Raw genomic sequence first — 144179 nt, 5'->3', positions numbered from 1 at the left:
GTATTCAGAAATCAGTGGCATTTTTATATATGAAAAATAAACTGTCAGAAATAGAAATTAAGGAAACAATCCCTTTCTCTGTTGCATAAAAAAAAGAAAGTACCTAAGAATAAATTTAACCAAGGAGGTAAAAGATGTGTACTCAAAAAAATTTAAGACATTGAAAAAATAAATAAAAAAAGATACAAACAAGTGGAAGCATATACTGTATTCATGAATAGGAAGAATAAACATCATTAAAATGTCTATATTACCCAAAGCAATCTATAGATCCAATGCAATTTCTATTAAAATACCAATGATATACTTCACAGATTTAGAACAAATATTCTAAATATTTATATGGAACCAAAATTGAACCTGAAATTCCTCAGCGATCTTGAAAATGAGAGTAAAGTGGGAGGTATCACACTCTCTGATATCAAGGGCATTGTAATTAAAACAGCCTGGTACTGGCATAAGAACAGACATACAGATCGATAGAACAGAACCAGCCTTTATGGTCAATTGATATTTGACAAAGCAAGCAAGAGTAAACAATAAAGAGAGTCTCTTTAATAAATGGCGTTTGTAAAATAGGACCAGTACATGCAGTAAAATAAAACTAGATCACCAGCACAAAAATAAACTCAAAATGATTAAAAGACTAAAATGTAAGTCATAAAACCATAAAAATCTTGGAAGAAAACATAGGCAGTATACTCTCTGCAATACCTCATAGCAATATTTTTGCTAATATATCTCCACAGGCAAGTGAAATAAAGAAAAAAATAAATGGGAATATATTAAACTAAAAAGTTTTTTCACAGCAAAAGACACCATTAACAAAATAAAAAGATAACCCACACAATGGGAGAACATATTTACTGATATATCTGATAAGGAGTTAACAACCAAAATTTGCAAAGAACTTCTAAAATTGAACACCAGGAAGGTAAACAATCCAATTAAAAAATGTGGAAAGGAACTTAATAGACAGTTCTCCAAAGAGGCCAAGACATATGAAAAGTGTTCAATGTCACCAATCATCAGAGAAATGCCAATTAAAACCACAATGAGATACCACCTCACCCCTGTCAGAATGGCGCACATTAACAAAACAACGTACAACAAGCGCTGATGAAGGTGTGGAGAAAAGGGAACCCTCCTGCACTGCTGGTGGGAATGCAGACTTGTGCAGCCACTGTGGAAATTAGTATGGAGTTTCTTAAAAAAATTAAAAATGGAACTGCCCTTTGACCCAGCTATTCTACTTTTAGGAATATATCCTAAGAATTCCAAAACACTGATTTAAAAGAAAATACACACCTTCATGTTTATTGCAGCATCTTTTTTGCAATAGCCAAGATCTGGAAACAGCCCGTGTCTGTCAGTGGATGAGTGGATAATAAAGCAGTGGTACACATACACAATGGAATACTATGCAGCAGTGAAAAAGAAGGAAATCTTACTTTTTGTGATGGCATGGAAGGACCTGGAGATTATTATGCTAAGTAAATAAGCCAGTCAGAGAAAGAAAAAAATTATAAATCTCACTTAAATGTGGAATCTAATGAACAAGGTGAACTGATGGAATGGAATAGAGACAGAGGCAGGATCACAGGGAGCAGAGAGACAGCTGTCAGAGGGAAGGGGAAAAAGGGAACAAGATCAGAGAAGGTGAAAGGATTAGTGAAATTATATATACATAACACATAGATGCAGATAACGGCAGCAAGTCTCAGAGGGAAGAGGAGGAGGAATGCAGTGGGGCAAAGGGGGTACAATGGGGGCATCTTTGGGGGCTGAGTGTGTTATATTGAGTGGGACACTTAAATTCATGTTAACACAATAAGTTAAAAATATAATTAAAAAATTTTTAAATGCCTTCGTTGTGCTTTTATGTAGCTATTTCCCATATTTAGTAATGTGTTGTTTAAATGAGCATATATTAAAATAAAGTTACTGGCCAATGTGAATTATAAATAAACTTCACAGACCAAATACTGCTGGTATCCGATGTGCACTGCTACAAACAGCTGGCAAGTACTACTTTGCATTGGACATGCTATTATTTATAGCTCATATTGTTGGCATAGGCATGAATGCAGGAGATATCAATGCATAACACCAATGAGCATTTCCTGAACAGTAGGTGTCACTCTTCCTCTTGAATCTGGACACTATTTGCTTTGGAAGATCTAAGGAGTTTAGTTTTATCATTCAGTGTTTGTAGATATTGTCTTCATAAGTCAAAACTTTTATTAGCATGGATAGAAAATAGTGTCTCCCTTGTCTACTACAGACAATAATCTCTCACTTTACAAATTGCTCATTGAAAAGATCATGATCATTAACATTTGTTGAGCAGCCCCTGGGTACAATGGGCTATAACAGGAAAAAAGAGAAAGGAGAAATGAGTGAGAAAGTGAAGGGCAGGTTAAACAGAAAGTTTTAAAGCTGCCTATAAGACCCTTAGACATACTATGTGTACTAGAGAAGTAAATTAAGTAAATTTTATTTAGTATTAATTGAAGCACTGAGATTGTTTTAAAAGTTGATTTAAATAGACCCAGATTAGTGTGCTCCCTCAAAGAATCAATGGTCTAGCTCTATAGACAGAACATAAACTGACAATACTATTCAGTTAATTAAGTTCAGTTGAGTATGAATAGTTATATGGATTCATATGAATAGTCATATAAGAGTATAATAGTTATATGGATGTGGATAGCAGTATAAGGAATAATATATGACTTCTCAGGAGATGAGACTTCAAAAATAGGCAATATTTGGTGTCTAGAGGAGAGAAAAGGAAGGGGTAGAGTCAGTGTTAGGCTCCTAGAACCACTGTTCATGAGGATTTATGCTGAAGATAATGTAGAAATTATGGCAGAATAATCAGAGGCAACCCAAAAAGATAGCAGGGGTCCCCAAATTTTTTACACAGGGGGCCAGTTCACTGTCCCTCAGACTGTTGGAGGGCCACCACATATAGTGCTCCTCTCACTGACCACCAATGAAAGAGGTGTCCCTTCTGGAAGTGTGGCAGGGGGCCAGATAAATGGCCTCAGGGGGCTGCATGCAGCATGCAGGCCATAGTTTGGGGACGCCTGGAAACTTTAGGACATAATTGTGATATAACTTGAGTAATAATACATATTTCACAAGTCAAAACGCAAGAAGTAGTACAATTTCAGGTTCACTGACCAAAAATTGGGGAGATATTTAAGATGAAGACTATCTCTAGGAAATCTTTCTCATCAGATGACTTCCACCTTGCCTGACTAGATTCATTAGAGTACTAGGAATCTTTAACTCTGCTCACTATAAACAGTGGGCTATAGATATTTAAGCAAACCTATGGACCTCTGAGCCATGCATGTAAATAAGACCATGAGGGCTTCAGCTCACCAAGAGACAGAGTCTGCATCAGCATCTCTCAGGGCTGGTAGTAATTCTGGCATCTATATCTGTGTTTGGGGAATATGTCTACGTCTGCTTTCATATTTAGAGGAAAGATACTCCACTGACTTTTCAAAGAAAGCATTTATTATTGAAAAGAAAGAAAAGGTAGAGCTGGCAGTCATATGGACATGTAGAAAGATTGCCTCTATGTGGCACAAGAATCTTTCTCCCTTACAAAGAATAAAAATATTGATCTGATTTAGAAGTAGCACTAAAAAGGAAATGTGAATTAACAAAATAATTTGTCCTTTATTCAAGTTAACTTAAGTAAGAAAATTGTTTTCTACTACAAATGTTTTAAAATCATGGTTCAATGCTTTTTGCATATCATGGCATCTGAATAGTGAGTTTTGGTTAATTAAACATTTTTTATTAAAATTTGTTTTGTTGCATAATAACTTTAGCTATAAGTTGAGCGACTATTATGCTTTTTCTTTGTTTTACAAAAGAAAGTGAACCAAAGAACTTCTTTGGCTTTAATTATATATCTAGTAAGTCTCAAACATGTGCTTCTCATATCACAACACTATAGAACCCCTAAAATGACACTTTGAAATACACTTTTCCAAAAGTAAAGGAGAGTAAAAATCCAGACATAATATCTGAGTAGTTAAAAAAAAATTAATATATAATAAAGTATTTTGTAGCAGTAGAAAAGGAATAGATAATTTAATAAATGGTCCTAAAACATTGTTAAATCATCTGAAAAAAAATTAGGTTCCTTCCTCACATCAAAATAAATTTCACATAGGAGAAGACAAGATGGCGATGGAGTAGGTGGGCATACCAACTTCCACCTCCCAGAACCAAAGTGGATTACAAACTAATTTTAAGAATCGTGATCTGGAAAAACCAACTTTGGACTAAACTAGGAGGACTCTTCAAACAAGGAACACTGAAAAAACCACACTGAGACTGGTAGAAAAAGTGGCAATGTGGAGAGGGCTGCCCAGCTCCCCAGAGCAAACAACAGCTGGGAGAGACTCGCATGGCAGGAAGTGAGTTTAGCAGAGAGGGGAGGGTCCTGAATCCCAGGAACAAAGCCCCAGCCTGCAGCCCCAGAGCCTAGAAGATGTGTATGGACAGTATTTAGCTGGAAACAAGATAGGATATTGTTTGTGAGAAAGAAAATAATTTCTCAACCCAAGATTCTTCTGAAAGGGACTGCACAAAAACCTCTCTCACAACCACTCACCTGGGGCTCTGGGGGATGGGGAGAGAGGAGAGGTATGAAATAGCAAGAAGAGGGTTTCCTCTAGAAACAGCAATTCCAGCAAAAGAAGCAGGACACCACCAAACAAGCTCTCCCATGGCACTCAGAGCAGAGTAGCTTAGAAGGAAGAAGCTTTTGGGACTACAGTAGTGAGTCTTAGGGTCTGAGCTGCAGTGCCCCCACCCACACGGGTGAGGGCTTGCCCAAGGGCAGGCAGTGGTGAGACACTGAAGTGTGGTTCTGTCAGCAAGGATGGAAGCCAGCTGGCCACCACTGAGCTGTGAGCTCAGTCTTGCTCAGCTAGGGAGGAGGAGACGTGCAAAAGTGGTCAAGCCCAGCTGCGGGGGAAGGGCAGGAGACCTGCCCTTGAGCAAGGGTACAGGAGCACAGCCTTGCCCCGCCCACAGAACCGAGGCTTGTGGCCTGATTTGAAAGCCAACTCCTCCCACGGGGGTGGAGCCAAAAGCCCAGAAAAGGCAGAGTACCACTACTGAGCAGGAGCATGCAGTCCCCCTGGCCTGTGGAGCCAAGGCTTGCAGCCATCTCATGAGGGGGCTCCATCTTGCAGCAGCAGAGTGAAAGCCCAGAATCAGGCGGAGACCCACAGCTGAGCAAAGGTGCTCACCCCTGCCCTCAGGGCTGAGCATAATGACACCTGTGGAGGTGGGGCGAAGGCCAAGGCCACCGAGCTTGTACACCCGAGCATGTGATCACAGCCACTCCTGTGAAGGAGAAGCAGAAACCACAGCAACAGCCCCAGTGGGCAGGCACCGGCAATGCCCATACCCAAACGCAAAAGGCAGCAACAGCAGAGGGGGTGGCAGGACTGGAGACAGACCAAACCTAGGGAACACAGAGGCCACACCCAGTGTACTCCAGTGGCCAAAACCTTCTTTTACACAGACAAAACGAGAAGGCAGAGAAATGCAACACAAATGAATCAAGAGAAATCCCCAGAAAAGGACCTGAATGAGTCAGATATAACCAAAATACCAGATGCAGAGTTTAAAATAATGATTGTTAGGATGCTTAAAGATAATAGAACACCAATAGATGGTCATTACAAACACCTAAATAAAGAGATAGCAAATATAGAAACAGACATTGAAATAATAAAAAAGAATCAGTCAGAAATGACAAATACAATATCAGAAATCAAGAACACAATGTAAGGAATTATTATAAAAGCAGGATGGATGAAGCTGAGAGGCGAATCAGAGAGTTAGAGGACAAGGTAAATGAAGGCATGGAAGCAGAGCAGAAAAAAGAAAAGAGACTCAAAAAGTCTGAGGAAACTCTATGAGAGTTCTTTGACAACATAAATAGAAATAACATCCACATCATCCACATCATAGGGTTTCCTGAAGAAGAAGAAGAGAAAGAACAAGGGATAGAGACTGTTCAACATATCATAGCTGAAAACTTCCCTCAATTAAGGCAGGAAAACATCTCACAAGTTCAAGAAGCACAGAGAACTCCATTAAAGAGGAATCCAAAAAAAAAAGAGGAATCCAAAGAACTACACCAAGACACAACATAATTATTAAAATACCAAAGATAAATGATAAAGAGAAAATATTAAAAGCTGCTAGAGAAAAAAAGACTATCACCTACAAAGGAGCCCCATAGGGATGACTTCCGTCTTCTCAACAGAAACACTTGAGGCCATAAGGAAATGGCAAGAAATATTCAAAGTAATGCAGAACAAGAACCTACAACCAAGACTACTTTATCCAGCAAGGCTATTGTTTAAAATTGAAGGAAAAATAAAAAGCTTTCCAGAAAAAAAAAAAAAAAACCGCAAGGAATTCACTACAACCAAACCAATGCTGCAAGAAATGCTAAGGGGCCTGTTGTAAACAGATCAAAGAAGAAAAAGAATATAGCAAAAGAGGAATACAGTTTTAAAGAATAAAATGGCAATAAACAACTACATATCAATAATAACTTTAAATGTAAATGGATTAAATGATCAAAAAACATAGGGTAGCTGCGTGGATAAGAAAACAGCACCCATACATATGCTGTCTACAAGAGACACACTTTAAAACAAAAGATGCACATAGAATGAAGATAAAAGGATGGAAAAAAATATTTCATGCAAATGGAAATGAAAAAAAAGCTGGGGTAGCATACTTATATAGACAAAATGGACATTAAAACAAATCCTATAGTAAGAGATAAAGAAGGTCCTACATAATGATAAAGGGAGCAATCCAACAGGAAGATATAACTGTTATAAATATCTATGCACCTAATATAGGAGCACCTAAATATATAAAGCAGACTTTGATGAATTTAAAGGGCAAGATGAACAGCAATAGTATAATAGTAGGTGATTTCAATACCCCACTAATATCACTAGATAGATCCTCAAGAAAGAAAACTGACAAAAACCAGCAGACTTAAAGGATATACTAGAGCAACTCGATTTAATAGATATCTTCAGAACCTTTTACCCTAAAGCAGCAGAATATACATTCTTTTCAAGTGCTCATGGTACATTCTCTAGGATAGACCACATGTTAGGGCACAAAAGCAGTCACAACAAATTTAAGAAGATTGAAATCATATTGAGCACTTTCTTTGATCACAGTGGCATGAAACTAGTAATCAACCACAACAGAAAAACTGAAAAATACTCAAACACTTGGAAACTAAATAGCATGTTATTAAATAACAAATGGGTTAACAATGAGATCAAAGAAGAAATAAAACAATTTCTAGAAAGAAACAATAACAAGCATTCATCAACTCAAAATTTATGGGACACAGCAAAAGCAGTACTGAGAGGGAAGTTCATAGCATAACAGGCATACCGTAAGAAGCTAGAAAAAGCTCAAATAAACAACTTGACCCTGCATCTAAAAGAACTAGAAAAAGAACAGCAAGTAAATCCCAGAGATAGTAAAAGGAAGGAAATAATAAAGATCAGAGCAGAAATAAATGAAATAGAAGCTAAAGAAACAATACAGAGGATCAATGAAACCAGAAGCTGTTTTTTTGAAAAGGTAAACAAGATCGATGAACCTTTAACCATACTCACCAAGAGAAAAAGAGGGAGGACTCAAATAAATAAAATTAGAAATGAGAGTGGAGAAATAACAACTGACACAACAGAAATTCAAAATATTGTAAGAAAATACTATGAAGAACTGTATGCCAAAAAACTAGACAACCTAGATGAAATGGATAAATTCCTTAAAATATATAATCTTTGAAAAATCAATCTGGAAGAGTCAGAGAACCTAAACAGACCAATAGAACAAATGAGATTGATACAGTTATTAAAAAACTCCCAAAAAACAAGTCCTGGGCCTGATGGCTTCACAAGTGAATTCTACCAAATATTCAAAGATAACTAACTCCTATCCTTCTTAAGCTATTTCAAAAAATTCAAGAGGAAGGAAGACTTCCAAGCTCCTTTTATGAGGCGAGCATAATTCTGATTCCCAAACCACGCAAAGACAACACAAAGAAAGAAAATTATAGGCTAATATCTCCAATGAATATAGATGCTAAAATCCTCAACAAAATATTAGCAAACTGGATCCAGCAATATATGAAAAAAATCATACACTATGATCAAGTGGGAATTATTCTGGGGAGGCAAGGCTGGTACAATATTAGCAAATCAATCCATGTGATTCATCACATAAACAAAAGGAAGGAGAAAAACCACATGATAATTTCAATAGATGCAGAAAATGCATTTGATAAAATCCAGCACCCATTCATGATCAAAACTCCCAGCAAATAGGGAATACAGGGAACATACCTCAACATAATAAAGGCCATCTATGACAAACCCACAGCCAACATCATACTCAATGGGCAAAAATTAAAAGCAATCCCATTAAGATCAGGAACAAGGCAGGGCTGCTCCCATTCACCACTCTTATTCAACATAGTTCTGGAAGTCCTAGCCACAGTAATCAGACAAGAAAAAGAAATAAAAGGCATCCAAATTGGAAAAGGAGAAGTATAACTATCATTATTTGCAGATGATATGATATTGTATATAGAAAACCCTAAAGTCTCAGTCATAAAATTACTGGACCTGATAAATGAATTCATCAAGGTGACAGAATATAAAATTAATACTCAGAAACCAGAGGCATTTTTATACACTAACAATGAACTGTCAGAAAGAGAAATTAAGGAAGCAATCCCCTTCACCATTGCAACCAAAAAATTAAAGTACCTAGGAATAAATTTAACCAGGGAGATTAAAGAATTGTACTCAAAATATTATGAAACATTGATAAAATAAATCAAGGAAGATAAAAACAAGGGGAAGCATATACTGTGGTCATGGTTAGGAAGAATAAGCATCATTAAAATGTCTATATTACCCAAAGCAATTTATAAATTCAATGCAATACCAATTAATATACCAATGATTTACTTCAAAGATATAGAACACATATTCCAAAAACTTATATGGAACCAAAAGAGAACATGAATAGCCTCAGCAATCTTGAAAAGGAAGGATAAAGTGGGAGGTATCACACTTCCGGATATCAAGTTATACTACAAGGCCATTGTACTCAAACAGCGTTGTACTGGCATAAGAATAGGCATATAAATCAATGGAACAGAACTGAGAACCCAGAAATAAACCCACACTTTTATGGACAACTGATATTTGACAAAGGAGGTAAGAGCATACATTGGAATAAAGACAGCCTCTTCAAGAAATGGGGTTGGGAAAATTGGACAGCTACCTGCAAAAAAATGAAACTAGACAACCAACTTATACCACTCACAAAAATAACCTCAAAATGGATAAAAGACTTAAATGTGAGCCATAAAACCATAAGCATCTTAGAAGAAAACACAAGCTGTAAGCTCTCTGACATCTCTGGCAGCAATATATTTCCGATTTATCTCCACGGGCAAGTGAAATAAAAGACAGGATAAACAAATGGGACTATATCAAATTTAAAAGCTATTGCACAGCTAAAGACAATAAGAAAAGAATAAAAAGACAAACTACACAATTGGAGAATATATTTATTTGACAATACATCTGATAAGGGATTAATAACCAAAAATTATAAAGAACTTGTAAAACTCAATACCAGGAAGACAAACAATCCAATCATAAAATGGGTGAAAGAAATGAATAGACACTTCTCCAAAGAGGACATACAGATGGCCAGTAGACATATGAAAAAATGCTCAACATCACTAATCATTAGAGAAATGCAAATTAAACCTCAATGAGATATTATCTCACACCAGTCAGAATGGTGCTCGTCAACAAAACAACACAGAATAAGTGCTGGCGAGGATGTGGAGAAAAGGGAACGCTCCTGCATGGCTGGTGGGAATGCAGACTGGTGCAGCCACTGTGGAAAACAGTATGGAGATTCCTCAAAAAGTTAAAAATCGAACTGCCCTTTGACCCAGCTATACCACTTTTAGGAATATACCCGAAGAACACCATAGCAGTGTTTGAAAAGAAGAAATGAACCCCCATGTTTATGGCAGCATTGTTCACAGTTGCGAAGATCTGGAAACAGCCCAAGTGGATTAAAAAGCTTTGGTACATATATACTATAGAATACTACTCAGCCATAAGAAATGGTTGCATTGGATCATTTACAACAACATGGATGGAACTTGATATCATTATACTGAGCAAAATAAGTAAATCAGAAAAAACTAAGAACTATATGATTCCATACAGAGGTAGGATATAAAAATGAGACTCAGAGATATGGACAAGAGTGTGGGGGTTACGGGGTGGGGGGAGGAAAGGGAGGGTGTTGGGGAAGCGGAGAGGCCCAAAGAAAACCAGTTAGAAGGTGATGGAAGACAATTGCACTTTGGATGATGGGAATGCAGCATAATGAAATTTCAAAATAACCTAGAGATATTTTGTCTGAACATATGTACCCTGATTTATCAATGTCATCCTATTAAAATTAATTTAAAAAAAATAAAAATAAATTTCACCTAGACCAATAATTTAAATGCAAAATGTGAACCCATGAAAGAACTAAAGGAAAATATAGGTGACTATTTCTATATTTCCAGTATGAAGATGACTAAATATTACAGCAAAGCCACAAGGGAAGCAAATGATACAATAGATTGCATCAAATATAAAATGTCCGTAAACCAGATTACCATACACAGTATGAAGACAAAGATCTCATCTGCAAAACATTTGAAAACTGTATCACAAATTATTTTATAGTTAATCGATAAGTATTTCTTATATATAAATAAAAGGAACATCCTAAAATAAAAATAGGAAAATGTCTTGAATAGTAAGGTTATGAAGAAAAAAAAAGAACCTATAAACATGAAATAAATCAATTTCACTCTCATGGAGATTACGTAACCAGGCTTAAAGTTCAAATCCAGGTTTAGTGATGAGTTCAAAAATTTTTAACCTAGAGTAAGTTATTTCCAATTTTAACTTATGAAAAAGGACTTAATTTCTCTGAGCCTCATTAATGGCATTAGTAAGATACCTCGTAATATCTACTTTGTAAAAACATTTTGAAGACCAAATTATCTAATACACTTTAAGTGCTCTAAAAATTGTTGGCCTACAGCAAGCACTGAACACTATTTAGGTAAATTAAAATAACAACAAGAATTCATCTTCATTTCTCATATTGTCAAAATTTATAGACAAGGACCAGGAAATTAGTCCTTCACATACACTGCTAGTTGAGTGTGAGTTGATGGAGTTTTTTTTATTTATTTATTCATTTTTTTAGAGAGGAGAGGGAGAGGCAGAGAGAGAGAGAGGAGAGGGAGAGAGAGAGAAGGGGGAAGGAGCTGGAAGCATCAACTCTCATGCGTGCCTTGACCAGGCAAGCCCAGGGTTTCGAACCGGCGATCTCAGCATTTCCAGGTCGACCCTTTATCCACTGCACCACCACAGGTCAGGCTGATGGAGTTTTTCATAAAAACAAAATCCAGCAAGCTTTAAAATGTAGCTAACCTTTGATCTAATATTTTCTCTCTTAGATATTTGTTCTGAGCAAATAAGTAACATTTATAAACATGTTATTTTCATTAGAAAAAATTAAATCATTTAAATGTAAAAATAAATAAATTATGATTTACATATATGTTCATTGAGGTATAATTGGGATGACATTATATATATTAACTTCATGTGTACAACAAAATGATTCGATATTTGTACACAATGTGAAATGATAAGTGTAATAAGTCTAGTTATATGCTTTAAAAAATGACTGTATGGCATGTATATGTGTGATAAATATATACATATTGTATTTAATGCTATATTTTTTATTTATGATGTTTTACATGAAAAATAAGGTATAGAAATGTGATCTGATTACAGTGATAACATGGTTTATCACTGAACAGAGAGATAACAAATGATCTGAGTTTTATTTTCCTACTATTGTCCTTAAAGCTTATTATGAGTACTTTTATAATAAAAAGAATAATAAAAGTGTGTTGTTTTCCTTAAAGCAACAAAGAAGAACTGAGGAATGGAGAAACATTACAATAGGCTTTTAAAGTTGGTAACCCCTAAATCATATCCATATGATTCAAATTCTAACATGACAAATGGGGACATTACCTCTAGCACTGCACCCCATGTAAGTGATGACTGCCACCCAAATCTTGTTAATGTGTTTGTAACTAACAGGACTGAATGGTTCTTAAATCCAAGCCAGAAGCTGTGAATGGCCTGAGCTAAGTCAAAAGCCAACTTCTTGACTTTCCCACTGACATCACTTAAATTTAGGAAATCAGTCATCTAAATGCATCTCAATTAGTAAGTCATGTGGATAATAGAAAATTATTATTCAGTTTTCTGACATGTTTATTGAACATCTAATTCTGCACCAGCAGGTGCTCTGCTAGGCCTTGAGAATACTGCAGAAAAGAATGGCGACTGTGACCCTGCTAGCAAACTGCTCATTATGGTGAGGGAGATATATATATTTTTTTAATTTTTATTTATTTTAATTTATTGTGTTTACAGAGACATTTAACAAGCATTTGCTGTAGTATAAGACAGATGTTGGGATGAGGGAAGAACAGTGTGCTGCTGGTATTCACTGTCTGCTATGTGCAAGGTGTTATCACTCACACTGAGAATATAGCCAGGAACTTACTGATCCCTGCCTTTATAGGGCTTACATTCCAGTTAAAGGAGAGAGAAAAATAAAATAAATAAAATATAAGAAAGGTTAGATGGTGAGGAGTTGTAAGAAAAACACAATGCGGGCAGAAGGGAGGGAAATGTTGAGCAATCGAAATTAGAGGGTAAAGGGACCCTGCCAGAGAAAATCACATTTGACTAAAGACCTGAAGGAGTAAAAGAAGTGAGTCCTGTGAATATTTAGGGTAGGATTGTACTGGAAGAGGGAAAGAAAGAGCAAGGAGAGTTAAGCAGAAGCAGAGGGCCCAGCAAAGGGAAAGGCATCAAGGAGAGAGCATGGAGTCCATGTGGGTGGCGGTAGTGAGGGCCACAGAATGCAGTAGGTGATAGTGTCAGAGATGTAAGGGTAATCTGGATCCTATATGGCCTTGCCGACAAATGTAAAGGTCTTTTTCTTTTACTCTAACTTTACTGCAGTGTTTTGAACACAGGAAGGGCAGAACCAGTATGTTATAATAGGATCACCCTGGTAGTGTTCTTAAGAATAGATGGAAGGGTACAAAAATTAGGATCCACTTATGAATATACTGCATTAATTCAGGTGAGGAGAAAGGTATCTTGGAACAGGTTGGTTGGAAAAGTTGCAGGATTCTGAATATAATTTGAAAGCAAAGTCAATAAAATTTGCTCCTGGAATGGAAATAGGGTGTCATAAGAAGAGAGAAGTTAAAGTGACTTATTATTTTTTAAACGTGAGAAAGGGGAGAATGAAGTTGCCATTAAATAAAATGGGAACGACTACAGGAGAAGCAGCTTTTGAGAGGGGAAGATCAGGAGCTCAGTATCTGACATGTGAAGTTCAAGATCCCTAACACACATCTCAATGGAGATGTCAACAAGGCAGAAGACTAGAAAAGTTTAGGAAAGAGAGGAGCGCTGGAGATATAGACATTCACATAATCAGCATCTAGACGGTATTTAAAGTCATAGTATAAGACAATATTTATCAAGATTGGGTGTAGATAGAGATGAAAGAGGTTCAGGGACTCCAAAGTTAAGAGTCTGGAGTATGCCCTGGCCGGTTGGCTCAGTGGTAGAGCGTTGGCCTGGCTTGCAGAAGTCCCGGGTTCAATTCCCGGCCAGGGCACACAGGAGAAGCGCCCATCTGCTTCTCCGCCCCTCCCCCTCTCCTTCCTCTCTGTCTCTCTCTTCCCCTCCCGCAGTGAGGCTCCATTGGAGCAAAGATGGCCCGGGCGCTGGGAATGGCTCCTTGGCCTCTGCCCCAGGCGCTAGAGTGGCTCTGGTCGCAACAGAGCGACGCCCCGGAGGGGCAGAGCATCGCCCTCTGGTGGGCAGAGCATCGCCCCTGGTGGGCGTGCCGGGTGGATCCCGGTCGGGCGCATGCGGGAGTCTGTCTGACTGTCTCTCCCCGTTCCCAGCTTCAGAAAAATACAAAATAAATAAATAAATAAATAAATAAAGAGTCTGGAGTATGAGGTGGAACCACCAAAGGAGAATGAGAGACACAGTCCTTGGCATAGAATGCGAACCAAAAAAATATCCTAGAAGCCAAGAGAAGAAAATGTTTAAGAAGGAAGAATTGTTCAACTGTCAAATGCTGTTGGTAGGTTGGTCAGAGGTATGATGATAAGGTACCATCTGATTTGGAAACATAGAAGTCTTAGGTGATCATAACAAAGTCAATTTAGAGAAGAGGTGGGTACAGAAGCCTGAACATGGTGGTTTTATGAAAGGATAGAAGGTGAGGAATTAACTATAACTATTCCAAGAGTTTTGTGATTTGGAAAAATAGAAAAGAGAGCGAGAGAGAGAAATGGAGCAGCTGCAGAAAGAAATCATGTCCAGATGGCATCCAGATTTTAATTTTTAATATGAGAGAAATAAAACTGGTCTGTATCCTTATTTTTAAAAATTCAGAATAGAGAGAAAAATGGATAATGTAAGAGAGAGGAATTACATGGTCAGTGACCTTGAATAGTCAAGATAGAATCTAGTGCACAACAAAAAATGTCTTCTTTTGTTCCCTAGAAAAACAAGGTTATATAGTATGTTAACATTGTTTAATATGTTAAAGCTTTATCTTTTATTGGGAGAATGAAATTATAAGGAAGCAGGAATGAGGATAGAGAGAGTGTGGTGTGAAAGGAAGGGAAAGGAAGGGAAGGAAAGGAAGGAGAGGGGAGAAGGAGAAGGGGAGGGGGAAAGGGAAGGGAAAGGAAGCAAATATGAGAGAATATTAATGATCTGACCATAGTTTGGTGACAAACTGATTGTTCAAGGTTTGCAGGACACCTTCAGAGATGCCATGTCAAAGAAATTCTTAAGTTCCCAAGCAGTCCATTGAACAAGTTCTCTCGTTGTCAAAGTTGCCTCCCTTAGGGAAGACCCAGGGTAGGAGGTAATAGGTGTGGGTGCACAGCAAAGGAGCAAAATAAGACATATGGCAGCTTTTTGGACATAGATGCAGGTAGGTGGGTAGTGGGGGACTTTGTGAAAGTTCTCTTTTGTTTGCTCCTATTTTCTTAATAAAATTAGCTGAGTGTGAACAAGTGATGAGGAGGTTTGGGAGACTTTTGGACAGAGAAGGTTAAAATGATTATCTGGGAGGCATAAAAGAACCAGGGAGCCTGGGAGCACCTGCCTTGTCTAGAGAGTCTGAAAAAGCTTACTGGAGGAAGGGATCTGGAAGCTGAGACCTCAAGAATGAGCTGGAGTTAATAGAATGGGCAGGGGACTTACCTTCTGACAAAAGGAAATATAGTATGGTTAACATCTGGGGACTAGGAAAAGCATAACACAGTTGAATATATTGAATAATATTGCTGACTGGAGTGTATGATGAGCAGAATAGGAATTGAGTTTGTAGAAAGGTAGTTGGAAGATTTTCTCTTCAGTTCTTCTATTTCATAGGACTAGATAAATAAAAACTATAAGAAGAAAGATCAAAATATACTAAATTAACATAAATATATTATATTAACAAATAGATAATTATTCCTAACTACTTAATTAATTTTGATTAAGTAGAGATATGGTCTTTTCTGATAGCATTCCTAATAAAAGCACTTGATAATATAAGGTTATTGAAGTATAAGACAAAAGTTTAGAAATTTATACTCGTGAAATTTAGAAACACTGGGAATTACTAATGTTCCTAATGAAAATCACAATTAGTCCCATGAACAGAAAAGTAAGCACAACTATGATTCACAAATGTAGAAAGTATTCATTTTACAGAAAATAGATATTTTCTTCAGCTCCTCTGTGATATCTTCATAGCTATTACACCAGAGAGGAATTTAATGATATACTTATGACACTTAAGATCTTTAATAGAAGGATCCTAAGAGCCTACTCAGAATTACACAAATACACATCTGTGCACATACATAGATAGATATTCATAACTTTGGCAGAGAAACTAGATAAAATGTGAAATGAAAGGCATAAAAATAAAACCAATTATTATCTTGGCAATAAGAGTTATTTCACTTTATTTAGCTATCTCTCTGAAAATAAGAGTATGCATTAGCACCAATTTAGAGAGTAATTTTTTTGATACTTATATCTGTAGGAGATTTTTATTCTCCCAATAAACAATCAAAATATACTTGGACATAATGACATCTAAAACTATAGAGAATTAAGAGAAAACTTGACAGAGTGATCAGAAACCATTATTTTAAAATCCATGCTAGCCCTGGCCGGTTGGCTCAGTGGTAGATTGTTGGCCCAGTGTGTGGAAGTCCCAGGTTCAATTCCTGGTCAGGGCACACAGGAGAAGCGCCCATCTGCTTCTCCACCCTTCCCCCTGTCCTTCCTCTCTATCTCTCTCTTCCCCTCTCACAGCCAAGGCTCCATTGGAGCAATGTTGTCCCGGGCACTGAGGATGGCTCCATGGCCTCCACCTCTGGCACTAGAATGGCTCCAGCCACAATGGAGCAATGTCTCAGATGGGCAGAGCATTGCCCCCAGATGTGGCCATGCTAGGTGGGTCCTGGTCAGGTGCATGTGGGAGTCTGTCTTACTGCCTCCCCACTTCTCACTTCAGAGAAATACAGATATACAAAAAAAAACCCACACTTGGTGTATCTTCAAATTTTAGGTCTTCAACTAAACTTGCTGATTCTGCCCTACTTATCTTATGTATCCTGAAATGATGCATCTTCGAGAGAGCTCCTTTGATTTTATTCATTCTTCACTGTAGTGTTGGTATGTCTTCCATGTCCTCAGAGTTAATGTTAAAAGCTGTGGAGAATACTAAAAGAAGTACCTACTCTTATAGAGATTCTGATAGAAAACCCATGAGAACCATAGTTCTCTCTTCATCCTCCATTCAATAAGGTGATTGGCTTAAGTCCATGTAGCTTCTCCAAGTGTGAGAAGGGTATAATAGAACCACATGAATCGTAAGTGCTCCCATCATTAGCCATTAAAATACAGTGGAAAAGTTAAGTCACCATATGCATGACATGCTGTGGTCCACTGAGGGGGAAAAGTGATGTGTCTCCTTTAATTACTCCCATGGAACTGAGCACATGTCTAGCCATGGTCTTTTCTTTTACTATTTTCCAAATAATGAGCACTCTAATTGCATCAGCTGGAGCAGCTCTCACTCATTTTAATACCTGGCTGCCAGTTTTTTTTTCCCTTTCCTCCTTTCCTCTTTTAGCTACATACACTTTCTCCCCTTCCTCCCACATTTTTGGTCTGAATTTGATGAAGGTCTGGATTTTACTCCTTGAAAGTTTTAGTGGTTGAATTAAATAACAACTTGCTTTGGTCAATCACCTAGGGAGCTTTTTAGGAATTGGGGAAACGTTTTATTTATGACACAACTTTCCACCTGTGCTGACATGACATGGAATTTACAGCTATATTGAAAGTGTTATAACCAGCACCTCAGAAATTCCACATTCTCCTGAGCTGCATTATTATGGAACATTTGTCAGGCAGCCAATTGTTGTGTCAGCCCTTAATTGATTTATATAAGCATCTGTAGGAACAAAGTACAGTGAGGGTGAGGGTGAGCCTGGGACCACTTTAGACTCCCCATTTGCCGAGTTTCCTGTGGACATGAGAGATTTCCACACAGAATTGAGCATTAGACAACATGGTTTTATTTTTGTTTTATTTTAGGCAGCGTGTTTAAAATTACATATATTAACAAAGCCAGTATAAACTTTTATTACTTTGTGAAAAGTTGAGTGAGTTTCCCCTCTCTCTGCCATGCTGTTAGTTAACTGTAAAGAACACCTGGGCCTAAAAGGTAGGATAAATTTTCCCCTGGGCAGGGTGTTGAATAAAGAAACCAAGAAATGCCTCTAACATGTTTTCCTCTGACAGCCTTCATTTATAAAATATAGCAGTTATCTAGAATAGCTCTCTCTTACACTTAGATTCCACTCCTGGATTAGAAACATAAATCTAAATTACTCATTTAAAAACACCTGGTCTGAGGTTAGGTCCAAGTTGAGAAAACCTGAGAAATCAGCAAAAAGGGACCACAGTAAGAATGCTCAGGACACCCATTCACTACAACATTGGTTCTTGGGTACACAGACAGTTTCTACAAGAGCACCCAAACAATGCAGTTCCTGGGAGGTCTTGGATAAGCTAATTTTAGCTATTGCCATCTTTGATGACACCCCAGTCTCTGCCATTCCCTAATGTATTATATATGGTTCAAGTCAAACACTTAGTTTATGTACCTTGTCTATGTTGCTATGTGAATTTGCAATGATTTACTCACTGTTGTCTAGAAGCTTCTGTAAGAGATGCAATGCAGGGGATAGGGCATGATAAGAGATAAGCATGGTGTGAGTATGGAACCAGAGCTATATGATGAAAGAAAGGAGTGACTTAAGTCTATTAGGGCCTCTGGCTTTGAGTAATCACAGCTGCGAGTTAGTCTAGGGTAGGGTGGCTTCTTTCTACTGCCCCCAGAGAACGGGCTGGTCAGTAGAGGACCTAGTGGTGCTGGCAAGCTTGGGGCACAATGTGCCTCGGTCACAGAGCTCCTGGCCACAGCAGACCTGGGAAACAGTGTTCCTTGATTGCATAACCCACATCCAATCCATCCTGTTGACTCCAAATTTAAAATATATAAACAATTATAATCCTCACTACATTCACAGCTGAAATTAGCAATGAGCCTTAGAAAATGCTTCCAGAAAGGCAAAAGAAAAATAAAGAGCAAAAAAGAAATAGAAAATGTATTAATTGCCTAATATTTATTTATTTATTTTACAATCCTGTATTGAGCACTTTTTATATGTCAAGCATTGTTCCACTTGCAGGGACTACAAGGACAAACAAAAGAAAGAAAAGTTGCTGCCCTCATTGAGCATATTGTGGAGGCCAGACAATATTCAAAATAAATGAGTTAAATAAATGGTATGTTATACCATCACAAGGACTAAATAAACAATAAAGCAAAGAAAAATGCTTAGCAGTATCAGGGGTGGGGACTAAAATTTTACATGGAGTGTCCACATAAAATTTAATCACTTGAGCTATATCCTGGAAAATGGGAGCAATCCAGCAATGTTGTTATCAGGGGACAAAGCACTCTACACAGAGTAGAAAAACTGTAAATGCAAATGGTGTTGAATCATGTGGCTTGATTCAGGTGGCCCAGGGAGAAAGAGTAGGAGATGATACAGAAGACACCATCCAGAGGTCAGATCACATGGTCTTAAGGAGCTACCATAAGAACCTTTTCTCAGTGGAGAAGGCATAGATATTGAGGGGTTTTATCAAAGGAAAGAATTTTATGTTAACAGGTTCCTCTAGTGGCTATGTTAATAAGAATAAACAGGGTAATGTTGGAAGCAAAGATATTAATTACATGACTATTATAATAATACAACCCAAGATGTGATATCCTTTTTGTAGGCTTCATTGCTAATTCCACTTTATCTTTTGTTCCTTACACTTTGGGCTCTTTTATCTACTCTATAAACTCTCTTCATCTCATAACCTCTCAGGACTTAGACTAGCATACATGAGAATGATTCACATTTCTTGATTGGGAGCATTTTTTATTCTCTTGAGTGTTGTGCTCTGTAACAGTCTATTGAAATTTCCTCTTGGTTTTTAAAAAAATTCTTCAAATTGTAGAAAGTAAAATTTATTATCTTCTCTCACCAAACTTGTCATGCTCTATTCTCAGTTAATGGTGCCACCATCCATCTAATCACAAAATCTAGAACTTAGGTGTCTTCACTTTCTCCATCACAGTCACTGGCAACTTCATTTAGAAGGTCTTTCTGGGCCCTGGCCAGATGGCTCAGCGGTAGAGCGTTGGCCTGGCGTGCAGGAGTCCCGGGTTTGATTCTCAGCCAGGGCACACAGGAGAAGCACACATCTGCTTCTCCACCCCTCTCCCTCTCCTTCCTCTCTGTGTCTCTCTTCCCCTCCTGCAGCCAAGGCTCCATTGGAGCAAAGTTGGCCCGGGCGCTGAGGATGGCTCTATAGCCTCTGCCTTAGGCACTAGAATGGCTCTGGTTGCAGCAGAGCAGCGCCCCGGATGGGCAGAGCATCGCCCCCTGGTGGGCATGCCAGGTGGATCCTGGTCGGGCGCATGCGGGAGTCTGTCGGACTGCCTCCCTGTTTCCAACTTCAGAAAAATACAAAAAAAAAAAAAAAAAAAAAAAAAGGTCTTTCTGGTCCGGATAACATTATGATTTCTTGCTTCTATCTTCATCTGGCAAATATAAACATTCTATGTCTGAATGTATGGATGTATGTGTGTGTGTTATATATCCATGATATAGCCACACTCAAAAATGACATGAACATATCTATAGACCAAGCTCAAGTAACAAATAAACAACACAGAATAGTAACAGGCAAACATCGTGGTTCTGGGATGCTCTAAGACAGAAAAGTGGCAGATAGAACCAGAAATCTGATCAGATGACAAAGGGAATGAAGCCAGGCTCTTTGCATGACACTGGACATGGGCAGGGCTCTCCACCTGTGGAGTTGCAATGGAAAAACCAGTGGCCACTGCCCAAGGCTCAGGTGTTAGTCATTTGTTTACTTAAAGAAGACAGACTGGACTTAAACCAAGCTGCCTGCCAGCTCCTATGACTTATTTTTTAAGTGTTCCAGATCATCCCTTGCTTCTAATATAAAACCTATTTGGGGACTAGAGTTCTAGCAGTGCCTCAAGGCAACCAAACCACCATAGAAAGAAAAAAAACAGTCCTAAAAGAGCAAAAAATATACAAACCTGTAAACAAAAATTTCAAACCAAAACTACCACTAAAAGAAAGTCAAGAAGATCGACAAGTAGGAGATAATGCCAGTATTGAAAGAATAAAAATTGCAAAACATTCTCAGAAGTGATTTTGAAATCATTTTGTTGAAGATTTTCAGAGACACAAAAAAGAACCAGACAAAAGATTGTAAAACACCAACTAGCAGACATAGCTCAAAAAGAAATGGTTAAAAACAGAAACAACTAGCAATCACATATACATGAGAGTCCTTGACTTTAAAAAATGAATATTCTAGAATGCAGTTAAATAATTATAAAATTCAGATACTAATGACCATTTATCCAGAAAGAACACAGAAGACAAGTAAATGAAAAATGTGAAAGATTATTTGAGGCTGCAAAACACATCTTAAAGGGATTTGAAAATACAAAAACAAACAAATGAGCAATTTTCTAAAAAATAAATTCCAGAATTGAGGACATGAGTTTTTGGATTAAAAATGCATGCTTAGGGATAGGTATGTTAAATAAAAACCTACATCTAGCCCCACAACAGTAAAATTGGAAAGCATGAAAGATAAAGTGCAAAGTCTTAACTGCTACCAGAGAGAAAAGAATAACAAATATACTTAGAACCAATTTCAGCAGATGATTTTTGAAGAAAATTGAGTAGTATTTTGAAGTGTTAAGGGAAAACTACCATCAATTTAACACTTTATACTACACTAAACCATAATTCAAGAGTAGAGGCAAGATGAAGATATTTTTAGACCCACCAAAGCTATGAAAATATAGTTTTCAACAGGTTAAAAGAAGTCCTAAGCAATATAGCTCATTAGTAAGAAAAATAAACCAAACTTAATGACATTAAATATTGAAAACAAAAATGATTGAAGAAATGGTAGAATATGTTGGCAATCTATAAACCATGTGGAAACAATTCTAGAAACATCAGTGAAAATGGTGGGGGTTGTAGAAAGCCATGGGAACTTCAGTGTGCAGGAAATAAGGTGGTTAAGTTATTATCTTAAGAGAAGGACAGAGAAGTTTTATCTTTTGTTAAAAATAAGAAACAAAGGGAGTCAGAGAAATAGATGCTAGAATTTAAGCATAATTTCCCAAAATAAAAAAAAAAAGCATATATAATAGGTTCCAAATTAAATTCCAGCAATCTAAAAGAAGTCTGGAAAGGGAAAGTGTGAAGAAAGCAAAGAAAAGCATAGAAAGCAGATCAAAAAGCAGCAGTAATAATTCCATATATATTAGTAATCTTAAATTGGTAACAGCTTTCAAACTCCTCTAAATAAAAATTAAGACCACCGTGTTGGGAAAATTTTCAGGTAAATTCTGACTATAACAGACACAATATTTTATTGTGGTAAAAAAGACATAAAATTTACCATCTTAAACATTTATTTTGATTTATTTTATTTCTTAATTAAAATATAGGTGACACACAACATTATATCAATTTTGGGTATATAAAATAATGATTCTACATTTGAATATCTTATGATGTGATCACCAAGAAAGATCTATTACTGTACTAAATTCGTATAACATTTTGACTATATACTCCCTGTGCTGGACTTGATATCCTTGTGACTTATTTATTTTATTTTTAAATAAATTTTCAATTACAGTTGACATATAATATTATATTAGCTTCAGGTGCACAATATTGTAATTAGACATTTGCATAACTTGTAAAGTGATCCCCCCATTACTAGTCTTCATCAGTAGAGGTCTAGTACCCATCTAACACCATACATAGTTATTACAATATCATTGACTATATTCTCTACGTTGTACTTTACATCCCGTGACCATTTTTATGACTGGCAATTTGCACATCTTAATCCCTTCCCCTTTTTCATGCATCCCCCCAACTCCCATCTCATCTGTCAACCATCAGTTTGTTCTCTTTATCATTTCCTTTTTTGTTTGTTTTTTAGGTTCCACATAGAGGTGAAACTATATGGTATTTGTCTTTCTCTGTCTGACATATTTTACTTGGCTTAATACCTTCAAGATACATTTATATTGGTGTACATGGCAAGATTTCACTCTTTTTTATGGCTGTCATATTCTGTTGCATATATGTACCACTTTTAGTCATCTGCTGATGCACACAGGTTGCTTTCATACCTTAGCTATTGTATATAATGCTGCAATAAACATAGAGATGCATATGTCTTTCCAAATTAGTGTTACGGGTTTCTAAGATATATATTCAGAAGTGGAATTGCTAGACCCTCTTTGTCTCTTGTTATGATCTTTGTTTGAAAGTTTATTTTGTCTGATATAAGTATTGCTACCCATTTTTTTTATTTTCATTTACATGAAGCATCTTTTTTCATTCCATTACTTGCAGTCTATGTGTGTCTTTTGATTTGAAGTGGGTTCTTTGTAGGTAGCATATGTATGGGTCTTGTTTACTTAACTAGTCAGCTATTTTATGTCTTGAATGGAGCACTTAATCCGTTTACATTTAAAGTAATTGTTGATAGGGATGTATTATTGCAATTTTATTATTTATATTTTTTTACCTTTTTTTTCCTTCTTTCTATTCTTAAAGTCCTTTAAATATTGCTCATAATACTGGTTTGGTGGTGATGAATTTCTTTAGCTTTTTTATTCTGAGAAACTCTTTATCTTTGATTTTAAATGCTAGCCTTGCTGAGTAGAGTAGTCTTAGTGGTAGGTCCTTTCTTTTTCATTATTTTAAGTAATTTCACTAATGTCTTTTATTTCTTTCTCTTGCCTGATAGCTCTGGCTAAAACTTCCAGCACTATAATAAATAAGAGTGTAGAAAGTTGACAGCCTTGTCTTACTCCTGACTTTAGAGGAAAAGCTTTCAGTTTTTTACTATTTAATATGATATTAGCTTATGATTTGTCATATAAGGCCTTTATTATGTTGAGGTACTTTTCTTCTATACTCACAGTATTGAGTGCTTTAAACATAAAGGGATGTTGTATCTTATTGAATGCCTTCTCAACAACTATTGATAAAATCATATGATTTTTGTTCTTTGTTTTGTCAATATGGTAGAGTATTATGTTAATCAATTTACATATATTGAACCATTCTTGTGCTCGTGGAATGAATCCCACTTGATCACAATATATTATTTTTTTAATATGTTGTTATATTTGATTTGCTAGTATTTCATTTAGGACTGTTGCATCTGTATTGATTAGAGATATAGGTCTGCAGTTTTCTTTCTTTTGTATTGTTCTTCCCAGGTTTTGATATGAGCGTTATGATGGCCTCATAAAATGTGTTAGAAGTATTGCTTCTTCTTTTATTCTTTGGAAAACTTTGAGACAGCTAGGTACCAAATCTTCTATGAATGTTTGGTAGAAATCACTAGTGTAGCCATCTGGTCCTGGACTTTTATTTTTGGGGAGGTTTTTGATAGTTGTTTCTATTTCCTCCCTGCTTATGTTTTTATTTAGGCTTTTGATGACTTTGTGACTCAGTGTAAAAATAATTGTATACTGGTAGTTCTAAAAACTTATTCATTTCTTTTAAATTGTTGAATTTGGTGGCATATAATTTTTCATAGTATTCTACTATGATCCTTTGTACATCTATGATATCTGTGGTAACTTCTCTTTCATTTCAGATTTTGTTTATATGAGGCCTTTTTCTTTTTCCTTAGTGAGTCTAGTGAGTGGTATATCAATTTTATTGATCTTTTCAAAGAATCAGCTCATTATATTAAATTTTTCTGTAGTTTTTCTGTTTCTTATCTTATTTAGTTCTGCTCTAATTTTTATTATTTCATTTAATCTGATGACTTTGGGTTGTATTTATTCTTCTTTTTCTAGTTCCTTAAGATGTGATGTTAGGTCATTTCTTGGGATCCTTCCTGTTTCTTGATATAAGCCTATAATGATATAAACTTTCCTCTTACTAGTGCTTTTGCTGCATGCCAGTAATTTTGACATGTCGTGTTTTCATTTTTGGTTGTCTGTATATGTCTTTTGATAAGCTTTTTTCTCCTTTGATCCAGTTATTTTTTTAGAAGTATGTTGTTTAATTTCCACATTTTTGTGGGTCTCCTTGCTTCCCATTTGCAGTTGAATTCTAGTTTCCAAGCCTTATGATCAGAGAATATGTTTGGTATACCATATTTCCCCATGTATAAGATGCACCCATAAATAAGAGGCACCTTAATTTGGGGGCTCAAAATTTGAAAATATATATATAATTTACATAAAGTTATTGAACTCAATATAAATATAGTATTTTTTCATTATAAAATTCATACAACTCTTCATCCCTGTTCAAAAGTCCCATCCATTTGCTTGTCCTCATCTGTGTCTAATGACGAATCACTGTCTTCAACAATGATCGTGAAAACAAGCACAAAAAAGCAGAAAATGCAAGTAAAAGAATCTATGACCACTGTATAAGATGCACGCAGTTTTTAGAACCCAAATTTTTAAAAAAAGGATGCATCTTATTCATTGGGAAATATGATCATTTTAATCTTTCTGAATTTGTTGATGTTAGTTTTGTGGCCCAATTTATGGTCTATTCTTTACAATGTTCCATGTATACTTGAGAAAAATGTATAATCTAATGTTCTGGAATAAAATGTCCTGTGAATGTCTATTATTTCCATTTGCTCTAGTGTCTCATTTAAGACCAACATATCTTTATTGGTTTTCTGTTTGGATTAGACTGTCAATGGTATGTTCAGATCTTTAATTATGATTTTGTTTTTTTCTGTTTCCATTTTTAAATCAGTTAGTAGATGTCTTATATATTTTAGTGCTCCCTAGTTAGGTGCATATATATTAAGAAGTGTTATGTCTTATGATACGATGTCCCCTTTACCATTATAAAATGTCCATCTTTGTCTCTGGTTACTTTGTTGTCTTGAACTCAGTATTATCAGATATGAGTATGGCTAAACCTGCTTTTCTTTGGTATTATTTGCTTGGAGAATTGTTTTACAACCTTTCACTTTGAATTTGTTTTTATCCTTGTAGCTAGATGTGTTTCTTGAAGGCAGCATATGGTAAGGTTTTGCCTTTTGACCCAATATGCTACTCTGTACCTCTTTATTGGTGAGTTTAATCCATTTACATTTTGGGTAATTATTGACACTTGAGGATTTTCTATAGCCATTTTATGTTTTGCTTTCTGACAGCTCTGTGTCTTGTTTGGTTCTTCTTTTTTGTTTTTCAGTCATTTGTTTTTGTTTGGTGATATTCTATACTTCTTTGTCATGTTTCTTCTTTTTTTAAGCTATGTGTTTCAGTAGTGGCATTTTCATGGGTGGTTACCATTAGGTTATTAAGAGAAAAATTGTCATATTTACAAGAGTCCATTGTCTTCTGAGTACTTCTGTACTCCATCTCCCTTTGCTACTTCTGATCTTTATTCTATCCACTTTTATGGTATTGTTGTCACAGATTATCATTGTTTTTGTGAACTTGCTGGAGATTTTACTTGTAGTTTTCTTTCATTTTGTTCTTTGTATCTGGTTGAATAACTTCCTTGAGTATTTCTTGCAGTGTGAGTTTTCTGGTGATAAGTTCCCTCAGCTTCTCTATGTCTGTAAAATTTTTTATTTCTCCTTTTTATTTAAAAGATAGCTTTGATGGATATAGTATTCTTGGCTGGTAATTCCTCTTTTTCAGTACTTTGAATGTTTGCATTCACTTTCTTCTGGCTTGTAGAGTTTCTGCTGAGAAGGCTGATGATATCCTAATGGGCTTTCCTTTATGTGTTATGTTCTTCTTTTCCCTTGCTGCCTTGAGGATTCTTTCTTTGTCATTGATTTGTGATAATTTCATTATGATGTGCCTTGGAGTAGTTATGTTTGGGTTGCAGTAACTTGGCATTCTATTTGCTTCTTTTATTTGAGTTTCTAAGTCTTTCCATAGGTTTGTGAAGTTCTTGTCAATTATTTGTTTGAATAGGCTCTCTATTCTCTTTTCTCTCGTTTTATTTTCTGATATACCCATTTTTCTTATATTGCTCTTTCTGATGGAGTCAGACAATTCTTGTAGAGCTCTCTCATTTTTTAACTTTCTGAGTCTCTCTCTAGCATCTCTAGTTGCTGTCTTTGATGTCACTGATTATCTCCTCTATCGAACCTGTCCTATGAACTTAACTTGAAACCTCAGTTTTCAATTCATATTTTGAGTTCTTCATCTCTGTTTGGTTCTTTTTTAGAGTTTCAGTCTCTTTGGTGAAGAACTCCTTTTGTTCATTAATTTGGTTTTTGAACCCGTTAAATTGCCTATCAGTGTTTTCTCACATTTCATTGAGTATTTTTTGAACTTCAACTTTGAATTCCTTGTCATTTAACTCCAAGGTTTCCCTGTAATTGAAATATTTTCTGTAGATTTTTCATTTTCTTTCTTAACTACATCTCTGTCTTGTGTATCAATGGTATTTGATTTCTTCTTCCTTGATGCCATTTGAGAGTTGTATTGTTAATAACTCTAAAAAGAAACAACTAAAAAATAAAAAATAGAGGATGACATCAGAGTAATGGCAGGATAGGAAGTGATATCGATAAATCTTCCCCAAAACTCAACAAGATCTTCAACCAGAAACAGAAAAACCTATCCTTGGAGCCTCCAGATGTTTCGCAATACACCCGAAGATATGGTCGAGTGAAAAATTGGCTAAATATATAACCAAACCCCGAAGGAAATAGGGAGTAAGAAATGCTCCGCCTTCCTCACTAACCTAAACAGGGCAGCTTTCTCTGGTAACTGTGAATATAGAAACTGAGGCGGGCAAAGGGGGTGAATACATCCAGGCCGCGACACAAACGGCCGAACCAGGCTGTGGCACGGAGATCCAAGCCGAGGAAAAACTGATCCTGTGGCAACCCGGGCAATTCAAGCTAACACTCACGCCAAACCCAAACAAAGAAAGACAAGCGGGGCAGCCATTTTACCCAATCTCCTGGTCGGCGCGCGCAGATAGTGGGCGAGAGATTTCTTCCTAAGCCCCAGGAGTGGGTGCCCGTGTTACCCCACAGAGAGACAGAGTCAGAGGCCTTTGTGTGGGCCGAAAGCGGAATCTCTGGGCAGCCCCAGCGCCCTGGGAAAGCCGCGCATGGGAGGGAGCGAGAATTAATTCCAATGGTGGAACTTTTCCGTGCTGGTAGGGGATTCACTCAGAGGGAAACGTGGCCAGCCTGCGCACGCAGATAGTGAGCGAGAAATTCCTCCAAGTGCCTTGACAGTGCACGCCCGTGGTATCGCACAGAGGGGCAGAGTCAGGGGCCTTTGTGTGGGCCAAAGCAGAATCTCGGGCCGCCCCAGCACCTTGCAAGAGCCGCGCACGGGGACGGAGTGAGACCAATTCCAACACAGAAATTTTTTCATGCGGCTGGGGGTTTCACTCAGAGCGTGAGACTGCTGGCCGGATATCCTGGTCTGCGCATGCAGATAGTGAGCGAGAGTTTCCTCCAAGCACCCCGGAAGTGGGCCCCCGCCTATGTGACCGGACAGAGTGGCAGAGCCAGAGGTCTTTGAGTGGGTGGAAACCCCGCCTGATTATGCTAGCAGCTCTGACTGACTGAGCCTTACCCAGAGCCCTGTGCTGAGTGGAAATAGAGTGGGGAGTTGCCAGCTCTTTGAGCCTCTTACTATCCAGGCAGAGGCAGCAGCAACCCCATAGCTGGATTATCAGACTACTAATTGAGGAAGGAAAGACTAGGAGAAAGGCTCCAGGAACATGGATCTCTCACTGGCAGAGCCTATAAATGCTAATGAGCCTAGACTACTAACGAGACTAAAGCACAATACATGACATCACCATAGAGACTTATCAACTGAAAACCTCTACCTGAGCATGCCAAAGGGGCAGAACCTGGGGTACAGAGTCACCGACCAGGAAGAGGGAGAGAAAAGAAAAAGCAAGAAGATAACCTCTCAAAATCAAGAATAATCTGCAGACTTTATAACCTATCCCATTTTATTATATTTGTTCGTTTGTTTCTCTTATCTTCATTCTTGATTTTTTTTTCCTCCTCCACTTTGGCCGATTAACTCTCTGCTGGTCTTACTCTCTCCTCTCCTTGAACTACACTACTTATAAGTGTTACATCTCCCATTATCTTTTCTCTCCTCTTCTTTTCTCTCTATGAGGGTTGCACTCCAAAATCCTTAACTCTCTCTCTCTTTCTCTCCTCTTTTTTCTTTTTTCTTCTTTTAGTGGTTCCCTCTTTTTTTCTCTCTCTCTCTTTCTTTTCTCCCTCTATATTAATTTCTTCCTTTCTCCTTTACATCTCCTCTCATTCAAACCTCAATAACGAACAAATTATCTTATCTGGGACACAAACTTATGTTTGTGGCATTTGGGGGGGGGGTTTATTTCACCTTTTTAACTCACTAGCAATGCTCCCATACCTGGCTCTCCATTTTATCCAGTTCTTGTTCCACTAAATACAATAGTAATTTTTTAATTTGTCCCCCATTTTTCTGTTTTCCTCTTATTCCTCTCATCATAACTCTTAGTCAACCAACAACTAAAAGCAAATCATTTTATTCTTGACCCAAATTTTTTCCTTATTTGCTTTTTGTGGGTCCATACCCCCTTCTTTTTTCTTTTTTCTTTTTCTTTTTCTTTTTTTTTGCCCCTTTATTACTTTTCCCCAATTCAGGCACTCCATTAAAGTCATTGTTTGTTATAATTCACAGTTCACCACAAGATTTTCTCAAGAAAGAGGGGAGAGGAGAGGAGAGGAAAAAAGGAGGGGGGAAATAATTTCATTTTTTAAAATTTTTATTTTATTTTATTTTTATTTATTTCATTATTAATTTTTTTTAAAAAACAACTCTTTTTGATTTTTTATTTTTTTAACTTTTTATTCTTTATTAAATCTCATTAATACTATCAACAAAACCACCCTCAGATGCCATTAAGGAAGAGAAAATCGAATATCATGGATACAAAAGAAAGAGAGGTAACACAGCTAGATGAGGAAAAAATCTATGGAGAAAAATTTAATATATTGGAAACCTTGGAGCTAAATGACAGAGAATTCAAGATAGAAATCCTAAAAATCCTCCAAGATATACAACAAAACACAGAAAGGCAATTTAGGGAGCTCAGAAAACAACTCAATGAACACAAAGAATATATGTCCAAAGAAATTGAAACTATAAAAACAAATCAAACAGAGATGAAAAACTCAATTCACGAGCTGAAAAATGAAGTAACAAGCTTAGCTGATAGAACAGGTCAGATAGAAGAGAGGATTACTGAAATAGAAGACAAGCAACTTGAGGCACAACAGAAAGAAAAAAGAGCCTCAAAAATTAAAAAAATGAGATAGCCCTACAAGAATTATCTGACTCCATCAAAAAGAATAACATAAGAATAATAGGTACAACAGAGGGAGAAGAGAGAGAAAATGGAATGGGGAACATACTCAAACAAATAATAGATGAGAACTTCCCAATCCTGTGGAAAGAACTAAAGCCTCAAGTTCAAGAAGCAAACAGAACTCCGAGTTTTCTTAACCCCAACAAACCTACTCCAAGGCATATCATAATGAAATTGGCACAAACCAACAGCAAAGAAAAAATTCTCAAGGCAGCCAGGGAAAAAAAGAATACAACATATAAAGGAAGGCCCATTAGATTATCATCAGATTTCTCAGCAGAAACTCTACAAGCTAGAAGAGAGTGGACCCCAATATTTAAAGTCCTGAAAGAGAGGAACTTTCAGCCATGAATACTATACCCATCAAAGCTATCCTTCAAATATGAAGGAGAAATAAAAACATTCACAGATACAGAAAAGATGAGGGTATTTATCATCAGAAAACCCCCACTCCAGGAATTACTAAAGGGGGTTCTCCAATCAGATACAAAAAACAAAAAAAAAAAACAGAGCCACAAGTAAAATCTCCAAGAAGAACACAATAAAACCAAATTTAAACTGTGACAACAACAAAAAGAAAGGGCGGGAGAAGATGGAGATTAACAGTAGCAAAGGACGATGGAGTGCAAAAGTACTCACAAAATAGTTTGCTACAATGAACAGGGTAGGGACCCTTTTCATTACTCAAAGGTAACCACCATTGAAAAAAACACCACAGAAGCACATGAGATAAAAAAGATAGCAACAGAGGAAAGATGGATGGAATACAACCAAATAAAAACAAAAGATAGGAAAACGAAAGAGAAGGATCAAACAAGACACAAAACTAACAGAAAGCAAGATATAAAATGGCAATAGGGAACTCACAAGTGTCAATAATTACACTAAATGTAAATGGATTAAACTCACCAATAAAAAGGCACAGAGTAGCAGAATGGATTAAAAAGGAAAATCCAACTGTATGCTGCCTACAGGAAACTCATCTAAGTAACAAGGATAAAATCAAATTCAAAGTGAAAGGCTGGAAAACAATACTCCAAGCAAATAACATCCAAAAAAAAGCAGGCGTAGCAATACTCATATCTGATAATGCTGACTACAAGACAGCAAAAGAACTCAGAGACAAAAATGGCCATTTCATAATGGCTAAGGGGACACTGAATCAAGAAGACATAACAATTCTTAATATATATACACCAAACCAAGGAGCACCAAAATATATAAGACAGCTACTTATTGACCTTAAAAGAAAAACTGACAAAAATACAATCATACTTGGAGACCTCAATACACCGCTGACGGCTCTAGATCGGTCATCCAAACAGAGAATCAACAAAAATATAGTGGCCTTAAACAAAACACTAGAGCACCTGGATATGATAGACATCTACAGGACATTTCATCCCAAAGTGACTGAGTATACATTTTTCTCTAGTGTACATGGATCATCCTCAAGAATTGACCATATGTTGGGCCACAAAAACAACATCAGCAAATTCAGAAAAATCGAAGTTGTACCAAGCATATTTTCTGATCATAAAGCCTTGATTCTAGAATTCAACTGCAAAAAAGAGGAAAAAAATCTCACAAAAATGTGGAAACTAAACAACATACTTTTAAAAAATGAATGGGTGAAAGGAGAAATAAGTGCAGAGATCAAAAGATATATACAGACTAATGAAAATGACAATACGACATATCAGAATCTATGGGATGCAGCAAAAGCAGTGATAAGAGGGAAGTTCATATCACTTCAGGCCTATATGAACAAACAAGAGAGAGCCCAAGTGAACCACTTAACTTCCCACCTTAAGGAACTAGAAAAAGAAGAACAAAGACAACCCAAAACCAGCCGAAGAAAGGAGATAATAAAAATCAGAGCAGAAATAAATGAATTAGAGAACAGAAAAACTATAGAAAAAATTAATAGAACAAGGAGCTGGTTCTTTGAAAAGATCAACAAAATTGACAAACCCTTGGCAAGACTTACCAAGGAAAAAAGAGAAAGAACTCATATAAACAAAATCCAAAATGAAAGAGGAGAAATCACCACGGACACCGTAGATATACAAAGAATTATTGTAGAATATTATGAAAAACTTTATGCCACTAAATTCAACAACCTAGAAGAAATGAATAAATTCCTAGAACAATACAACCTTCCTAGACTGAGTCAAGAAGAAGCAGAAAGCCTAAACAGACCTATTAGTAGAGAAGAAATAGAAAAAACCATTAAAAACCTCCCCCAAAATAAAAGTCCAGGCCCTGACGGCTATACCAGCGAATTTTATCAAACATTCAAAGAAGACTTGGTTCCTATTCTACTCAAAGTCTTCCAAAAAATTGAAGAAGAAGCAATACTTCCAAACACATTTTATGAGGCCAACATAACCCTCATACCAAAACCAGGCAAGGAGGGCACAAAAAAAGAAAACAACAGACCAATATCTTTAATGAATACAGATGCTAAAATACTAAACAAAATACTGGCAAACCGAATACAACAACATATTAAAAAAATAATACATCATGATCAAGTGGGATTCATCCCAGAATCTCAAGGATGGTTCAACATACGCAAAACGGTTAACGTAATACACCATATCAACAAAACAAAGAACAAAAACCACATGATCTTATCAATAGACGCAGAAAAGGCTTTTGATAAAAAACAACACAATTTTATGTTTAAGACTCTCAACAAAATGGGTATAGAAGGAAAATATCTCAACATGATAAAGGCCATATATGATAAACCATCAGCTAACATCATATTAAATGGCACTAAACTGAAGGCTTTCCCCCTTAAATCAGGAACAAGACAGGGTTGTCCACTCTCTCCACTCTTATTTAATGTGGTACTAGAGGTTCTAGCCAGAACAATCAGACAAGACAAAGAAATAAAAGGCATCCATATCAGAAAAGAAGAAGTAAAGGTATCACTTTTTGCAGATGATATGATCCTATACATCGAAAACCCCAAAGAATCCACAAAAAGACTACTAGAAACAATAAGCCCATACAGCAAGGTCGCAGGATACAAAATTAACATACAGAAGTCAATAGCCTTTCTATATGCCAACAATGAAACAATTGAGAACAAACTCAAAAGAATAATCTCCTTCACGATTGCAACAAAAAAAATAAAATACTTAGGAATAAACATAACAAAGAATGTAAAGGACTTATATAATGAAAACTATAAACCATTGTTAAGGGAAATCAAAAAAGATATAATGAGATGGAAGAATATACCTTGTTCTTGGTTAGGAAGAATAAATATAATCAAGATGGCTATATTACCCAAAGCAATATACAAATTTAATGCAATTCCCATCAAACTTCCAATGACATTTTTTAAAGAAATAGAGCAAAAAATCATCAGATTTATATGGAACTATAAAAAACCCTGAATAGCCAAAGCAATCCTAAAGAAAAAGAATGAAGCTGGGGGCATTACAATACCTGACTTCAAACTATATTATAGGGCCACGACAATCAAAACAGCATGGTATTGACAGAAAAATAGACACTCAGACCAATGGAACAGAATAGAAAGTCCAGAATAAAACCACATATATATAGTCAAATAATTTTTGATAAAGGGGCCAAGAACACACAATGGAGAAAAGAAAGCCTCTTCAATAAATGGTGCTGGGAAAACTGGAAAGCCACATGCGAAAGAATGAAACTCGACTACAGTTTGTCCCCCTGTACTAAAATGAACTCAAAATGGATCAAAGATCTAAACATAAGACCTGAAACAATTAAGTACATAGAAGAAGACATAGGTACTCAACTCATGGACCTGGGTTTTAAAGAGCATTTTATGAATTTGACTCCACAGGCAAGAGAAGTGAAGGCAAAAATTAATGAATGGGACTACATCAGACTAAGAAGTTTTTGCTCAGCAAGAGAAACTGATAACAAAATAAACAGAAAGCCAACTAAATGGGAAATGATATTTTCAAACAACAGCTCAGATAAGGGCCTAATATCCAAAATATACAAAGAACTCATAAAACTCAACAACAAACAAACAAACAATCCAATAAAAAAATGGGAAGAGGATATGAACAGACACTTCTCCCAGGAAGAAATACAAATGGCCAACAGATATATGAAAAGATGCTCATCTTCTTTAGCTATTAGAGAAATGCAAATCAAAACTGCAATGAGATACCACCTCACACCTGTTCGATTAGCTATTATTAGCAAGACAGGTAATAGCAAATGTTGGAGAGGCTGTGGAGAAAAAGGAACCCTCATCCACTGTTGGTGGGAATGTAAAGTAGTACAACCATTATGGAAGAAAGTATGGTGGTTCCTCAAAAAACTGAAAATAGAACTACCTTATGACCCAACAATCCCTCTACTGGGTATATACCACAAAAACTCAGAAACATTGATACGTAAAGACACATGCAGCCCCATGTTTATTGCAGCATTGTTCACAGTTGCCAGGACATGGAAACAACCAAAAAGCCCATCAATAGATGACTGGATAAAGAAGATGTGGCACATATACACTATGGAATACTACTCAGCCATAAGAAATGATGACATCGGATCATTTACAGCAAAATGGTGGGATCTTGATAACATGATACGAAGCGAAATAAGTAAATCAGAAAAAAACAAGAACTGCATTATTCCATATGTAGGTGGGACATAAAAGTGAAACTAAGAGACATTGATAAGAGTGTGGTGGTTACGGGGGGGAGGGGGGAAAGGGAGAGGGAAAGGGGGAGGGGGAGGGGCACAAAGAAAACTAGATAGAAGGTGACAGAGGACAATCTGACTTTGGGTGATGGGTATGCAACATAATTGAACAACAAGATAACCTGGACTTGTTATCTTTGAATATATGTATCTTGATTTATTGTTGTCACCCCATTAAAAAAATAAAATTATTTAAAAATAAATAAATAAAAAATAAAAATAAATAAAAAAATAAAAAATAATAATTGAAAAAATAAATGAAAAATAAAAATTCTAAAAATAAATATAGGTAAAAAAGAATAACCACAGAAAACAAAGAGCAAAACCAAGAAGAAAGAAGGAAAAAATAGGTGGTGCAAAGAAATAAATATTAGACAAAATACCACAAAAAATAAGAGTAAACAATATAGAAATTGAAGAAAATATAATTCATATGAGAAAAAGAAAAAGAAAAAAGATTAAGTGGAAAATAATTAAAAACAAATTACTCACTAAAAATAAGAATAAAAATATAAAATTAAAGATAATAAAATTTAAATGGAAAAAAAAATCAAATGGGAAAAAAAGAATGAAGGGAGAAAAAAGACGAAGAATAATAAGAAAAAAGATAATGGAAAAAATAAAGAGTTTTTCTCAAAGTTTTGAGAGGTTACTTTTTTTTTCCCAGTAGGTGTTGCTGTCTGTACTGTAAGTTTTGGCTCTTTGCAATTCTTGGACAGAACTTCACTGCAATGTTGCTGTCATAATGATGCATGCAGGGCTGCTGTTGCATTGGTGGGTAGGGCCTATTGTGAGTGCTTTACTGTTTCAGCTTTAAGACTTTGTGTTTGCAGTTCTAGCAATGGCGATTTCAGGTCTCCAGGCACTCCTCCCCATGTTTCAACAGGCTAGGGGATCAGACATGGAGCACCTCTGCTTCTCAGGTGAGAGAGTGGTCCTGGAGAATCAGTTTTCAGGTCTGCCACTACCACTTTTGATACCCATGAGTGGATAGATGCAGGGTCTGGGAGGCTGGGGGGCTGTACCTTGTTCTTCTCCATCACTGTGCAGAGTGAGTGAGGCCCATAGGCTCACCTCGAGAACATGCGCCATGACCTGGGCTCGAATGGGTGTACCTTAGTTCAGCACCTCCCCTTCTATCCCTTAATCTCTACTCCTCTGGCTAAAGGAGGCCCAGGTACTCCAGGTTTCACTTTCTGTTTCCCAGCAAACAATGCTCAAGCAGTTTGAGCCTCCCTCCCTCAGTCCAGCAAGAAAAAGGAAAAAAGACCAGGTCACTTAGGCTTCTCTTCACTCCAGAGCTAACTGTGAGTGCATTTTATCTTCCACACCCATTTTCAACCCATCCCACCTTCAGTCCATTCAGTGCATGAATCTTTAAGATGCATCTGTGAGCCCAGCTGAGGTCCCTTCGTTGCATTATAGTTGTTTAAATTGTTGAAATTTTAAGGGGAGAGATCAGGAGTATCTCTCATGGTGCCATTACTCTGACGACATCCTATTTTACATTTTCTATCTCCATTTTTATTTCTTTGTTAAAGTTTTCACTGAGTTTGCCTATTCTCCCCTAAGTTCTTTGCCCATCCTTATAACCTGTGTTTAGAATTCTACATCTGGTAAATTACAAGTCTGCAATTTGTTTATTTCTTTTTCTGAGTTTTGTTTTGTTTTTTCAGTTGAGACATGTTTCTTTGTCTCTTCATTTTAGCTGACACACTGTGTTAGTTTTTATGAATTAGGTAGATCTGCCATGTCTCATTGTCTTATTAGAGTGGACTTATATAGAAGGTGTCCTGTAGGGCCAAGTGGCATAGTCTCCCTGGTCACAAGATCTAGTTGTATCAGGGTGTGTCCTTTGTGTAGGTTGTGTGTGCCCACTTTGATTGCTGTTGACACATCACTGGGAGGGACTATCAAGCTGATTAGCTATGAGATATAGTGATGACTACAGGAGGAGCTGTTGTGCAGGGGCTGACACCATAGAATAGAATTTGCTATAGCAGGGCTCTGGTGCCTACCAAGTCCAACCTTTGAGTATGTCATTTGTGGGGTTGGTTAGGTTGTCTTCTGTTGTGCTCTAAAGCTGGTCACCAAGGGTGCTAGTTTGGAGCCTCTTGGGAGGGGCTGTGATGCAGGCCAAAGTCAGATGCTGCCTGTGTCCGGCCCAGGGCCATGTGGTATGAAACCAGTGATCTTCAAATCGCTACCACTTGTTTTAGTCTTGGAAACACCTGGGAGAGGCTGAGTAGCAAACCAAGACTGGCTACTGCTAGTGCTGGGCTGGGGGCCACTTAGCAAGAGGTACAGGACATGCTGAGGCTAGCTGCTCCTTGTTTGACATTTGTGAACTTTTCAGAGATTTTAGGAAAGTCCATAGCAAGAGCCAAGACAAGTGATTTGTATGGAAAAGCTGCTGGAAGTGGCTTGGATGGGCCCAAAGGTTGGGTGGAATGGGGGTCTCAGGCGGGATCACTAGGGCAGGGCAATCTGTGTAACCCAAGCTGAGGGAGAATTGGTTGTAGTACATGCCTTCGCCTGCAGGCTGGATGTGGGGAGGTCTCAGCAAAGAAATAATGGCATCTGCAAGGACAGATCTGCTCCTCTAGCCCTAGTTCTAAAGAAGCTAAACAATTCTTTTTTTTTTAACCCTTTGAATATGTCCTCATGCCTCCTGACCGTCCAGAGTATAATTGTACAAAAATTTTTATTTTAAAAATGTGTAAGGCAACATTTAAAAAAGGCAAATGTATGTTCTTCCTGTTTCCATAAATTGGTTATCAAACAAACATGATTTTAAGTTAATAAAAATGTAACTGGAACTAATTTCATTTTTTAAAAAAAAACAACTCTCACTTCCGGGGGTCAGCAAGCATGAAAAAAAACTCACTACTCAAAGGGTTAAGTGAGAAGAGGGGAGATACAGAGGCAGACTCCTGCATGCGCCCCAACCGGGATCCACCCAGCAACTCCCATCTGGAGCTGATGCTCTGCCCTTCTGGGGGCGCTCGCAACTGAGTTTTTTTTAGTGTCTGAGGTGGAGGCTCCATGACGCCATGCTCAGAGCCCATGCACTCAAATTAATCGAGTCATAGCTGTAGAAAGGGAAGAGAGAGAGAAAGAAGGGGGAGGGAAGGGGTTTGAAAATCAGATAGTCATCTCTCCTGTGTGCCCTGACTGGGAATGAAACCCAGGGCTTCCACACACCAGGCGAACACTCTAACACTGAGCCAACCTGCCAGGGCCAAAGCTAGATAATTCAATTCCTTCTCATACATTTCTTATGTTTTTCAAGCTGCTACAGCAGTGCTGGAGCTCAGATCTAGCAAATCTATCAGCAAGTAAATCTGTGCATTGGCCCTTTAAGAGGAACACCTAGGACTCTAATAGTCCTCTGTCTTAGCCACAATCTGCTAATTTTCACAGCTAGAGCTTATGAGGAAGTTTCCCAACACTGGAACCCTGGACTGGGAGGCCTGGTGTAGGGCTAGGACCCCTTGCTACTCAGGGGAGAACCTCCTTAGCTGAGATATTGTTCATGTTTTTTAATTGTCACATGTGGGTGTGGGACCAGCCCATTCTGAATCTATATCCCTGCTACCAATCTTGATGTGGACTATTCTAGATCTCCTTAGTTCCAGGACACTGCTCAGCTAGAATTCAGGTGGTTCTCAATGATGGTTGCTCTATAGTTTATCTACAATTTTGATGTGCTCATGGGAGGAGGCGAGCACAGTGTTTACCTACACCACTATCTTGACTGGAAGTCTTAGAAGTTTTATGTGACTTATTTGCTTTATAACTGAAAGTTTGTATTCGTATTCCCCTTCGCCATTTTTCACCCATCCCTCCCATTGAACAAAACAAAACAGAAACAGATCCATCTTAACCAGTTTAAGTGTTACAGTTTAGTAGTGTTAAGTATATTCACACTGTTAGGCAACAGACGTCCAGAACTTTTCATCTTCTAAATCTGAAACTTTGCACGCATTAAACCACTCCTGTTATCCCCATCCCCCCAGTCCCGGGTACCACCATTGTACTACTTTCTGTCTCAATAAATTTGATTACTTTAGATGCCTCAGATAAGTAAAATGATGTTTGAGTCATTGCACAGAAAAATTGAAAATGACAGGATTGTTAAAGATACACCAAACAAATAATACATTAGTATAAAATTGACCGATTGACATTAGATAAAGTTAACCAGGGGTCTCAAACTCGCGGCCCGCGGGCCGCATGCGGCCCACAGAACAATTTTGTGCGGCCCGCAGACTAATCAACGAAGTTCAAAATATTTTGGATAAAATTAAGTAAGCCTAGGGGCCTACTTGTATTTTTCATTTCTCTAGCTAGATATTAGCTTAGTTAACAGCAGTTGTGATGCGAACTACAGTTTCTGGTCGTTTTGTGACACTGAGTAAACTGCATGTACGATTGTGCTTGTTGTACTGATTTTTTTTTTTGTTTTCAACTGCAGTGAGAAAAGTATTGCGTAACAGTTGCCTTTTGTAGACCTAGTACGGCCCGCCGAAAGGCTGTGATCTTGCTCTGCGGCCCACATGCTGAGTTGAGTTTGAGACCCCTGAGTTAAGCCCTGAGCAATGTTGTTTTTAAGGGGTGGGGAACAGGCATGAGAAACAACAATAAAGCAGACCAAGGAAAAATTACCAGCAAAACACAAGTCAAACTAGAAGAATGTAGAGATTCGGAATGAAAGCAGTATGCAGTGATGTAATAGTCCAATCAAATAGGGATATATTATCAAATTTGTAAGTTAGGAGTATTGGTGATCTGTACTGGCCATCTTGATAAAAGCAATTCTAGTTGAATGTGAGCAAATCCCTATCTCCCAAGTCAAAGAGGAAGTCTGCTTTTTGAGAAGTTTTAGAAAAATCGGAAAGTGGGTCAGAGGCTTAATGACCTGTCACAAGAGTGGAACCCAGGTTCTGATCTTAGTGTTAGAGCTGGTCATTGATGCCAAGCTGTTTGTTTCTAAAAAGGAGCTCAATAAATTAATAAATAACGAAGTCAATGAGCATCTTGGGCAATTCATCACATTAAAACTAGTATTTCAAGTAGAGGCAGGACTATTATAAGTACATTCAAAAACATAGTGCTCAAGTGCAATAAATACTTGCTCTCTCACTTTTGTAAGTAAGGGTTCAAAGCAAGTATGTCAGGTTGATCTGGAGACCATATTCCATGCAATCATTCAGATACCCCAGCTCTTCAACCAGTGAGTTCAAGGAAGGGGAGCTTTGGGCCATACTTTCTATTCTGATAGCTGAGGAAAAAGGGTGTGTGAAGGTTTTGTAGACCAGGCCTGAAAGTGGCACTTAACAACCCTGTTCACATTCTACTAGAAAAAAAACAGCAGTATGGTTACAGACATGTCCTTACAAACTGTAAGATGGTTGAGACAAGTACAGTCGCTGGGCAATCATATGTCCAGTTCAACAGGAAAAAGGAATCTATTGACACCGCTGGCCACCTATTTACCTTAGTGTTTGCTTTTCTTGCTGAGTGCTAGACAGTCATCTGATGATTGTTAAAAAAAAAAGGCTTTTACTTTATTTATTTCTTCCTAGAAACTCTCTTATTGACATGTAGGTCACTGTTTTTAGTATTTCCCATAAATGACATCACAGCTGGCTTAGTATTAATGGATTCTCTGTGATTTTTGCACAATGATTCATATAAAGTTCTATGGGGAAATGTTGGAGTAAAAGAAAAGGTTTGATTTTGAAAGAGGAGTGGGTTTCTGCCTAATGAGAGAAGAAAAAGAGCATTTCAAGAAAATAGTTTTGTCATTTGTCTAGGAGCCTCTTGGGAGAAGAATATTTGCTTTAATAGTATATGATTATAGCCTAAGCATTTAACACACCGCCTAGCACAGTAGCCAATCAATAAATATTTGCTGAACCAAATATGAGAAAAATATGCACAATAACAACCAACAGTATGTCGCTACCAAATTTCAACTCTGAGCTGTACATATGTCAAAATAAAGCCATTGAGGTGCAAGGGACTAGTCGGGGGGTCCTGTATTATCCTGTTAAAAAGTTGGGAGGGGGGTCTGGGAAAGGGGCGTGGTTTGAAGGGTTGGCTGGAATCAATATGTGAAAGGTTTTATATGCTATAATTAGGACTTAAAGTTTAGCTGTTAAAGATTTTTACACAGGAAAGTGACCAATTTAGAGATATTTTAGAAAAACAATTCTAGTAACAGCAAAACAAGAAGTTGGATGAGAGAGATACAAGGGCCAAGAAGACACTTCTGCAAGGGACAGATAAGGGTCTGAACTTGGCTGAGGTAATGGGATAGGTAATGGGATACAAGGAAAGGCATAAACAGCCTTGAGATAATTCAGGTGCAAAATCAACAGGAATGGTGATGACTGATAACTAAACAAGAATGGGCATACCAGCACTGGACCAGATAACCATCTTGTTCTAAAACGTGCCAATTGAAGTGTATTTAACAATTCTAGGTAGTTCAGGTGGAATTAGAGACAAAAATTAGTGCCAGTTACGGGGCCCTACTAACCAGCATTTAACACATTGTATTATAAGCATTTATTTATTTACAAATCTGTTTCCTATCCCACTGGTAATTAGGACAAGGATCATTTTATCTAATTCACCTCACCTATTCAAAATACACAATTAAGTATATAAAAAATGTTTGGCAACTGACAGTGTGTTGTTACCAAATTTCAACTCTGAGCTGCAAATAGGAAAAAATAAAGTGATATGCAGAAATATCATATAACTACCATAAAAATGACAATAATTTCACAAAGGCTTTAGGTATTATGTTCAAATGTGATTTAAGAAAAAAGGTTAAAACTTGTTAACAGCCAAAATCAACCATGAAACTCAACAAAGACATATGAAAAAGAGGAAGTACTTATAGAAATCCAAGAATAAAACTGTAACAATTTTGAGTTGCTTTGCCTGATTTTTCAAAATGTATTCTCAAAAATTCTTTAGTTAAAAAATGTAATACTAATAAAAATCTACATGTGAATATTGGTTATAATTTTTTGTGTTCCTGGATATCAATCATTATATGGGAGGATATATAATTCAAAATGTAGAATTAGGATACTTGTGAGGAAATACAGTAAAAATAAAAATGAACTTGCAATTTTGCAATAACAATATATTTGATAAATTGCACATTTCCATCTATAATATAAACTCTCATGTATATTTTATCTTGATAATATATCTCGAGTAAAATCAAATATCTTTATTAGAAGACAGACCCCTACTATCAGACATCTCAAAAAAATAAACAAACAAATGGCCCAAAATGTTGGGATAATTCAGTATATATTCATCATATATTCAGTAAATATGATATATGTGGGCAAACCTCTTTTCTGTGAAAATACCAACTGAAGTATCTCTGCAAATTCTCAAAACTGTTTCAGTGCACTCTTATCATACATTAATTTAAACTGTCTCATGGAGCCTGATGAGGTGGTGGCACAGTAGATAGAGCATCGGACAGGATGCAGAAGACACAGGTCCAAAATCCCAAGGTCGCCAGCTTGAGCAAGGGGTCACTGGCTTGAGCGTGGGATCATAGACCTAACCCCATGGTCACTGGCCTGAAGCCCAAGGTTGCTGGCTTGAGTCCAAGGTCACTGACTTGAGCAAGGGGTCACTCGCTGTGCTATATATCAGTGGTCCCCAAATCTGGGCCGCAGACAGGTACCGGTCCGCAGATAAAGAATAAATAACTTACATTATTTCCGTTTTATTTATATTTAAGTCGGAACGATATTTTATTTTTTAAAAAATGACCAGATTCCCTCTGTTACATCCGTCTAAGACTCACTCTTGATGCTTGTCTCATAAGTTCGACAATTATATTTTAAAATACCACAGTTTTTAGCCGGTCACATAATTTTATTTTGTGCATTTATCTGTCCCACCCTAAAGGCCAGTTTGTAAAAATATTTTCTGACAAACTGGTATGTGGCCCATAAAAGGTTGGGGACCACTGCTATATATAGCCCCTGGTTAAGGTACATATGAGAAAGCAGTAATGAACAACTAAGAGCCAAAATGAAGAATTGATGTTTCTCATCTCTCTCCCTGTCTTTCTGTCCCTATCTGTCCTTCTTTGTCACAAAATAATAAATAAATAAATAAATAAATAATAAAAAATGTGTCATGAAAAAGATAAGTTCTGGTCTCTGGATATTTCTGGAATACTGAAATTATTCAATTCATGACAAAACTCTATTGCTCTTGGAAGACTCTCCTAATAGTTTTTTGGCAGGACACTGTGATATTCAATGTGGTAACAGAATGCTGTTTTTTAAAAAGTGACTTCTAAGTTATACTTACAAGAGCTCTATGAGGTGTTATTATCCAATATATATAAAGAACTCATAAAATTCAATACCAAGCAAACAGCCCAATTAAAAAAATGGGCAGAGGTCGTGAACAGACACTTCTCCCAAGAAGACATACAACTGGCCAACATATGTATGAAAAGCTGTTCAATTGTACTAGCTATTAGGGGAATGCAAATCAAAACTACGAGACACCACCTCAAACCTGTTAGAATGGCTATTATCAATAAGACAGGTCATAACAAGTGTTGGAGAGGCTGTGGAGAAAAAGGTACCCTCATTCACTGATGGTGGTAATGTAAACTGGTACAGCCTCTATAGAAAACTGTATATGGTTCTTTCTCAGAAATGAAGAACAGTTAACGTATGACCCAGCAATACCTCTTCTGGGTATCTACCTGAAAAATTTGAAAACATTTATTTACAAATATATATGCCACTTTATGTTCATTGCAGCATTATTCAGTGGCCAAGACATAGACACTTTGAAGACAAAGTGTCCTTCAATAGATGACTGGATAAAGATGTGGTACCTTTATACTATGGAATACTACTCAGCCACAAGATGAAACACTGACATTTGGAACATGGATGGACTTTGAGAATATTATGCTAAGTGAAGTAAGTCAGAAAAAGCTAAAAAATCATATAATTTTACTCATATGTAAAATATAAAATAGAAACTCAGACGCAGACAAGTGTGGTGGTTACTGGAGGGAAGGTGGGCGCTGCGTAATAAAGTGTAAAGGGGGTCAATTATATAGTGATGGAAAATTTGATTAGGATGGTGGGCACACAATGCAATATACAGATCATGTATCATAGAAATGTACACTTGAAACCTGTATGATTCTACCAATGTCTCAATAAATTTAATTTAAAAAATTATTTAAAAAATAAATTATCCTATTACATAAGTCCAATTGCTGCAAATTCCAAGAGTGGAAGAGACAGAGCAGGCATTGTGCAATAACATTTCGCTCTCATTCTCTTCGAAAATAAAAGTACAGCACAATATTGTAATTTTGGTTGTGAAGTACTTCCCATCACATTATAGCAAAAGGACAAACCCCTCAAGTGTGTACTGAAATTAAAGCACTTCCCTTTTCCTATCAAGTTTTTAAAAATAGTAGCACTGGCTTCACTCTGGGAAATAACTATGGGTTTCTTTCTAGAAAAACATTGAAAATAAATTGTAAATGTTCTATAGATATTTAATTTTTATAAATTGTTGCCTGCCACAATTGACTATTTTCCCCCAATATGTTAAAAAACAAGATAGATTATAAACATTGACTATCTTATCATTAATGTCAATACTCAAAGAAAAAATACAAAAGTTGTATGAATGGCTATTAAGATATTTGTACATGAACTGGTATCAGAAAGCATAAGAAAAATTAAACTGAAAACTAACCATTCATAAATAAGCCAAATGATTTGATATTTGTTTACATTAGTTATTTTTCCTAAGTCTGTGTTATTTTAAAATCTCTTAATACCTACTAGACTCAATAGACTCAATTTGTTAATTCAACATGGGGTCCAAAATTATGTATTTCCTTTCCCTGCCACTGTCAAAAAGAAACTGAGCTCCTCCTATTTCTCCAGACAGCTAAGATTATATTCAACCCATAAATTTTGGCATACGGGCAAAGTAAAATGGAAAAATCATATTGCTGTAGAGTGAATCTAAGTTTTGAATTTCAGGTGTTAATGATTTAAACCTTTGTACTTAAGTCTGGAAAAATCAAATCCTTTAAGAAAGTTCATAATTACTGAAGAGGTCCCTAGTGATGCTTATATCACATCTGGTTATACTGAAGACAAGTCAACAATAAGACTTGAAAATCTGGCAATATGATAAAGGCACAGCATCCAAAATCACTTCTCTGCACTTAGTCATTGGTGGTCCAAGGAAGAATCAACTTCCTGCCTTGGAGTCGGTGTCTAAATTAAAGGAGGAAAATCTTGCTGTGATCTGGGTTCCAGGCTCTGGCACACAAACAGAAAATCTCTAAATCCACCAAGCAGCAAGAAAACTTTAACATCTCTTCAGAAGATAATCTGCTTTTCTAACAGCTGTATCCAATTTAGTTCAAAAGAAGTGACAGTGACATACAGTCACAATTTCAACTGGTTAGATTTTAAAGCTAAATATGCTATATTAACTCCTTCCATACCAATTTCATTTATCTTGGGCAAGAGAGATTTATTTTTAAACTACAAACATGAACAAGGATTTCCTAAAAGAAAAAGAAATCTAGTTTTATTATCTGAATTAACTTGTTTCATTCAATCACTTCAAACTATGTCACTTAGTTTCTGTTTAAAACAAATTATTTTAAATAGTTTTCTGTGTTTTATAAATCTTGACAGATAGGAGAGTCAAGATTTTAACAAGTACAGCTATGATGACCAAATTATAAAAGTATTTTAATTCTTAAAGAAAGTTGCAAGATAGGTTAGAATACTGTACCTTTTTCTGTAAGAACTGCTCAATCAGCAGAAAATCAGTAACAGCAAAAAATTCTACCAGCATCCCATTATAACCTGGAACAGTGTATGAAAATCCACGTCTACTATAGCCATTCTAATTCCAGAAATGTTCAAAGACTGCCCTTGTTAACATTAAAGGGATGGTGAACGTGAAACTCTGAAAAAGCACAAGGCATTGGACCAATAAGGCATTGTTATAATTAAGGAATTGCGACTTGAGCAGTGATTTAAGCAATGGTGGTATACTACATTACACCAGACTATAATAAATCTTGTTTGAAAAGTTAGAAACTAACTAATCTATCTTGAATCTTTATAGGGCCTTCCTGTTTACTATGTGCTTTCACATCTGATTTGAGTCTGAAAGACAACTCTGGGAGGCAGGCAGAATGGTCATTTTTTGCTCATATTTTTATGTGCTGCATATAATTTTCATCAATTTGAGACAGGATACTATGAAATAATTAAGCCTACACGGTGTTGAAAACAAAAAAATAATATTGTATAGATGGGGCTTAGGATCAAAATGATACATTTTATTAAATGTTATGTGCAAAATAAAATGAAATGACCTCTATTCAAAGAAAGTACAAGACAGGTATTATGTAAAATGATTTAGTACTTATTTTCAGTAAAAAGAAATCTGGCATTATAAAAATACATAAAATAGTCATGAATTTACACCCTTAATTTACACAAAATTTTGCCTAAAACAAAGTTATAAAATTGTTTTTAAAGAAATTCTTATATGAAAGTTACTCCCAGTATAAAATTTTTTATAAATTTGGTAATTTTGGTCCATCTGTATAAATAAGACATTTTATCCTTTTAAAATTCATAACTCCATTTAAAAACATAGGATTCTCTCTCTTTTAAATAAAAGTCCACTTGAGGTAGTAGTGTGTTAGAACGCTTTGCTCTTGTTCGGTCTATGTGTCCAAATTATAAGACTGAATATTTGGAGTCCTGTGGTTTTCTAAGGTGTGTTTATAGGAACATGTGTGATTTTCTTGCTGAAAATCTGTCCTTTCTTTCCGATCTTCCTCTGACTCAAAGTCTGGAGAAGAATGAGCTTTCAAGTGCAAGTCTCCTGGCTGACAATCCGATGGCTGTCCAGAGCTTGAAAAGGCATCCAGGTGGGGTCTTCTCAGGGGCTTTCCAAATGTTCCTGAAAGAAAGAAACGCCTTTAGCATCTGGCTCCTTTTGCCAACACGTAAGTCACCAGAAAGCATGTGAAATGGAGCATCTTACTCCATAAACACAAGTAAACATTTTTTACACGTCCACATTATGGTACCTACTCTGGTGTGTGTTTCTCTTTTTTGATGCAGAACTGACAGAATGGAGCTTAGGACATTTATACCCCCATGTATGTCCACTACACACATGCATCTGACCTTTGTCACATCTCATGACCTATAGTAGTATTAATCACTGAGCAAGGAAGTGCCCCAATAAAAATTCTCCCCAAAGCCCACTTTAGGACTGAAGAGCCTACAATTTCAATACAAATAAACTGTGCTTGAATAAAGAAAGTATGTTTTAAAATAATCCTTACACTATGTTCTTTCCTTTTTAGTAGAAAATGTTATTCGATTGACTCAAATTTTTGCCTCAGTTATATAAAAGATATTATTTTCATTTTTTTTTTCAAGAAAGGAATATATAATTATACTGTGACAAACAAAATTTCTTAATAGCTGGGTAAAATATTTTAAAATTCTATTTCTTAAAAAAAAAAAAAATCAGGACAGGCTGTGGTTTATTTTCCCCTATCGACACTCAGCGAAAAGATGAGCTCAGTTTTCCATCTCCCTGGTTCCATGCACTAAACTAAAAATGTCCGCAGGTGAATCTTGATGCCAGTCAGTGTCCACCACCAACAATGAGGGCCTGAAGGCACTGCTGGCCTACTTTGCCTAAGGTAGTCTAGCCTGGCAAACAAACAGTGAGCTGTTGCCAGGTAGGATGCATCTACCCTTCGGCTGAGGGTTCAGTTATAAGCCACCAGACATCCCAAACCACAATCACGCACTGCACACAACTCTACCCCAAAGGCTGCTGTGGCCCCAAACCGCTTTTTCCACACGGCTGACAAACTCAGCTCCTAAGTACTTCAAAAACGCGTGTGTTCCACGATGCCACACACAGTGTAACCCGGAAAGCTCTTCAGGCTGCTGTAGATGAAATACACAATCAAGTAAAATCCCCCACAGCTGACTCTGCTTTGAGAAACGCATATACTAACAGGATGTCATAACTGAATCATTAAAAAATAAAACCAAACAAAAAACAGAAACCATTTTCTACCAGTTCAGCAACTGAAGCTTTCATTGCTCTCCCACATGCAACGAGGGACCTGGGTCCCAAGTTAAGATATCTCATAACTGAGTAAACTTACCCATGAACGAATTACTCAGAGTAACTGATGCTGGCTCTGTACTTGGACTAAAATCCAAAGAGGACTTGTTCAGACACACATTTTTCGTTCTGAGCCCTTCACTCTGAGAGTAAGTAGAGTTGATTAATGTCCTCATGTGGGAAGGCCGCACGATGTCACGGACATTCTGTTCGCAGGGTTCTTCTGAAGGATGAGGACAGGGGTAGCACTCCTTTTTCTTGATGTAACTGGGCTCACAGTGGTCCAGTAAAGCAGTCCTCAAGTCCGGACCACAGCCTTTTTCATTTCGGGACAGTATCAGAAGGAGACAGCTAGTGTTAGTTCTAGAAACCTTTCAGGAAACAGAAGTGAGGTAAAAAAACTGCATACCTGTATGATAGCCTTCGAAAGGGTCTGACCCATACAGGCTGCTGTTCAGACACACAGGGCCCGGGGACTCCACGAAGGGACAGAGGAATGGATCTGCGGCGGCTTCCTCATCAGCTTCACTGCTGTTGTCAATATGGCACGTCCCTTTAAAACAGATATCTCAGTCACTGAACCGATTCTATTCAAGTACCATTCAGTATTTTCCCCACTTTTGCTATTTTCCATATATATAGATGAAAACTTTGAACAGAGTATCATATAAAAGAAAAAAATACAAAATTTAGTTTTAAAAAAAATTTACTGAAGCCTATGGACTGAGTAAGCTTGTGACATCTTAGTAACGGAGGACTTGGTTAACCATTGTACTTGATGTGTTAACCTGTTTGCTGGCCCCACCTGATTCCATGAGAAACTGATCTGTATATGGACACTGCAGCAAAGTGCTGTGACCTAAACCACATGAAGCCATTAGCACTGCCCTTTCTCTACAGTCACAGATGACCAGGACCATAGGCTGGCACTTACTTAACCAATGACCTCTTCATGCACAAAGCAAAGACAGGCTCACAGAGGTGGATTAAAGTCAGTTGAGGCCCCAAGCGCAGAAGAAAATATTGGGCTCCTTACATTACAAAAAGTGTAGCCCTGGCCGGTTGGCTCAGTGGTAGAGCGTCGGCCTGGCATGCAGGAGTCCCGGGTTTGATTCCCGGCCAGGGCACACAGGAGAAGCGCCCATCTGCTTCTCCACCCCTCCCCCTCTCCTTCCTCTCTGTCTCTCTCTTCCCCTCCCACAGCCGAGGCTCCATTGGAGCAAAAGATGGCCCGAGCACTGAGGATGGCTCCATGGCCTCTGCCTCAGGCGCTAGAATGGCTCTGGTCGCGACAGAGCGACAACCCGGATGGGCAGAGCATCGCCCCCTGGTGGGCGTGCTGGGTGGATCCCAGTAGGGCGCATGCGGGAGTCTGTCTGACTGCCTCCCCGTTTTCAGCTTCAGAAAAATACAAAAAATACAAAAAATAAAAAATAAAATAAAAAAAAAAGTGTAAAGTTGGGGTTTTATGGGACCCTTCAGAAGTCGGGGTCCAGGGTGCGCCCACTGTTATATCCACCTCTGTGGGCTCAGCCAAAAACAAGTCCTATTATATTTGTGCTAAACAACCCAGCACCAATGTGCTAGTTAGCAGTGGACAGAGCAGTTGAAGGATAAGACAGATGATAAGGGTTAGAGATGCCATGATGAGCCATGTGCCTGGCAAGCAGGAAGCAGAAACCGAACAGAGGGTTGGCGGTGGTCTCAGAGCAAAGCAAATGTGCAGAATGTGACTCAGCATGCTGCTGACCTGCAGCGCTGCTGAGAGCAGACCACGCCCTAGCCTAGGCATCCAGGCGGTGTGGCACTGTTAGGCTCCGGTTTAGCCCCTGCAGACTTTTATAAATGTCTTTTCAGTAAACCCTGTTATATTTGAACAAGTTTGGGCCTCTGCTCTTTTCAACCGAATGAATCTAACCAGAACACCCACTTTTACACTGAAATCTTTTAACTTTCTACCCTCTATCACTGCCTTACCAAGTTTGTAATTATTTGCTAAACTTTCTGTCTCAACACTGACTACACTATGAAACTGAAAACAAATATTTTTTCCTCCCAAGTATGGAGTTCACCACAGAACTGACACTCAATAAATGCCTGTAGGAAAAGATGCCGAAATGCTTGAAAATAATGTCACTAGCTTCCACTTGTTGAACCCTTAATATGTGCCAAGCACTCAGGCAGACCAGGGCTCTGCTGTTCTGGGAAGCCTGAGCGGATTTCCTACTTTGCCAGTGGGATGCCTCTCCCAAATTTCGAAGACAATAAATGTACAACAAGAAAAGGTTTAAGAATGTTCATGGGATAGATCTAAGCTCGTGAACCAAGCTTGATTTCCGCTATAGTCCTGACTCCGTGTTATTCTTCAGTATCAGAGCTTGCACGTTTTCCATTACCATTTTATTTAATTTTCAAAACAATCTAACAGGAAGTACTATAACTGCCTAAGGATACACAGGAAGTGTCAGAAGTGGGTTTTGAACCAAGCCTATACTCTTATTCATGCTGCCTTCATTATTATTTTTAAGAACATACAGTCCTTAAAAGCTAGAATCAAGAGTTAGGTTTCTCTAATAAAATGATTTTTAAATAATTTGACTTTTAAGATCATGCATGAAGCCAGTCAATGTTTAATAAAGAGAACATTCAGGGCCAAAAAAGACATATTATGTAAAGAAAATACTTACCTTGCATGGAGGAAACTAAATTGAACTTTACCTACTACTTGTCTCCTTTTATTATCAGAAACAAAGAGTTTTCTAGTATTTAAGAAAATGTTTTTAACTTTCACTGTCCTAAATTCAATTTCTGGTGAAAATTAATGTTATATTTGAGCCTTCCATCTGAGTATTTTCAAAACAACTACAGCCTATGTTCATTTTAAACACTCACCATTACTATCATGTTGTGGTAAGAAAAATCCGCTCCCTGAAGTGACAAACTGGTGGTGGCTTCCGCTTTCAGAGGAGACATACCCATCCTGCCTGTCAGCTAGTGTTCCCTGAGACGACAGGTAACTGGGGATATCTGCCGGCAAGTTGGTCTCATCTGCAGTCAAACAACAGCACTCTATTAACTACAAAGGGTCCTGAGAGGCCCCCCACTTCCCCAGTGAACAGTATATACTGCGTTGGTTTCTCTAGGGTCCAATCAACCTGCTCCCGCGAAGCCAGCAGCAGGCAATCAGCTGCGGATAGCTGCGGCCAGCCGCGGACGCAGCACTCAGGCAGACCAGGGCTCTGCTGTTCTGGGAAGCCTGAGCAGATTTCCTACTTTGATTGCCAGTGGGATGCCTCTCCCAAATTTCAAAGACAATAAATGTATAAAAAGAAAAGGTTTAAGAATGTTCATGGGATAGATCTAAGCTCTTGAACCAAGCTTGATTTCCACTATGGTCCTGACTCCGTGTTATTCTTCAGTATCAGAGCTTACACGTGGGCCTCTCCCACTAGTAACTAGTGGTCTCCCTAGACTCCTGCATACAGGACAAAACCTACAGCAGGGCAGGATCCTCATAAACGAAGGGCTGTTTCTGGATCTCCATTACCATCTTGTGAAAAAGTCAGGCTGTTTAACTCCACCGTTTCCACTGACTCTCAGGCAACAGGATATTCTGTTGAGGTTTTAACAAAACATATTAACCTTTTCACATCAGCTTTACTTTGGGCCAAGGAGTTATTTTAGCTAATCATATTTCTGCAGCTTGAAACAAATGAGTCACCCTTCTGACATGGCCTCAGACTGCAAGATACACATTCTAGAAGAAAATTACCACAGGATCACAAACACACACGATGGCTGCACCGGTGCCAAGCTTCTGTTTACACACCTGTGTTGGTAATGCTGCAATCTTCATTCCTCCGCCTCGTGTGGTATATGATGACCACCCACACAAGTGACGTGCCTACCACACAGCAAACCACCGCTATGATCACGATGCCCACAGTGGCCCACCCGTCATCGTCTAACGAAGAGGCGGTCATCTGAGGGGAGTCACAAGTCGGAGTGGGGATCACACTGAGGCGCAAGTGGCCTCTCTCAGTGCCAAGGGTGTTAGACATTTCACATGTGTATTTCCCAGCATCGCTGACATCTGAGTCCACAATGATCAGCAGCTGATTGCCTGCGGCAAAGAAGTGCCTCTCAGTCACCATCAACGGGCTATCATCCTTGGTCCAATTCAGCCTGGGTGGAGGGCTGCCCCCAGCGATGCACTGTAGGACGGCTGTTTCTCCCCTGGTCACAGTCCGGTCTAACAGGGGCCGCAGAAATGACGGTGTTTCTGAAATGACAAGTTATGATACTCCTCTACTAAATGAAACTAGGTTTCGAATAAGACCCAGCCTTTGAATTCATTCAAACTGGAAGATAAATTTTTCTTCTCCCACAACTTAATGCACATGCTTCTTTAAGAGTCTGAACATACACAACATTAGGGATTTCATTTCATTGTTCAGTTGTCGTTTGCTCACACCACCAGTCAGGGGTAATATTTACTCTTTTTTAACCTCAATCTCCTTCACTCTTGACAAGGCTAGCGAATGGTAGAAGAAGGGCAAAGCCAAATATTTTAGACATTTTTCAGAAACAGAAAATGTATAAAAATAATTTCAAGCAAGAGAGCACGTTGATGCTTTAAAAAACCAAAACATTTAAATTTTTAAAAAGAGAAACTTTCTAGCACTAGGTGTCCAGGTCTATACTGAAATTCTGAAAATAATTTCCTTTTATTATTTGGTGTCAATAAGTTACTTTAACTCCTTTAAAGATACACATATGGTTAATATGTTCACATTTTAAAAAACCATTTGTGTAGGTAAAAAATAAACTAATTCTAGTTTCCAGAGTGCCAGGGCAGGCTGAGAAAAGACAAAAAGGTCCTTCCCAATCTGTGAGCTCACATACTCTGCACAGCGTTAAGATATTGGTGGAGACTGGATGACGGAGAGAGTAGAAGAGGGTGAACCCTACAAAACGGGAAGCATTTCTCTCTCCTCAGCACACAGGCAGCAGATTCATCTCACTGGCCACGGACTTGAAGATGTAATGCACTCCTGACCTCAAAGCTCCTGACAAGCCATTTGTTCTTTCCAGGAAAGGGTGGTGTCCTACGGATCCTCTCTCACCCTCAGAGCTTTTTGACACTGAAGGTCTTTGGGTGAGCTAGTTAAGACTCATTCAATATGTCACAGAATCTGAAATTACCCACTTACCTAAGACAGTGAGAGTGGCATTTGCAGAAATGCTTCCCGCACTGTTTTGAGCAGTGCAGCTATACACCCCAATGTCCTCTATCTTCACGTCCACGATGAAGAACACATCGTCCTCCGGCATAACATGCATGCGTCTCTCCCTTGCGGCAGGGAAGTCAGTGCCTCCATCCTTCTGCCAGGCTATCTGCGGGGCTGGGTGCCCCAGCGCAGCGCATTCTAAGCGCGCCATGGCCCCGGCGCGGATGGTAAGGTCCATGGGGGTCTTGGTGAAGGAAGGAAGCACTGAAATCAGAAAAGCAATGTAGGCATTAGCACTGTGGAGGTTTTCACCACCTCTTTTTGATGCTTACAAACATGCCTGACACAGGTAAGGTACAGGTTATTTCTAATTACAAGACAAAGAATCTAAGTTGAGATGGAAAGATTAAGTGACTTCCTCAAGGTTACAGAGCTTCCAAAAGGATGGAGTCAGTATAAAACACAAGGTCTTCAGACTGAAGGTCTTCCTGCTACTTTTCAGTTTCCTCAAAAACTATCCGTGAGAGCTTGGGCAAATCAGTTTATTTCTTTGTATCATGACCATTCCTTCTTTTTTTTTTTTTTAATTTCCTCCTGGTTCTAATATACTCTATGACTTTAAATATGTTCTGTCCTACAATTTAAACTCAAAATTTTTGTGTCAGGCTTCTGCAATCATTTGTTGAATGCATTAATGAATCATTCAAAACTCTTTTTACCATGGAAGGTACAAATTAAAAATGATTAATGATAAAGTGACAAGGATCCAACTGTCAACTTCTGTGCCTGCCACACCAAGCAAACAATGATATACTTCTTTTATTAAGAGCAGTGAACACTTACTGCATTTACGAAGTACTTACTATATTTTAGATATTTTGTCAACTGCTTTACCAAATTTTTATTTAATGAATTTCATACCTCTATATGGGAGATACTATTCTCCCTAATTGACAGATGTAGAAATGGAGGCACAAAGAAGTTAAGTAACTTGCTTGGAGTCACACAGCTGTAAGCAAAAGTGGCAGGATTCAAACCCAGGTCTTTGCATTAAAGGGGGTGTGCTTTAACACTATGCTTCATGGTCTCCCATGTCAAATTAATACATTGTGAATTTCCAAAGAGTACAAACTGGTTCATCTCTGTGTTACCCACCACACTATGGATAGAATCGACACAAAAAATGCTTGTTTAGATACAAATAACCAAGAACCTTAATTTTGTGGAGTGAGGGGTAAGAATAAAAAAAGTTAGGTCTAGAACTATGAGAGCAGAGGACAGGATTAGGAAGAAGAAACCAGCTGCTGTCTGTTCCTAAAAGGTGCCTTTAAATACAAAAGGAAAAGTCAGATCACATACTATTTACTGTAAGCTTGGCTTTGATGGAGTAGGATGAACCGAAGTGATTGGAGATGACACACTGGTATTTCCCTTCGCTGGTAAATTCCACGTTGCGCAGCCGCAGAATGGTGGTATACTCCATCACCTCCCCGCCTTGGGCCCGGAGGTGTGCATAATTTTCCATTTCAGCATCATGCAGGAGTTCATTGTCTTTTTTCCAAGCAAAAGTCATTGGGGAATCACTGCTGCTGGCAGCCGAGCAGATAAAGCTCAAATTGGACCCTTTTATGGCTGCTTGTGTTTCTGGCTGAACTGTGATCTGGGGTTTAGGGAAATCATCTGTTCAAAATGGAGAGGAGGAAACAAAATAACTTTAAGGCTTGAGAATCCAAATGCTACTCAGATCTGAACACCAAGAAACTCAAAACAAACAGGGGCTTAGGTTGTACCCTTTGTGTATGCTTCACAGATGGACGAGCAGCCCCGGTGGTGGTGTTTATAAAGGGGTTCATTTACTTCAAGTAGAGACAAAGATCTCATTACCAATCAGGAATGGAGAGAAGACTGTTGTTTTGGAATACAGTATATCCCAGACTACTTGTGTTTTTTAAAATATAAATAGAAGGACAAAATCGTTTAGGAATCTTCCAGGCTTATAGACCACCTTTTAAATGCTACTATCAGGAACTGCAATCCTCCCCATGTTCTCCACAGATAAGGAGCAGCGAAAGTAAGAACTCAAACATCAATATCAGTATCACAAAAGATCACAATTGACACCCTAGTTACCAAAAAAATAGAACCCACAGGAAAAGCAGTCAAATGCATGTAGAACAGAAGAAAATCATCCTGTCGTGAAAGAAAAAGCACCTCCGTGGCTCATTGCGAGCCACTGGCTTCAGCCTGCAGCTCCGAGTGGACGGCACACCAAGCCGCTGTGCTCCACCGCCAGAGCTACATTATAATTAGAGCTAAGCAACTCTTTCATTCCAAACAGTTATTTTTAGTTCTCTGTTACTTTTTGGAAGTTACCTTTTTGAACTTCAGTTTCTCAGAGAGAGTCTAAACACAGAAGGAAACATCTCAGATCTACCAAAATGTATTATTTGGGTTCTCTGCAAAAATAACGTGGGAGTGTATGCCTCACCAGTAGTGGCACAGTGGTTAGAGCACAGACCTGGGACACTGAGGTTCCAGGTTAGAAACCCCGAGGTCCCCAACTTGAGCGCAAGCTCATCAGTGTGAGCTCAGGGTCACTGGCTTCAGTGCAGAATCATCAAAATTATCTCAAGCCGGTCGCTGGCTTGAGCAGAGGGTCACTGGCTTGGCTGGAGCCCCTCGGTCAAGGCACATGAGAAGTAATCAATGAACAGCTAAGGTGCTGCACTATGAGTTGATGCTTCTCATCCTTCTCCCTGCCTGTCTCTCTCTCTCTCTTGCAAAACAAACAAAAACAAAAGAAGTGCGTGGGATAACTCCAGTGCTGCTAATTACCAATGCCATGCCTGCATGTAGTAATCAAGGTAAGTTTCTTTTGCATTATTCTAAAATTATGGTCTGTTAAGTCAATGTTTATTCCTTACAATAAAGGGAATGAAATATAAATACTGTATATTCAGGGTGGGGCAAAAGTAGATTTATAGTTGTGAGTACACAAAACACCATTTATTCTTTATTCTTGTATTATTTTTATTAATTATTGTATTATTTCCCATATAGACAACTGTAAACCTACTTTTGCCATACCCTGTATGTCTCAAAGTCATAAATAGTTCATATCTTAGAACTAGAGAACTGTGAAAATAGCTCAGGTCCTTATAGATAAGTGTCAAAAGCTTATTTAGATCCAAAAGCTACGTTTTATTTCTAGAAACTGTTGGCACTGTTTAATGCTGCAACCTAAAAAAAAAACATATATATACATCTTTTTTTTACTTATCTAAACAATCACAGGCAAAGCAGTTTTAAATACATTTTTAAAGGCCAATGTAAAATTAGGCTCTGTAATATCTTAATGCACATGCTAAAATTTAAGCATATTTTGATTTCATGTTCTACACCTACATTCATTTTTACAAAAGTCTCCATAGTGGTGAACAGTAAACAGTGTAGTATAGAAGAGGAAACTGTCCCAAGAGATGAAAACTGATTTTTGATCCAGATCTGCTAACATCTGGGTAAGACTTCTGAAGGTGAAATGCTGAGACACTAGAACAGACCTTAAATTTATTTATAATAAATTCAAACGTACTATTACTTGTAATGCTTTACCCACCAACAGCACAATTTTAGCAGCTTATAAATCACTGATAATTTTCTCTTTCTATGTCACATAAATAGCATTTGCACAGGGTTCAGTTCAGCCTTCTCTCTGAGCTCCTGGGAGCCCCTCAACAACCCTGGCACTGGGAAGAGCGACAGCAGAGTTCCCATTTCACAGACACAGAGACTGAGGGAATTTAATTAAGTAGAAGGGCTGGCACTTCAGCCTTCAATTCTCCGAAGATCCCATGTCATTCTTTCCATTAAACCACCATAATGCCAAAACAAAGATGACAAAAACGCTCCTTCCCATATGTAAAATTAAAATAATGAGAAAACTATAGATCTATTTTCATCTACCCCAGCAGAAATAAAAGCTTTATTGAAAGAGCATACATTTATTCAAAACCATTATTTGGACAAATGGGAGAAATTAAAAAAAAATGAGTAAAAGGCAAGGGCAATAGCTGTACTCACCACACACAAAGCCATCTGGGCTAACAGCAAAAATACTTCTTCCCTTTAGCAGCTGAGGATGGGCACAACTGGCATTTACAAAGCTCTGAAAGTTGTTTTCCGCCACCCACTGTGGGAGCCATTTTAGTTGGCAATCACACAAAAGGCTAGATGTATTTAAATGCCTGAGGAGAGTAATTATATTCAATTTGTTTTGTATGAAATGCAGATTTTTACAAGTAAATGAAACTCAAGTAAATATTAACAAAGCAATGAACAGGGAAACCAAATACACACAGCCCATGCGATAATATCCTAGAGTCCCTCTTAACATGCACGGATTATGACCAGCACAATTTTTTGTTGTTCTTGCTGACCTATTAAGACAGAAGTGCTGATATATCAAAAATACCTCACTACTGAAAACTTGTTACTATACTTATGCACTGTACTGTATCAGGTCTTACAAATTTAAATCGCACTCATCACAGAAAGGAAAACTCTTTTAAGAAAAGGAACAAATTTTTCTGTCATTGCCGTTTTTGTTTTCTGATATAAAACGTTAAGAAATTTTAAGAATGTGCAAGATACATTTTATAGACATACCCAGGATGATATACCCCATGATCGTTTTCCCCTCTAAGCTTTATTGAAAACTCTTAGAAGAAAAGCTTACAATTGTTGAAGTTTCTTCATTTGTGAAAATACATTGCCTTGTAAGGACATGATTGCATTATCACTCAGGTCTCTGAAAACAATCAAATCAAATATATTAGAGTGAATATGGTCACTGCATGCCTTCAAGCAAAGGTTGGGCCCACACTGCCCTCTGCATTCATCAAACACTCTATGTCAGGGGTGGGGAACCTTTTTGGCTGAGAGAGCCATGAACGCCACATATTTTAAAATGTAATTCTGTGAGAGCCATACAACGACCCGTGTACGTTATGCATTATCCAATAAAAATTTGGTGTTGTCCTGGAGGACAGCTGTGATTGGCTGCAGCCACCCACAACCATGAACATGAGCGGTGGGAAATGAATGGATTGTAATACATGAGAATGTTTTCTATTTTTAAAGTTATTATTTTTTTTATTAAAGATGCAGCCATCAAAAGAGCCACATCTGGCTTGCGAGCCATAGGTTCCCAATCCCTGCTCTATGTGATGAAGTGGGCATACAGGCTGACTCTCAAGGAACCCGTTAAGAAGCCTGGGCTGGAGAACAAGGACATTTGTGTATCAAAGGCCAGCTCTGTTATGGTGAGAGACATTCCCTTTACCACATACAGGTTATTTGACTCATAAGGGCCCAAGCTGTTCTGCCATATTATTTTGTTCAATTTATTATTATTTAAGTTAACCATTAGTACCTTTTAATTACACAAATAATATTGTTCATAATTATGCTTTTAAAAAACCATCATGTATAGAATAATACTTTTTATGAGATGCACTGTGTTACGTGATTAACATATATTACATTTATTCCTCCCAGCAACCCAAAAAACTGTATTGCTACCTGGCTCAGCGGGGGAAAAAGGCAATGATCTTTGAACCCAATTATTTTCCATTTCAAAACCTATGCTTAATCACTAGCCTAGTTCTGCCACACACAACTTGCTACTGTAAAGACAGTTAAGTGTTCAGGCAAGATGTGCTTGCTAAAACAAACACTTCAGGCAGAACATTTCTACAATGAGCCAATATTCTGGGCTGATTTTATTTTTAGCTAGTACTTACAAGCAGTTTGAATTAAAGTACTCTCTATAATGATTACTACTCTGCTTCCTTCACAAGGGGGTCAGAGTATACAAAAAGGATTCTGAATGAGACAAGTGACAAGAAGACAGAAAGAAGGGCAGAGAAAGAGGCTGGAAGAGTCAGGAAGGTTTAGAAAACTGAAGCAGAAGTTAATATTCCACTGATCCACTCATTTCACTTTCCCAGAAATGGAATGGGTCAGTGACAAACCCCTTTGGCTACTTTCCCTTGGAAAATAACTTGTTTCAGTAAGTCCAGCAATACTGGTCTGCCCTTCCAAAACCAGCTTTGTACATTTCTTCTACCGCAGCCTGATGCTGCCCTGTCGGGGTATGGTCAGCTGTCCAAACCCTCAACCTGACAGGTGAGCCAGATGACGACAGCAAGGTGGTCCACGAACACAGCTAAATCTTCACTCTCAACACGCAGCACAAATGAGGGTACAAACCACATGTATATTTTAAATCAGTGGTCCCCAACCTTTTTTGGGCCATGGACCAGTTTAATGTCAGAAAATATTTTCATGGACCGGCCTTTAGGGTGGGACGGATAAATGTATCATGTGACTGAGACAAGCATCAAGATTGAGTCTTAGACGGATGTAACAGAGGGAATCTGATCATTTTTAAAAAATAAAACATCGTTCAGACTTAAATATAATAAAACGGAAATAATGTTAAGTTATTTATTCTTTCTCTGCGGACCGGTACCAAATGGCCCATGGACTGCTACCAGTCCGCGGCCTGGGGGTTGGAGACCACTGTTTTAAATACTAACTTCTTTTCTCTGAGTTAATAGAGATTAAAACTTCTAGCTGTAAGCATTCCTTAATAGTCAAAGTGGAGATATTAATATTACTTGGTACTTTTACTGTACACGTGTAAAACATATACTTGGGGTTAGAAACTCATGCAAGTTTTGACTGCTATTTTGGTTGGCTAACCTGCTTTCCTAAAACTGAAAATATTTTAGCTCCTAAATGTCATTTTAAAATTGTGTGCCAGGAGTTCCTGAGAATGGCCGTGGCAGAGACTGAAGGCAAGAGCCTGTGCGATGAGGGTCGCTAGAGAAGCAGAGGAAGCCCCGGTCTGAGTCCTGACTCTGCCAGCTGCTAACAGGTCGGGAGCAAGAGAACAAAAAAGGGACAATAAAGTGGGGAAAAAGAGGCTGTATGTTTTACAATCAAACAACAGCGATAACTAATAAAAAATCTCAGAGAAAGTCATGTTAATGCCCTCCAAATGTCACTCTCAAGAACTGTGGGATTTTTTTAATCTTTAATATCAAAGTCACCTTTTTAACTGTCCGATGGAATCAAACCCTCAGAACCTTCACTCATTAATTTAAAAATAAAGATAATAACTACTTAATAGTCTTCTCGTGGGGATTAAATGAGACTGTATATAAACACCTGGCATGATGCCTGACATGTTGTGGGTGCATAATAAATGGTAGTCATTTAAAAAAAAAATGTTATCACTACTTGACAAAAATAACTAAGCAAAACCCAATAATAATCTGAAGCAATGTCCTTAAATGCAAGATATATACCTGTATACATTCACATAGATACAGTTAGATAAGCAGGTAGGGAGGCAGACAAAGGCCAAACAGATGTGTAAATGTGCTTACTGGTACAGAGAGGATGTCAAAAAAAAATTCCATTTTCATTTGTTTTATCTTTCATGACACGTAAGTAGATACTGCTCTTAGTCTACCTTTAGGGTAACCAAATTCCAACTACTCACAGGTGTTCTAATGCATCAAGACCAGTGAAGGCTTTTTTGGTAATAGATCGAATCCGGTTTCCGTGGAGGATTCTGAAAACACAAAATTGACATTTGAATAGTTAATAAAAGCCATTTTTAAGGTATAATTCTCATGAAAAGAAAACTGCTTTTGAAATCATTTGTGTGAATTCTTTCTTTTCTAGAATTCCACAATATATTCTGTAAAAATGTATCCATGCCATCTACTTCAGTAATATATGGCTCAGCATGGTTTTCACACATTCAGCTGAGAACACAGCAAAGATAGGTAGTCAGTTAATTACTTAATGGTTAAATGAAAGCAGTGGTTTAAAAGTCTCTTTAGGAGTGGCTAGCCATTCCCTATAAGTAGAAACGTCATGCCAAGTAAATTTTCACAGCATGGAGACCTTCTCTTCAGCCTCCCTTCCCAAGAATGTCTTCATTATTCACAAAAGTTTAGGGCTACATGAAACTCTATTTTAAAACCACTGGCTTAAAATACAGAATTTGGCCACCTGCAAGGCCAATCTGTGACTAAACAGAAGTGTGTTTTTACCATGTAATGCTTGGAATCTACTTCAGTATTACCAGTCAATACAGGATCATTTTATTTAAAAATTTCTGCGAGTGTAACACTGACGATTTTAAATTGTTAAAACACTTACACAATGATAATTTTAAGAGTCTAAACACTCAAGACAATTTAAAATTCTTACCTAGATATTAAAATAAGTTATACAAACTGAAATGTTGAATAAAACCCTTACATCCAAGGAAGAAAAGCAAATTAATACACATTTTGTACAGCAGCATTTATCTGGAGAAATGACAAAAGGTAGCAACCAGATTAAGCACCTATTTCTAAACTCCTTAAGCTATGGAACTGACTTAATTAAAACAGTGTTTATTTTAAGTCAAACAGCTAATCAAAGTATGAGGCAAACCATACTCACAGCTGCCGCAGTTTGTCAAGCCCCGAGAAAGCACCATTCATGTCTTCAATAGTCCAGGAAATTTCATTGTTCTTCAAATCCCTAATATAAGAGAGGAATGTTATTGAAACTGGTACCAGGTACTTAACAAAAGATATAATCACTCTCTTTAGGGATAAACTCAGAAGTCTAAGATCACCACCCAGGTGGCATGTAATCTGTAATAAATTCCTCATAATTCCTCACATCATCTCCACTCCTTTCCAAACAATAGTAAATTCTCTCTTTTCAACATACCTCCTATGCTCTGTCCTCCTCTTTCCACAACATTTTAAGTTTTTGCCCAAAATCAGGACAGCTGACTCTGGCTTTATTAATTCTTCTATCAAAATAACTAAATTCTGAAAGACTAGAATAGTCTGAAAAATACATTAAATTTTAAAACCACTGTTCCAACCATATATGCAGGAGTTAGCCAAAGCATACAGTAAGTCTTTCAAGTATGTAATGCTTCAAATAGTGAACAGAGCAAATGTTTCTGACAGTGCAAAACTCAAAAGCCCATTGTACAACATTAAAATGAATATTTGAGAGATTTTGCAAAGGTCAATTAATCCATCTTTCTCTTTTTCTCTTGGACAGAGATTAAGTCTGGATATAACTGCTAAGATAAATAGGCATCTTTGCTGCCCTTTGTCTATCTTTTTGCTCTGGGTAATTTTTAATCTGCATTTTATAAAGAAAAAGCGAACTTAAAATTGTTTCCCTGCTGCACAGTTACCAACCTCCTGGAGATCCTGGGAAGGCTAACTATAATCACCAAAATAGTCAGATGGCCCTGGCAGGTTGGCTCAGTGGTAGAGCGTCGGCCTGGTGTGCAGAAGTCTCGGGTTCAATTCCCGGCCAGAAGCGCCCATCTGCTTCTCCACCCCTCCACCTCTCCTTCCTCTCTGTCTCTCTCTTCCCCTCCCGCAGCCGAGGCTCAACTGGAGCAAAGATGGCCCGGGCGCTGGGGATGGCTCCTTGGCCTCTGCCCCAGGCGCTAGAGTGGCTCTGGTCGCAACAGAGCGACGCCCCAGAGGGGCAGAGCATTGCCCCCTGGTGGGCAGAGCGTCGCCCCCTGGTGGGCGTGCCGGGTGGATCCCAGTCGGGCGCATGCGGGAGTCTGTCTGACTGTCTCTCCCCATTTCCAGCTTCAGAAAAATACAGAAAAAAATAAAAAATTTTAAAAAATTAAAAAAAAGTCAGATGGCTGTACTTTTTAAGGCCTTTAAGAAACAGATAAGGGTGAAATGGACTGATTTTAATCAAACTGATCTGGGAAAGATTAAAACGCTATTTCTAAGGCTGTACACATTTCTCACAACAAAGGAAATCTGCTGGGAGAAAAGTGGGCACATTTAGGAACCAATTAGGTTCATGTACTGAGAGCAAAACCTGTAACTTACAAAGTCTTTAAACTGGAAAGCCCCCGGAAGGCACAGTCAGCAATGTAGCTGACTTTGTTGTTCCCAATGTGCAGTGTATTTAGCAAGCTTAGGCCCAGGAAACTCGAATCATCTAACCTTGCTAAGTGATTGAAAGTTAGGTCCCTGTAGAGAGAAAAGGAACAAAAAAAGACATAAAATAGATTTTACTTTCTAAATCAACAGTGTTTTGTTAAAACAAAAACAAACAAAAACAGGTAATATGGGTAACCGAAATAATCCTTATTCTAAAACTCTGCTTTCTTAATAATACCCGGCAAACGTGATTTCTAATCTCAGTTATTAAAAAAAAAATTGTACTTATTTGAAAATAACCATCATTGCTTTGGCCCATAAACCACAGACCTGAAACAGCAGAGTTGGCTTCAACTTATCACAACAAAAATATGACTAGGTTGCCTGTGAAAAAAAGCTGTCACCTTGGAAACTGTTATAAAAATTTCACAGATCAGTGGTAAGAAGCTCATGCTCTGGCATGATCCCTGCTTTCCAACTTGAGGAGAATAAAAGGCAACTCACAGCTCACTGAGTTTTTGGCAGAACTCCCAGGCATCAGGGCTGATCCTGTTGATGGCATTTTGGCTGAGATGAAGTTCCTGCAGCATCAGCAAGCCATAAAGCCAGCCTTTGGTAATCTCTGTTAGGTTGTTATGGTCCAGCTGCCTACATTTACAATAAGAATAAAAAGCAGGCTCAGAAGTTCATTATCTAGTCTCTTCAAAGGGGACATATGATGACAACCTATTATATATTCTTGTTACGAGATATTTAGCTTTTGTTATATACAGACACTGGCAAAAAAGACCAACCAGATGCTTAAAAATTCTGTCATTTCACCTGAAGCAAAACTAAACTATATATGATCGCAAATTATGAGATTTTTAAAATAGAATTTTAAATATAAGCTTCTGAACATTCGGTGATCATACTACCTGAGTAGGAACTGTGATAACCCACACTTACAAGATTTCCATGTTGCTCAGCCCCCAAAAAGCTCCATCCATAAGTTTTGTTACTCCATTTCTTTGCATTTTCAGAGACTTCAAAGCTCCAAGCCCTTGGAACGTGAGCCCATCTACATTTTTAATCTTGTTTCGGTTCAATTCACTGCATTGGATATTACAGTGAAATAGTTAGCTTATAGGACTTCTGGAGGCAGTAATAAAATGTCACATTACTACAATATAGTTAAAACAACCAATGTTAAATTACCTATTGTCTTAAATTTCTAAACATTTTTATTGAGAACAATGTTGATTTACTAGCAATAAGGGGATTTCCTTCTGAAATGTGTGGGTATGTTTTTGGAATGATAAAATACTGAAATTAGACTATACTTTAATTTCAAAACAGTTGTCCACTCAGTATAAAAGTTAACAAATTAATAATTGTTATAAAATTATCCAGAATGAGAATAAATATAACATGAAAACAGGTCTATTTAGGAAGAGGGACGTCAAATTTATCCTGCTCAATGTGCTAATAAAAGTTGGTTACTCTCACAAGTCCTTCTGTTTAATGCTTTCTCTTTAAGGCAGTCATTCTCAACCCTGGTTGCACATTGGAATCGCCTGGGGAGTTTTAAAATTCACTGAGGCCTGGATTTTACCCCCAGGGGTTCTAATATAATTGGTCTAGGGTGTGGCCTGAACACTGGTATTTTTAAAAGCTCCCCAAGTGTCTGTAATGTGCAGCCAAGGTTGAACACCACCATTCTGTAGGAGCCTGTTCAGATTATTCGACCATTATTAACAAGATAGTTCTTTATAACCACTTCAGCTATCAGAGCCTCCTGAAGTTGTCAGCATTATTCTCATAAACCACAGCCATGGAGAGTCCCTGTGATTTCTTCAGTGCTACAAATGACGCCTCTGTGCAGAGGCTGTTCAGTGACTACACTGTTCATGCTTTTGGTAACAATCCGACATGCCTTGTCAGGAAGGAGCCTGTACGAGATGACTTTGAAGGATTGTTATGATTCAGAGGTTCTACAACTCTGGCTCTCAAAGGGAAGATGGTCACATCCTTGCTTCTAAACTCCTTCAGCCACAATGTGAATATTAGGGGACAGACACCAAGAATTTAGAGGAGGTGAGGAAACATCACCTAAGAGGTGTTTTACTTACAGGTGTTGCAGTTGGTACAGTTTAAACATCTTGGGGGGGATAGCTGAGATTCGATTCCTGTTCAGCTTCAACACCAGAAGTGTACTGGCCAAATTGTCAAAATACCCAGGTTCCATTGACGTGACCCGGTTGCTGTTGATGTACCTGTTGAAAGTCTGAAGATGAGCTTCTCTCTCTGGTCTCTTTGGGAAGATAGAGTGCATGGACGATCTGTATTATAAAGACTCTCCAGAGAACCTAACCCCTATCTGCAACAACGGACACTTTAATAATCGCCCTTTAGGTCCTCGTGAACCAGTATTGACTACGATTCGCACCCACTGCTAGGGAAAGGGCAACTGGAAAATCTGAAGGACATAAAAATTTGTTAGAGATGTTTATCTACTTTTTAAAAATTTCATTTTTATTAATTTATTAAGAAAACAATGGTGTAAATCTTATTCTTTAAAAGAAACCCTTTGCACTCCGTAAGTTTTCTAACAGTCAAAGGATGTCTAATTTTTTTGTAATTCAAAAGTATAAGAGTAAAATGAAGACTGGTCATTAGGACTTACAGCAAATTATAAGCCAGTAAAAAAGCTACATTTTGATCCATCAGCAGTAAAACAGGCAGTTTGTTATAACTTAAAGTTAATTTTCTTATTATAACATGGTATTTTCACCACAGGTAGCATTTTTTTGCTAAAGAAAACTTCACTTACAGATATTTAAGTTGTAGAGGTGGAAATACAGTTTTGAGATCTGAAATATTATTGCTGCTGAGGTCCAATGTTTCCAGGGATTGAAACTGTTTCAGCTGTTCAGGTAATATTTCAACAATCCTGTTTCCAGCTCTGGAATTAAAGGAGACCAAAGATAACGGGGTGATGGTACAACAATCTGAAAGGTAAAAAATGTTTTCTATTCCAAACCTGTTCTCCAGAAAAATGGAAAATTGACTGCTCTAAACAATACTTTTAAAAGTTAAAGAGCATCTCTTTAGTTGCTGTAATCTTGAATGAAACTGTACATCATAATATCAGAATACATGAAAAGCATTTCTATAAAACTCTGCGTGTTACCTAAACGCTATATGCACTTAAACTATTTTTTCTTTGTTACTTTGATGACATGTGAATGCCTGCCCCGAGTTAGCCTTCCAGGCACAGATGTGTCAGTTTCCTCTTCCTTCTTCTTCATTTCTAGTCTACTTATCATTATTCGCTTAGAAAGTACCAACACTTCAGGTGCCAATTTAAAATACTCATCAGATTGGGGCTTTTTTTAAAGCTATGCTAGAGAGATCTGTTTTTCTTTAAGAAATAGCCAGTTTCAATGCACTGCGATAGTCTTCAAAACCAGTCTTCAGGGCTCCGAATAGTATAAAAGTATTACATAAAAGCATCCTAGTCTAAATAAACCCAAGGGGCAATTAGATTAAAATTTTTTGACATTAACAGTCTTAAATTCCAGACCAGACTGTCCAACATGGCAGCCACATGAGGCTCTTTAAATTTAATTTAAATTCAGTGTTAACATTCAATTCCTTAGTCACAGTAGCCATATTTCAAGTCCTTAGTAGCCACATGAGGCTGGTGGCTGTCAAACGTGGGAACCGTATCTTGGAATGAGTACAGAATCTAATACTGTTGAGGACATACTATTAGTTTCCAAGCCCTATGCTAGTCACTTTTTCATGTATGTATTTGCCATTTAATCACAACATTTATCTGGTATAGGTATTATAGCTAATTTTAAAATTAGGAAATTAGAGCTTTTAATCTAATAGTCCAAGTATTTCCTAAACACCTCACAGAATAAGTCCCTATTGGTCCCAAACCAATCCCTGAGGGCTTGTTTTATAGTATACAGTTTCAAAGATGCTTTGATAATTAAGTCCTTGTAAGGAGATGCACCTCAAGAGATGCCTACTACTTTCCACCCCTGTAACAATGCTGTACTCCTGGTTTCAGACTAATGTGGGCGTCCATCCTGGCTCACTGAGCCACCCTCACCTCCAACACTAAGGAAGTCCTGGCAATACCCCCCATCTGTGCTTGCACCTCAGGGGGACAAGAGAGGCTCCCAGGGTCTGCATGTCAGACATCCATCAGAGTAGATTTCCTAAATATGTACAAACGTTAGGTGCTGCTTGTCCCCACAAGAAAACAAGAAGGTTGTAAAGTTTTCAATTTAAACAACTAATGAAATCTCTCAAAATAGTGATAAAATCCTCCACATGCTACTTTTAAGAACTGTGGGGGAATCTTTTTGGATCCAAGTCATCCGAGAATCTAACTCCATTTTAAAGTCATCCTATAGAAAGTAACAAGAAGGTGCTGTTTATGGCAAGAGCCAAAGTTTGTGATAATAGTATAATAGTAAGGTAAAAAAAACCACCACCAGGATTAGCAACTCCATGTACAAGTTACAAATATCAAGTCCTTAGATTCCCACAGAGTCTTACAGACTTTGTTTAGAGTCAAGTCAGCCATGACCTCTGATTTTGACCATGTCTCAAATCTGGACTTGCTACAGTATAAACTCCTTGATCTAGTTGTGAGGTACAGGCTAACGCCAAGCAAGACAATTAGTCAATTTCTAGGTCCCAGAGATGGATTCAGTCCAAGAGACAAGCCACAAGGCCTTAGGGTCAGGGTGTGTGAGTTAAATAAAACCACACTTTAGGGTGAAAAAATGTGCTCTTAAATACATAACCCACTGTTTGCATTACCAGGATGTCCTCCCACAAACAGTGGAGTAACCCTGAAGTGCCCAAGTAACCACGATCCTCTCTCCACCTCCCTTCTGTCTCCAGCGGTTCCTCCCATTCAACTCTGCATCTGGTTCTGGGCCCGGGTGTTAGGCTAGCACAGCTACAGTTACATTTAACAAGAAAAAGAAAATGCTCAACTTTAGATTTCTGCAATGAATGGAGCAAAGTGGTGTTTTGTGGGAGGGAACAGGGGATCCACAGGTGTCTATCACATTGGTCAAATAAGGCTGCGAGTTAGGTAACAGGCCATATAATCTTTGGTTTATGTATTTGTTTGTTTATAAGGTAATTATGAACAAGGTATTAAAACTGCCAATTACTTGAGCGACGAATAAAATTTTCCTTGCAGTTAAAGTATGCTCTAGCCAAAGCCAGCAATTTCCTGAGCTGCACACCTCCTAAATGGCAGTGTGAAAGTGCTCAGTTATGGACAGAGTGCGTACAGTGCTGTCTTTGTCAGCATGCTCCTCTGCACAAAAATCCCTTACAACAGCCAGGATAATAGTCCCTGTATCACAGAATTTTAACTCTGTCCTAATGGAGCTAAATTAAATCCAAGTACCAGTTTCATATTAGCTCTCAGACTTAACTGGCAAATAACTACATGATAGGTACCAGTTTTCTTTTTAAAATACCATGCTTTACATCAAGAAAGTTTTAAAAAAGGAGACTATATTAAAAAACTAAATTAAAAACTTTTTTAATCACCTAAAACCCTCGATACAAACACATTTGATAACAGTGTGCATCACAAGTTGCCACTTTTGGAAGACAAAGATTTAATTCAGATCCAGCTTTAATTTTTCTCCAAATATGGATAAATACCAAAATTGATGAACAAGTTAAAAGCACTGCAGTTAATGTTTCTGGCGGGAAATATGCAAAGCCCTAACAAAAGAAACAAAATAAACTGTGTGAATACCTTTTCCCATTACTTTAGTTCATGTGAAAATGCCCTACTGGCATTGTTCAAAAATCACAGTATGGTACTGAACGTATAGAAGGCATTTCAGCCTGTGCAAATCCATCTTAAGGACTATGAATATTTTGGCCATCTATGGTTTCTGACAGTACAGGGTGTTCCTTGGTTAAATCATTGCCGGAGTTAAGTATAATCAGCCCCTAATGAACAAACACAGACCTGGGGTGTTGGTCAGCTGGAATACAGAGGGTTCCCTCAGGCTTCTCAAAGGCCACAGGAAAAACAGAAGGCTTAACTATTTCAGCAGTGGTTTCTCAGGCCCAACAATAATGGCTTCACTTTGTTGCTGATTTCACCTTTCAGCCTGCTTTGCCAGATTATCTTTAAAATGTCGAGGCAAACGCAACTCATCATTGTGTGTGACAGCAGCTGCTCAGAGAGTGCTCAAAACCTAGCAATGAAGAAGACAGATATGGTCCCTGACCTCACAGAGCTTCCATTCTAGTGAGGAGGACTGGCCGGCAAGTGGGAGTGGCCACTAAAATGATTAGGTGCTAAGATCGGGCAAGAGTACGGGGAAGAAAAAAGGACAGCCTCCTAAAAAGTGGTGGAGGGGGTGAGGGCAGTCAGCAAAACTTCCCGGTTAGGAGGCAGCTAATATTCCAGGTAGAGGCAAGTGAGAACAAGGCGAGCCTTCTTCCCTTTGAGAAAATGGAAGAAAGCCTGGATGGCTGATGCACAGAATTCACGAGTGGAGACTAGAGAAAGAGGAGTTTGAAGAGTGAAGTGATAGAAGGAGATGATAGTAGGTCAAGTGGTTCCCTGCAAGCCATGTTAGGCATTTGGCCTCTATCTCAAGATCAAGCTGGGGGAAGGAGAAGGATTCCAAATGGTGGGGTGACAATATCAGATGTGTATTTTAGAAAGGTTGCTCTGACAATCGTGGGTACAAAGACTGGCTGGGAGGCATGGAAGACCAGGTGCAGGAGCACCAGCCGGAGGTGCAGAAGACAGATGGTGGCATGTCGGGACGATGGTGACTGTCTGCCTAGACGTCCACTTTGGGAGTGAAGCACCAGTCTTCTGGTTTGCCAGGGCACAGGCTGTGCTTTTCTTCTCACCTGCCGTACAACCCCTGTAGTCTCTGGTCACAGAGATCCAGTTTAGCACTTATGGAATGCCCACCCATCTCCTCGCCCTGTTTTGTACCGTGTTTTGTATTGCTGATATGGAAGAACTGTCACGAAGCACACAGTGATCTTCCACATTCAGGTGTGAGGTGCTGACTAGAAAATAGCCCAGTTGTGACATTTTCCTGTGCCTACAATCACAAATGTATTATTCTCACATATAAGAAATGTGTTTGTTTGTTCTGATACTCTGAACACCTTGGCAAATGTAAACCCAGACTAAATAACTTACGCTTTTAGCAACATAATCATTCGATGATTGGTTCTCTATACTTTGTGACTCACTATGATCTTCAGAAAGCAAAAGACTCAAAAGAACCTCATGCACTCTTAAGTGCATGTAAATATTGTTAGTTTATTTTCAGAGTCTGAATGGTCACAGACCAAAACATTGTTAGTAAGGAACCAAAATATCAGGTTTCTTCACACTGGAATTCCTGAACCAATTAAACTGTAACTTCTTGATGAATAAAGAGTATCTGTCAGTCATTTCAACTGTTTCCTACCTATTACACAAGGTAACAGGAGGCTTAGGCTTTGCAGCTGTGATATGTTGAAGATGTGTAACCTTGGCTGTTGAGAGAAGGTATGTGCTTGTGGCATTGTCCTTTCTCATATTTGTTTATTTTTTTTTTAAGTGAGAGGAGGAGAGATAAAGAGACAAACTTCCGCATGCACCCTGACGGGATTCACCCAGAGACCCACATCTGGGGCCATGCTCGCAACCGAGCTATTTTTAGCACCTGAGGCAGCGACTCCATAGAGCTATCCTCAGCACCTGGGGCCAACATGCTCAAATCAATCAAGCTACGGCTGTGGGAAGGGAAGAGAGAGAGAAAAAAAGAATAGGGGAAGGGACATTGCTCCTGTGTGCCCTGACTGGGAATTGAAACTGGGACTTCCACATGCCAGGTCAAAGCTCTACCACTGAACCAACTGGCTGGAGCCACATTAGCCTTTAAGGGAGGATGTGTGTGGTGAAATTTAACTTGAAAGCTCTTTTTTAAAAATAAGTTGCAATGCCCTCTTTTCTCAGAACATATTTCTCTAACCACATCTCTTAAGTCCAATTCAGTTACTGCAAATAACAAATTGCTGAATCCATGGTCATCCCATACAACCACAGAGCAAGTATATTAGCTGTATTGACTGAGAGAGTTAGCCTGGCCCCAAGGAAATGCTGATTTCTATATATAACGTGCAAGTAACCAGTTCAGCATCATTTATAAAGGAATTACAAGTCATTACAGAAAACACTACATTTTGCAAACACATTAAAGGTCGCTTATACATCCAACAATAACTCTCTGCCCCCCCGCCCCCCCCCCCCCCGCACCACCCTGAAAAGCTTCCCTGAAAACTATCTGGCTGGAACACTAACAACCCATAATATTAGGCTTCTTTTAACAGAGGGACTTGGCAAGCAAAGAACCTCTCCCATGCAGATAAAAATAAACTCTCTCTGCTCATCTTTTTTACTAAAGAAGTAATTAAGAAGTTTCATTAAAAGAATACATGTTTAGACTGGTCCACTGGTACTGCGGCATCAGAGAACAAAGCCAAATGAGGCAACTTTAGCAAGGGGAAAGATTCTTGATTAAGAATTAACGACACTAAGCAGCAAGTGAGCCACTGTGAGGAGAAAAACTCAGTTCATTCAGCTAAGAGTGAGGTCAATATAAAAAATAATTATCTTTTGGATCATGAACATCATGATGACCACAGTGCTTTAATAAGATAATCGGGGCCCTATTAATATGCCAATTATAACGTGTTAAAATGAAAAAAGAAACGAGTCAAAAACCCATTCACACTACATACAAAACAACCCTTTTTGATCCTCAAGTGTAAATTCAATTTAGTCCTTTATGTAAACATAAATTTAAGAGCAAGTATTCCAACTTAGGGTGCTAAAGAAGATACTCACTGAACAATTATTTTAATCTGAAGCAATTTAATTCTGTGCAATAAAAACTAACCCTAATTTAGCGGAATTTAAAATTTTTCCCTCTTTTGAGACAGAGGCCCTTCATAGCCAGTTTCACTTGGCAGACCAATCTTATGGTTATGCTGTGGATTTGAGTCTTCCCATTAGTTTGTCATTGACTTGCAAATGGAGAGGACTTCTCATTCATCTTTGGTTCCTCCGAAATTGGGATTAAGTAAATACGTTCAAATCATGATTATTAGTCCAGAAACTCTAGATCAAACTTTAGTCTGTAAGGATTTATCTATATTGTGGTTCAAGATGCACATGTATGTCTGAAAATGTTATGACCATTAGACCAGCCATCCAGAAAAAGTAAACACAGAACTGCGATTCTGTACACTAAACAACTTGTTAAAATGAAGAGAACTTTTTCTCTCCTTCTTTTTATAAGTAGAATCTCTTTGAAGGAGCAATTCAACATAGCTCCCCAGCAAGGGAGTGTTGATTCTGTTACTGGTTGTGTTTTGATTTACTGCACTTTGTGAGCCTTGATTTTCTCACTTGTCAACGGAAGGAAATGGAATAGAATGAGCTCTTCTAGCTCTAAGAAGCCAAGATTCTGAATGTGGATGACAAACACTGCAAATGACCAGATTTGCTTCAGAGGCTTCACACAATCACCATGTAAAAACTAAGTCTTTTAGAGAACCTGGCCTCACGTTGGAGGGATTTCATCTCTTTTCTCTGTTGAAGTCCTACTACCTGGCTGCCCAGTCTTCCTCGGTTTAGTCCTGCATGTCCCTGGGGCATACCTACATCAGCTTTCTAAGAATCCATGCACAGAGGTGTGTGCATGTGTGCGTGCGCACGTTTTCATATTTAGTTCTAGACTGTCAGTGTAGGTGTGTATAGAGTCTAGATTAGAAATCCTTTTCCCTTAGGATTTGGAGGTTTGGCTTTACTCTATTATAGCTTATAGTTGTAAGTTTGAGGAGCCAGAGGCCATTCTGGTTTTCTACCCATGTTTCTGCAACCACAGCGGGCATCAGGATGGGACAGGGGCTTCTTGAAAGATTGTTGAGCCCTATCCTCAGGGTTTCTCTTTTAGTAGTTCTGGGTGGAGCCTGAGAATCTGAATTTCTGCCAGGTTCCCAGGTGATGCTACAATTGCTAGGAGCACAATGGGGGAAACTGCTGTTAATTCTTACAGCTGATTTGCTTGGTGGTTTTTTTCTTTTTCCCCTCTTCTCAGAGTTTCTCTTTATGCCTGGTACTCAGTAATTGCACAGTAATGTCCCTTAGTGTAGGTATTTTTTCCTTTCTTGTTTGCTGGCAGACTTTCAACCTAGAAATATGTGTTTCTCAGTTTTAGGAAATTTTTTGGTGTTTTTGATAATTTCCTCCCTTCCATATCTGTCTCCTTGTGGAATGCCAATGAGATAGGTGTTAAGACTTTCTGCATGATTTTTCTATTTCCTCGTTTTCTCTCCTCTTTTCCATCCTTTTGTCTTTTGGTTGTTCTTTTTGAGTTTTTCAACTATCTTCCAACACTTTGGTTACCTCTTAAAGTGTCTGTCATTATATTTTTGACATGAGTTCCTCCTTATTTTCTGAGTATTCCTTTTTTCATTATATTTTTTACCATTCTTGTTTTATGGATATAACATCTCTTTTCTTTCCAGAAATATTAGGTTGTTTTCAACTTCCCTTCCCCTTCCTTTGACGGTTTCCTTTACCTTTGTTTCAGACTCTGCCTTCATTGTTGGAAACTTTTCCAAAAGTTCGGTGATCACTGGCTAGTCACTCTCATTTAATAAAAAGAGCACTAAAAAGCTTAGTAAGGCCTCCCTGTGGAACGGACCTGTTGACTGGTGAGTCTCACCACAGGTGGCTGAGCAAAAAGCAATTTCATGACAAATCTCCACATCTTATTGTTCAAATCCTCCAATCTCAAGTCCGTGTCTGGGAGGGCAAACAGGAAAATAGCTGATGGGAGGGGTGTCGCTCTCACTACTCAGATTTGATTTAATTTCTCTGATTGCAGAATATGCTGCCCTCAACTCCCCCAACCCCAACCAGCGGTGCCTGTGTCCTCAGTTACTGAGCTTTTCTGTTTCAACACTCTAGAGAGTCAACTTCCAATCTTCTGCCTACATTAGGGGAGGGTCAGTCACTGTGCTTTCAGTTTTAGAGGAGGAACCCAAAAGTCAAACTGCTTCTTATAAAAGAGATTGAACCAATTCCCCATATTTAGTCCTATTCTGCACCCTTACCTTTATAGGTTTTGAGTTCCTGAACTGTTCTGTGGTTCTACAGCAAAACATGTTTGCTTATTTTGGAGTTTACTTCAGTTTCTCTCTGAAATCAGGTACACTTTGCCTGCTTGCTTTAAAAAAATTATGGCATCTTTCATTTGAACTGTTCCCTCTATTGTCTCTTAGTTCCCACTGGTGTACAGTCCATTAATTTCATTTCAAGAAGATTTAGGAAGAGTGAAGAATTAAATGAATGCATTCAGTCCCCCATCTTTATTAAAGGAACAGAGCTGTCAAGCGCAAGTACCGCAGAACTGTAACTACAGTGCATCTGACAGGGGACTCATGATCCCAAACCTCTCAATGTACAAAAATGATGGTCGAGAAGCAACCAGAGAAATTAATCTGGGATAAGGCAGTGTTTTAAATTCTTAATTAATCATTTTAAAGGGCCTATTTGAAAGCAGTTCTAATGAAAATGACAGCAGACTTGGTGAACTCAATATGAGACAACACTACAAAATCTGGTCCTTAAGATGCCAAATTTGACTGATGACGTCAGAGTAATGGCGGGGTAGGAAGCGATACCGATAAATCTCCCCCAAAACTCAACAAGATCTTCAACCAGAAACAGAAAAACCTATACTTGGAGCTTCCAGATGCTTCGCAATACACCCAAAGGTATGATTGAGTGAAAAATTAGCTAAAAATATAACCAAACCCCGAAGGAAATAGGGAGTAAGAAATGCTCCGCCTTCCTCACTAACCTAAACAGGGCGGCTTTCTCTGGTAACTGTGAATATAGAAACTGAGGCGGGCAAAGGGGGTGAATACATCCAGGCCGCGACACAAACGGCCGAACCAGGCTGTGGCACGGAGATCCAAGCCGAGGAAAATCAGATCCTGTGGCAACCCGGGCAATACAAGCTAACACTCGCGCCAAACCCAAACAAAGAAAGACAAGCGGCGCGGCCATTTTACCCGGTCTCCTGGTTGGTGCGCAGTTAGTGGGCGAGAGATTTCTTCCTAAGCCCCGGCAGTGGGTGCCCGTGTTGCCCCACGGAGAGGCAGGGTCAGAGGCCTTTCTGTGGGCCGAGGGCAGAGTCTCTGGGCAGCCCCAGCACCCTGGGAAAGCCACGCACGGAAGGGAGTGAGAACTAATTCCAACGGTGGAGATTTTCCGTGCTGCTGGGTGTTTCACTCAGAGGGAAACGCGGCCGGCCTCATATCCGGGTTTGCGCGCGCAGATAGTGAATGAGAGATTCCTCCGAGTGCCTCGGCAGTGCGCGCCCATGTTATCGCACAGAGGGGCAGAGTCAGGGGCCTTTGTGTGGGCCAAAGCAGAATCTCGGGCCGCCCCAGCGCCTTGCAAAAGCCGCGCAAAGGGACGGAGCGAGACTCAATTCCAACGCTGCAACTTTTCCCTGCGGTTGGGGGTTTCACTCAGAGCGTGAGACTGCTGGCCGGATATCCTGGTCGCAAACAGTGAGTGAGAGTTTCCTCCAAGCGCCCCGGAAGTGGGCGCCCGCTTGTGTTACCGGACAGAGTGGCAGAGCCAGAGGTCTTTGAGTGGGCGGAAAGCCCGCCTGATTATGCTAGCAGCTCTGACTGATTGAGCCTTACCCAGAGCCCTGTGCTGAGTGGAAATAGAGTGGGGAGTTGCCAGCTCTTTGAGCCTCTTACTATCCAGGCAGAGGCAGCAGCAACCCCATAGCTGGATTATCAGGCTACTAATTGAGGAAGGAAAGACTAGGAGAAAGGCTCCAGGAACACGGAGTCTCTCACTGTCGGAGCCTATAAATGCTAATGAGCTTCGACTGCCAACGAGACTAAAGCACAATACATGACATTGCCATAGACTTATCAACTGCAAACCTCTACCTGAGCATGCCAAAGGGGCAGAACCCGGGGTACAGAGTCACCGACCAGGAAGAGGGAGAGAAAAGAAAAAGCAAGAAGATAACCTCTCAAAATCAAGAATAATCTGCAGACTTTATAACCTATCCCATTTTATTATATTTGTTTGTTTGTTTCTCTTATCTTCATTCTTGATACTTTTTCTTTCCACCTCCAATTTGGCCGATTAATTCTCTACCGGTCTTACTCTCTCCTCTCCTTGAACTACACTACCCATAAGTGTTACATCTCCCATTATCTTTTTTCTTCTCTTCCTTTCTCTCTATGAGGGTTGCACTCCAAAACCCTTAACTCTCTCTCTCTCTCTCTCCTTTCTTTTTTCTTCTTTTAGTGGTTCCCTCTTTTTTTTTTCTCTCTCTCTTTATTTTCTCCCTCTATATTAGTTTCTTCCTTTCTCCTTTACATCTCCTCTCATTCAAACCTCAATAACAAACAAATTATCTTATCTGGGACTCAAACTTATGTTTGTGGCATTTTGGGGGGTTTTTACTTCACCTTTTTAACTCACTAGCAGTGCTCCCATCCCTGGCTCTCCATATTATCTAGTTCTTGTTCCACTAAATACAATAGTAATTTTTTAATTTGTCCCCCCATTTTTCTGTTGTCCTCTTAATCCTCTCATCATAACTCTTAGACAACCAACACCTAAAAGCAAATCATTTTATTCTTGACCCAAATTTTTTCCTTATTTGCTATTTGTGGGTCCATACGCTCTTTTTTTTTTTTTTTTTTTTTGCTCTTTTATTACTTTTCCCCAATTCAGGCCCTCCATCACAGGCATTGTTTGTTATAATTCACAGTCCACCACAAGATTTTCTCAAGAAAGAGGGGAGAGGAGAGGAGAGGAAAAAAGGAGGGGGGGAATAATTTCCTTTTTTTTTTTAATTTTTATTTTATTTTATTTTTCTTTATTTCATTATTAATTCTTTTTAAAAAAAAAACAACTCTTTTCGATTTTTTATTTTTTTATTATTTTTTTTATTTTTTTTTAACTTTTTATTCTTTATTAAATCTCATTAATACTATCAACAAAACCACCCTCAGATGCCATTAAGGAAGAGAAAATCGAATATCATGGATACAAAAGAAAGAGAGGTAACACAGCTAGATGAGGAAAAATCTATGGAGAAAAAATTTAATATATTGGAAACCTTGGAGCTAAATGACAGAGAATTCAAGATAGAAATCCTAAAAATCCTCCGAGATATACAAGAAAACACAGAAAGGCAATTTAGGGAGCTCAGAAAACAACTCAATGAACACAAAGAATATATGTTCATGGAAATTGAAACTATAAAAACAAATCAAACAGAGATGAAAAACTCAATTCACTAGCTGAAAAACGAAGTAACAAGCTTAGCTATAGAACAGGTCAGATAGAAGAGAGGATTAGTGAAATAGAAGACAAGCAACTTGAGGCACAACAGAGAGAAGAAGAAAGAGACTCAAAAATTAAAAAAAATGAGATAGCCCTACAAGAATTATCTGACTCCATCAAAAAGAATAACATAAGAATAATAGGTATATCAGAGGGAGAAGAGAGAGAAAATGGAATGGAGAACATACTCAAACAAATAATAGATGAGAACTTCCCAAGCCTGTGGAAAGAACTAAAGCCTCAAGTTCAAGAAGCAAACAGAACTCCAAGTTTTCTTAACCCCAACAAACCTACTCCAAGGCATATCATAATGAAATTGACACAAACCAACAGCAAAGAAAAAATTCTCAAGGCAGCCAGGGAAAAGAAGAATACAACATATAAAGGAAGGCCCATTAGATTATCATCAGATTTCTCAGCAGAAACTCTACAAGCTAGAAGAGAGTGGACCCCAATATTTAAAGTCCTGAAAGAGAGGAACTTTCAGCCATGAATACTATACCCATCAAAGCAATCCTTCAAATATGAAGGAGAAATAAAAACATTCACAGATACAGAAAAGATGAGGGAATTTATCATCAGAAAACCCCCACTCCAGGAATTACTAAAGGGGGTTCTCCAATCAGATACAAAGAACAAAAAAAAACAGAGCCACAAGTAAAAGCTCCAAGAAGAACACAATAAAACCAAATTTAAACTGTGACAACAACAAAAAGAAAGAGGGGGAGAAGATGGAGATTAACAGTAGCAAAGGACGATGGAGTGCAAAAGTACTCACAAAATAGTTCGCTACAATGAACAGGGTAGGGACCCTTTTCATTACTCAAAGGTAACCACCACTGAAAAAACCACCACAGAAGCACATGAGATAAAAAAGATACCAACAGAGGAAAGATGTATGGAATACAACCAAATAAAAACAAAAGATAGAAAAACAAAAGAGAAGCATCAAACAAGACACAAAACTAACAGAAAGCAAGATATAAAATGGCAATAGGGAACTCACAAGTATCAATAATTACACTAAATGTAAACAGATTAAACTCACCAATAAAAAGGCACAGAGTAGCAGAATGGATTAAAAAAGAATATCCAACTGTATGCTGCCTACAGGAAACTCATCTAAGTAACAAGGATAAAAACAAATTCAAAGTGAAAGGCTGGAAAACAATACTCCAAGCAAATAACATCCAAAAAAAAGCAGGTGTAGCAATACTCATATTGGATAATGCTGACTACAAGACAGGAAAAGTACTCAGAGACAAAAATGGCCATTTCATAATGGCTAAGGGGACACTGAATCAAGAAGACATAACGATTCTTAATATATATGCACCAAACCAAGGAGCACCAAAATATATAAGACAGCTACTTATTGATCTTAAAACAAAAACTGATAAAAATACAATCATAATTGGAGACCTCAATACACCGCTGACGGCTCTAGATCGGTCATCCAAACAGAGAATCAACAAAGACATAGTGGCCTTAAACAAAACACTAGAGCACCTGGATATGATAGACATCTACAGGACATTTCATCCCAAAGTGACTGAGTATACATTTTTCTCCAGTGTACATGGATCATTCTCAAGAATTGACCATATGTTGGGCCACAAAAACAACATCAGCAAATTCAGAAAAATTGAAGTTGTAACAAGCATATTTTCTGATCATAAAGCCTTGAAACTAGAATTCAACTGCAAAAAAGAGGAAAAAAATCCCACAAAAATGTGGAAACTAAACAACATACTTTTAAAAAATGAATGGGTGAAAGAAGAAATAAGTGCAGAGATCAAAAGATATATACAGACTAATGAAAATGACAATACGACATATCAGAATCTATGGGATGCAGCAAAATCAGTGATAAGAGGGAAGTTCATATCACTTCAGGCATATATGAACAAACAAGAGAGAGCCCAAGTGAACCACTTAACTTCCCACCTTAAGGAACTAGAAAAAGAAGAACAAAGACAACCCAAAACCAGCTGAAGAAAGGAGATAATAAAAATCAGAGCAGAAATAAATGAATTAGAGAACAGAAAAACTATAGAAAAAATTAATAGAATAAGGAGCTAGTTCTTTGAAAAGATCAACAAAATTGACAAACCCTTGGCAAGACTTACCAAGGAAAAAAGAGAACTCATATAAACAAAATCCAAAATGAAAGAGGAGAAATCACCACGGACACCGTAGATATACAAAGAATTATTGTAGAATACTATGAAAAACTTTATGCCACTAAATTCAACAACCTAGAAGAAATGGATAAATTCCTAGAACAATACAACCTTCCTAGACTGAGTCAAGAAGAAGCAGAAAGCCTAAACAGACCTATCAGTAGAGAAGAAATAGAAAAAACCATTAAAAACCTCCCCAAAAATAAAAATCCAGGCCCTGACAGCTATACCAGCGAATTTTATCAAACATTCAAAGAAGACTTGGTTCCTATTCTACTCAAAGTCTTCCAAAAAATTGAAGAAGCAATACTTCCAAACACATTTTATGAGGCCAACATAACCCTCATACCAAAACCAGGCAAGGAGGGCACAAAAAAAGAAAACTACAGACCAATATCTCTAATGAATACAGATGCTAAAATACTAAACAAAATACTAGCAAATCGAATACAACAACATATTAAAAAAATAATACATCATGATCAAGTGGGATTCATCCCAGAATCTCAAGGATGGTTCAACATACGTAAAACAGTTAATGTAATACACCATATCAACAAAACAAAGAACAAAAACCACATGATCTTATCAATAGACGCAGAAAAGGCTTTCGATAAAATACAACACAATTTTATGTTTAAGACTCTCAACAAAATGGGTATAGAAGGAAAATATCTCAACATGATAAAGGCCATATATGATAAACCATCAGCTATCATATTAAATGGCACTAAACTGAAGGCTTTCCCCCTTAAATCAGGAACAAGACAGGGTTGTCCACTCCCTCCACTCTTATTTAATGTGGTACTAGAGGTTCTAGCCAGAACAATCAGACAAGACAAAGAAATAAAAGGCATCCATATCGGAAAAGAAGAAGTAAAGGTATCACTTTTTGCAGATGATATGATCCTATACATCGAAAACCCCACAGAATCCACAAAAAGACTACTAGAAACAATAAGCCAATACAGTAAGGTCGCAGGATACAAAATTAACATACAGAAGTCAATAGCCTTTCTATATGCCAACAATGAAACAACTGAGAACGAACTCAAAAGAATAATCTCCTTCACGATTGCAACAAAAAAAATAAAATACTTAGGAATAAACATAACAAAGAATGTAAAGGACTTATATAATGAAAACTATAAACCATTGTTAAGGGAAATCGAAAAAGATATAATGAGATGGAAGAATATACCTTGTTCTTGGCTAGGAAGAATAAATATAATCAAGATGGCTATATTACCCAAAGCAATATACAAATTTAATGCAATTCCCATCAAACTTCCAATGACGTTTTTTAAAGAAATAGAGGAAAAAATCATCAGATTTATATGGAACTATAAAAAACCCCGAATAGCCAAAGCAATCCTAAAGAAAAAGAATGAAGCTGGGGGCATTTCAATACCTGACTTCAAACTCTATTATAGGGTCACGACAATCAAAACAGCATGGTATTGGCAGAAAAATAGACACTCAGACCAATGGAACAGAATAGAAAGTCCAGAAATAAAACCACATATATATAGTCAAATAATTTTTGATAAAGGGGCCAACAACACACAATGGAGAAAAGAAAGCCTCTTCAATAAATGGTGCTGGGAAAACTGGAAAGCCACATGCAAAAGAATGAAACTGGACTACAGTCTCTCCCCCTGTACAAAAATTAACTCAAAATGGATCAAAGATCTAAACATAAGACCTGAAACAATTAAGTACATAGAAGAAGACATAGGTACTCAACTCAGGGACCTGGGTTTTAAAGAGCATTTTATGAATTTGACTCCAATGGCAAGAGAAGTGAAGGTAAAAATTAATGAATGGGACTACATCAGAATAAAAAGTTTTTGCTCAGCAAGAGAAACTGATAACAAAATAAACAGAAAGCCAACTAAATGGGAAATGATTTTTTCAAACAACAGCTCAGATAAGGGCCTAATATCCAAAATATACAAAGAACTCATAAAACTCAACAACAAACAAACAAACAATCCAATAAAAAAATGGGAAGAGGATATGAATAGACACTTCTCCCAGGAAGAAATACAAATGGCCAACAGATATATGAAAAGATGCTCATCTTCTTTAGCTATTAGAGAAATGCAAATCAAAACGGCAATGAGATACCACCTCACACCTGTTCGATTAGCTGTTATTAGCAAGTCAGGTAACAGCAAATGTTGGAGAGGCTGTGGAGAAAAAGGAACCCTCGCCTGACCTGTGGTGGCGCAGTGGATAAAGCGTCGACCTGGAAATGCTGAGGTCGCTGGTTCGAAACCCTGGGCTTGCCTGGTCAAGGCACATATGGGAGTTGATGCTTCCAGCTCCTCCCCCCTGTCTCTCTCTCCTCTCTCTCTCTCTCTCTCTCTCTCTCTCTCTCTCTCTCCCTCTCTCTCCTCTCTAAAAAATGAATAAATAAAAATTAAAAAAAAAAAAAAAAAAAGAAAAAGGAACCCTCATACACTGTTGGTGGGAATGTAAAGTAGTACAACCATTATGGAAGAAAGTATGGTGGTTCCTCAAAAAACTGAAAATAGAACTACCTTATGACCCAGCAATCCCTCTACTGGGTATATATCCCCAAAACTCAGAAACATTGATACGTAAAGACACATGCAGCCCCATGTTTATTGCAGCATTGTTCATAGTGGCCAGGACATGGAAACAACCAAAAAGCCCATCAATAGATGACTGGATAAAGAAGATGTGGCACATATACACTATGGAATACTACTCAGCCATAAGAAATGATGACATCGGAACATTTACAGCAAAATGGTGGGATCTTGATAACATGATACGAAGCGAAATAAGTAAATCAGAAAAAAACAGGAACTGTATTATTCCATACGTAGGTGGGACATAATAGTGAAACTAAGAGACATTTATAAGAGTGTGGTGGTTACGGGGGGGAGGGGGGAATGGGAGAGGGATGGGGGTGGGGAGGGGCACAAAGAAAACAAGATAGAAGGTGACAGAGGACGATCTGACTTTGGGTGGTGGGTATGCAACATAATTGAACAAGATAACCTGGACTTGTTATCTTTGAATATATGTATCCTGATTTATTGATGTCACCCCATTAAAAAAATAAAATTATTAAAAAAAAAAAAAAAAAAGATGCCAAATTTAATGTTAAGCTTCCTACATTTCCAGTATTTGGGTCCAGAGTAATGGTCTTACCATATTCTGTATTAGACCACCTCTCAAGTATTTGTGCTAGGCACAGCATTTCACACTGTCATGATAGACAAGGTGTGGGTGGGGAGGACTTCACAAATCTACACATCTGCGGCCATACCACCGTGAATGCTCCCAATCTATCTGATCTCAGAAGCTAAGCAGGGTCGGTCCTGGAACTTGGATGGGAGACAAATCTAGACCTACAATGCCCAGTACAGTACTATAGCCATTGGCCATGTACATTTAATTAGGTTAAATTAAATTGAAAATTCAGTAACACCACATTTCAAGTGTTCCCTACCCATGTGTCTAGTGGCTGGTGCAGTGGGCAGCACACAGAACTGGCCCATCGAGGCAGACAGTGCTACTGCAAAGCACTGGCCTGGAGCCCACATCACACAGGAACTGGAACTTGAGAGGGGGAAAAGGCGGCTCTAAGGAAACCTTATATTCTAAAGTCTTGCTTTATAATACAGAAAATAGAAGGAAGTTGTTCTCTCCAGCACATAAAACTAGGGTAACAAGTGTAAGCCACAAAGGGACAGAGCTCAGCTTAACAAATAAAAAGTCCTTGTCTGACCTGCAGGGGCACAGTGGGTAAAGTGTCAACCTAGAACACTGAGGTCGCTGGTTCGAAACCTCGGGCTTGCCTGGTCAAGGCACAAATGGGAGTTGATGCTTCCTGCTGCTCCTCCCTTCTTTCTCTCTCTCTCTCTCTCTCTCTCTCTCTCTCTCTCTCTTGGTTCCTTCTCTAAAATGAATTTTAAAAATCTTAAAAAAATAATAAATTTAAAAAAAAAGTCCTAGCAATTAGAACTATTTTCAATGGAATGGCTCCTCCCCAAGAAGTGAGCTTTTGTCCCTGGATGTGCCCAAGGGGAGGCTGGATAATCTCACTTCCAGAGGTTTCTCCACAGAAGGAAACGTGTCTTCTAATTCCCAGTCACTATGATTGAATATAGACACTCAAAACTAACAAAAAATGAATTATGAACAGTATTGAACATACTAAACTGTTTCTAATTCCCCTGACCTTTTTCTTGATACTGACACGGGGATGGTGGTAAGGGAGTGAAAGCAAAAAAGACAGGAAAAAGTGAGTAAGAGAAAGAGGAATTTATACAATTAATTGACTACTTTCTTGACTCTGTAAACATCCACCTTTTCCTGGGCCAATACCTCAAGCAGTATTACAAAGCAAAAGATGACTAAATTCAAAGAGCATCTTTTATTTTTTTCTAAAAAAAAAAAAATATATATATATATATATTTTTTATCTCAAATATATATATATATATATCTCAAAAATATATATATATATATATCTCATTCTAATTCTATTCCGTGTTTGTTTTGTTATAAAAAATACATTTAAAATTGCTTGTGCACAGTAAAATAGAATGTATACCATGCTTACTCTATGCTGCACAGTACTTTGCAGCATAAATATTATAAATATTACCTTACTACTTCATTTTGTCTTCACCTTCACTCTAAAGACTACCATGTCTATTGGCTAAGGCTTCCATCCAGGAGAGGGCAAGAAACAGCCAGGCAGGTAATTTTAACTACTAGAAAGGCGGTGCTTATAATTGCGATTGCCTTTCCTTTTGTGTTGTGAATTTAGTACTTAAGCAACTTTTAGCCAAAGAAAGAAGTCTTACTAGTCAGAGCCCTATTTCATTATTTTAGTCTCTCTACCCAACTTGGACCCCTGAGCCTCTAGTCTAGGGAAGATAGCAGAGATGGTAAAATAAGGAAGAGATGGAAGAAAAGCAATTAGGCCAGGATAGAAACACATGTTGAATCTTGCCACTCCAATCGTGAATAGCAACTAGCTTTACTGTTTTGTCTGCCTTGGCAGCACAAGCCTTATTCAGCTTAGAAAGTCTCTGGCAGAAGCTGCACTTGATACTTCAAAGCAGGAACCCAAATGGCTAGCATCAAGTTGAGGGAAGGGATGAGGAAACGGTGTCAGTTCAGGATAAACATTGCTCATACAAGACTTTTTGTAGAATGCTACACTGGAAGATCAAGTCAAGGGATTGGGGGACAAATTTGCGGCTGCAAGAACCACCACTGAAGAAAGTTGTTTAATGGGTCATTATGCCAAATCTAGTAATGTTGTCACCTTGGAAAAGCCAAGTTTCATCAATGAAAATTTTAAGTGTGTATAAAGAGGCAGGAAGAAAAAAGTTAACTGAATTGTTTCTTCAACAATTATGTACATTAATTTGGACAGGGACATCCATTTAGTCATTCATCTGACAAACATACTGAGTGTCTACCATCTTCTGCACTAATGCCAGGGTTACCGTGTGGATGAAAACAGATACGACCTCAGCTTTTATGAAGTTTCATTCCGGTGGGGGAAATGGACATTAAATGTATCACAAATATGCAACTGAAAAATGTGAGCAGCACATATTATAATAAAGTAGACATTGTAAACAGAGGAGATGTGAACAAATATAAGGGGAACCTAAAGCCTGGCGTCACAGCAGGGGAGGGGGAGCGTTCCAGGCAGAGGGAGAGGCACGCACAACAGGACTGAGGCAGAAACAAGCCGGCACATTCCCAGAAGGCCGGCAGGCATCGGGGGGAGGCTCACTGGGAAAAGATTCAGATCATGGAGAGCATTTAATATCTTGAGAGAGATTTTGCTTTTAATCTAAGAGGAATGGAAAATTCCTGAATGGCTGAAAGAACCATGACATGATCACACATTTGTTTCAAATACAATCATTCTAAATGGAGGATTCACAAACCTTGCAAACTTGTATTACGGGGAGTTTAAAGTAAATGTGAAGATAAACTTACAAGTGTTTGTCACAGCACATGTCTGTGTACAGTAAACTCTTTTATGTGCCAATCACATATAAACATTTTAAAGTCCAGTTAAAAGAATACAACTTATCATATTAACATGTGTAAGCATGTGTGTGTTTATTTTTTTATTTTTCCGAAGTGAGATGGAGGGAGGCAGAGAGACAGACTCCCACATGAGCCTGACCAGAATCCACCCAATAAGCCCAACAGGGGGCAATCCTCTGCCCATCTGGGGCATTGCTCCGTTGCAACTGGAGTTATTCTTGCACCTGAGCTGGAGGCCACGAAGCCATCCTCAGTGCCCAGGCCAACTTTGCTCCAATGGAGCCTTGGCTGTGGGAGGGGAAGAGAGAGACAGAGAGATAGAGAGAAAGGAGAGGGGGAAGGGTGAGGAGAAGCAGATGGGCACTTCTCCTGTGTGCCTTTGTCTGGAATCAAACCTGGGACATCCACACACCGGGCCAAGGCTTTACCACTGAGCCAACCGGCCAGGGCCAAGTGTTTAATTTGTAACACTTGATCTTCATGAGCTTACTTTCTTTAAACACACTAATGTCTGGCATGTTTCGGTGAAGCTTGTAGCCCTGTAATGCAACGTCCTTTATATATGAAGACACTGGTTCGTTTTTCTACATTGGTAGAGCATACATTTAGGGATGAATTTTTCAGTTAAGGTTATTGAATTATATGGGCTCATTTATACCCAGATGTGGGTAAAAATGGGATGTAGTTTATGTCCACTTAGTCAGAGCAAAGCTTCCTGATTCCCCAGAAACTGAAGTTCTAACTCTGACTAATGCTGCTCCCCAACTGCCTTAATTAATATGACAAAATGGTGAGTGCTTTTCAAATATTGACTCACATAAGTTTTGGCTTAAAAAACACAGAGCTGTACTGCACAGTTATAAAATTATTCAGTTACATCATCACTTGAAGACATATATAATGCTTGTCTTCCATATATGAAGCTTTATCTCTAAGTTGTGAACTATTAACATACCAGTTTTTAAAAGTTATAAATTGAGTTTGATAAATTATTTAAATAAAGTCTGTGCCATGCAACCAAGCAATAATCTTTTAAATCACTGCCTCCCAAACTGATTATTTTTCATTAGTCTGATTTTTTAGACTGTAATGAGAAATGCATGCTCACAGATGAAATTCCCATTTAATACAATATTGGGTTCAGTATCTAGATGACATAGCCCTGCTGATTAGATTTCTAACCACTAGTTCAAATCTACCCTTCTTACCATACAGAAGCCAGCATGCAAATGAGGCACACCCAATGGCCAATTTCTCTTTGTGGGAAAAAGACATGGCCCTAAGACACAGCAGGGCTCAGAGCACAGAAGAGTTACAAGGATGGACAGATAACAGGTATTCCACAAGTCGTAACTGTCAAATATCAAAGTCACATTATTTATCGGTCTTTATGGCTCCTGATTCAGAAAAGGAACACCGTTTAATGACTTGGAAAAAAAGGAGAAAAGCAGGTTCTGTGATTAACTGAAATAGTCATTTCATTCTCCTGCTTTAAAAAGTGTACAATGACTCCCCAAACATGTAAAACACCTCAGCCGACCCTAACTTATCACTTACCCAAGTCTCTTTCCTCACACAGCACACGTACTGTTACCTACAGCCTACTCTGCACTGGGACAGCGCCAAGCACATCCCTATCAACCAGGGCAGCACCCTCCTAGAAGGACCTCTTTATTGTCTCCCTTCCATTACTATTCAAAGCCCCTTGAGGGCAGAGGCCAAATTCTGTTTGGCTTTGTTCCTTAGCCCTTAGCACCTAGTACGCCTTGTTATTGGCACTAGGACAGCTCAAAACACACCTTATAGATACCCAAGCCCTAGAAATGTTCAGTTAGTAACTATAACTGAATGCTCACCCATTTTTTAAAAATTATGTGAAAAAAATATTTCCCTGAAAATTAACCCCATTCTTCCTCCCTCATCTGTTGCTGCCAGGATAATTCCTTTAAATCCTGTCTTCTTCCTGTGACCTTCCTGGTTCCAGAGTCCACTCTGGCCCACTGCCTCAAGTCTGCCACCCCGCCAAGCCCACTGCAGCTGCAGAGCGGAGCTGCGGCTGCTCACACTTCTCAGAGCCCCTTCCTGCACAACATGCCACTTGATCCCTCACCGGAACCAGATGAGAAAGAGAGAAACATCTTACACGGTTGTTACATATAAACAAAGAAGAGTTAATTAGCTCTGCTTGAGGTCAGACAGGTCAGAAGTGTGAGACGGAAATCTGTGTGCCCCTTTCCCAGCTCAGTTCTCTCTACCACTGCATCAGTGCCCGTGATCTCTCATTCCCTCCAATATTCAATGAGCATCCCTCCATGCCAGAGGCTGTCCTATGCTGCTGAGGGGACTGAACACTCAGAAAGATAGGAGTCCTATCCAGGAATGGGGTGGGTGACAAACGCCACTGGAGCACTACACAAACTGTACTTGCGGGAGTTTCAAAACTGAAGTAAAAGAAAAGTCACACCCTTCTCAGAATTCTACAATAACTATTGTTCATGGCACAAATTCCCAGTACTCCCTGCTCCCTACCACCCAGGACTGTTCTTTGTAGCATGTGAATCACATCAGAACTTGAAGCAAAGGGCATGCACGGCTCTCACACTTTCCTGCCTCCCCAAAGCATCTCTAATATGGAGGACATGACGTGATGGCACTCCATCTTACATGGCACTAGGTTCTAAAACCAGTGAATAGGGGAAAACAGTTATCATGAATATAACCTTGAAGACCCCTGAACAGACTACCAAAGAATTTTTATGCAGACCTATGTTCTCTCTCTCTCTCTCTCTCTCTCTCTCAAGAAGTCCTATATAGGGCCAATTTTTGTATTGTGAATTTTTAGTTCAGAAACTGATGATGTAGTTCCCATGTGTATTGGGAACAGGGGTTATGAAAAATCTGTACCTCCAAAGACCAAAGGCATGCTCGCTGGGGCACAGTATTCATTTAGAACATTGGGAAATGGGAGAAAGGTCTTTCTGTCACACACGCTCCGGGGTCTGTGCTCAATGGCTGCAGTGGTGAGCTAAAATCTTATACTACTTAAACTGCTTCTCTTGTTCTTTTTTTTTCTTTAATTATTATTGGTTGTTCTAATTTATTATTATTTTTTTACCAAGCATGCATTGTTGAACACAAATTAAGTAGAACACAGGTATGCTTTGTCTCCTCCGTGAATTTTTAGTCACTGGTATGAACTAAGTTTACAGGAGGACATCTGTTTCAATAATGCTAATTACATATGGCTATTCTATACATATTCCTTAATTCATATATTAATTAGGCACCAACTCTATCTCACACATACATATGTTGAGTACTGGGCAAAACAAGAGTGAGCCATGGAGGCCTCAAAGGATAGGAAGGGAGAAAATGAAAAACAATTATCATTTCATTTCCACATAACAGCTGAACAGAAATGGCAAGATTTGGACAGGGCAGAGGAAACCGGAGATGACCCCTCCCACAGGATGTCCCACATGACCACCTCCCCCACCATCAGGCCCTGATTCAACTGTCACCTGCCAGGTGAGTCACTCCATGAACCTTCATTTCAAACTGTAATTCCCTTCTTCCAACACACACTCTCCTCCCTTCTTTCTGCTCTATTTTTCTCCCTAGCACTTATCACCTTCTGACCACATTTCTTCTTTATTTTACTTTCTGTCTTCCTCTTTTCATGAGAGGGTCACTTACAAGGGCAAAAATTTTTAGCTGTTTAGTTCACTGTTGAATCTCAACCCTAACACAAGTACCTAGCACATAGTAGGATTTGCTAAACATTCCAAACGAAGCCTTCCGTGACCACACTCAAGGGCAACTGCCAGAGATCTCAATCCCATTGTCCTCTTTTCTTTTGCTTCATAGCATTTTTCAAGGAACTCAAGTTTTCTTTTAAAGTTTGTTTACTCATTTATTTTTTCTCACCCCTCAGAAGCTTCCTAGTAAGAGGGAATCTACCCGCATTGCTCACTGCTGTGTCTCCAGCACTGAAAAATGAAGCTGGCACAGATTTATTCAATAAATTTTAGTTGAATGATCATCACGAATGGCTCATATTCACTGAGCAAATGCCAGCTGGTTTTACCTGTATTCTCTAAATCTCGACAGCAGGCCTGACCTGTGGTGGCGCAGTGGATAAAGTGTCGACCTGGAAATGCTGAGGTCGCCGGTTCAAAACCATGGGCTTGCCTGGTCAAGGCACATATGGGAGTTGATGCTTCCAGCTCCTCCCCCCTGTCTCTCTCTCCTCTGTCTCTCTCTGTACTCTCTAAAAAAAAAAAATGAATAAATAAATCTCCACAGCAGCCCTATGAGATGGGCATGGTTATTCTTTTTTTTTTTTTTTTTTTTTTTTTTTGTATTTTTCTGAAGCTGAAAACGGGGAGACACAGTCAGACAGACTCCTGCATGCGCCCGACCGGGATCCACCTGGCACGCCCACCAGGGGGCAACACTCTGCCCCTCCGGGGCGTCGCTCTGTTGCGACCAGAGCCACTATAGCGCCTGGGGCAGAGGCCAAGGAGCCATCCCCAGCGCCCAGGCCATCTTTGCTCCAATGGAGTCTCGGCTGCGGGAGGGGAAGAGAGAGACAGAGAGGAAGGAGAGGGGGAGGGGTAGAGAAGCAGATGGGCACTTCTCCTGTGTGCCCTGGCCGGAAATCGAACCTGGGACTTCTGCACACCAGGCCGACGTTCTACCACTAAACCAACCGGCCAGGGCCTGGTTATTCTCATTTTACAGATGAGGAAACACAGACAGTGACTTGCCCAAGGTCACAAACCCAGCAAAGGGAAGAGTCAGCAATGAATTTGGAGCCATCTGACCTGTGCTTTGCTAACTGCTGTTCTACTGCTGTGAGCAACACTATAGTACAGTGCCGGTCTCTCCTGGCTGACTGCAGTGGCTTCCTCATTGTCTGCCTTGTTGAAACTACCCTCTGCCATCTCTAAGCCACTCTCCACACTCACGCCAGAATGACACTTTCAAAAAGCAAATCTGATCACCTCAATCTTCCAAAAGCTCTTCAATGGCTTTTCATTGTTAGAGAACATATTTTAGGGTGCGACCATAAGTAAGGGTGATTTTTATAACTTCTTCGGAAGGATGACAATATCATCTCTGGAAAAATAACATATTATGTAGAAAATGATAAATTTGGAAGAAATGCTTTACCTTTGAGATAAGAAATAATGAGAAAAGGCTTATTTGACGATGATAAAATGGATGCTATCAGTAATTCCAGAAATATTTATATAATTTCTGATTAGAATCAGCTAGATAGATGTGTTAAAATGAATGTTCTTGGGCCCCACTCAAACTAATTAATTTAAAATATCACCTGACCAGGCGGTGGCGCAGTGGATAGAGCGTCGGACCCAGGTTTGAGACCCCGAGGTCACCAGCTTGAGCGCAGGCTCATCTGGTTTAAGCAAAAAGCCCACCAGCTTGAACCCAAGGTTGCTGGCTCCAGCAAGGGGTTGCTCAGTCTGCTGAAGGCCCGCAGTCAAGGCACATATGAGAAAGCAATCAATGAACAACTAAGGTGTTGCAACGCGCAATGAAAAACTAATGATTGATGCTTCTCATCTCTCTCCATTCCTGTCTGTCTGTCCCTGTCTATCCCTCTCTCTGACTCACTCTCTGTCTCTGTAAAATAAATAAATAAATAAATAAATAAATAAAATTAAAATACCTAGGGATAGGTCTGGAAATCTACATTTTTAACAAGTACTATAAGTAGCTCTTGGATGTTCAACTCACCTAAACCTTTTCATCTCTAAGACAATAGGTAAATATCTGTATGTTGGACAATGCTACATACCATCAATGTCAAGTCTATGACTCAACTAGCTTCCTTCAATGACCAATAACTCCTCTTTTGTTAAACAGTAATCCTATGTAACTCACAGACCGAAACCAGACCCTGACCCAAGTCCTAGGTTTCAAAGACGTCTACTGTTTGGCAGTCCACGCACATCACAGGAAGACACGACTATCACATCCAGTGAGTACAACTGACTTATGCCAGGTCAACAGATTCACTACAAAATATGTTCATCCCAAAGATTATTCCATTTCTTTTTTGAAAACATATTTCCTGCCATAGGTAGGAAATAATTGTGAGAGAAACAAAAAAATAAACGCAAACCATGTCTTACCCCCTTAGAATGCCAGTTGACTTCTGAGTTAGTGCTATGTGAGATTCAAAGAAAAACAAGTCTACTCAGGTCTTTTATATTCTGAAAAGTCCCTAGAAATATCAGAGATGTGTTTTCTTGTTTTATTAAATGAGAGGTGGGAAGGCAAAAAGACAGACTCCCACATGCACCCCAACCAGGATCCACCCAGCAAGCCCCCAATTGGGCTATGCCCTGCCCATCCAGAGCTGCTGCTCGGCAACCAAGCTCTTTTAGTGCCTTAGGTGAGGCCTTGTTGCCATCCTCAGTGCCGAAGGCCAACTTGGGGCCAACCTGCTCAAATGAGCCATGGCTGCAGGAGAAGGTGGGAGGGTAGAGGGGAAAGAGGGTAGGTGGGGGGGGAGAGAGAGAAAAGGGGAAGTGTAGAGAAGCAGATGGCTGCTTCTCCTGTGTGCCCTGACCGGGAATCAACCTGGGACTTCCACATGCCAGGCCAACGCTCTACCGCTAAACCAAACAGCCAGGGCTGAGATGTGTTTTCTTAATGGTGAGTTTCAACATTTACCCAATGGTCAACCTAAGACCCTGAGATTTTGCCAAGTTTCCCTGACATCGGAACTGGTCCTCAAATAAATTAATTTCTGGGCCTGGGGTGTTATCGGACTCAATATTAGCTCCTGGATCCTGCAGCTCAGAGAAAAGGGTATTACCAGATACAGTCTTCTCTGCAGCTCAGAGAAAAGGGTATTATTACCAGATACAGTCTTCTCTGCAGCTCAGAGAGAAGGGTATTACCAGATACAGTCTTCTCTGCAGCTCAGAGAGAAGGGTATTACCAGATAGTCTTCTCTGCAGCTCAGAGAGAAGGGTATTACCAGATACAGTCTTCTCTGCAGCTCAGAGAGAAGGGTATTACCAGATACAGTCTCTCTGCTCCTAGTCTCCTTCCCCGCTGGGAAGGGACCCACTGCACAGAGTAGCAACAATATGGAGCAGTGATACCATATTGCTCAAGACTCTTTAATTTTTCCTTTTCTTTAATATGTTTAAAATTATTTACCTTGTGCAAATTACCCAGAAAAATGATTTCCTCCATAAACTGTAAAAAAAATAATAATCTTAACAGAATGAAAGTCAAATAGTCCTGAAAAAATGTGGGATTTAATTGTGGTGCCGCAGTATATCTGTAATCTAACTTACGCTATGTGGTTTAACAATTTTTTTGTGTGTGAAATTTCAGAAATGTGGAAGGACTTTTAGCTCTGGTTATTTTCAGGAGCTCCTATATAAAAGAAAATGTTTTAAACATTTTACCCTATACAAAACAAGACAGAAAGTAGTAGTGCTTTGGAAACAATGACTGTGTACTACAATATCCAAAGAAGCCTACAGGAAAAAACAAAATACGTGTAGAAGAAAACAACCAGAGAAGTGAATTTTTCAAATACTTTATAGGTACAAAAACAATTTTTCACTATCCATATTGAATTAGCAGGCCCATTACATAAATTACTCTTCAGAGATTCCATGGATCTAAGAAAAAACTAGGAGCTATCATTACATAGGTGAACAAAGCAATCCCTGGTTAGATGTACTGCAACAAATTAAGGGGAAAGTGAGATTATTACAGTTCCGAAAAGATTATGCAGCACTCACTAAAGTGAAACACAAAATACGAAGATGAGTTCAAATTCTAAAGGTGTCTAACTTTCCATATTTTATTTCAGTCTTCTACTTACAAATTATAGCATTAGAATATAAAATCACTAGGTTATTTCTTTCCAAAATAACTTTCTAATTTCCTTGAAGTTCTTGTGCTTTCAACTCTGTATCAAGTCAAAGAGGAGACTGTTTTCCCCACCCCACCCAGATTCTGAAAGGCCACTACAAACATTCTTAGTTATGAAGCCTGCAATGAACCCCCTCACCAACAAGGCTCTCTTAAACCTGATGACAGAATCTGCCAATACACATGGCAAAGACAGAAGGGTGAAGTGGCATTCCCTGAGATTAGCAAAGGCCTCAATGGTCAAATGAGAATAGCTAAAGAGGTTTAAGCTACTAAAGCCAGCGCTTCATTCAGATGCCAAAATTTTAAGCAATTGTGAAAGGCCAAACACAAGTATTAATGCTAGCATAAAAATGTTTTTTAAATTCACTGTTTACTTGTCAAATACCAACTGCTTTTCTTTCATTCTTTTCTGTTTCTGATCTCTGGAAAAACCACATCAGTATCAAATGTCACTTAGTTCTTATTCAAACAGAGGAAGGCAGACACAGCGGCTGCACCAGTGACTTAGCTGACCTGGGCCCTCAGTGAAAACAAACCTCTATAAATTACCAGATGTAAGCAATTGGGTTGTAATCATTGTAATTAATTGAACAGCTCTCTTGAAATTTACTGTATAATTTCAACCCTCCCAACACCTTTCCCAGCAGCACCTAACAATGGTGGTTTTTTTCCTTAAGTTATTTAGAGGAGGAAAACATTTTTAACATTAATGGGCTAAATACATTTTTAATTATTCAAGATTAAAAGGACAAACTACTTAATTTTAGAAATTAAACCATTCACATTCTAAATACTGCCTTTAAATGCTAAATCAAAATTATTCCAAAAATCTTTAATGCATGAATAATACATGTTATTATCTATCCTAAACATACAGAAAAGCTAACACAATTTTAATTTTATTTGAAAACTCCTATTTGCAAAATAACATGCAATGGTATTTCTCTGCTAGTTCTAACTTCAATCATATAATGTTAGCTGTATAAAGTTCATATTTTGATTTGATGTTTCTGAACCTGGATTTCTACCTCGGGCACCACAATTAAAAGAGGACACTAAGGCATTATTAAAACTTTCATTTCTCCTCACAAAACAACTCTGATCATTCTCCACTAGCAACTATGTAACAATACTTAATCCACAGATCTCATGCCAACCATTAAATGATAACAGTTATAGTCCTAGTCTATGGAATATAATCAAGCACATGTCTCTATGGGGTGCAGGCGGCTTCTCTGGATCTTGGAGACCAGTTCAGCAATGGCAGCAAAGTGTAAAAAGTGTGTTGTTACAACAATACTTCAAATTTAGTAGAGAGAGAGATGGGACAGGAAGACCAACCAACCAATTTAAAGAATACCTCCATTCTCCACTGAAGGGACTATTCGTATGTTGCTTCTAAGGCCTTTACTCCAGCCCATATCTAACTGCTACCTCTGGTCCCTGCAAACATACATATGAAATCCTGCTAACATTTACTTACAAGGAAAGAAGTGTAAGATTTGCTGAGACTGGTCCTAGATTTGGAATGGTCTCCAATTCGTTGTTGTTCAGTTTCCTATAAATGCCCCCAAAAAGGGGGGAAAGGGAAGGGAAAAGCTGATTAGGTAATCTGTAATTCATAGAAGTGAAACTTCATAAAATTATTTAAAGGTATCTCCCAAGTTAACAGTTTTAAGTAATTTATTGTAATCTAAATGTTCTTTACAGTTAAATAGTGTAATGGGTAGTATATTTTATTCAAATGTCAAATAAAAAATAACTAAGACTCACACTTCTCGAAGACTATGAAGGTGGTTCATGGAACTTGCCTCGATGACAGAAAATCTGTTGTGACTTAAGTCCCTATGAGAAAACAAGAATAAAATTATAAGTAGTTTTTAAAAAATCACTACTAGCACTCAATGATATACAAGACAGAGTGAATCTGTGAAATATCTCTATCAACACTAGTGATAACCTAAGAAATAATTGGTTTATCCCTTCCACAAACGAGATGGTGACAAAATACTAAACTCAAAAATACAAACTCTGAGGACAAAATTAGTTTAGAAGGCTGTTGGATTCAATGCTTTAAGCCCACAAAAGTTTTAGGAGATGGTTTGTGGCACTGGGTGAACAGAGCTTCTGTGAGCTGGCTGATTTGCCTTACGTTCCCCATCCCTTACCATCTCTCACTTCCAACTTGATATGATGAAGTCACGGCTTATGAAAGTGGCTAATTAGGCAGTTTGCTACAACTAAAAGCTCTAAAGCACTGGTTTTCAACCTCTTTTACACTTGGGGACTGGTGAAAACAGAACAATAATTTCGGGGATCACTGAGGCAGAAATCACCCTGACCCTAAGCAAATTCAACTAAAATCATTGGTTCCAAAATCTTCATACATCATGGTAGTGAACTCTTTCATGGACAGGCATGAAATTTCTGGCAGATTGGTCCAGGGACCAGCACTTGAAAAACAATACTCTAAAGAAATCTTTTAATTTTATTATAAAATTCTGCATCAGGGTCCTTATTATAGTCAAACAAAACAGAAATTGCTTTTCATACATTTATATTTCTCTAGGCTAAGGCACCAATTTAAAGTAGTGTGTGTGTGTGTGTGTGTGTGTGTGTGTGTGTGCGTGCGTGTGTGTGTGTGTGTGTGTGTGCGCGCGCAAGTGAGTGTTGAGGGTAGAAAACAACCTGAACCCTATGCTTTCCCGAATTCCCCAAATCTCAGTAACTGGTGACATAATGTGTAATTTAAACCACATTAACCACTTAATAACAAAGTTAAACAGAATGTATAGAACACTGTGATCAGATTTCTTTTCAATCACTAAAATAACTGCTTCTTATTCAAGACTCAATCTAACTTTGTAATAATTGTCATTGGACATTATTTAAAAAAAATAAAATTCCTGCATATAAGTACTTTAGGCTAGAAATTCATCATAGTATTTCAGATTCAAACTATAAAACCAAATCTGCCCAATATTTGGTTGTATTCCCTATATTTGTCAACATAATGAATCTGTGCCTTCAAAATGGTGTAATGAAAATAAAATGGCTGAACAGCTCCTGAAAACCAGGCTAACAGTATGATTTGAAGCTCTCCCACTGAAAGAGGTTAACCAACCTTACTAAATTAATCCTTTCAGTGTATAAAAACAAATATTTTTAAGAAACCAAAGTTTCAAAGAACCAAATCTGATTGGAGAAAAGCATGAACCATTTGTTATACGCATCAGTACGCCCCCAAAAGAAAAAAGCAGAGAAATACAGAGAAGCACAGTGTAACTTATTGTTAACTAATGGATGGGCACTTAGAAATCAGAGACCCTTTCAGCCTCTGAATTTTTGTTTTGAGAATAAACCTGGATTTCTCTATTTCACATACACACACAAATCTGCAAAGGCTTTTTTTTTTATTTGAACCATGTTTGCCTAAAGACCTACCAGACAGTAACAGACATGAGTAGATTTGTTCTGGTAGAGTTATAACATGAAAAAAAAGCTGGCACAGTCTTGAAACTATAAAAATCCTGCAATTACAACCACTGCTGTGCATGCTCACCACGCTGGAGCCAGACACTTTCCCTCACAAACCCAGCGCAGGTCCATCTGGAGTTCATCAAGGAAACCCTAAGCCCCACAACTCACATTAGGACTCAGACAAAACCTGTGTGCTTTTAGCACCACAGATAGTCACAGATTCCCCACAGGGTTTAAAAACAACCAAGGAAAAGAGTCCTTCACCTGGGAGGTAGCCTGAATCAACAGAAAGTCTCACTTGGACCCACTTAACTAAACACTGAACCAGCATAAAACTGTATCCCCTATTGTTTCAAGTTTTAAAAAGAAAAGGAGCCAATCTGGCATTTACATTTAACACAGGTGATTTTTCCTTTTAATTAGAAAAACTAAAACCACATGCGTTACGTTCAGGATTATTCACAGGGCAATTCTGGGAGAACAGAGATTGAGTGCCCAACATTTTTCTCAACCAGTAATGGGATGAGAATGCCAACAAACGACCTTGAAATTGAGAAACTGCCTCTAGAGAAGAGTGCACATTCTGGGGACCACTCACTCCTTATTCCGAAGCACAAGCTGGTAACCTTAAATATTTCAGCAGTTACTGCAACACTTTCAATCCTGAATTTTGCATATCACTATTTTTTTTATATATATATTTTTTTATTTTATTTATTCATCTTTAGAGAGGACAGAGAGAGGGAGAGAGAGAGACAGAGAAGGAGAGAGAGGAGAGAGAGAGGAGGAGCAGGAAGCATCAACTCCCATATGTGCCTTGACCAGGCAAGCCCAGGGTTTCGAACCGGCGACCTCAGAATTTCCAGGTCGATGCTTTATCCACTGCGCCATCACAGGTCAGACTGCATATCACTATTAAAACCACATTATATATGTGGCAGAAAAAAAATCAGCCCTTAAGTGACTTTTACTGCTAAATGCTTAAAGCCATGAAACTTTTAATGCACCTAAATTTAGATTTAATACAGTTTATGTTTCAGTAATGATTACTTTCCAGTTAAAGAATGTCACATTTTTCTAAATCTTCCTTATATTTTTTTTATGGCTAGACTATTAAAAACAAATTCAAGTTGTACAATGTCGATGTTTTGTTAAATTTAGTAACAACATTCAAAAAGGAAAGCAGATTGATCAATTTTAGAGTTCCTTTAATGAACATCTTCACCAAGAAACTTTAAAAAATGTTTATAATAGCATAAGAAACATTTAGGAATATATCTCTCAAAAATGTACAACAATTTTTTGCATTTTTAAAATTTCTTTTTTTAGATTTTATTGATTTTAGAGGAAGGAGGGAGGGAGGGAGGGGAGAGGGGGGGCGGGGGAGGAGCGAGAAGCATCAATTCATAGTAGTTGCTTCTTATCTATGCCCTCTGTGCCTTGGACCAGGCAAGCCCAGAGTTTCAAACCTGCGTCGACTTCAGTGTTCCAGGTTGACACTTTAGCCACTGAGCCACCACAGGTTAGGCAATTTTTATTTTTTCAATTATCGTTTACATTCAATATTTTGTGTTAGTTTCAGGTGTACAGTTTCACACAGTGGTTAAACAACCATGTACTTTACCTTTTTTAAAAAAACTTTTCGTAGTGAGGTTAATAAAAGGGAAAGGAGTTCAGGCAGGAGGTGTTAACTATTTAGCCAGCATTCAGCTGGTCAAACACTTGAAAATCAAACTCTACTTGGTAGAGACAAGTCTCTCGTCCTGAATATGAGCAAGCAAGTACATATGAAAATAATTAATTTACAACATTTGGTTCCAGCTATCATTTTCTTCCTTTTAGCATTTGGAAATCTGACTTCCAAGTCAAATTTTAAAATGCATATCCAGCACAGCTTCTTAATCAATCCCACTGGGGCCTGCAGAGCTGCTAATTCAGCAGAAATCTGGAAAGCTGAAAAACAAAAAACCAGGCTGTAGCTGTTTTAAGACACTGATCCAAAGTGACTCATAAATCAGCCTGCTATGTTCAAGTTTTAGTCTGGAAAATATAGAAAAACAGCTGTGAAAACCATAAGGACTACTACCTTCACCCAGACCTAATCTGGTACCAACCCAAGGGTTCACCTATCATAATAGGTGAACACCAACAAAACCCACCAGCAGAGAGCACGTTAGACTTTTTTTCACCTGACACAAATATTTCCATGTGATAAAATAAATAATTTTGAAATTCCAGCAAGATTTTAATAATACTTGAAGCTCTCACTGGCAATTGAGCAACTTTTCCTTCTTTTGGCTAAATAACATATTCTAACAAGCACTTTTCTTTAGGTTCAGGACTCCTTGTAAGCACAAATTCTAAATGCAAACTCAAATCTGCCCTTCAAGGCAGTTAGTTGTAAGCAACTTTTAAATAGTTACTGTTTTTAAATAGCCACTTACATTAAAATATTAGAAGTTACTTTTGGAAAGGAGAACTGACTGTAATATTATTATGGTACACCTCAAACTATGCAACTTTTCACACATAGGGTTCGTACGGCAATAAATTACAACTGAATCAAGTAAAAAAATAGTTATAATAAATAAAAGGACCGATTATTATTTAACTTGCTAATTCAACAAATATGACAAAAGACACACACTAAACTTTTCTGAAGTGCTCTCATAAGCTAGTCCAAGGCAAACTTTTACTACCTTAATTACCTAAGGAAAGGAAGATATGGGAACAGTATGCATTTTTCTACTTATTTCTAAACTCTGAAACAATCTACTTAAAAGCTTTTCTCACTAAGTAAAATTTAAGAAGCAGCTATGTTATGTCTCCTGTTCCAAACACCAAGTAACAGAAAAGTTAGAACTCAATACTTTGTGTTCCTCTGCTCCTTTCAAAGGTGGAGAGAGGCCACCTCTAGAGCTTTAGGCACAAACAAAAGGAACATTTACAATAAAGAATTCAGACCACATGGTTTGGTGACAACTACAAAGTTGGTTAAGTCACACAAGTACAAGAATGACAGAGCTGTCCAATGAGTGATCACAGTGGGGCTTCTGACAAGAGACATAGTGCTTATTTATACAAGTGGAACTTATTTTCACATACATTTAAGGAATGTGAACTTGTACTGAGACAATTTACTGCTGGCGGAAATGTAATTAAAGATTGTGCTAACCAAATAAACTGTAATTTGTTTTAGTGTGCCACCAAATTATCTGCAAAACAAAATCCTAATTAGGTCAGCTACTTTTAAGACAATGTTTAAATAGGTATCAAACCCCTTTTGGTTTAACTCACCTTCTAATCAAGAGCAATACAGTTATTTTTTAAAGACTTCCAAATTCACAAAACATAAGGGGCCACTTGACAATGAGAAACTATTAAATATAAATTAGATTTGTGAACGACCCAAGCCTTTCTAAACACACTCCAAGAAGCACTACTATATTCATTTTCTTTTTCTCATCCCTCTATTATTAATAGGTGTTCACCTTCCTCCAGTAATTCAAATGTACAGTTCCAGTATGTTGTCAATAGAGCCATTCACATTTCACGAATAAGGCAGCATGACCTCCACAAGAGGCAAGTGAACAGAATTAGCCACAACTAATTGAAAATTTTCCTGTTTGAGGGTAAAGCCCTTATCCACTTCTCCAGCTGTAATAAAAACTTACTAAGTAAGACATTTCATGATAAGAGGTTAAATATCAATCTAAAACTCTCCAATTCTACATTTCTCTGAAACTAAGGTTTACTACCACACAGAATACAATTCTACAATTCACAATGAAAGATTTTGGTTAGGCACAATGACTTTAAAACAGTTTATTCCACCACTATTAACAGGGCATTAAGGATAGTCTAGAATTGTTTAAGAATTTAGAATTTCCATTGCAATTATGCTAGGCCCAAATCTACGGATTAAGGATAGTCTGTGCTTTTATAGTTTTTAAACAGAGAACTTTTGTTTTATAAAGCCTAAGTTTTCATTGTTTACATTCCACAGGAATCCTCTAATTAAAACACACACACAACCTAAGGCTGGTAGAGAACACAATACAGAGATGACATTTGGAAAGAATCTGCCTTATCAACTAAACTACATTATTTTTCCTTGTTCCTGAACGCGGCTGGCAATGATTTCAGGTTTTCAAACTTCACACACGGCTAGCATCCAAACTCTTGCATAACAGCACCCAGCACTCTCTCCTAAAGCGTCTGGTAGTGTTGAGAAGCTACAGAAATCACGCCCTTAGTTCTGAGAACTCTAGGTCCTTCCCTACCTGAACGAGGATGTTACAATTTGGTCGAGGAAGAGGCTTTATGAAGCACAGGGACAAGAACAACAAAAGGATGTCTACCACAGCTTGGACAGTGCCCGAACTCGAGTGTAGGCGCTTCCTAAATGAAAGAAACGCGTTCAGTGACTGGCTGGGTACAGCAAAAGGGCCTAAAGCAGTTGGAAACCAAAGTTGAGTCACAGGCTCCTACACACTCGAGAAGAACTCTGAACTCCTGTAGCCCGCCGGTGGCCATCTCTCCCGGGCAGGCTGGGCGCACATTTAACCCCCTAGGAAAGCTCCAGGCGCAGGACTCTGAGTCTACCCCGGAGTTGTCAGTGGCTCGCTCCCTTATCCCATTCGCGAGGCCCTCCAGGCACTGGGAAGGGAGACTCGGGCCCCGACAGCTCCTTCTCCATCCCCACCTAGCGCCGCTCCAGGCCTGCGCCAAAAGAGCTGCCCGGGAAAAAGCTGCTGCGCGCCAGGTGCCCAAACCCCTAGTCGGCTCCCCCTCCGCCTTCAGGAAGAATACTTACAGCCGAGAAACCCAGGGCGGGAGCGGCTCAGGAAGGCGCGCCAGCCGCTGGCGACTGCAGTCCAACAGGTCCCCCAGGCAGCGGCAGGGCGCGGGGCACAGGCGCTCGGCGGCGACCCCGCGGCCACTGCCCTCGGCGGGGCCCGCACGTCCCAGCACCGCGCACAGGAGCAGTCCCAGCGCCGCCGCGGGCGCGCCCATCGCGGTGCTGCGGCCTCTCGCTCGGCCCTGCGCTCCCAGCCGGCGCGCGCTCCAAGCCCGGCACCAACTTGCAGCTGCGAGTGGACGCCCGCGCCCCGGCCGCGTGTGCGCGCCCTGCTCTCGCGCTCCCAAGGAAACTTCCTTTTACTGCCGACTGCGAAGCCTTTTCATGCCCCGCAGCAGTGAGGTACACGTGAAAGGACGGCCAACTGAAGGAGGTTTCAGGACCAGCAGCGTCGGCGCGCATAAGACCCTTTGGCCAGCAAAAGTAACTTCTTCTCCGCCTCCCCGGCGCGGAGCGCCAAATCCCGGCTCGGCGGAGTCGGGGGCGGGGTGTGCAGTAGCCCGCGCGCACCCATTGGCCTGCCAGGCCCCGACGGGGCCACGTGACAACAACAAGCTCCAAGCCTGGGACCGGAGTACACGAGGAAGTGGAGCTGAGATTGCAGGAAATTTGGAGTTACATTTTCCAGGCTCTAGGGCCAGAAGTCTCCACTACACCCTGGGATACATATATTAAATGGAGTTGAAGAGAAAAAGGGAGAGTGAGCCAACAAGTGTACAAATATTAGGGCAGTTCGCTGATTTGGAGATATTTAAGGGAACAGAGGGTTTGTAAAGTTAAGTTAGCTCTATTACCAGGAAACCTTTCAATTCCAAATTTAAAAAGTTTATAAATTACCCTTCTATCCACAAACAATAGTTTCGATGAGTACAGTTTTCCTTAACATTACTAATGGCCGAGTTTTTTCCTATATATTGCTCCAAAAATAAAAATAATAAAATGTAAAAGTCATGGTATTGGAAATGATATATTGAGCTACAGATAGCCAGCCAGGTAGAGCTAGGGGGAAATTATGGAAAATGACCTAATAAATCGCGAGAGCAATCATAGATTACATGCAATAGCTAGAAATAATAGAAATAGTCACAGTAATATTCCAAAGCAAAATGAAAACTAGGAGGAAAAAAATAATATATGTACCATGTTCCACCTGGGCTTTGAGTGATGACAAGTTCTAATTGAGAATGCTACCACGCTAGAAGTACTTGCCAGACTCCCCGCCTGGGGTGGATTTAGCATACAGGACATTCCAGTAAAGCCTGTGCCTGGACTTACTCTTGGGAGTGATATGGCCACCTCAGGAATCATCTGGGAACAGATGAGGAAATAGACCCAGAGAAGGCAACTAACCTATCTGTGGCAACTGGAAGCTTATTTTAAATATCTACTTCTGTGCTCAGTGTTTACTTGCATGTTCTCTGCCAAAGCGTTCCTTGGGGTCACTTAAACTTTTCATTATTGAGAAGATGTGAAGATAGCTTGGAATTGAGACTTTTAAGTCCAACTCTAATGCCCATTGATTTTCACTGTAACAAGTCATCTGTATAAGCGCCTTCCATGGGGCTGAGGGCAAGAGACTCAATTTGAAGTTGAAGTACACTATTTTGCATACAGTGCCCCATGCTCTTCTTTCCAGCTACCGTTAGCATCAACACCATCTTTTTTGATGACACATTTAGAAAATATTTATAATGATGGCACCTTGGTTTTCAAATGCATATTTTGCCTGCTTTGGAGTGGTCAAGACACTGCAGTCATGCTGTGGATCTTCCAGCTCAGTCTCTACCATCTATTTCGTATAAATAAGATCAAGCTTAGTGCATTGGAATTTTTTAAAAGATGAAATATGCCATTATATACATGCCATTATGGTGATATGAGTACCATGGCTTGCTAATTGGCATATCATCTATACAAGATAGTCAGAAATAGGCTAGCATTTTGGGGGAGGATTGTCTTGTTTTCTTTCCCCATTCTACACTCTCATTATATTATTTCATCTTTTGTGAGTTGCATTTACACCTACATTTTGATATTTACCACATTCATAGTTCTAGCCCAAATATTTCTCTTAAATTCTAGACACATTTATTTAGGTAATTGTTAGATTCAGGGAGTACTGATATTCTGGGGCTGCCAAGAGTGTAACTATTGAAGAAACAGGGAGTGCTGATATGACCCTGTGAGGCTGAGAACAAAGAAGGTCAGAGACCCTTATCAGAAGTTTATGTTTGAAATTCGCCACTAAGCTAAAACCGGCCCCTGTTGCTATGCCGGCCCCTGTTGCTATGCTGTGTGCGACCTCCCTAGCCAATAGCTAAACTGCTACATTTGCTTCTGTATTATGCTTGCTCACTTAGGATATATAAGGACCTGGCTGTAAGCGCCAGGCGCGGCTTCCATTTGCAGCTCCTTGTGAGCACGGTGTCTCTGGACATCTTGGGAGTTCGCCCCTGCGCAGGTTAAACTGGCCACTAAGTAACATCTTAGCTCCTGAAAGTCTCCGACATTTGTTCTCGTACCCGGTGGATGCTACAGTAATCATCCATAAGTCATCCCAAACTGATGTTCAAATGTAACTTGTCTGGAATTAAATTTCACCATCCCCGAACCTACTGTTTTTCCTCTTGAGTTTGCTATTTCAAGGAATGATATCTCCCTCCATTCATATGACTATGGTCCAGAAGCCTGATTCACCCTTAATATTTCCTCATTCTCACCACCACTTGTACATTCAATTAATTAGCAAGTCCTAATGAAGCTGGCAACTAAGTATATCTCTTCTTTGTCTCCTTTGGCATTATGTAAACTCAGACCACCATCAGCTCTTGCTTGGATTACTGCCATAGACTCATTCCTGGCTGGCATTTCCATCTTTTCTCCACAGTGAGGTCAAAGGGTATCCCACAAGCTCAAATCTGAGCCTGTGACTCAACTGCCTAATTCCTTTCACAAGATCCCAATGGCCTCAGAGTAAAGTTTGATTTTTTTTAGAGTGACATACACAGCCTTTTTTGTGTGTTGGGTTAGGTCTCTACCTATCTCTTGAACTAATTTTATTTAATCATCTCCCTTTTACTCTACGAACTGCTTGCAATTCTCTTCCCATGCTGTGATCCTCCCTCACATGCTGGTACATTTGTCCAGACCACTCTGTCCTTCTTCTGCCTGGTTAATTTGCACTTCTGTTAGCATTACTCTTTTGGATGAGGCTTCCCTGAGTCCTGTTTTAGCTGATCCTCCAATGCACTCCCAGCACATACAGTATTCACTGGAATATAATTGGCTATTTTCACTCTACTACTTCCTAGATAATGCTTAAAATTCCCACATCACCATGTATCCTATATATCCTTTAAAACTTTCACCAGATATGTGATAGTAAGTTATTTAAATTTTCAGCACCTCAGTTTCTCCTTCTGTAAGTTGGGAGTACAATAAAAACTTTATATGATTCCCATTTATCAGTTGACTGGATTAGATGTCACTGCCTGTTCTCTATGTATAATTTATTGACTAATGCCTAGGATTAGCTGAAATCTAGAGTCTACCAGCCCCTCCCTGGTATACTCTGGATGTTTGCTCCTACCAGACGGATGTTGACCCACAGTCATTCTAGACTTGTTTATATTTATGATTACACAATTAAGTTATTGTGTAAACCAAATAAATACAAGTGCAATCAGAAAGTAACATCATTTCTTTGGTAATGAATTTGAAGTTTGGGAAAGATTCTTTAAAGGTAATGAATGACTAAAACACAATACTGTGAAATCATATATGAGCAAGACAATTGTAGAAACTGGAGAAATATTATAAATCTAGCAGATTTCTTCATATGGATTGCTTTGCAGACATCTTTAAATGCTGTGCTTTTTTCCACTTTAAAGTAATCATAATTGGAAATCAGCTGAGGATGTCTTATAGGTATGACTCATGCTTACTGAAAACTTCACCTGGTTGTTGAGAGAGCAAACTAGGATGACATGGAAAGGATGTAGCATACATTACATATGGCTATTCTCCTTCTCAATACGTCCTCAGTCATGTAGTCAATAGAAACATAAACTAGCTCCACATGGGAACTTAAAGTCAATGTAGTGTTTTTATAGACTTTTCAACCTCTTGATGAGCTATAGGGGAGAACTCCCAATGGGTATGTACCTGATCAGGTAAGAACTGAATGTCCTTGAGATCTTTCACAACCCTGAGCAACTTCTTCTGTAGTATCTTAACAATAGGATTAAGGCAGAGTCCCAGAAAAGATGGTCTACAACTGAGGGGGAAAAGAAACACAAAATTCTTTTTATTGTTCCAAAACTGATCAGTTAATGACAGTGACCCTAAAACAGCCCTAACATGCCATAGAATTCTCTGATTCTTTCATGACCTACGTAGTCTTTCTAGGTACTCAAACACACACACACACACACACACACACACACACACACACACACACACACACACTGCAGTTGTAGCAAATATTGATTCTTAGTTCTATGGCTAATGTCTCATAAACAAGATTTGGTGGAGGTCTTTTAACATTTGAATTAAAATGAGATAAAGTGTTGAATTTCTCTACACCTTCAGTGGTTTATACTGCTTAACCAGGTAGTTGAAATTTTACTCTCCATTGGTGAGCGCCTAAATCAGACCCGGATAGCCTCTCATTTTGAATTTTGTCCTGATGAAGGGCAAGTCCCATCCATTTTCAAAACAGTTTCCTACCATCCATTTTCTGATTAGTATAACCCAGTCCCTGTGCTCTTCTCAGTTTTCCTGTTTTTTTCTTCCCTCCCTCTGGCAAGTGTGAGACTTTCTTATCTTGAGTGCTGGCAAGGGCAATGACTCACTGATAAAAAGTAATAGAGGTGCTAAGCCGTCAGTTTTAACATCCAAGGACAAGAATGAAAGCTAAACACTCAATACTTACTTTATCACTACAATGAATGACACAGTTTGTGTAAGTGTGAACTGTGAAAAGGGAAAGAGATAAGGCAAAGCAGGAAGAAAAGCACAAAAAACCCCAGATAATGAAGCCAAAAGCAAATGTGGCTGTACTCTGTAACCTAACCATATCTTTCCCCATTCATTAAGGCATTTTAGAAGAAATAGATAACCCCCTTTTCTCACACACAAAAAATGCAATGCTTCACTTAGGAAGCAGGAGAATAGAATCTTACTTTACAAAACCCATGCAAGAAACATGTCTTAACGCTTTACAAATATTTAGAAAGATGAAGATATCCACTCATCTGTTTTTCTCAAGTTGGCCAACTATATGGTATTACTTGAATTGAACAATGATGTCTGAAGAGCCACTTAATTACAAATTAAACATATGCTATCTTTTATTTTACTTATTTCTCAAGTTAAACTCTAGTAATTATGTGTACTCTGAGGAAAACTCATATTGTAGACAAAACTGTCTACCCTGGAAATCCCCTCAGTGTAGCCTGGGGCTGTTGGGAGCCCTGAGCTGGAGTGGAGAATGGCCAAAGGCTCAGGGTACCTGTGTGACTTCCACCAGATTCTCTGTCCTTTTAGTGGTCTCCAGCACTGGAAACCTTCAACAAATGAAAACATGTGTTCTATCAGAAATGCAGAAATCCAAATTCTTAAGAATTTGTTATAGAGGAGGCACGGTGGTCAGGTGCTGTGCTTTGGGTGTACTGAACAATCCTATACTTCATTTTCCTTATCTGCAAAAGGGGTGCAGAGTGACACATTGCTGCACAGCATTAATATATAAAGTCCCATGTAGATTCTAGTTCTCATGACTTAACTCTCAAACTGCTTTCTTTTCATTATTTGGGGAGTTAAAATTAGTTAACTATAGAAATGTTCTGCTTCTGAGATTATTAATGAATGGAATGTTGAAATGAGGTAAATCCTCAACTACTAGCCCTGAGTAAAATGAGAAAAAGAATTAATTTTAAAATGAAAAAAATAACTTTTATAAATTTAATATAGGATTAACTACTTATGTTATGACAGCATACTGTACATATCCTGAGATTTTTAATAGGAATTATATTATTCCATCTCCAATAGCTATTGCATGTTTCAATTTGTTATGATTTACTCCACGAGATCAAAAAAGAATCATTAAGCACATATTTTCTAAAAAGATTCAAATTTCCCTCCCGAGAACTTCTCTGCAGAATATTTTTCTCCCATTACTTGGATGAAAGGTCAGCCTATACACCATTCTAAGAATTAATGTGCACTTCTAAACCAGTAAAAGGCTCATAAAGGAGTTATTTCTTGCTTTTATTCATAGCTTTATCTTCTTACACATTTGATATTTACCCAGGCCAAACTATCAAATTATTTAAAGTGAGTTTGTTATTAATATTCTCAAAATCAGGTTCCCTGCATTAGAAATTCTGCTTCTATTCCTAAATACAAGTATCACTATCAGGCTACAGTGTTTACATATTCTTCTGTGTATTTTCAGTGGAGAATAAAGAAGAATTTTGGTTCTATGGAATCATATTCAACATGACATAGTACTTCTGTCATAGTAAAGACAGTACAAATACTTCCCTGCTAAAATGTTTTTAGCCCAAAGCTTTACACATGTCTATTATGATTATACATTCATACAAAAAGATTTCCATGGAAATACTGACACAGAGCATGAAGAGTCTTGCAAGGGCACCTTGCTCATCTGCCTGCCCCGGGCAGAACCACGCCTGCAGCAGGCAGCCTCCTACAATCCCAGAGCAGTTATTTCAGACTTGAACATTTTTCAGTCAGAGTGTTCATCTTTACAGCCCAGCTAAATAAGTCCTCCTGCTCTCTTGCAACCATTTGAGCTTTTCTGCACTTTCTGGACAAAATAGAAGTTATTGCCAGAAATACATCTTAGCTTTCTTCTTTGCAAATTAAAGAACTGCAAATCTTTTGAACACTTTTCTCACAATCACTACATTTCTCTTGCTAACACCTTCATGAGGATCAGAAATGCCTCTTTTCTGTTTACTTGCCCTGTATAGATGAGTATGGCAAAGTGGAAGAAAAGGACTCCTCAAATGATGATATTCAGCATTTTGTCAAGGTCTCACTAGTCTCTCATTGTGTCATATGTATTAACTTTTTTCTTCCATTCACACTTACAACCCGTGTTACCAGATAAGGAAAGGCAGGTGCTAAGGAATTTGCCTATGGTGGAATTGGAATTCAAATCCAGTCAGTTAGACTCTACAGTGTACCCTCTTAAGCATTATGCTACTCTGCTTCCCACTACTCAGAAGAAGGAAGTCTTTCTTAAGGGAAGAGGTTTCCAGCCAGTAGATTGGGATTAATAAAGACAGCATGGAATTTGCCTGGTAATTCTTGATGGTTGTTGGCTTCAGTCCCTCCCTCTCCTTTCATCCCCCCCTTTCTTTCCTCCTCTATTAATTGATCCAAGTTTAAGGAAAAAGATGTGTCTCATGTAGATGTATGAGTCAGTCACTTTAGGTTCTGATTTGTAATGGTAGATATCTATGCCTAGATATCAGTCTGGTGCTTGAAACCTAACCATTGAGATTAACTGCATTTATTCAGGCATGACTATCTCCCTTAAATTCTGCAATGTCAAGACACCCTCATTCCAGGAGTGTTGTATAAGGTGTCACCGACACTTTAGGTGCACTGTTCTATAAAACTACATATGGTTTGCAGGAGAACCCAGGTAGTTGTAATCAGAAGAATTAAAAGATGCAGAAAAGGAAACAGGCTTTGCATTTTTTACAATTTTGTCTAGGACTGCACATAATTAGGGGGACCATGATGGGGTACATGTGATCCAAGAAGCCCAGAGAAATAAAATACTAATACTGGAGATTATATTTTAGCTGTTGAGATACTTAACATGTTGTAGCAGATTTTTTTTTTTTTTTTACTGGCTAATGCCAGTTTGTATGCTTTCCTAACTCCTGTACAGGTGAAGGAGAATTTTTTAAAGTGTCCCAAATTGACTAGTTTTCAATTCTAGTTTCCCAATCAGCTTTTTAAAAAGCTACCCTTGAAGTCCATTGCTCCAGAAACATCTCCTTTAGGTGACTCTGCCCAAATCCTCTCAGTGATATTTGAATTAGTGTCTTTCTCACATCCAAAGTCCCACTCAAGTTATAAGATAGTCCCTTTCGTTATCTTAATTTATACTTATTAAGCCATTCATTGTCATGACAAAGAATTTCTGTTATGAATAATATAATAGACATTATGAAAATTAAATTAATGAGATTCGGATAAATATCTATACTTTCTAATATCATAAGAGGTACAAGCTCCTCTGTGTTAAAAGTTATGAATTCATTTTCTAATTTTTATCACCTAATATTAAGAGCTCTCATCTATGATTTTGAGTCTCTACACCAAGATAATTTGTATAAAATATTTACTTTTGTCAGATATTTTTAAAATATATTATTAAAATGGAGCTTATTTGAACAGTTTGTCCTAAAACATTAAATTATTTTATGTAATGGTGAAAATTTTTAAAGCCAAGATATATCTTAAAAACAAGAATTTGGAAAAAATCTTGATTTCACCAACAAGAGTATACAAAATTAATTGGAAACATGAATAATTAATTACATTAAATGTTAATGATTCTACCTCCAAAGGATTTTATACATCATTAGAATTTGCTGAGCATTCTCCTGTAGTTTGTGATTATTCCAGTGGGTTTCAAAGTGTGTGCCAGGAAGCACTGGTGTGCCCTAGAAGATTTCCAGGTGTGCCCTATGGTATTCCAGAGAAATATATGCCTGTTGGGGACCAAAAACCAACAGGGTTTTTGGAGTTTAGATTTTTGGGGGACAGAGGTGTGGGGAATTGGCTGTAAACTGACAGTCTGCCCAACCCCCTACCTCACTTGCCTGATTAGGTTGTAAAAGGCTGTTCAGCTGTGGTGCTGGATTGTTTACACTACCCTCCATGTTCCCCAGAAAGACTGGAGGCAAGTTTCTTCTATCTTTGTTTCGTGTAAAGTTAAGATGATATGTATGGTGGGGGTTTTCTGCACTCAACACAATTAAGAGTAAAAAGAGAGGAATTCTTCAATGTATTGACGAGGAAATGACAATTTGCCTTTCAAATATATGTCCAAACATTGAAGAAATTGCTAGGACACATCAGGCTCATGTTTCTTATAAACACAAGAATGAAAAAACTTAACATGCCAGGACCTGCAAAATTTACTAGATCTTACTAAGAATGTATCTATATATACAAAAAGATAAGTTTTTTGTCTTTTAAATTTTTAACCCCTCTTTTTTACGAATTCTAAAAAGCATAAGTAAAAAAATGTAACATAAAAATGTTTTTTAATGTCAGAATAAATTTAATTTTGTCATATTTATTTTGTTTAATTACCATAAAAACACGCTTGAACTTTATATTCTATTTCTATAATATTTAACTATTATAACATATTTCTCAGAAATTTGTATATAGTGTGTCTACAATTATTTGTAGGATTTTAAATGTGCTCTGACTTCAAAAAGTTTGAGAACCACTGGATTATTTATTGAAATTGATATACTTGTGAAAGGAAAAATAAAATGTACTATATTTTTTCCTTGTAACTTTGAATCTTTTGTTGTAGTGTTAATGAGAGTATATGCTAAATGTCTCCAGGTGAGGTAGAATTCTCCATCTTGTTAGTAATTATACTTGACTTCTTATGAGCCAAGATGAGAATGTTGGAAACAAAATTATGCATAATTTGCACATACTGATTGCAGTCACAAAAGCTCTTTCTAAATGCTTTGCCCTAGGCAAAAAAAAAAAGAATAAATAAAAATTTAAATCAGTTTTTATGAAATCACTCAAATGTAGCATGCTTGCCTCAATTAAAAATAACTAAAATATCCTAAGGCAATCTATATTTGGTAACTATAGTTACTTTAAGATATGTTTTATATGTGACTAGATCTGAAATTAAGAGCAATCGGCTTCTTAAAACTGATTGTTTAAAATTATTTTAATTTCTATTTATTTTTTAATTTGTATTGAATTTATTGGAATGACATTGGTTAATAAAATTATATATATATATATATATATATATATATATAGGTTTCAGGTGTACAATTCTATAATACAACATCTGTATATTGTATTGTGTGTTCACCACCCAAAGTCATCTCCTTCTATCACTACTTATACCCCCTTTACCCTTTCCTACCTCTCCCCTCCACCCTTTCACTCTGGTAATCAACGTGAGTAATATAACACACACATGTTGTCTGCATCTATGAGGTTTCCTTGTTTCTTATTCCCTTCACCTTTTTCACCTAGCCCCTCCAATTCCCTTCCCTCTAAAAGCTCTCAATCTGTTTTCTGCATCCCTGATTCTGTTTCTATCTTGTTTATTTTATTCATTAGACTCTACAATTAAGTGAAATCATATGATATTTGGCTTTCTCTGACTGGTTTATTTCACTTAGTATAATACTCTTTAGGTCCATCTATTTTGTGGCAAAAGGTAAGATTTCCTTCTTTTTTATGGCCAAGTAGAATTCCATTGTGTAAATGTACCATGGCTTTTGTGTTTGTGTGTGTGTGTGACAGAAACAGAGAGACAGAGAGAAGGACAGATAGGGACAGACAGACAGGAAGGGAGACAGAGGAGAAGCATCATCTCTTTGTTGTGACTCCTTAGTTGTTCATTGATTGCTTTCTCATATGTGCCTTAATGGGAGGGGGTTACTGCAGACCGAGTGACCCCTTGTTCAATCTAGCAACCTTGGGATCAAGCTGATGAGCCTTGCTCAAACCAAATGAGCCCACACTCAAATTGGAAACCTTGGGGTTTTGAACCCGGGTCCTCTGTGACCCAGTCCGACGCTCTATCCACTGCGCCTCTGCCTGGTCAGGCTACCATGGCTTTTTTAATGCAGTCATTTACTGAAGGGCACTGTGTTGCTTCCAGTTCTTGGCTATTGTAAATAATGCTGCAATGAACATAGAGGTGCAAATTTTCTTTTAAATTAGGGTTTCGAACTTCTTCAGATATATTCCCAGAAGTAGAATTCCTGGGATGTTGCAATAATAATGAACTACTCAGAGACCAGATGAAATGCTCCAAGAGGCTGAGGGGAGGCAACAGCCCCGGTTAGCAGACCAAAGGACTGAAGCCCTGTCCCTAGCCTTACTCAGATATTTATTAGCCATTACAAATAACTCAAGGAAGCAGACAGCAGATGTTTACAGGGAGAGAAGTCAACACAAGGAGCATGCTGACTTCTAATCTCTGTTCTGAATGCCTAAACAATTGTTACTGAATTTTATCCTGCTGTTTTGCTGTTTCCAGCATGTACTGTTTCCAGTACAGGGTCAGAGAGGTTCCTGGACTCTCATGCACTCAGGGCTTTCACCCTAGGGTGCCTCGTTGTCTCTAGTTGTTTTCCTAAATTTGCAGGTCTTCATAGCATATTCCTACACTGGATCATAAAGCAGTGTCATTTTCAGTTTTGGTGGGAAACTCCATACTGCTTTCCATAATGGCTGCAACAATCTGTATTCCCATCAGCAGTACATGAGGGTTCCCTTTTCTCTATATCTTTGCCAACATTTGTTTGTTAATTTATTGATGATAGCCATTCTGACAGGTGCGAGTTGATAACTCATTGAGGTTTTAATTTGCATTTCTCCAATGATTAATGATATTGAACATCTTTTCATCTGTTTATTGGCCATTTGTATATTATCTTTGGAGAAGTGTCTATTCAGGTTCTTTGCCTATTTTTAAGTGGATTTTTTGGTTGTTGGTAATGAGGTATATATATTCTTTATAAATTTTGGATTTTAACCCTTTATCAGATGTATCATTGGCAATTATGTTCTTCCATTCAGTGAGTTGTCTTTTCACTTAGTTGATGGTTTCCTTTGCTGTATAAAAACAGTTTAGTTTGATGTAGTCCCATTTGTTTATTTTTTCTTTTCTTTCCCTTGCCCAAAGTGATATATCTGAAAAAATATTGCTATGAGAAATGCCAGAGATCTTACTATCTTTGTTTTTTTGTAGGATTTTGATAATTTCATGTTAGTATTTAAGGCTTTCATTCATTTTTAGTTTATTCTTGTGTATGGTGTAAGAAGGTGGCTTAGGTTAAACTTTTTTCATGTATCTGTCTAATTTTCCCAACACCATTGATTGAATACACTATCTTTACCCCATTATATGTTCTTGTTTCCTTTGTCAAATATTAATTGACCATGTAGGTGTGGGTTTATTTCTGGGTTTTCTGATCTGTTTCATTATCTATATGTCTATTTTTTTATGCCAGTACCATGCTATTTTGATTACTATCACCTTGTAAGATACTTTGATATCAGGTAGCATAATCCTTCCAACTTTTTTTTTTTAAGGTTGCTATGACTATTTGGTGTCTTTGTGGTTCAACATAAAATTTTGAAATATTTGTCTAGTTCTATGAAATATGTCATTGTTATCTTGATAGGAATTGCATTGAATCTATAGATTGCTTTTAGTAGTATGGACATTTTAAGGCTGTTAATTCTTCCTCTTCATGAACATAGTATATACTTTTACTTATTTGTATCTCCTTCCATTTCTTTCATCAGTGTCATGAAATTTTCTGAGTACAGTTCCTTTACATCCTTGGTTAAATGTATTACAGGGTAATTAATTTGGTCATTATAACTCTACTTATTAAATTTCTAATTTGGTCAAAAATTAAATTTCTAATTTGGTCATCATAGCTCTACTCGTTAAAAACTCGAGTATCCAATCTGTTACTTGAACACATGAAGCTATTTAAAGTATTTGTTTTAAACAGAAATTAAGTAATATAGTTTGACAGAATTGAATGAAATAAGCAAGTTTAATAATTTAGATGATGAAATTGGAGTGGGGTTTTTTTTGTTTGTTTTTAGGAAATCCATGTTCACATCAGTAGTTAAAAAAAAAAAAAAGACTCTTGCCCAAAATAAAATAGGTAGGTCTGCTATGACCTCCAGTCCGGTAGGGGGCCTTATGTAGTTACTGTTCTGCATCCAGTGGTACAGACTCCTTGATCACCTGAGCTGGGTTCTCTGGGAATGTTCCTTGTGAGGTTATATGGGTCCTCCTGTTGTAACTGAGTCTTGATTTCTACTGGCCCATTTCTTTGTGAAGTCAACCCTTAGGCTGGCTGACCATGAGGACCACCCCATACCACAGAGTATGAGCTGCTATGTAGGTGCTGACCATATGAAGCAAAATTTACTTCAGCAGAGTCTGGTGCCTGCTGAAATCTCATTTTGGATATGCTACTTGTGCAGCTAATTGGATCCTGCTCTAATGTTGTCTGCAGCTGACCACTGGGTGTGTTGGTTCTGGAACCTCATGGGAGGGACTCTTGTGTAAACCAATGTCAGATGCTGCCTGTGACTGGCTCTGGACAACCTGTTTAGAGCTACAAAGCAATGTATAGTTTGTGGCTGCCTTGGCAGGGCCTGGGTATTTAGAAGAAAGACCAAGGTACTCATTAAGGCCAGCTTTTATCAGCACAGAGCTCAAGGGCAGGTCAGCAAAATTACCAAGGGACCCTGAAATCCACCTCTGCCTGCCTCCACCTGCTGTCTGCCTAATAGGCTCAGCCACTGAAAGAGCTTCTGGTGGTACCTGAGTTACATGAGGTAGATTCTCAGTGAGTGACCAGGTAGGGGCAAATGGCATTCACTAGATTACTGCTTGCTCAAACTCAGTGCCAGTGCTGGGTTTGAGATGACCTAGCAATGTCTCTGGGTCTCTGAGTATACCAAGTCTAGCCACCAGGTGCCTTCAGACTTTTGTAGGTGGGTAGGAGTCTTACAGAGTTTACAGGGTGAGGTAAGCAGAGTTTATCAGGCCCATACAGATGAATATTTGGCTGTGTAAAAGGAAAACTCAGCACCAGTTGAGCATACAATGGAAAATGCCCCCCCCCCCCCGCCTCCTAGAACCACACAACTCAGTCTGTCCCAGATATTGCCAGGAGCCTGAGCTCAACAGGGCAAGGCCACCAGGAGTTGGTAGGTGGGGCTAGTATATCTTCCTTGAAAGAAAAGTACTTGTCAGTCTTGGGGGAAGGTGAGAGGAGCCCCCCTCATCTCCGAGCCACACAACTCAGTCTGTCTTGGATTCTGCCCAGACCTTATCAGGGCAGGGCCAACAGGAGTCGGGGGTGGGTGGGCACCTGGAGCCTAGAGTGTGGGGCTAGTGCATCTCCTGTGGTGGGAGGCACCAAAAATCAGGTTCATGGGAAAATGGGAAAAAATAGTCCTTACTGCAAAGACACACCACTCAATTACTGACACCCTGTCAGTCTGCCCAGTCCTCTACTCCCCAGCTCAGATAGCAACTCCTCAGCAAGGTACAAACTTTGCATGGTAGGAAGTACAGGGTATGTGGCTACTGCATTCCCCAGGCTGATGCTGTAAGGAAGGGAGAGCTCCACCCAAGAAACACGGTGTCTATGGTATGGGAGACTGACCCTGCAGAGTGCTCTCTTCCCAGAGCCACAAATTTCCATCTCTCCTCACATGACTCCAGTGTGGTCTGCCCTACCTCCACTGGAGCCCATGGTGAGTACGTGCAAATGAGATTTTGTGCATGGCCTTTAGGAAGGCACCTGTGTCTCTAGCAGACTTCAATCTCTTCCTGGCAGACAGAATCCCCACTGATTTTAACAGCCAGATGTTGACTGAGCACCTCTTCCTGGCTCAGGTACTCTGGGCTGGGGAGCCCAACATAGGGTTGAGACCCCACACTTCTCAGAGGAAACATTTGTAGCTGGGATATGCCTCTGGAATATTAGTTACTGCTTGTGGGAACCAGGCCAGCCCCTTTTGCATCTCTGCCCTTCCTCCTAGTCTTGACGTATCTTCTGTAAATCCTTGGTTATAAGACTTCTATTCCGTTAGTCTTCAGTTGGTTATTCAGGTTGATTGTTCTGTATTTTAGTTTGGTCCTGAGAGGAGGTGATTGTAACCACTTAGTCTGCAACCATCTTTGCTCCTCGCAAAACTCTGACTTTTAATATAATAAATGGAAGTTTAGGTCAGAGCTAAATCTTTAAAATCTCTCATCTTTCATTATCCTTAATTTTAAAACTTTATACTCAGTGTGATTCCTCTGTTTACCATTTAGAATTCACAGGATAAAATGAAACAACTTACAGATGAAGAGTTTCTCCAACTGTGATCAGTATAACTCTAGCATCAGACATAGGGAGGCAATAAACATGAAGACTATTTGTCTCCTTTCCAAATTTCCTGAATTATAAATCTTATAGGTGGGTTCTGGGGACCTGCATTTTCTGCATTTTAAACACCCTCCAAACTCTGAGAATCTACAAGTTGGTACTCTGGAATTGTGGGGTACTAACTCTACTGTTACCATGTAGCCTTTTTGTATGGTTCCTATTTATGGGTGACAAAACTCTAACCATGAGAACATGAAACTACTCTCTCATCCCACCCTGTTCTGTCAAATATAAACAAAACTTATGGAGTATGGGAAAAGACACTATGATTCTATCTTGAGTAATCATGGTTGCTTGAGAACAGTATAGAAATTTGGAAAATAAAGGGATGCTTTTCTATATGTTTATATGGGCAATGCCTTTCTATATATTTGTATGGACAAGGAGGCTATATTCTGTAGTGCAAAACAAGAGATGCTTACCTGACACTTAAAAATAAAGAATATGCTTCTGAACTGACAAATTTGTACAAGCAGCCAGTGCCGAATCTAGATAGCTGAGCAGGCTACAGTATTCAGTTGTCTATTTATGCTAAAGCCAAAAGCAGAAGTACTAAAAGTTGTGGAAAATCTAGAGATCATAAAATTCCTGGTATTATTTCTAATACAATACGTGTGTATGTGTGTGTGTGTGTGTGTGTGTGTGTGTGTGTGTGTGTGTGGTGTGTGGTGTGTGGTCTTCCTTCTCATGATTTGAGCTCTTTGAGTCTTTGAGCCCAGAGACTAATGGTCTTAATGATCTATGAATACCACCATCTCTGCTGGTGGCAGCACCTTTACCCAGTGACTTACTCCAGCTCCTTGGAGTTATCCTCCCTCTACCCTCTCTCTCACAGTTTCACAACTTGCCTCTCACACCACCAAGTCCTCTCAGCCCAGTTTTCAAAGTATGCTGTTATACTCACCAGTCTCAACACCTCCACTCCCACTGGAAAAGCCTTGTCCCTGATCTCTGATGCCACTCTTGAATTCTTATAATCAGTTCTCCATAACACAGCTCAAATCTTCTTAAAACACAAACCAGATTCCTCTACTCTCCTCAAAATCTTCCTTCAGTTTCTCTCACACCTGGAATAAAATTCAATTTTCACCTCAGTCTTGTAGTCCCCATAGGAGCTGCCCTTTTCCCAAACCTTACCTCCCACTGCTCTGCTCTGATCTTGTACCACTCTTCTGGCACACCACACCTGCTCCTCTGCCTTTGATCTAGGGAACATACTAAGTTTATTCTCACCTACCACAGTTTTACCTGCTGTTATTTCAGCAGTGTGCTTCCTTGATCACCTCCTAGCTTATTCTCACTACATTAAGGTGTCTTCTCAAATGTCACCTCCAAGAGAAACTTTTCTTACCACAGTTTTAAAATAATTTCCCTCCTCTCCTTGCACCCAGGCAATCTTTAGTCCTTTCCCTACTTCCTCTTTTTCTTTGTATCCTTACTACCTAAACATATATATATATATATATATATATATATATATATATGTAATTATTTACTTCCTCCCCCAAAGGTAAGCCCCTAGGCAGAGTAGGAAGTTGGTCCTGTTTACCACTGAAAAATCCATGCGTAGAACAATGTCTGGCATGGCACAGATATCAGCAAAACCATACCGAACGTCTGTGTCCCCAGAGCTGTCACATAATCTGAGGTTTGTACACCTGGACTGAATGCCTAAATTAATGACTGTTGGAAACTTTGTGTTTCTAGTTGGAAATATTCACCTTGAGAGAGCCTGCCTGTTGCAGATGATTACCTAGCCCTCCCCTTTGCTTCCTTGGTCATATTCTCTTATTGGAACAGATTTATTTTCTCCTATTTGGATGAAAGAAGTGAAGGAGAGGCTAGTTCTTATTAACTAAAAAGCAATTTGGGGCTTATCTGATCCTATAAAATAATCAGAAAATTAATTTTCCCAATGGTGGGATATAGGGTGACCTTCAGAAACAAGTCAATGTCAGAGATGACACAGCAGAGACTTAATAATAGGCCTTTTTTACTTGCTTCTCTTTTTCTTACTCTGTACTGGTGAGCACCTAAACACCCTATAATAATCCACCTGCTGTCGGTATTCTTCCCATTACAACTTCAGATTCTTCATCAGATTCTCAGAGTATACCAGTTTAGGTTTTAGGTACTAACTGCCTCACTGCCATATTTCTAAAAAATAAAGTCTTTCTGAACAAACACTTCAGAAGATTTGTAACTGAAAGCTGAGGAATCTCAGGCAGTCAGTGATCTTCTAGAAGGAGCACTTGCGACCTTACTTAAGTACCTGAAATACATCATTTGCTATTGTAGGAGAAGTATGTGAATATTAAACACAATATTTGGAAAGTGACATTAATGATGAATGCAAATGAAATCATAAAATTGTTTTATGTTAAATTCTTCCTTTCTCTACTTAGAATCAGTTTAAGGATAATTTCACATCAGTAGACAACTGGTTCCCACATGTAAATTATCATTAAATTATACTAATGATGTCATTGCTGTGGAATAAAAAGTTCTGTGAGTTTTAGTGATGGCTATTACATCACAGCTGTGAGCAATGTGTTCCATAAAGACTGGTACAATTCTCTTAGAAGCCAAGTTACAACCTCACTCTTGCAACTTCTTAGCAACATAATAATGAGTAAAAATGGATGCAAAAGTCACTTACCCAAAAGGTCAGTATTTTATATATTTCTTTGTTAATAAGTAAAAAAAGAAAAGGGAGTTCTGATCTTATTATACACATGGTATATTGGGCTAAGGTCCAGCACATGCTTTATTATTAAGCAAGTCTGCAAATTAAAATAAGAAGGTGATCAAATACAATAGGGTGATTTTCTCATTTGAAATAAAAATAGAAAAACATGATGAGTTTGAATTTTAAATATTGGAAGAAAAATAGCCTGGGTCAAAGGTAGAACTTGATATTTTTTTTTAAGAGCTTTAAGATTGCCTACCCTTATTTTGATTGGATTAAAGCAAATCATTAGCATTGCTGTTACCTGGGTCAGAGCCGTCCTGTGGGGGAGGGGATGGCTGTGTTCCCAGCAGACCCACTTGGGGGGAACAGCCATGGTGGCCTCTCCACAGGTGTCCTCCATGGAGCACTGTTCTCTTCTTGTGGGGTCTTGATAATTCACAGTTGAACTTTCACAGAAGAGAGAGGTTTTCACAAAATGGGAAAAGAAAACACTACCCGGTAACTAAAAATAAGCATCTGTGTTTAGCATAAGGAAAGGAAAGTCATTTGTTATATTGCAAGTCCTTCACTTGTATGCCTGAGATCTGATGGGATGTGACTGAGCATGTTTCAGCCTTTCCCCAAGGACTGTATCTGTCTGGGTTCTGCTTGGCCGCATTTTGCAGGACTATTTATCTGAGCCATTGCAAAAGTAAAGCCTTCTGGGTTGGGGTCATATGGGAAGGGAAAGCTGAAGAGTGGATGTGAGTAAGGCCTTTGCAATTCATGTTCTGAGCTCATGTATTTATGACTTCTGAGAATGCAAAAATTATTTCTAAATTATTTATCGTGAGTATCCCTTAGCCTCACCTGATGCCTAACACAGCACATTTTACATGCTCAAAAGAGGTGTGTGTGTGTTGAAATGAATAAGAGGAGAAGGAAGAAACTTAAAATGGGAAAATAAAAATGATGCTAAGTATCAGGTCTAAAATGTGGTATGTGGCCATTTTCAGAGAATTACATAGGTCCCTGAACTGGAAGAACTAGGCTGTTGAACACAGGTCAGACAGATGCGGGTGTTCAGGTCTAAGATGGTGAACTCTGCAAACTTTCTTAAAGCTCCTCACAGTGTGGAATCGAGGCTAGCCTGACAATTTACAGAAACTGTTCATGACAGCGACAAGCCCCCAATGGACAAGTTTCCTCCTCTGCTAAGTCCCACTCAGTAATACCCACCTCATTCTTCCCTGTTGTATCCCCTTCTTCTAGCTCACTAGAGTGTATATAAATCTTAAGAGAACCACCATGGGTTGGCCTGTAAGCCTGGAAGATTTAGAATAGTTTCCAAAGACAATTTGCAATCAGAAAGTTGCTCAGACATCAAGCTATTTTGGCTTAATTAAGAGAAAAGGTCTTGGACAGCTATGAGTGGAAAGTTCTTGTGATGGGACAACCTTCAGTAGCTCCAGACTTGGCAACCATCAAAAGAAATGCTTCCAGTTCCTAATTTTAAAACTAGGGCTATATTTATGCAACATTTACACAACTGGTTAATTCAGTAAAACTATTCCCCCAATTCAATTTGACACATAGATGAAAATCTTTGATTAACCAGTTCACCTTCCAATCACTTGTCAAGACGTTGCAAGTGAGCTGATTTATTTCACACAACTAAGATTAATGATATCACTAAATTGCTAAGGTTCAATGACTTTATACTTGAGTTATGACTTAAAACAATGTCTTCCAGGCCCTGGCCGGTTGGCTCAGTGGTAGAGTGTCGGACTGGCGTGCGGAAGTCCTAGGTTCGATTCCCGGCCAGGGCACACAGGAGAAGCGCCCATCTGCTTCTCCACCCCTCCCCTTCTCCTTCCTCTGTGTCTCTCTCTTCCCTTCCCGCAGCCAAGGCTCCATTGGAGCAAAGATGGCCCGAGCGCTGGGGATGGCTCTGTGGCCTCTGCCTCAGGTGCTAGAATGGCTCTGGTCGCAACAGAGCGACCCCCTGGATGGGCAGAGCATTGCCCCCTGGTGGGCATGCCAGGTGGATCCCGGTCGGGCACATGCGGGAGTCTGTCTGACTGCCTCCCCATTTCCAGCTTCAGAAAAAATAAATAAATAAATAAATAAATAAATAAATACAACAACAACAACAGAAAAACCAATGTCTTCCATTAATAATGGTGGGCATATGAAAATTTGTTTTCGAATTTAGTATGACTTTTCTAGCTTCTTTTTAGTGACATATTTATTAAGAATAAGTATATACTGAGAATCAAAATACACTTTTTTTTTTGTATTTTTCTGAAGTTGGAAACGGGGAAGCCGTCAGACAGACTCCCACATGTGCCTGACTGGGATCCACCAGGCACGCCCACCAGGGGGTGATGCTCTGCCCATCTGGGGCGTTGCTCTGCTGCAACCAGAGCCACTCTAGCACCTGAGGCAGAGGCCATAGAGCCATCCCCGGGCCATCTTTGCTCCAGTGGAGCCTCGGCTGAGGGAGGGGAAGAAAGAGACAGAGAGGAAGGAGAGGGGGAGGGGTGGAGAAGCAGATGGGCGCTTCTCCTGTGTGCCCTGGCCGGGAATCAAACCCGGGACTCCTGCACGCCAGGCCAACGCTCTATCACTGAGCCAACCAGCCAGGGCTCAAAATACACCTTTAACCATACGTTTATGCTCAGAAAACTATAGCAGCTTCTTTATTTTGCATTTTATGATGTTAGTCTCTTTCCTCCACTCTATCCCAAGCTGTTAAGGAAATCTCCTTAAATATTATTTCATAGTATGAGTTTTCTCCTCAAAATACTTCAACACTATGTATATGTGTACACATCCTATTATTATACAATCTAATTAAATATATTAAAAATAATAAAAATAAAAACAGGTATACATGAAGGTAATGAATACAGAAAGTCTAATGGCATTCCAAAAATTTTTATTCCTTATGTGTGTTTTCCTTTAGGTGTGTTCATCCTTTCTACAATGAGTATATCTTGCTTATGTAAACATTTTTAAAATTTCACTTTATTATTAAAGCTCCAATAATGCCCATTTCGTTGATTAAACAAAGAAAAAGCTGTAAAAGCGTAAAATGCATAAGAATGCAGAAATAATTCATATATATTATTAATCAAAATTAATGTAAAAATACTATACTCAACTTTTTTTGATTTACTTATTTCACTCAGTATAATGTTCTCAAGGTCTCTGCATGTTGTCGTAAATGATGATATGTCATCATTTCTTATGGCTGAGTAGTATTTCATTGTATATATGTACCACATCTTCTTTATCCAATCCTCTATTGAGGGACATTTAGGTTGTTTCCATGTGTTGGCCACTGTGAATAATGCTGCGATGAACATGGGGGTGCATGTGTCTTTACGTAACAATGTTTTTGATTGTTTGGGTAGATCCCCAGTAGAGGGATTGCTGGGTCACGTGGTAGTTCTGTTAATTTTTTGAGGAACCACCATACTTTCTTCCATAATGGTTGTACTAATTTGCATTCCCACTAGCAGTGAATAGGGTTGTTTTTTCTCCACAGCCTCTCCTGTACTTATTGTTACCTGTCTTGTTGATAATAGCTAATCTAACAGGTGTGAGGTGTTACCTTAGTTTAGTTTTGATTTGCATTTCTCTAATAACTAGTGAAGATGAACATCTTTTCTTATATCTGTTGGCCATTTGTATGTCCTTTTGGGAGAAGTGTCTGGTCAGGTCCTCTCCCCATATTTTTTTTATTGTTGATTTTTAAAAATTTTTATTAATTTTAATTTACTGTGTTAACATGGATTCAAGTGTCCCACTCAATATAAAACCCTCACACCCACCCCTGTGTCCCCCATTACAACCCCTTTGCCTCCTCCCCCTCACTCCCTCCTCACTTCCCTCTGATATTTGCTGTCCTGTCATCTGTATCTATTATATGTGTTATGTATGTATAATTTTACTAATCCTTTCTCCTTCTTTGATCCCATCCCCTAATCCCCCTTCCCTCTACTTTCTGTGACTCTGCCTCTGCCTCTATTCCATTCCTCAGTTAATTTTGTTCATTAGATTCTACAAAAAGTGAGCTCATATGATATTTGTCTTTCTCTGCCTAGCTTATTACACTTAGCATAATAATCTCCAGGTCCATGCATACTGTCACTAAAGGTAAGATTTCCTTATTTTTCACGGCCACGTAGTATTCTCTTGTGTATAGGTACTACTGCTTTTTAATTCCCTTGTCCACCAATGGACACTTGGGCTGTTTCTAGAACTTGGCTATTGGGAACAATGCTGCAATAAACATGGGGGGTGCATATCCTCTTTTGAATCAGAGTTTTGGTATTCTTAGGATATATTCCTGAAATAGGAAAGCTGGGTCAGAAGGCAGTTCCAGTTTTAATTTTTTGAGCAAACACCATACTGTTTTCCATAGTGACTATACCAGTCTGCATTCCCACCAGCAGTGCAGGAGGGTTCCCTTTTCTCCACACCCTCGCCAGCACTTGTTGTGTGTTGATTTGTTAAGGAGAGCCATTCTGACAAGTGTGAGGTGGTATCTCATTGTGGTTTTAATTTGCATTTCTCTGATAATTAGTGATGTTGAACATTTTTTCATATGCCTATTTGCCATCTGTATGTCCTCTTTGGAGAAGGATCTATTCAGTTCCTTTCCCCATTTTTTAATTGCTTTGTTTGCTTGTTTGTTGCTGAGCTTTGTGAGTTCACACATAGGTGGGATATAAACCTGAAACGCATGGACATAGATAAAAGTGAAGTGGTTACCAGAGGGAGAGGGCTGAGGAGGAGGGGATGGTGGAAAGATAGTAATGAAAGACAAATATACGTTGACAGAAAATGGTTTGACTTTGAGTGATGGGTATACAACATAATTAACAGTTCAAATGCTATAGAAATGTTTACCTAAAACCTATGTACTCTTATTGATCAATATCACCTTGTTAAATATAATTTTCTAAAAATTTTTTTTTAAAAACATGAAATTCTCTAGTTATAAATCAAATGTCAGATTTAACTTTAAAACAAATATAAAAATCCAGCCATATTCAGATCATAGGATATATACTTAAAATATTTGGGTGAAGATTTAATATCAAAGAACAGACCTAGTTGGATAGCTCAGTTGGTTAGAGCATTGTCCCGATATGTAAAAGATTGTGGGTTCAATCCCTGGATCAGAGCACATATAAGAACTGATTAGTTCCTGTCTCTCTTTCTCTCTCCCTCCCTCTATCTAAAAATCAAATCAATAAATTTTAAAAAGATAAAGCAGAAAAAGTTTGTTTACTAGTTAGTGGTAAATAAAACAAAGTTGATGTAGTTATTATAAGAAGAAGTAAACTTAAATTCAAGAGGCATTCCTAGAGATACAGACTTCAAGTTACACTTAAGATGTAATAGTTCCATTTTATATGTACCCACAACATAATATAGTCTCAGCTTGTAGTAGGACATCTAATAAGATGTCTCTTAATAACTGATAGATGAAGAAGACCAAAACAGCAAGGTTATAGAAGATTTGAACAGTATTATTAACAAGTTTGATTTGTTTAACATTCAGAGAACATTATACTCCACAACTGGAAAATAGTTTTTTCAAGTATACAGGGAACATTATAAAAATTGACTCATTCTAGAGCATAAAGATATCCTCCTCAAATATCAAAAGGTTGATGTAAGACACCTCATATTTCTTAAACACAATCCAGTGAAGTGAGAAGGTGATAACTATGAGTCTAGGAAGAAGAAACACATTAAATACTTAAAAATACATTTTTAAAGAACTCGAAGTTTAAAAGAGAAATCAAAATTGAAATGATAAATATAGAGAACTAAACAGTAATAGAAATATTATACAACAAAATGTGTGTAGAGCCTATATCAAATTTAAAAATGGATTTTATAATTTTATAAACTTACATACTTTCATCAGAAGCAGATTCACAATTAATGAGTTAGATTGTTTATCCTAGTAATACAAGGTTGGTTTAATAGTAGAAAATCAATTAATATAATTTACTTCATTAATATAATAAAGGAGAAAACATATTTAAGAAAAAGTTTGAAAATAATTTAATGTTCATTTCTGGTAAAGGTTTTAGCAAGCTAAGAATATAATGAAACTTCCTTGAAGCTGAGGAAGACCATGCACAGACATGTACAGTGAATATCATCCTCAGTGTGAAATGTAAGAAGTATTCTTTTTATAACCCAGGACAACTCAAAGATGCCCACTATCATTGCTCTGAGCCAATGTTGTTAAGTCAATAAGAGAGCTTTGCAAGTTATTTAATACCAAAATTAAAATACAAAACTCAATTCTATATTTATGTACATACAATAATTAGAGAATGTTATTAAAATAAAATTTAAAAATACATTCTTTCTATTATCCCCCAAATCAACAACAATAATTAACTACAACCTCCACCAAAAATAAAAACCTGTCAAAATATTCATGCCTTTTATGATGAAAATTATAGCTTTTTATTATAAAATATTAAATCAGACCTAAATAGATAGAAACATGCATACTATGTTCTCAAGCCCTATGTTATGAAGAAGTGAATTCTCTCAAAATTTTTCAAAAACTTCAAGGTAATTCCAATTTTTTTTTACTGACTTGAATAAACTAATTTTAAATGCATATGGTAGAGCAGAGATGCATAATCAGTGGTGGGATTCAGCCAGTTTGCACCAGTTCTGCAGAACTGATACCTCATTTTTTGTTGAGTTTGGCAAGCAGGTTGTTAAAATGGCACTTGTAATAGGGTTCTGTCAAGGTGGGCACCTGGGCAGCCACCCAATGTGGAAATCACAAATATTTAAAAAAATATTTTTTAAGACTCTATTTATTAATTTTAGAGAGAGAGAGAGAGAGAAGGAGGGGAGAAGCAGGAAGCATCTACTCCCATATGTGCCTTGACCAGGCAAGCCCAGGGTTTTGAACCAATGACTTCAGCATTCCAGGTCAACACTGTATTCACTGTGTCACCACAGGTAAGGGTAAGGAAATCATAAATTTACATTTCTTACTCTTTTTTAACGTCCATCTGTGCAACAGCATATTCTAAGTGCCTGTAACAATGTTCATTCCATCCATAGGTGAGAAAAATTGCAAGTTGAGGATGTCGATGAAGAAGCAATATGGAAATAACTTAAACAACAGTTTTATTGGTTTTTGTCAGGTATTATTTAATTAATATTTTAAAATGCTTTCTTAAACATAATGTAGTTTGGTGTACTTCTTTTACTGTTCTTATTTAAGTATTGAATGCATGAAATAACAAACCACCTTTCAGTATATATTTTTTTTATACTTAAAATGGTCATTAAGGCAGAGAACCAGTAGTTAAATTATTTGAATCCCACCACTGTGCATCATGTGCTATTATTTGCCCATCAGATGTTAAGACAGTGTGTGTTTTCAAGGAGAAAAACAATTAGACCAAAAGGATCAAATAAAGAGCTAGACAAAAGGTTCTCTACTTGGAATTTGATTTTTGGAAAAATGGGTATTATAAATAAGTGGAAAAAAATGTAATAAATGATGCTGGAAAAAGTGATATTCCCTGTGGAAACAACGTAATTGGAGCCCTGTCTCCCTCACATACAAAAATTAGTTCCAGGTGGATTAAAGAGTTAAGTGTGAAATGTAATATTTAAAACAGATATCTTGGCCCTGGCCGGTTGGCTCAGCGGTAGAGCGTCGGCCTAGCGTGCGGAGGACCCGGGTTCGATTCCCGGCCAGGGCACACAGGAGAAGCGCCCATTTGCTTCTCCACCCCTCCGCCGCGCCTTCCTCTCTGTCTCTCTCTTCCCCTCCCGCAGCCAAGGCTCCATTGGAGCAAAGCGCTGGGGATGGCTCCTTGGCCTCTGCCCCAGGCGCTAGAGTGGCTCTGGTCGCAGCAGAGCGACACCCCAGAGGGGCAGAGCATCGCCCCCTGGTGGGCAGAGCGTCACCCCATGGTGGGCATGCCGGGTGGATCCCGGTCGGGCGCATGCGGGAGTCTGTCTGACTGTCTCTCCCTGTTTCCAGCTTCAGAAAAATGCAAAAAAAAAAAATAAATAAAATAAAACAGATATCTTGAGAAGATAATATAACAAAATTTTTGTATATGTTCTGGTGTTGGGCTATGGAAATTTCTCTTAAGATATTTCATATGCATTTGAATTAAGCACTTCTGTTTAACAAAAGACACCATAAAGGCACAGAGTAAAAGATAAGCCAAAGATTGGGACAAAATATTTCTAACATATGTCGCTGAAAAATGATTGCTAACTAGTATGTATAAAGAACTCCCAAGGCTCAGAAAGACAGAAGGGAGGAAAACCCAATAAGAACTAAAAGAAAAATAGGCAAAAAGTATGAGTAAATATATTACAGAAAAGGAAATGGGAAAATCTCAGAGCATATGAAAGGATGATGAACATCATTAGTAATTAAATCAAATTTAATTTTTATGTTAAGCCACAGTAAGATATTTTATATGCACCAAACTGACTGACAAAGATTTTAAAAGTCAAAAATGTTTACAGTGTTTACAAGGATATTGAATAGGTGTAAGCAATTTTTTTCTGTAAAAAGCCAGATAGTAAATTTTTTTCTTTTTTAATTTAGAAAATTAAATTTAAAGAGGTGGCACTGATCAATAAGAGTATATAGGTTTTAGGTAAAAATCTCTATAGCATTTGAACTGTTGATTATAAGGTGTGCCCATCACCCAAAGTCAAATCACTCTCCATCACTGTATACTTGTCCCTGGTAGATCTTATAGGCTTTCCAGGTCATAAGATCTCTTGTAGTGACTCATCTCTGATATTATATCACAAAAGCTACCTCAGGCAACATGTAACCAATTGATTGGTGGCTGTATTTCAATAAACCTATATTTACAAAAACAGGCAGCAGGCTTGATTTGGCCAGTGGGCGGAGTTTGCTGACCCCTGCTTTAGAAAAAAGATAAATCACATGGGAATATAAGTATATATAGACCTTTTGGAATTATCTACCAGAAGAGTCCATGCACAATCCACTACTACATATGTACTTAGAAGAACTCCAGCACCAGAGGCTCCTGTGCAAACATTCACAGCAAGATGTTTAACAGCAATAACAAAATACTAGGGCCATCTCAAATGTATGTCATTAATTACATGGGTACATGTATTTTGAAATACTTATACAAAGAAATACTATACAGCAGAGAGTGTGAATGAGCCTCAACCAAAGTCAGTAACATAGATGCATTTCAAAGAAAACAGTGCTGAGTAAAAGGAGTATGTACAATATGAGCCTATTTGAATAAAATTCAAAAGAAGCAAAACTAAAAAGTTGGATTTTTTTTAGAATTACATACAAGGTGACAAAATTAAATTGGGAATGATTAATATAAAATGTAGAACAATGTTCACCTCTTGGGGGAAGGATAGAATGTGATTTGAGAAGGCCACACAAGAGCTTCTATGGTACTGAGGCTGTTCTTTCTTAATCCATTTGGTAGATCCTTGAGCGTGGGTTTCATTTGATTCTTTAATGCTAAATATATATGTTGTTTACCTTTGTCTATGTGATATTTATAATAAAATATCAATTCAACTACAGTGTGTGATCCAGTTATGTTTTAGGAAGATTACTCTGGTAGCGGTATTTAGGATTGACCAGAGGAGGAAGTAATCAGGCATTCCAATTAGGAGACTTTTAGAGTACTCCATGCATAAGGAGCAGTGGTCATGTAATTCAAAAGAAAGGCCATGTAATTCCATAAACTTTTTGAGATACAGAAGTAAAGAGTTTGGGTAGATGTGATGGGAAGGATGAATAAACCTGAAATGTTTATTGGAACAAACACAAAACAAAAACAAAACAAATTTTTTTTGTAAAAATTTCCAAGGAAAGTTGAATAACATTTATTTTGACATAAAATAATCAAAGAATAGCTTATATTATCATTATTTAATAAATAATGACCAAACACCTGGCACCATAGAAAGAATAACTGCTTAGAATACGAAAAGACAGAAAGAAATGTAATCAACTTATATGATGATTAAGAGCATGTTTTCAAATCCTGAATGATCTTTGGCAACATGTTTAATGTTTCTGCGGCTCAGTTTCCAATCTGTAAAACAGATGTAATGATATCTATTTCAGATACTTTTGGGACTTAATGTTGTATTTTTATGTGCTTAGTTTATTGCATAGCAAACAATAATAACTTGGGAAATGATAGTAATGACACAAAAAACATAATTAGTAAAATTGTACATCTTAAAGAAATAATTGGTAAGATTTTTCCCATATAATATTATCTTGGTATGTTCATAATAATGTTTTATAACCTAAACTATTAGCCACCTGGATTGGTTTAGCTGGTATTGCTCTTTTCCTCTGTCACTATTAAATAAATATTGGATAATACAACTGGATTTATTTTAGCTCATACTTTGATATATTTACTTTTCTCTTTGTGAATATTAAAAGGGAAAACACAATGAGTAAGGTTGGTTATGACATAACAGAACTTATCTCCCACTTTTGTGATTTGGTATGCATCCCTAGAGAAAGAAAATTGAACACAGACACCTCACTGCTAGCCATCTGTAAGACAGAAATTAGTAAAATTTGAGTTTATTTGTATTTAGATTCTGAGTTCTGAGCTTCTCTTTTCTGTGGGAAAATTAATTAAAATAAAAAATAGAGTAGGTAAAAGGAGGGAAAATGAGGACCCTTGCAAAGAAAATCTATCTGTCACCGTATAGAGTGAATAATTTAAATCAACTGTCTATACAACTCAAATTGGACTGATAACAGTTGAATTTCTGCTCTACTTTTTTATTGGGTACATTCCACCTCTAACAGCTCTAAACTATTTCTTCCCCATTTAATAGTAAGAACAATAAAGTTCTGTCTTAACTACATGAATAGAGATTATTTTGGAATTTTAAAAATATGCATTACTTTGGGAGAAAAACATTCAATCTTCAAGGTGAAACTTGAACTATTGCCTTTAAATTATTAATTATATTTTATAAAGATACTATTTCAATCTTACTTGACCTCTAATTAGATTGAATGCTTGGAGCTATATACAGCTACTATAAGAAATTAACTTCAGCAATATTTTAAAAGAAAATAAAGACAGAAAATGGAAACTTTGCTTCTTTATGAATACCTGAAAAGTCTCTCTAGTAATTTTCTCAAACTAATCAAGCAGGTGACCTGTTAATTTTTGTAATATTTTAATATTAATTTACTAATTACAAAACTAATATATACATAATGCCTTCTTTGCTCATGGTTTGGCATGTTTTACATAAAAGGCAAAGTTATATTTTCCTAAAGATGTAATTAGTCTTTGCAATTTTGGAGGGTGGATTGGGGAAAGAGGTAGGTTGGTCACTTCTAATTATAATTTGTTTTATTTACTTGTCTTCTTATATCAGTCTAAGTAAATAATGAGAAAATAAAAAGATCAAATAAATATCCATGGAATATGAATATCAGAGTAGTCTTGCTAAGAACCTCATTCATTAGAAAAAATTTTTAAATTTTATTTAGATAATTGAAATTTAGTGGGGTGACATTGATCAATAAGAGCACATAGGTTTTAGATAAAGATTTCTATAGCATTTGAATTGTTGACTGTGTGGTGTGCTCATCACTCAAAGTCAAATCATTTTCTGTCAATGTATTTTGTCCCTCTTTACTCCCCTCTTCCCCAACCCTCTCCCCTGGTAACCACTTCATTTTTATTTATGTCTGTGAGTCTCATATTTATATCTCATCTATGTGTGAAATTATGTAGTTCTCACCTTTTCTGATTTATTTATTTTGCTTAGCATAATATTCTCAAGGTCTACCTATGTTGTCATAACACAATATGTCATCATTTCTTATGGCTGAGTAGTATTCCATTGTATATATGTGCCACATCTTTATCCATTCCTCTATCAAGGGACACTTTGGTTGCTCCATGTCTTGGCCACTGTGAATAATGTTGCAATGAACATGGGGGTGCATGTGTCTTTGCGTGCCAATATTTTTGATTGTTTGAATAGATACCCAGTAGAGGGATTGCTGGGTCATATGGTAAAATTTCACAACAGTATTTCACAACTTCCTTTAAAAATAGGAGAAAATACATGGCAATTAAAGCAATGTTTATATAGACTAATAGTCTGGATACTATTTAATCACAGTAATTAATTTTTTTTTTTAGTTTGGTAAAATCTAGTCAAAACAACTTTTTATACTTTCTTAAACAAAATAAATGATCTTAATCAATGTTTTGCTTTTTAAGAGTTCTGAAAAGGAGCCAATCTTTGTGTCAGTTTGATAGAATGTGTGTCATCATAAAAATGATTCGAGTGGTTATAGTGCCTGCAGCTCTCTCTGACAGGTAGCACAAGCTATGGTAAGTTGTAGACTGAATTGGAATTCCTGTTCATTCAGAATGTTTACTGTCTGTCAGTGATAAAGAATAGCAGAATATGACAGGCAGAAAAACTCAATAGGACAGGCAGAAAAACTCAAGAGTGTGTTAGTAAAAAAAGTGAAAAATGAGAGGTAGGCTCAGGCTTATTAACTCCACATCAATAAGAACATAAGTGACAGAGTCCATTATCAATTTGCAAGGTTGAGAAATGATTATAGTAGCCAATACTTTGAAGTCTTTGTGATAGAGTAGGGTCTTGACTAGGAACTTCATAAATGTTATATCATCTCTGATCTTCTTGACAACACTGAATAGTGATCCTATTATTACCACTATGTTATGAAAGGAAACTGAGGCCAAGGGAAGCTAAATTAATCAGTCAAAGTGGCCAGTTAAATAGGTGAATGGGCTAGATTTTGAACTTAGGTCTCTGATTGCAGAGCCTGTATTTTAAACCCTTTACTGTGGTCTGGGATAAGGAAAGATGAAATGATTCCCCATGTCAGAGATTCTACTGTGAGATGAGAATTATGTATTCATTTGGTACTAACTTTCTTGATTAGTTTGATTTGAGGATCTAGTAACAATCCATATGACCTCTGGATGACCAGTGGTAAATATGAAAGATCTGATAAGAAATATTGCCTGGTAAAATTTGTATCAGCTGAAGAAAACATTCTTTCAAAGCTCCATCTGTTTACTAGACATTTCTATATTAATATCTATCAAATTTCTAACTGCCTATGGAGGTTCAAAAATATATCAGAATAAAGATGTCCCAAAAGAATTTATTTTAGGGAAGCTGTGAAATAAATGTGCACTGGGTATATGCACTAGGTTAATTATTGCAGTCTTTTAAGATGATAACATAAGGTCTATGTAGCATCATGACAAAAAATGATGACAGTACTAATTATAGCATATTTTAAAAAATATTTTTAAAGCCATAAATACACTAAATACTAAAAATGGTGTCTTAAGTTGGAGAGATTTTTCTTCTCTAGTTGTAAGTTTTAGATAATGTAGTTAAATTACTTTCAGAAAAGAAAAGGATGAATAAATAGAAAACCAAAACAGAAAAGCAAAAATGTCTTTGAAAGAGGCATTTTTAAAGCTTATAATCAACAGGTTTTTTGACCTTTGGATATGGCTGATGATCAAGAAGAAAGAGATAAAAATCATTTCTAATTTTTCTGAAGAGTCAAATGCATTCTCCAGGATGAGAAGAGGAGTAGGTTTGGGAGGAGGTATCAGTTTAGACATTGTTGAGTGTTGCAATTAACCCAAATACAGAATGCAGGAGAAAGAGGAGGAGACTTTTGGGGAAGAAAGTATATTAAATTTTTGCTGTCAGACTTGTTATATGAAGTAATTTTATCTTGATTTTTGATGCACAGCTTGAGTATAGCAACTCTGAGAGTTTGTGAAATCATCCAGGAAAAGATTCCAGAGAGAAAAATTGAGCCAAGGACAGAATCTTAAGAAACTCAGGTGGGAAGAATGGATTTAAGTGAATAGGACAAGGGCATGTAATCCATTGCAGAAACTAGTATTACATTTATTCTGTGAGTTATTGAGGAAATTGGGAACAAAGCGAGACCCTGAAAGTAAAAACAATTTAGGTATAAAACTGAGATTGAGAAATGCTGAAGAAAGGATATGAAGATGCCTCCCAGGTAACTAACTACTGGTTCAAGAGATCGAAAGATGGTGTCGCCATGTGATTAATAAAATAAAGAGGATTAGCAAGTTTAGCACAAATTTATGGATCTAGGTTTTGAGTCTCAATTGTTTATGATACATCCAGGAGAAATGGGTAGTCAGCAGGTAGATATGACTGAAACACATGAGTGAGGTCAAGTTTAAAGATAAATAACAATATGGAGATTATGATGAAAACCATGACTATGGGTACAGTATTCCAGAAGTAGGTCAAATAGCATCAGATGCTACAGAGAGGGCCAGGACAAGAGATTGCCACTGATTTGGCTGTGGGGAGGGTCACTGGCACTTTGGTCAGTTTGTAGAATCAAAATTTCAGTAGCAGGAGATGACGTCAGAGTAATGGCGGGGTAGGAAGCAATACTGATAAATCTCCCCCAAAACTCAACAAGATCTTCAACCAGAAACAGAAAAACCTATCCTTGGAGCCTCCAGATGTTTTGCAATACACCCGAAGGTATGGTCGAGTGAAAAATTGGCTAAATATATAACCAAACCCCGAAGGAAATAGGGAGTAAAAAATGCTCCGCCTTCCTCACTAACCTAAACAGGGCGGCTTTCTCTGGGATCTGTGAATGTAGAAACTGAGGCGGGCAAAGGGGGTGAATAGATCCAGGCCGCAGCACAAACGGCCGAACCAGGCTGTGGCACGGAGATCCAAGCCGAGGAAAAACTGTTCCTGTGGCAACCCGAGCAATACAAGCTAACACTTGCGCCAAACCCAGACAAAGAAAGACAAGCGGGGCAGCCATTTTACCTGATCTCCTGGTCGGTGCGCGCAGATAGTGGGCGAGAGATTTCTTCCAAAGCCCCGGGAGAGGGTGCCCGTGTTACCCCACAGAGAGGCAGAATCAGAGGCCTTTATGTGGGCCGAAAGCAGAATCTCTGGGCAGCCCCAACGCCCTGGGAAAGCCGCGCACGGGAGGGAGCGAGAACTAATTCCAACGGTGGAACTTTTCCGTGCTGGTGGGGGTTTCACTCAGAGGGAAACGCGGCCGCCGGGCTGATATCCCGGTCTGCGCACGCAGATAGTGAGTGAGAGATTCCTCCAAGTGCCTCAGCAGTGCGCGCCCGTGGTATCGCACAGAGGGGCAGAGTCAGGGGCCTTTGTGTGGGCCAAAGCAGAATCTCGGGTGCCCCAGCGCCTTGCAAAAGCCGCGCACAGGGACGGAACGAGAGCCAATTCCAACGCTGGAACTTTTCCATGCGGTTAGGGGTTTCACTCAGAGTGTAAGACTGCCGGCCGGATATCCTGGTCTGCGTGCACAGATAGTGAGCGAGAGTTTCTTCCAAGCGCCCCGGGAGTGGGCACCCGCCTGTGTTACCAGACAGAGTGGCAGAGCCAGAGGTCTTTGATTGAGCGGAAACCCCGCCTGATTATGCTAGCAGCTCTGACTGATTGAGCCTTACCCAGAGCCCTGTGCTGAGTGGAAATAGAGTGGGGAGTTGCCAGCTCTTTGAGCCTCTTACTATCCAGGCAGAGGCAGCAGCAACCCCATAGCTGGATTATCAGGCTACTAATTGAGGAAGGAAAGACTAGGAGAAAGGCTACAGGAACACGGACTCTCTCACTGTCGGAGCCTGTAAGTGCTAATGAGCCTCGACTGCCAACGAGACTAAAGCACAATACATGACATCGCCATAGAGACTTATCAACTGCAAACCTCTACCTGAGCGTGCAAAGGGGCAGAACCTGGGGTACAGAGTCACCGACCAGGAAGAGGGAGAGAAAAGAAAAAGCAAGAAGATAACCTCTCAAAATCAAGAATAATCTGCAGACTTTATAACCTATCCCATTTTATTATATTTGTTTGTTTGTTTCTCTTATCTTCATTCTTGATATTTTTTTTCCTCCTCCAATTTGGCCGATTAACTCTCTGCCGGTCTTACTCTCTCCTCTCCTTGAACTACACTACCCATAAGTGTTACATCTTCCATTATCTTTTCTTTCCTCTTCCTTTCTCTCTATGAGGGTTGCACTCCAAAACCCTTAACTCTCTCTCTCTCTCTCCTCTTTTTTCTTTTTTCTTCTTTTAGTGGTTCCCTCTTTTTTTCTCTCTATCTCTTTCTTTTCTCCCTCTATATTAGTTTCTTCCTTTCTCCTTTACATCTCCTTTCATTCAAACCTCAATAACAAACAAATTATCTTATCTGGAACTCAAACTTATGTTTGTGGCATTTTGGGGGGTTTTTACTTCACCTTTTTAATGCACTAGCAGTGCTCCCATCCCTGGCTCTCCATTTTATCTAGTTCTTGTTCCACTAAATAGAACAGTAATTTTTTAATTTGTCCCCCCATTTTCCTGTTTCCCTCTGATTCCTCTCACCATAACTCTTAGTCAACCAACACCTAAAAGCAAATCATTTTATTCTTGACCCAAATTTTTTCCTTATTTGCTTTTTGTGGGTCCATACCCCCTTCTTTTTTCTTTTTTTTTTTTTTGCCCCTTTATTACTTTTCCCCAATTCAGGCCCTCCATTACAGGCATTGTTTGTTATAATTCACAGATCACCACAAGATTTTCTCAAGAAAGAGGGGAGAGGAGAGGAGAGGAGAAAGGGAGGGGGGAATAATTTCCTTTTTTAAAAATTTTTATTTTATTTTATTTTTCTTTATTTCATTATTAATTTTTTAAAAAAAAAACAACTCTTTTCGATTTTTTATTTTTTTTAACATTTTATTCTTTATTAAATCTCATTAATACTATCAACAAAACCACCCTCAGATGCCATTAAGGAAGAGAAAATTGAATATCATGAATACAAAAGAAAGAGAGGTAACACAGCTAGATGAGGAAAAATCTATGGAGAAAAAATTTAATATATTGGAAACCTTGGAGCTAAATGACAGAGAATTCAAGATAGAAATCCTAAAAATCCTCCAAGATATACAAGAAAACACAGAAAGGCAATTTAGGGAGCTCAGAAAACAACTCAATGAACACAAAGAATATATGTCCAAGGAAATTGAAACTATAAAAACAAATCAAACAGAGATGAAAAACTCAATTAATGAGCTGAAAAACGAAGTAACAAGCTTAGCTAATAGAACAGGTCAGATAGAAGAGAGGATTAGTGAAATAGAAGACAAGCAACTTGAGGCACAACAGAAAGAAAAAAGAGACTGAAAAATTAAAAAAAATGAGACAGCCCTACAAGAATTATCTGACTCCATCAAAAAGAATAACATAAGAATAATAGGTATATCAGAGGGAGAAGAGAGAGAAAATGGAATGGAGAACATACTCAAACAAATAATAGATGAGAACTTTCCAAGCCTGTGGAAAGAACTAAAGCCTCAAGTTCAAGAAGCAAACAGAACTCCGAGTTTTCTTAACCCCAACAAACCTACTCCAAGGCATATCATAATGAAATTGGCACAAACCAACAACAAAGAAAAAATTCTCAAGGCAGCCAGGGAAAAGAAGAATACAACATATAAAGGAAGGCCCATTAGAGTATCATCAGATTTCTCAGCAGAAACTCTACAAGCTAGAAGAGAGTAGACCCCAATATTTAAAGTTCTGAAAGAGAGGAACTTTCAGCCAAGAATACTATACCCATCAAAGCTATCCTTCAAATATGAAAGAGAAATAAAAACATTCACAGATACAGAAAAGATGAGGGTATTTATCATCAGAAAACCCCCACTCCAGGAATTACTAAAGGGGGTTCTCCAATCAGATACAAAGAACAAAAAAAAAAAAAAAAGAAAGCCACAAGTAAAAGCTCCAAGAAGAACACAATAAAACCAAATTTAAACTGTGACAACAACAAAAAGAAAGGGGGGGGGGGAGAAGATGGAGATTAACAGAAGCAAAGGACGATGGAGTGCAAAAGTACTCACAAAATAGTTCACTACAATGAACAGGATAGGGACCCTTTTCATTACTCAAAGGTAACCACCATTGAAAAAACTACCACAGAAGCACATGATTTAAAAAAGATAGCAACAGAGGAAAGATGTATGGAATACAACCAAATAAAAACAAAAGATAGAAAAATGAAAGAAAAGGATCAAACAAGACACAAAACTAACAGAAAGCAAGATATAAAATGGCAATAGGGAACTCACAAGTGTCAATAATTACCCTAAAGGTAAACGGATTAAACTCACCAATAAAAAGGCACAGAGTAGCAGAATGGATTAAAAAAGAATATCCAACTGTATGCTGCCTACAGGAAACTCATCTAAGTAACAAGGATAAAATCAAATTCAAAGTGAAAGGCTAGAAAACAATACTCCAAGCAAATAACATCCAAAAAAAAGCAGGCATAGCAATACTCATATTGGATAATGCTGACTACAAGACAGCAAAAGTACTCAGAGACAAAAATGGCCATTTCATAATGGCTAAGGGGACACTGAATCAAGAAGACATAACAATTCTTAATATATATACACCAAACCAAGGAGCACCAAAATATATAAGACAGCTACTTATTGACCTTAAAAGAAAAACTGACAAAAATACAATCATACTTGGAGACCTCAATACACCGCTGATGGCTCTAGATCGGTCATCCAAACAGAGAATCAACAAAGACATAGTGGCCTTAAACAAAACACTAGAGCACCTGGATATGATAGACATCTACAGGACATTTCATCCCAAAGTGACTGAGTATACATTTTTCTCTAGTGTACATGGATCATCCTCAAGAATTGACCATATGTTGGGCCACAAAAACAACATCAGCAAATTCAGAAAAATCGAAGTTGTACCAAGCATATTTTCTGATCATAAAGCCTTGATTCTAGAATTCAACTGCAAAAAAGAGGAAAAAAATCCCACAAAAATATGGAAACTACACAACATACTTTTAAAAAATGAATGGGTGAAAGAAGAAATAAGTGCAGAGATCAAAAGATATATACAGACTAATGAAAATGAGAATACGACATATCAGAATCTATGGGATGCAGCAAAAGCAGTGATAAGAGGGAAGTTCATATCACTTCAGGCATATATGAACAAACAAGAGAGAGCCCAAGTGAACCACTTAACTTCCCACCTTACGGAACTGGAAAAAGAAGAACAAAGACAACCCAAAACCAGCCGAAGAAAGGAGATAATAAAAATCAGAGCAGAAATAAATGAATTAGAGAACAGAAAAACTATAGAAAAAATTAATAGAACAAGGAGCTGGTTCTTTGAAAAGATCAACAAAATTGACAAACCCTTGGCAAGACTTACCAAGGACAAAAGAGAAAGAACTCATATAAATAAAATCCAAAATGAAAGAGGAGAAATCACCACGGACACCGTAGATATACAAAGAATTATTGTAGAATATTATGAAAAACTATATGCCACTAAATTCAACAGCCTAGAAGAAATGAATAAATTCCTAGAACAATACAACCTTCCTAGACTGAGTCAAGAAGAAGCAGAAAGCCTAAACAGACCTATTAGTAGAGAAGAAATAGAAAAAACCATTAAAAACCTCCCCCAAAATAAAAGTCCAGGCCCTGACGGCTATACCAGCAAATTTTATCAAACATTCAAAGAAGACTTGGTTCCTATTTTACTCAAAGTCTTCCAAAAAATTGAAGAAGAAGCAATACTTCCAAACACATTTTATGAGGCCAACATAACCCTCATACCAAAACCAGGCAAGGAGGGCACAAAAAAAGAAAACTACAGACCAATATCTCTAATGAATACAGATGCTAAAATACTAAACAAAATACTAGCAAATTGAATACAACAACATATTAAAAAAATAATACATCATGATCAAGTGGGATTCATCCCAGAATCTCAAGGATGGTTCAACATACATAAAACGGTTAACCTAATACACCATATCAACAAAACAAAGAACAAAAACCACATGATCTTATCAATAGACGCAGAAAAGGCTTTCGATAAAATACAACACAATTTTATGTTTAAGACTCTCAACAAAATGGGTATAGAAGGAAAATATCTCAACATGATAAAGGCCATATATGATAAACCATCAGCTAACATCATATTAAATGGCACTAAACTGAAGGCTTTCCCCCTTAAATCAGGAACAAGACAGGGTTGTCCACTCTCTCCACTCTTATTTAATGTGGTACTAGAGGTTCTAGCCAGAACAATCAGACAAGACAAAGAAATAAAAGGCATCCATATCAGAAAAGAAGAAGTAAAGGTATCACTTTTTGCAGATGATATGATCCTATACATCGAAAACCCCAAAGAATCCACAAAAAGACTACTAGAAACAATAAGCCCATACAGTAAGGTCGCAGGATACAAAATTAACATACAGAAGTCAATAGCCTTTCTATATGCCAACAATGAAACAATTGAGAACAAACTCAAAAGAATAATCTCCTTCACGATTGCAACAAAAAAAATAAAATACTTAGGAATAAACATAACAAAGAATGTAAAGGACTTATATAATGAAAACTATAAACCATTGTTAAGGGAAATCGAAAAAGATATAATGAGATGGAAGAATATACCTTGTTCTTGGCTAGGAAGAATAAATATAATCAAGATGGCTATTTTACCCAAAGCAATATACAAATTTAATGCAATTCCCATCCAACTTCCAATGACATTTTTTAAAGAAATAGAGCAAAAAATCATCAGATTTATATGGAACTATAAAAAACCCCGAATTGCCAAAGCAATCCTAAAGAAAAAGAATGAAGCTTGGGGCATTACAATACCTGACTTCGAACTCTATTATAGGGCCACGACAATCAAAACAGCATGGTATTGGCAGAAAAATAGACACTCAGACCAATGGAACAGAATAGAAAGTCCAGAAATAAAACCACATATATATAGTCAAATAATTTTTGATAAAGGGGCCAACAACACACAATGGAGAAAAGAAAGCCTCTTCAATAAATGGTGCTGGGAAAACTGGAAAGCCACATGCGAAAGAATGAAACTCGACTACAGTTTGTCCCCCTGTACTAAAATTAACTCAAAATGGATCAAAGATCTAAACATAAGACCTGAAACAATTAAGTACATAGAAGAAGACATAGGTACTCAACTCATGGACCTGGGTTTTAAAGAGCATTTTATGAATTTGACTCCACAGGCAAGAGAAGTGAAGGCAAAAATTAATGAATGGGACTACATCAGACTAAGAAGTTTTTGCTCAGCAAGAGAAACTGATAACAAAATAAACAGAAAGCCAACTAAATGGGAAATGATATTTTCAAACAACAGCTCAGATAAGGGCCTAATATCCAAAATATACAAAGAACTCATAAAACTCAACAACAAACAAACAACCAATCCAATAAAAAAATGGGAAAAGGATATGAACAGACACTTCTCCCAGGAAGAAATACAAATGGCCAACAGATACATGAAAAGATGCTCATCTTCTTTAGCTATTAGAGAAATGCAAATCAAAATGCAATGAGATACCACCTCACACCTGTTCGATTAGCTGTTATTAGCAAGACAGGTAATAGCAAATGTTGGAGAGGCTGTGGAGAAAAAGGAACCCTCATCCACTGTTGGTGGGAATGTAAAGTAGTACAACCATTATGGAAGAAAGTATGGTGGTTCCTCAAAAAACTGAAAATAGAACTACCTTATGACCCAGCAATCCCTCTACTGGGTATATACCACAAAAACTCAGAAACATTGATATGTAAAGACACATGCAGCCCCATGTTTATTGCAGCATTGTTCACAGTGGCCAGGACATGGAAACAACCAAAAAGCCCATCAATAGATGACTGGATAAAGAAGATGTGGCACATATACACTATGGAATACTACTCAGCCATAAGAAATGATGACATCGGATCATTTACAGCAAAATGGTGGGATCTTGATAACATGATACGAAGCGAAATAAGTAAATCAGAAAAAACCAAGAACTGCATTATTCCATACGTAGGTGGGACATAATAGTGAAACTAAGAGACATTGATAAGAGTGTGGTGGTTACGGGGGGGAGGGGGAAAGGGAGAGGGAAAGGGGGAGGGGGAGGGGCACAAAGAAAACTAGATAGAAGGTGACAGAGAACAATCTGACTTTGGGTGATGGGTATGCAACATAATTGAACGACAAGATAACCTGGACTTGTTATCTTTGAATATATGTATCCTGATTTATTGATGTCACCCCATTAAAAAAATAAAATTATTTAAGAATAATAAAAAAAAATTTCAGTTGCAGTAGATTGAGTAGTGAAACAGGATGAAGGAATGGCGACAGAAAAGTAAAACGACTCTTTTAAGAATGTTGGTGTTGGGTCTTTTAATAATTAATTAATTAATTAATTAATTTTGGGAGTAACATATGTTAGTAACAGTATATAAATTTTAAGTGTACAACTTTATAATTCAACACCTGTATACTCCACTGTGTGCTCACCACCCAAATTCTAATTTTTTCCTGTCACCATATATGACCCCTTTACCTTGTCTTCCCACTCTTCCACTCAAGTAATCACATTCTGTTGCTTGTATTTATGAGTTTGTTTCTGTTGTTTATTTGTTCCTTTTTTTGTTTGTTTTATATCCCACATGAATGAATCATACATAGGATATAAAACAAAAGGTATTGAGTCTTTTGACTGGGGAAAAAAAATGCACAGCATGTTTTAGGATGTAGAAATGAGACAGAGAAGAAAAATGGTTGAAGATATGTCAATGTGGAGACACTGGATAAAGTAGGTCCTAGAGAAGGTGTTAGGGGCTAAAGTGGCAGTGGAGTTGCCTTGGAAAGGATAGTGATACCTATTACTCTGCAGAGACCAGCCTGAAGGGCTTTAAGCATTAAAGCAATAGCTCTCTCCCCCCCTCTTAAATCTGCATTACAACTAGACTGGCATTGTTCCAGAAAATAATTAGTAACCTTTATATTAATAAGTTCATAAGTAAGGAGCACTGGATATTGGATATTACTCAAGTAAGGTAATAGATATTGGAGCTCCCCAAGTAAGAAGCAGCTCAAATACTAATCAACTTCTGAAATTTGGATTGTCTGCTCTTTAGATTTTGAAACCACAGTCTATTTCCTCCCAATGATTTGGCAGTAGAGACTCTTATTTTTGAGATGTCAATAGGTCTCCAAAGTGAATATTCCATGGAGCTTTTATCTTAAGTCAATCACCTCAAAATGCTCTCCAAATTTGGTAAACATTTATATAGCCATGTTTTGTTATAGTTCATGAGGCAGTGCCAGAGAAAAAGTTAATTTCATTTACAGGAATGTTAAGCATATATTACATATTTTGCATATATCGCCCTAAATCTTCAGTATTGTAATGAAGAAAAAAGCCTATGTAACTAGCTCAGGGACTTAGAACTGACCAACAGCACAACAGAAGCTACGAATGAGACTTCCTGCCTTGAATTCTGGTGCTTCATCCTGTGGCATACAGTTAATGTTTTACATCAAACATGTGGGTTTTTTGTTCTGTTTTGTTTTCACTTCTTTTTCTTTAATAGTCTATTTATAACTTTTTGTATTTGACCTCAAACAGTAGGATCATTCCTTATTACTATGCATGATATAATTTGGGTCTGTTTGAAAATTTCGC

At 38.2% G+C, this 144179-nt stretch overlaps 1 protein-coding gene across 3 annotated transcripts; it reads right to left on the bottom strand.

Moving 5' to 3' along the window:
* Window positions 1–46293: 46293 nt before the first annotated feature.
* LRIG3 (leucine rich repeats and immunoglobulin like domains 3) lies at window positions 46294–103000 on the bottom strand. Of its 3 annotated transcripts, XM_066369331.1 has the most exons (19): window positions 102517–103000; window positions 95994–96065; window positions 95704–95778; window positions 66400–66531; window positions 65699–65842; window positions 64536–64679; window positions 64092–64235; window positions 63534–63677; window positions 62107–62187; window positions 61151–61222; window positions 58316–58387; window positions 57661–57824; window positions 54940–55260; window positions 53563–53844; window positions 52179–52631; window positions 51242–51397; window positions 48759–48902; window positions 48390–48665; window positions 46296–47155 (listed from the first exon to the last, which is right to left on the bottom strand). In XM_066369331.1, the coding sequence occupies exons 1-19, from the start codon at window positions 102714–102716 to the stop codon at window positions 46917–46919; spliced, it is 3315 nt and encodes a 1104-aa protein (XP_066225428.1). In that variant the 5' UTR covers window positions 102717–103000; the 3' UTR covers window positions 46296–46916. The 3 variants fall into 3 exon arrangements, with proteins under 3 accessions (XP_066225429.1, XP_066225428.1, XP_066225430.1); XM_066369332.1 differs by lacking the exon at window positions 48390–48665 and having other exon boundaries at window positions 46294–47155; XM_066369333.1 differs by lacking the exons at window positions 95704–95778; window positions 95994–96065; window positions 102517–103000 and having other exon boundaries at window positions 46297–47155; window positions 65699–65880; window positions 66400–66513.
* Between the last annotated feature and the right edge of the window lie 41179 nt (window positions 103001–144179).

The sequence above is a fragment of the Saccopteryx leptura genome, chromosome 2 (assembly GCF_036850995.1).
Source record: "Saccopteryx leptura isolate mSacLep1 chromosome 2, mSacLep1_pri_phased_curated, whole genome shotgun sequence".
NCBI lineage: Eukaryota > Metazoa > Chordata > Mammalia > Chiroptera > Emballonuridae > Saccopteryx > Saccopteryx leptura.
The sequence above is the reverse complement of the archived record's forward strand: the minus strand, read 5'-3'. Positions and strand labels throughout refer to the sequence as shown.

What these genes read in the sequence shown, in the direction of transcription:
- LRIG3 (XM_066369331.1), bottom strand. Translation starts at nt 102,716, where the DNA reads ATGGGCGCGCCCGCGGCGGCGCTGGGACTGCTCCTGTGCGCGGTGCTG. An exon ending in AATCTTACACTTCTTTCCTT is followed by an intron (nt 66,532 to 95,703) that starts GTAAGTAAATGT and finishes CTTTAATTCCAG; the next exon opens with AGCTGGAAACAGGATTGTTG. An exon ending in TGCCACTCTCACTGTCTTAG is followed by an intron (nt 52,632 to 53,562) that starts GTAAGTGGGTAA and finishes TTGTCATTTCAG; the next exon opens with AAACACCGTCATTTCTGCGG.